The sequence below is a fragment of the Heptranchias perlo genome, unplaced genomic scaffold (genome assembly GCF_035084215.1).
Source record: "Heptranchias perlo isolate sHepPer1 unplaced genomic scaffold, sHepPer1.hap1 HAP1_SCAFFOLD_154, whole genome shotgun sequence".
NCBI classification, from domain to species: domain Eukaryota; kingdom Metazoa; phylum Chordata; class Chondrichthyes; order Hexanchiformes; family Hexanchidae; genus Heptranchias; species Heptranchias perlo.
The window spans coordinates 772451-898351 of NW_027138796.1; the positions used below are offsets into that span (position 1 = coordinate 772451).

Genomic DNA, 125901 nt, shown 5'->3' on the forward strand with positions numbered 1-125901 from the left:
GACCCCCATCAATCAGACCCCGATCAATCAAACGACATCAATCAAACCCTCATCAATCAGACCCCCATCAATCAGAGCCCGATCAATCAGACTCCCATCAATCAGACCCCGATCAATCAGACCCCCATCAATCAGACCCCCATCAATCAGATCCCCGATCAATCAGACCCCCATCAATCAGATCCCCATCAATCAGATCCCCGATCAATCAGACCCCCATCAATCACATCCCCATCAATCAGATCCCCGATCAATCAGACCCCCATCAATCAGATCCCCATCAATCAGATCCCCGATCAATCAGACCCCAAACAATCAGACACCATCGATCAGACCCCCAACAATCAGACACCATCAAACAGACCGCCAACAATCAACCCCCAACAATCGGATCCCCAAAAATTAGAACCCAACAATGAGACCCCAACAATCAGACCCCCATCGATCAGACCCCCAACAATCAGACCCCCCATCGATCAGACCCCAACAATCAGACCCCCATCGATCAGACCCCCAACAATCAGACCCCCCATCGATCAGACCCCCAACAATCAGACCCCCCATCGATCAGACCCCAACAATCAGACCCCGTCAATCAGATCCCCATGAAACAGACCCCATCAATCAGATCTCAATAATCCGAACCCATCAATCAGGCCCAATCAACCAGACCCCATCAATGAGACCCCCTTCAATCAGACCCTATCACTCAGAACACATGAATCGGACCCCCATCAATCAAACCCCCATCATTCAGACCCGATCAATGAGATCCTCAACCATCAGACCCCCAACAATCAATCAATCACATCCCCAACATTCGGACCCCATGAATCAAATCCCCCTCAACCAAATCGCCATCAATCAGTCCCCATCAATGAGACCCTATCAATTAGTCCCCATCAATCAGGTCACCATCAATCAGATCCCATAAATCGGAACCCATCAATTAGTCCCCATCATATAATCCCCTCCAAACAGACTCCCAACAATTAGACCCCATCAATCAGACCCCTGAAATTAGACCCCACCAATCAGATCCCCATCAATCAGACCCCCGACAATCAGACCCCCAACAATCAAACCCACATCAATCAGACCCCATCAATCAGACCCCATCAATCAGACCCCCAACAATCAAACCCACATCAATCAGACCCCATCAATCAGACCCTCAACAATCAGACCCCATCAATCAGACTCCCAACAATCAAACCCACATCAATCAGACCCTCAACAATCAGACCCCCGACAATCAGACCACATCAATCAGACCCCCGACAATCAGACCCCCAACAATCAAACCCACATCAATCAGACCCCATCAATCAGACCCCATCAATCAGACCCCCGACAATCAAACCCACATCAATCAGACCCCATCAATCAGACCCCCAACAATCAGACCCCCAACAATCAAACCCACATCAATCAGACCCCATCAATCAAACCCCATCAATCAGACCCCCGACAATCAAACCCACATCAATCAGACCCCATCAATCAGATCCCCATCAATCAGATCCCCATCAATCAGACCCCATCAATCAGATCCCCAACAATCAGACCCCCATCAATCAGACCACCATCAATCAGACCCCCATCAATAAGACCCCATCAATCAGATCCCCAACAATCAGACCCCCATCAATAAGACCCCATCAATCAGACCCCATGAATCAGACCCCCATCAATAAGACCCCATCAATCAGACCCCATCAATCAGACCCCATCAATCAGACCCTAATCAATCAGACCCCATCAATCAGACCCCCATCAATAAGACCACATCAATCAGATCCCCAACAATCAGACCCCATCAATCAGAACCCATCAATCAGACTCCATCAATCAGACCCCCATCAATCAGATCCACAACAATCAGACCCTAATCAATCAGACCCCCATCAATAAGACCCCATCAATCAGACCCCCATCAATAAGACCCCATCAATCAGATCCCCAACAATCAGACCCTAATCAATCAGACCCCATCAATCAGACCCCCATCAATAAGACCCCATCAATCAGATCCCCAACAATCAGACCCTAATCAATAAGACCCCATCAATCAGACCCCCATCAATAAGACCCCATCAATCAGATCCCCAACAATCAGTCCCTAATCAATCAGACCCCATTAATCAGACCCCAACAATCAGACCCCCATCAATCAGATCCCCAACAATCAGATCCCCAACAATCAGACCCCCATCAATCAGACCCCCATCAATCAGACCCCATCAATCAGACCCCATCAATCAGACCCCCATCAATCAGACCCCCATCAATCAGATCCCCAACAATCAGACCCTAATCAATCAGATCCCCAACAATCAGACCCCCATCAATAAGACCCCATCAATCAGACCCCATCAATCAGACCCCATCAATCAGATCCCCAACAATCAGACCCGAATCAATCAGACCCCATCAATCAGATCCCCAACAATCAGATCCCCAACAATCAGACCCTAATCAATCGGACCCCATCAATCAGACCCCCATCAATAAGACCCCATCAATCAGACCTCATCAATCAGATCCCCAAGAATCAGACCCTAATCAATCAGACCCCATCAATCAGACCCCCATCAATAAGACCCCATCAATCAGACCCCAATCAATCAGACCCCAATCAATCAGACCCCCATCAATCAGACCCCCATCAATAAGACCCCATCAATCAGACCCCATCAATCAGACCCCAATCAATCAGACCCCAATCAATCAGACCCCCATCAATCAGACCCCCATCAATAAGACCCCATCAATAAGACGCCATCAATCAGATCCCCAACAATCAGACCCTAATCAATCAGACCCCAATCAATCAGACCCCCAACAATCAGACCACCATCAATCAGACCCCCAACAATCAGACCCCCATCAATCTGATCGCCAACAATCAGATCCCCAACAATCAGACCCTAATCAATCAGATCCCCAACAATCAGACCCCCATCAATAAGACCCCATCAATCAGACCCCATCAATCAGACCCCCATCAATAAGACCCCATCAATCAGACCCCATCAATCAGATCCCCAACAATCAGACCCTAATCAATCAGTCCACATCAATCAGACCCCCATCAATAAGACCCCATCAATCAGACCCCATCAATCAGACCCCATCAATCAGATCCCCAACAATCAGTTCCCCAACAATCAGACCCGAATCAATCAGACCACATCAATCAGACCCCCATCAATAAGACCCCATCAATTAGACCTCATCAATCAGATCCCCAACAATCAGATCCCCAACAATCAGACCCTAATCAATCGGACCCCATCAATCAGACCCCCATCAATAAGACCCCATCAATCAGACCCCATCAATCAGATCCCCAACAATCAGACCCTAATCAATCAGACCCCATCAATCAGACCCCCATCAATAAGACCCCATCAATCAGACCCCAATCAATCAGACCCCAATCAATCAGACCCCCATCAATCAGACCCCCATCAATAAGACCCCATCAATCAGACCTCATCAATCAGACCCCAATCAATCAGACCCCAATCAATCAGACCCCCATCAATCAGACCCCCAATCAATAAGACCCCATCAATAAGACCCCATTCAATCAGACCCCCATCAATAAGACCCCATCAATAAGACCCCATCAATCAGATCCCCAACAATCAGACCCTAATCAATCAGACCCCAATCAATCAGACCCCCAACAATCAGACCACCATCAATCAGACCCCCATCAATCAGACCCCCATCAATCAGATCCCCAACAATCAGATCCCCAACAATCAGACCCTAATCAATCAGATCCCCAACAATCAGACCCCCATCAATAAGACCCCATCAATCAGACCCCATCAATCAGATCCCCAACAATCAGACCCTAATCAATCAGTCCCCATCAATGAGACCCCCATCAATAAGACCCCATCAATCAGACCCCATCAATCAGACCCCAACAATCAGATCCCCAACAATCAGTTCCCCAACAATCAGACCCGAATCAATCAGACCACATCAATCAGACCCCCATCAATAAGACCCCATCAATCAGACCTCATCAATCAGACCCCAATCAATCAGACCCCCATCAATCAGACCCCCATCAATAAGACCCCATCAATCAGACCCCATCAATCAGACCCCAATTAATCAGACCCCAATCAATCAGACCCCCATCAATATGACCCCATCAATCAGATCCCCATCAATAAGACCCCATCAATCAGATCCCCAACAATCAGACCCTAATCAATCAGACCCCATCATCAGACCCCCATCAATAAGACCCCATCAATCAGATCCCCAGCAATCAGACCCTAATCAATCAGACCCCATCAATCAGACCCCATCAATCAGACCCCCATCAATCAGATCCCCAACAATCAGATCCCCAACAATCAGACCCCCATCAATCAGACCCCCATCAATCAGACCCCATCAATCAGACCCCATCAATCAGACCCCCATCAATCAGACCCCCATCAATCAGATCCCCAACAATCAGATCCCCAACAATCAGATCCTAATCAATCAGATTCCCAACAATAAGACCCCCATCAATAAGACCCCATCAATCAGACCCCATCAATCAGACCCCCATCAATAAGACCCCATCAATCAGACCCCCATCAATAAGACCCCATCAATCAGACCCCATCAATCAGACCCCTATCAATAAGACCCAATCAATAAGACCCCATCAATCAGATCCCCAACAATCAGACCCTAATCAATCAGACCCCAATCAATCAGACCCCCAACAATCAGACCCCCATCAATCAGACCCCCATCAATCAGATCCCCAACAATCAGACCCTAATCAATCAGATCCCCAACAATCAGACCCCCATCAATAAGACCCCATCAATCAGACCCCATCAATCAGACCCCCATCAATAAGACCCCATCAATCAGACCCCCATCAATAAGACCCCATCAATCAGACCCCATCAATCAGATCCCCAACAATCAGACCCTAATCAATCAGACCCCCATCAATCAGACCCCCATCAATCAGACCCCATCAATCAGACCCCATCAATCAGACCCCCATCAATCAGACCCCCATCAATCAGATCCCCAACAATCAGATCCCCAACAATCAGATCCTAATCAATCAGATCCCCAACAATAAGACCCCCATCAATAAGACCCCATCAATCAGACCCCATCAATCAGACCCCCATCAATAAGACCCCATCAATCAGACCCCCATCAATAAGACCCCATCAATCAGACCCCATCAATCAGACCCCTATCAATAAGACCCAATCAATAAGACCCCATCAATCAGATCCCCAACAATCAGACCCGAATCAATCAGACCCCAATCAATCAGACCCCCAACAATCAGACCCCTATCAATCAGACCCCCATCAATCAGATCCCCAACAATCAGACCCTAATCAATCAGATCCCCAACAATCAGACCCCCATCAATAAGACCCCATCAATCAGACCCCATCAATCAGACCCCCATCAATAAGACCCCATCAATCAGACCCCCATCAATAAGACCCCATCAATCAGACCCCATCAATCAGATCCCCAACAATCAGACCCTAATCAATCAGACCCCATCAATCAGACCCCATCAATCAGATCCCCAACAATCAGATGCACAACAATCAGACCCTAATCAATCAGACCCCATCAATCAGACCCCCGTCAATCAGACCCCCATCAATCAGACCCCCAATCAATAAGACCCCATCAATAAGACCCCATTCAATCAGACCCCCATCAATAAGACCCCATCAATCAGATCCCCAACAATCAGACCCTAATCAATCAGACCCCAATCAATCAGACCCCCAAGAATCAGACCCCCATCAATCAGACCCCCATCAATCAGACCCCCATCAATCAGATCGCCAACAATCAGATCCCCAACAATCAGACCCTAATCAATCAGATCCCCAACAATCAGACCCCCATCAATAAGACCCCCATCAATAAGACCCCATCAATCAGACCCCATCAATCAGATCCCCAACAATCAGACCCTAATCAATCAGACCCCATCAATCAGATCCCCAACAATCAGATCCCCAACAATCAGACCCTAATCAATCAGACCCCATCAATCAGACCCCCATCAATAAGACCCCATCAATCAGACCTCATCAATCAGATCCCCAACAATCAGACCCTAATCAATCAGACCCCATCAATCAGACCCCCATCAATAAGACCCCATCAATCAGACCCCATCAATCAGACCCCAATCAATCAGACCCCAATCAATCAGACCCCCATCAATCAGACCCCCATCAATAAGACCCAATCAATCAGACCCCATCAATCAGACCCCAGTCAATCAGACCCCAATCAATCAGACCCCCATCAATAAGACCCCATCAATCAGACCCCCATCAATAAGACCCCATCAATCAGATCCCCAACAATCAGACCCTAATCAATCAGATCCCCAACAATCAGACCCTAATCAATCAGACCCCATCAATCAGACCCCATCAATCAGACCCCCATCAATCAGATCCCCAACAATCAGATCCCCAACAATCAGACCCCCATCAATCAGACCCCCATCAATCAGACCCCATCAATCAGACCCCATCAATCAGACCCCCATCAATCAGACCCCCATCAATCAGATCCCCAGCAATCAGATCCCCAACAATCAGACCCAAATCAATCAGATCCCCAACAATCAGACCCCCATCAATAAGACCCCATCAATCAGACCCCATCAATCAGACCCCCATCAATAAGACCCCATCAATAAGACCACATCAATCAGATCCCCAACAATCAGACCCTAATCAATCAGACCCCAATCAATCAGACCCCCAACAATCAGACCCTCATCAATCAGACCCGCATCAATCAGACCCCCGTCAATCAGATCCCCAACAATCAGATCCCCAACAATCAGATCCCCAACAATCAGACCCCCATCAATCAGATCCCCAACAATCAGATCCCCAACAATCAGACCCTAATCAATCAGATCCCCAACAATCAGACCCCCATCAATAAGACCCCATCAATCAGACCCCATCAATCAGACCCCCATCAATAAGACCCCATCAATCAGACCCCATCAATCAGATCCCCAACAATCAGACCCTAATCAATCAGACCCCATCAATCAGACCCCATCAATCAGATCCCCAACAATCAGATCCCCAACAATCAGACCCTAATCAATCAGACCCCATCAATCAGACCCCCATCAATAAGACCCCATCAATCAGACCTCATCAATCAGATCTCCAACAATCAGCCCCTAATCAATCAGACCCCATCAATCAGACCCCCATCAATACGACCCCATCAATCAGACCCCATCAATCAGACCCTAATCAATCAGACCCCATCAATCAGACCCCCATCAATAAGACCCCATCAATCAGATCCCCAACAATCAGACCCCATCAATCAGACCCCCATCAATAAGACCCCATCAATCAGACCCCCAGCAATCAGACCCTAATCAATAAGACCCCATCAATCAGACCCCCATCAATAAGACCCCATCAATCAGATCCCCAACAATCAGACCCTAATCAATCAGACCCCATCAATCAGACCCCATCAATCAGATCCACAACAATCAGACCCTAATCAATCAGACCCCCATCAATAAGACCCCATCAATCAGACCCCCATCAGTAAGACCCCATCAATCAGATCCCCAACAATCAGACCCTAATCAATCAGACCCCATCAATCAGACCCCCATCAATAAGACCCCATCAATCAGATCCCCAACAATCAGACCCTAATCAATAAGACCCCATCAATCAGACCCCCATCAATAAGACCCCATCAATCAGATCCCCAACAATCAGTCCCTAATCAATCAGACCCCAACAATCAGACCCCCATCAATCAGATCCCCAACAATCAGATCCCCAACAATCAGTCCCCATCAATCAGACCCCCATCAATCAGACCCCATCAATCAGACCCCATCAATCAGAGCCCCATCAATCAGACCCCCATCAATCAGATCCCCAACAATCAGATCCCCAACAATCAGACCCTAATCAATCAGATCCCCAACAATCAGACCCCCATCAATAAGACCCCATCAATCAGACCCCATCAATCAGACCCCATCAATCAGATCCCCAACAATCAGACCCTAATCAATCAGACCCCATCAATCAGATCCCCAACAATCAGATCCCCAACAATCAGACCCTAATCAATCGGACCCCATCAATCAGACCCCCATCAATAAGACCCCATCAATCAGACCCCATCAATCAGATCCCCAACAATCAGACCCTAATCAATCAGACCCCATCAATCAGACCCCCATCAATAAGACCCCATCAATCAGACCCCAATCAATCAGACCCCAATCAATCAGACCCCCATCAATCAGACCCCCATCAATCAGACCCCAATCAATCAGACCCCAATCAATCAGACCCCCATCAATCACACCCACATCAATAAGACCCCATCAATAAGACCCCATCAATCAGATCCCCAACAATCAGACCCTAATCAATCAGACCCCAATCAATCAGACCCCCAACAATCAGACCACCATCAATCAGACCCCCATCAATCAGACCCCCATCAATCTGATCGCCAACAATCAGATCCCCAACAATCAGACCCTAATCAATCAGATCCCCAACAATCAGACCCCCATCAATAAGACCCCATCAATCAGACCCCATCAATCAGACCCCCATCAATAAGACCCCATCAATCAGACCCCATCAATCAGATCCCCAACAATCAGACCCTAATCAATCAGTCCCCATCAATCAGACCCCCATCAATAAGACCCCATCAATCAGACCCCATCAATCAGACCCCATCAATCAGATCCCCAACAATCAGTTCCCCAACAATCAGACCTGAATCAATCAGACCACATCAATCAGACCCCCATCAATAAGACCCCATCAATTAGACCTCATCAATCAGATCCCCAACAATCAGACCCTAATCAATCAGACCCCATCAATCAGACCCCCTCAATCAGACCCCATCAATCAGACCCCATCAATCATACCCCCATCAATCAGACCCCCATCAATCAGATCCCCAACAATCAGATCCCCAACAATCAGACCCTAATCAATCAGATCCCCAACAATCAGACCCCCATCAATACGACCCCATCAATCAGACCCCATCAATCAGACCCCATCAATCAGATCCCCAACAATCAGACCCTAATCAATCAGACCCCATCAATCAGACCCCATCAATCAGATCCCCAACAATCAGATCCCCAACAATCAGACCCTAATCAATCGGACCCCATCAATCAGACCCCCATCAATAAGACCCCATCAATCAGACCCCATCAATCAGATCCCCAACAATCAGACCCTAATCAATCAGACCCCATCAATCAGACCCCCATCAATAAGACCCCATCAATCAGACCCCAATCAATCAGACCCCAATCAATCAGACCCCCATCAATCAGACCCCCATCAATAAGACCCCATCAATCAGACCTCATCAATCAGACCCCAATCAATCAGACCCCAATCAATCAGACCCCCATCAATCAGACCCCCAATCAATAAGACCCCATCAATAAGACCCCATTCAATCAGACCCCCATCAATAAGACCCCATCAATAAGACCCCATCAATCAGATCCCCAACAATCAGACCCTAATCAATCAGACCCCAATCAATCAGACCCCCAACAATCAGACCACCATCAATCAGACCCCCATCAATCAGACCCCCATCAATCAGATCCCCAACAATCAGATCCCCAACAATCAGACCCTAATCAATCAGATCCCCAACAATCAGACCCCCATCAATAAGACCCCATCAATCAGACCCCATCAATCAGACCCCCATCAATAAGACCCCATCAATCAGACCCCATCAATCAGATCCCCAACAATCAGACCCTAATCAATCAGTCCCCATCAATGAGACCCCCATCAATAAGACCCCATCAATCAGACCCCATCAATCAGACCCCATCAATCAGATCCCCAACAATCAGTTCCCCAACAATCAGACCCGAATCAATCAGACCACATCAATCAGACCCCCATCAATAAGACCCCATCAATCAGACCTCATCAATCAGACCCCAATCAATCAGACCTCAATCAATCAGACCCCCATCAAACAGACCCCCATCAATAAGACCCCATCAATCAGACCCCATCAATCAGACCCCAATCAATCAGACCCCAATCAATCAGACCCCCATCAATATGACCCCATCAATCAGATCCCCATCAATAAGACCCCATCAATCAGATCCCCAACAATCAGACCCTAATCAATCAGACCCCATCAATCAGACCCCCATCAATAAGACCCCATCAATCAGATCCCCATCAATCAGACCCCCATCAATAAGACCCCATCAATCAGATCCCCAACAATCAGACCCTAATCAATCAGACCCCATCAATCAGACCCCATCAATCAGACCCCCATCAATCAGATCCCCAACAATCAGATCCCCAACAATCAGACCCCCATCAATCAGACCCCCATCAATCAGACCCCATCAATCAGACCCCATCAATCAGACCCCCATCAATCAGACCCCCATCAATCAGATCCCCAACAATCAGATCCCCAACAATCAGATCCCCATCAATCAGATCCCCAACAATCAGACCCCCATCAATAAGACCCCATCAATCAGACCCCATCAATCAGACCCCATCAATAAGACCCCATCAATCAGACCCCCATCAATAAGACCCCATCAATCAGACCCCATCAATCAGATCCTCAACAATCAGACCCTAATCAATCAGACCCCAATCAGTCAGACCCCCAACAATCAGACCCCCATCAATCAGACCCCCATCAATCAGATCCCCAACAATCAGATCCCCAACAATCAGACCCTAATCAATCAGATCCCCAAAAATCAGACCCCCATCAATAAGACCCCATCAATCAGACCCCATCAATCAGACCCCCATCAATAAGACCCCATCAATCAGACCCCCTTCAATAAGACCCCATCAATCAGACCCCATCAATTAGACCCCCATCAATACGACCCCATCAATCAGACCTCATCAATCAGACCCCAATCAATCAGACCCCAATCAATCAGACCCCCATCAATCAGACCCCCAATCAATAAGACCCCATAAATAAGACCCCATTCAATCAGACCCCCATCAATAAGACCCCATCAATAAGACCCCATCAATCAGATCCCCAACAATCAGACCCTAATCAATCAGACCCCAATCAATCAGACCCCCAACAATCAGACCACCATCAATCAGACCCCCATCAATCAGACCCCCATCAATCAGATCCCCAACAATCAGATCCCCAACAATCAGACCCTAATCAATCAGATCCCCAACAATCAGACCCCCATCAATAAGACCCCATCAATCAGACCCCATCAATCAGACCCCCATCAATAAGACCCCATCAATCAGACCCCATCAATCAGATCCCCAACAATCAGACCCTAATCAATCAGTCCCCATCAATGAGACCCCCATCAATAAGACCCCATCAATCAGACCCCATCAATCAGACCCCATCAATCAGATCCCCAACAATCAGTTCCCCAACAATCAGACCCGAATCAATCAGACCACATCAATCAGACCCCCATCAATAAGACCCCATCAATCAGACCTCATCAATCAGACCCCAATCAATCAGACCCCAATCAATCAGACCCCCATCAATCAGACCCCCATCAATAAGACCCCATCAATCAGACCCCATCAATCAGACCCCAATCAATCAGACCCCAATCAATCAGACCCCCATCAATATGACCCCATCAATCAGATCCCCATCAATAAGACCCCATCAATCAGATCCCCAACAATCAGACCCTAATCAATCAGACCCCATCAATCAGACCCCCATCAATAAGACCCCATCAATCAGATCCCCATCAATCAGACCCCCATCAATAAGACCCCATCAATCAGATCCCCAACAATCAGACCCTAATCAATCAGACCCCATCAATCAGACCCCATCAATCAGACCCCCATCAATCAGATCCCCAACAATCAGATCCCCAACAATCAGACCCCCATCAATCAGACCCCCATCAATCAGACCCCATCAATCAGACCCCATCAATCAGACCCCCATCAATCAGACCCCCATCAATCAGATCCCCAACAATCAGATCCCCAACAATCAGATCCTAATCAATCAGATCCCCAACAATCAGACCCCCATCAATAAGACCCCATCAATCAGACCCCATCAATCAGACCCCCATCAATAAGACCCCATCAATCAGACCCCCATCAATAAGACCCCATCAATCAGACCCCATCAATCAAATCCTCAACAATCAGACCCTAATCAATCAGACCCCAATCAGTCAGACCCCCAACAATCAGACCCCCATCAATCAGACCCCCATCAATCAGATCCCCAACAATCAGATCCCCAACAATCAGACCCTAATCAATCAGATCCCCAAAAATAAGACCCCCATCAATAAGACCCCATCAATCAGACCCCATCAATCAGACCCCCATCAATAAGACCCCATCAATCAGACCCCCTTCAATAAGACCCCATCAATCAGACCCCATCAATCAGATCCCCAACAATCAGACCCTAATCAATCAGAACCCATCAATCAGACCCCATCAATCAGATCCCCAACAATCAGATCCCCAACAATCAGACCCTAATCAATCAGACCCCATCAATCAGACCCCCGTCAATCAGACCCCCATCAATCAGACCCCCATCAATAAGACCCCATCAATCAGACCCCCTTCAATAAGACCCCATCAATCAGACCCCATCAATCAGATCCCCAACAATCAGACCCTAATCAATCAGACCCCATCAATCAGACCCCATCAATCAGATCCCCAACAATCAGATCCCCAACAATCAGACCCTAATCAATCAGACCCCATCAATCAGACCCCCGTCAATCAGACCCCCATCAATCAGACCCCCAATCAATAAGACCCCATCAATAAGACCCCATTCAATCAGACCCCCATCAATCAGTTCCCCAACAATCAGACCCTAATCAATCAGACCCCAATCAATCAGACCCCCAAGAATCAGACCCCCATCAATCAGACCCCCATCAATCAGACCCCCATCAATCAGATCGCCAACAATCAGATCCCCAACAATCAGACCCTAATCAATCAGATCCCCAACAATCAGACCCCCATCAATAAGACCCCATCAATCAGACCCCATCAATCAGACCCCCATCAATAAGACCCCATCAATCAGACCCCATCAATCAGATCCCCAACAATCAGACCCTAATCAATCAGACCCCATCAATCAGATCCCCAACAATCAGATCCCCAACAATCAGACCCTAATCAATCAGACCCCATCAATCAGACCCCCATCAATAAGACCCCATCAATCAGACCTCATCAATCAGATCCCCAACAATCAGACCCTAATCAATCAGACCCCATCAATCAGACCCCCATCAATAAGACCCCATCAATCAGACCCCATCAATCAGACCCCAATCAATCAGACCCCAATCAATCAGACCCCCAATCAATAAGACCCCATCAATAAGACCCCATTCAATCAGACCCCCATCAATAAGACCCCATCAATCAGATCCCCAACAATCAGACCCTAATCAATCAGACCCCAATCAATCAGACCCCCAAGAATCAGACCCCCATCAATCAGACCCCCATCAATCAGACCCCCATCAATCAGATCGCCAACAATCAGATCCCCAACAATCAGACCCTAATCAATCAGATCCCCAACAATCAGACCCCCATCAATAAGACCCCATCAATCAGACCCCATCAATCAGACCCCCATCAATAAGACCCCATCAATCAGACCCCATCAATCAGATCCCCAACAATCAGACCCGAATCAATCAGACCCCATCAATCAGATCCCCAACAATCAGATCCCCAACAATCAGACCCTAATCAATCAGACCCCATCAATCAGACCCCCATCAATAAGACCCCATCAATCAGACCTCATCAATCAGATCCCCAACAATCAGACCCTAATCAATCAGACCCCATCAATCAGACCCCCATCAATAAGATCCCATCAATCAGACCCCATCAATCAGACCCCAATCAATCAGACCCCAATCAATCAGACCCCCATCAATCAGACCCCCATCAATAAGACCCAATCAATCAGACCCCATCAATCAGACCCCAATCAATCAGACCCCAATCAATCAGACCCCCATCAATAAGACCCCATCAATCAGACCCCCATCAATAAGACCCCATCAATCAGATCCCCAACAATCAGACCCTAATCAATCAGACCCCATCAATCAGACCCCCATCAATAAGACCCCATCAATCAGATCCCCAACAATCAGACCCTAATCAATAAGACCCCATCAATCAGACCCCCATCAATAAGACCCCACCAATCAGATCCCCATCAATCAGACACCCATCAATCAGACCCCCATCAATCAGATCCCCAGCAATCAGATCCCCAACAATCAGACCCTAATCAATCAGATCCCCAACAATCAGACCCCCATCAATAAGACCCCATCAATCAGACCCCATCAATCAGACCCCCATCAATAAGACCCCATCAATAAGACCACATCAATCAGATCCCCAACAATCAGACCCTAATCAATCAGACCCCAATCAATCAGACCCCCAACAATCAGACCCTCATCAATCAGACCCCCATCAATCAGACCCCCGTCAATCAGATCCCCAACAATCAGATCCCCAACAATCAGATCCCCAACAATCAGACCCCCATCAATCAGATCCCCAACAATCAGATCCCCAACAATCAGACCCTAATCAATCAGATCCCCAACAATCAGACCCCCATCAATAAGACCCCATCAATCAGACCCCATCAATCAGACCCCCATCAATAAGACCCCATCAATCAGAACCCATCAATCAGATCCCCAACAATCAGACCCTAATCAATCAGACCCCATCAATCAGACCCCATCAATCAGATCCCCAACAATCAGATCCCCAACAATCAGACCCTAATCAATCAGACCCCATCAATCAGACCCCATCAATAAGACCCCATCAATCAGACCTCCAACAATCAGCCCCTAATCAATCAGACCCCATCAATCAGACCCCCATCAATACGACCCCATCAATCAGACCCCATCAATCAGACCCTAATCAATCAGACCCCATCAATCAGACCCCCATCAATAAGACCCCATCAATCAGATCCCCAACAATCAGACCCCATCAATCAGACCCCCATCAATAAGACCCCATCAATCAGACCCCCAGCAATCAGACCCTAATCAATAAGACCCCATCAATCAGACCCCCATCAATAAGACCCCATCAATCAGATCCCCAACAATCAGACCCTAATCAATCAGACCCCATCAATCAGACCCCATCAATCAGATCCACAACAATCAGACCCTAATCAATCAGACCCCCATCAATAAGACCCCATCAATCAGACCCCCATCAATAAGACCCCATCAATCAGATCCCCAACAATCAGACCCTAATCAATCAGACCCCATCAATCAGACCCCCATCAATAAGACCCCATCAATCAGATCCCCAACAATCAGACCCTAATCAATAAGACCCCATCAATCAGACCCCCATCAATAAGACCCCATCAATCAGATCCCCAACAATCAGTCCCTAATCAATCAGACCCCATTAATCAGACCCCAACAATCAGACCCCCATCAATCAGATCCCCAACAATCAGATCCCCAACAATCAGACCCCCATCAATCAGACCCCCATCAATCAGACCCCATCAATCAGACCCCATCAATCAGAGCCCCATCAATCAGACCCCCATCAATCAGATCCCCAACAATCAGATCCCCAACAATCAGACCCTAATCAATCAGATCCCCAACAATGAGACCCCCATCAATAAGACCCCATCAATCAGACCCCATCAATCAGACCCCATCAATCAGATCCCCAACAATCAGACCCTAATCAATCAGACCCCATCAATCAGATCCCCAACAATCAGATCCCCAACAATCAGACCCTAATCAATCGGACCCCATCAATCAGACCCCCATCAATAAGACCCCATCAATCAGACCCCATCAATCAGATCCCCAACAATCAGACCCTAATCAATCAGACCCCATCAATCAGACCCCCATCAATAAGACCCCATCAATCAGACCCCAATCAATCAGACCCCAATCAATCAGACCCCCATCAATCAGACCCCCATCAATCAGACCCCAATCAATCAGACCCCCATCAATCACACCCACATCAATAAGACCCCATCAATAAGACCCCATCAATCAGATCCCCAACAATCAGACCCTAATCAATCAGACCCCAATCAATCAGACCCCCAACAATCAGACCACCATCAATCAGACCCCCATCAATCAGACCCCCATCAATCTGATCGCCAACAATCAGATCCCCAACAATCAGACCCTAATCAATCAGATCCCCAACAATCAGACCCCCATCAATAAGACCCCATCAATCAGACCCCATCAATCAGACCCCCATCAATAAGACCCCATCAATCAGGCCCCATCAATCAGATCCCCAACAATCAGACCCTAATCAATCAGTCCCCATCAATCAGACCCCCATCAATAAGACCCCATCAATCAGACCCCATCAATCAGACCCCATCAATCAGATCCCCAACAATCAGTTCCCCAACAATCAGACCCGAATCAATCAGACCACATCAATCAGACCCCCATCAATAAGACCCTAATCAATCAGATCCCCAACAATCAGACCCCCATCAATAAGACCCTCATCAATCAGACCCCATCAATCAGACCCCATCAATCAGATCCCCAACAATCAGACCCTAATCAATCAGACCCCATCAATCAGATCCCCAACAATCAGATCCCCAACAATCAGACCCGAATCAATCGGACCCCATCAATCAGACCCCCATCAATAAGACCCCATCAATCAGACCCCATCAATCAGATCCCCAACAATCAGACCCTAATCAATCAGACCCCATCAATCAGACCCCCATCAATAAGACCCCATCAATCAGACCCCAATCAATCAGACCCCAATCAATCAGACCCCCATCAATCAGACCCCCATCAATCAGACCCCAATCAATCAGACCCCAATCAATCAGACCCCCATCAATCACACCCACATCAATAAGACCCCATCAATAAGACCCCATCAATCAGATCCCCAACAATCAGACCCTAATCAATCAGACCCCAATCAATCAGACCCCCAACAATCAGACCACCATCAATCAGACCCCCATCAATCAGACCCCCATCAATCTGATCGCCAACAATCAGATCCCCAACAATCAGACCCGAATCAATCAGATCCCCAACAATCAGACCCCCATCAATAAGACCCCATCAATCAGACCCCATCAATCAGACCCCCATCAATAAGACCCCATCAATCAGACCCCATCAATCAGATCCCCAACAATCAGACCCTAATCAATCAGTCCCCATCAATCAGACCCCCATCAATAAGACCCCATCAATCAGACCCCATCAATCAGACCCCATCAATCAGATCCCCAACAATCAGTTCCCCAACAATCAGACCCGAATCAATCAGACCACATCAATCAGACCCCCATCAATAAGACCCCATCAATTAGACCTCATCAATCAGATCCCCAACAATCAGACCCTAATCAATCAGACCCCATCAATCAGACCCCCTCAATCAGACCCCATCAATCAGACCCCATCAATCATACCCCCATCAATCAGACCCCCATCAATCAGATCCCCAACAATCAGATCCCCAACAATCAGACCCTAATCAATCAGATCCCCAACAATCAGACCCCCATCAATAAGACCCCATCAATCAGACCCCATCAATCAGACCCCATCAATCAGATCCCCAACAATCAGACCCTAATCAATCAGACCCCATCAATCAGACCCCATCAATCAGATCCCCAACAATCAGATCCCCAACAATCAGACCCTAATCAATCGGACCCCATCAATCAGACCCCCATCAATAAGACCCCATCAATCAGACCCCATCAATCAGATCCCCAACAATCAGACCCTAATCAATCAGACCCCATCAATCAGACCCCCATCAATAAGACCCCATCAATCAGACCCCAATCAATCAGACCCCAATCAATCAGACCCCCATCAATCAGACCCCCATCAATAAGACCCCATCAATCAGACCTCATCAATCAGACCCCAATCAATCAGACCCCAATCAATCAGACCCCCATCAATCAGACCCCCAATCAATAAGACCCCATCAATAAGACCCCATTCAATCAGACCCCCATCAATAAGACCCCATCAATAAGACCCCATCAATCAGATCCCCAACAATCAGACCCTAATCAATCAGACCCCAATCAATCAGACCCCCAACAATCAGACCACCATCAATCAGACCCCCATCAATCAGACCCCCATCAATCAGATCCCCAACAATCAGATCCCCAACAATCAGACCCTAATCAATCAGATCCCCAACAATCAGACCCCCATCAATAAGACCCCATCAATCAGACCCCATCAATCAGACCCCCATCAATAAGACCCCATCAATCAGACCCCATCAATCAGATCCCCAACAATCAGACCCTAATCAATCAGTCCCCATCAATGAGACCCCCATCAATAAGACCCCATCAATCAGACCCCATCAATCAGACCCCATCAATCAGATCCCCAACAATCAGTTCCCCAACAATCAGACCCGAATCAATCAGACCACATCAATCAGACCCCCATCAATAAGACCCCATCAATCAGACCTCAATCAATCAGACCCCAATCAATCAGACCCCAATCAATCAGACCCCCATCAATCAGACCCCCATCAATAAGACCCCATCAATCAGACCCCATCAATCAGACCCCAATCAATCAGACCCCAATCAATCAGACCCCCATCAATATGACCCCATCAATCAGATCCCCATCAATAAGACCCCATCAATCAGATCCCCAACAATCAGACCCTAATCAATCAGACCCCATCAATCAGACCCCCATCAATAAGACCCCATCAATCAGATCCCCATCAATCAGACCCCCATCAATAAGACCCCATCAATCAGATCCCCAACAATCAGACCCTAATCAATCAGACACCATCAATCAGACCCCATCAATCAGACCCCCATCAATCAGATCCCCAACAATCAGATCCCCAACAATCAGACCCCCATCAATCAGACCCCCATCAATCAGACCCCATCAATCAGACCCCATCAATCAGACCCCCATCAATCAGACCCCCATCAATCAGATCCCCAACAATCAGATCCCCAACAATCAGATCCTAATCAATCAGATCCCCAACAATCAGACCCCCATCAATAAGACCCCATCAATCAGACCCCATCAATCAGACCCCCATCAATAAGACCCCATCAATCAGACCCCCATCAATAAGACCCCATCAATCAGACCCCATCAATCAGACCCCGATCAATAAGACCCCATCAAAAAGACCACATCAATCAGATCCTCAACAATCAGACCCTAATCAATCAGACCCCAATCAGTCAGACCCCCAACAATCAGACCCCCATCAATCAGACCCCCATCAATCAGATCCCCAACAATCAGATCCCCAACAATCAGACCCTAATCAATCAGATCCCCAACAATCAGACCCCCATCAATAAGACCCCATCAATCAGACCCCATCAATCAGACCCCCATCAATAAGACCCCATCAATCAGACCCCCTTCAATAAGACCCCATCAATCAGACCCCATCAATCAGATCCCCAACAATCAGACCCTAATCAATCAGACCCCATCAATCAGACCCCATCAATCAGATCCCCAACAATCAGATCCCCAACAATCAGACCCTAATCAATCAGACCCCATCAATCAGACCCCCGTCAATCAGACCCCCATCAATCAGACCCCCAATCAATAAGACCCCATCAATAAGACCCCATTCAATCAGACCCCCATCAATCAGTTCCCCAACAATCAGACCCTAATCAATCAGACCCCAATCAATCAGACCCCCAAGAATCAGACCCCCATCAATCAGACCCCCATCAATCAGACCCCCATCAATCAGATCGCCAACAATCAGATCCCCAACAATCAGACCCTAATCAATCAGATCCCCAACAATCAGACCCCCATCAATAAGACCCCATCAATCAGACCCCATCAATCAGACCCCCATCAATAAGACCCCATCAATCAGACCCCATCAATCAGATCCCCAACAATCAGACCCTAATCAATCAGACCCCATCAATCAGATCCCCAACAATCAGATCCCCAACAATCAGACCCTAATCAATCAGACCCCATCAATCAGACCCCCATCAATAAGACCCCATCAATCAGACCTCATCAATCAGATCCCCAACAATCAGACCCTAATCAATCAGACCCCATCAATCAGACCCCCATCAATAAGACCCCATCAATCAGACCCCATCAATCAGACCCCAATCAATCAGACCCCAATCAATCAGACCCCCATCAATCAGACCCCCATCAATAAGACCCAATCAATCAGACCCCATCAATCAGACCCCAATCAATCAGACCCCAATCAATCAGACCCCCATCAATAAGACCCCATCAATCAGACCCCCATCAATAAGACCCCATCAATCAGATCCCCAACAATCAGACCCTAATCAATCAGACCCCATCAATCAGACCCCCATCAATAAGACCCCATCAATCAGATCCCCAACAATCAGACCCTAATCAATAAGACCCCATCAATCAGACCCCCATCAATAAGACCCCATCAATCAGATCCCCAACAATCAGACCCTAATCAATCAGACCCCATCAATCAGACCCCATCAATCAGACCCCCATCAATCAGATCCCCAACAATCAGATCCCCAACAATCAGACCCCCATCAATCAGACCCCCATCAAGCAGACCCCATCAATCAGACCCCATCAATCAGACCCCCATCAATCAGACCCCCATCAATCAGACCCCATCAATCAGACCCCCATCAATCAGACCCCCATCAATCAGATCCCCAACAATCAGATCCCCAACAATCAGACCCTAATCAATCAGATCCCCAACAATCAGACCCCCATCAATAAGACCCCATCAATCAGACCCCATCAATCAGACCCCCATCAATAAGACCCCATCAATAAGACCACATCAATCAGATCCCCAACAATCAGACCCTAATCAATCAGACCCCAATCAATCAGACCCCCAACAATCAGACCCTCATCAATCAGACCCCCATCAATCAGACCCCCATCAATCAGATCCCCAACAATCAGATCCCCAACAATCAGATCCCCAACAATCAGACCCCCATCAATCAGATCCCCAACAATCAGATCCCCAACAATCAGACCCTAATCAATCAGATCCCCAACAATCAGACCCCCATCAATCAGACCCCATCAATCAGACCCCCATCAATAAGACCCCATCAATCAGACCCCATCAATCAGATCCCCAACAATCAGACCCTAATCAATCAGACCCCATCAATCAGACCCCATCAATCAGATCCCCAACAATCAGATCCCCAACAATCAGACCCTAATCAATCAGACCCCATCAATCAGACCCCCATCAATAAGACCCCATCAATCAGACCTCATCAATCAGATCTCCAACAATCAGCCCCCAATCAATCAGACCCCATCAATCAGACCCCCATCAATACGACCCCATCAATCAGACCCCATCAATCAGACCCTAATCAATCAGACCCCATCAATCAGACCCCCATCAATAAGACCACATCAATCAGATCCCCAACAATCAGACCCCATCAATCAGAACCCATCAATCAGACTCCATCAATCAGACCCCCATCAATCAGATCCACAACAATCAGACCCTAATCAATCAGACCCCCATCAATAAGACCCCATCAATCAGACCCCCATCAATAAGACCCCATCAATCAGATCCCCAACAATCAGACCCTAATCAATCAGACCCCATCAATCAGACCCCCATCAATAAGACCCCATCAATCAGATCCCCAACAATCAGACCCTAATCAATAAGACCCCATCAATCAGACCCCCATCAATAAGACCCCATCAATCAGATCCCCAACAATCAGTCCCTAATCAATCAGACCCCATTAATCAGACCCCAACAATCAGACCCCCATCAATCAGATCCCCAACAATCAGATCCCCAACAATCAGACCCCCATCAATCAGACCCCCATCAATCAGACCCCATCAATCAGACCCCATCAATCAGATCCCCAACAATCAGATCCCCAACAATCAGACCCTAATCAATCAGATCCCCAACAATCAGACCCCCATCAATAAGACCCCATCAATCAGACCCCATCAATCAGACCCCATCAATCAGATCCCCAACAATCAGACCCTAATCAATCAGACCCCATCAATCAGATCCCCAACAATCAGATCCCCAAAAATCAGACCCTAATCAATCGGACCCCATCAATCAGACCCCCATCAATAAGACCCCATCAATCAGACCCCATCAATCAGATCCCCAACAATCAGACCCTAATCAATCAGACCCCATCAATCAGACCCCCATCAATAAGACCCCATCAATCAGACCCCAATCAATCAGACCCCAATCAATCAGACCCCCATCAATCAGACCCCCATCAATCAGACCCCCATCAATCAGACCGCATCAATCAGACCCCATCAATCAGACCCCCATCAATCAGACCCCCATCAATCAGATCCCCAACGATCAGATCCCCAAAAATCAGACCCTAATCAATCAGATCCCCAACAATCAGACCCCCATCAATAAGACCCCATCAATAAGACCCCATCAATCAGACCCCCATCAATAAGACCCCATCAATCAGACCCCATCAATCAGACCCCTATCAATAAGACCCCTATCAATAAGACCCCATCAATAAGAACCCATCAATCAGATCCCCAACAATCAGACCCTAATCAATCAGACCCCAATCAATCAGACCCCCAACAATCAGACCCCCATCAATCAGACCCCCATCAATCAGATCCCCAACAATCAGATCCCCAACAATCAGACCCTAATCAATCAGATCCCCAACAATCAGACCACCATCAATAAGACCCCATCAATCAGACCCCATCAATCAGACCCCCATCAATAAGACCCCATCAATCAGACCCCCATCAATAAGACCCCATCAATCAGACCCCATCAATCAGATCCCCAACAATCAGACCCTAATCAATCAGACCCCATCAATCAGACCCCATCAATCAGATCCCCAACAATCAGATCCCCAACAATCAGACCCTAATCAATCAGACCCCATCAATCAGACCCCCGTCAATCAGACCCCCATCAATCAGACCCCCAATCAATAAGACCCCATCAATAAGACCCCATTCAATCAGACCCCCGTCAATAAGACCCCATCAATAAGACCCCATCAATCAGATCCCCAACAATCAGACCCTAATCAATCAGACCCCAATCAGTCAGACCTCCATCAATCAGACCCCCATCAATCAGATCGCCAACAATCAGATCCCCAACAATCAGACCCTAATCAATCAGATCCCCAACAATCAGACCCCCATCAATAAGACCCCATCAATCAGACCCCATCAATCAGACCCCCATCAATAAGACCCCATCAATCAGACCCCATCAATCAGATCCCCAACAATCAGACCCTAATCAATCAGACCCCATCAATCAGACCCCATCAATCAGATCCCCAACAATCAGATCCCCAACAATCAGACCCTAATCAATCAGACCCCATCAATCAGACCCCCTTCAATAAGACCCCATCAATCAGACCTCATCAATCAGATCCCCAACAATCAGACCCTAATCAATCAGACCCCATCAATCAGACCCCCATCAATAAGACCCCATCAATCAGACCCCATCAATCAGACCCCAATCAATCAGACCCCAATCAATCAGACCCCCATCAATCAGACCCCCATCAATAAGACCCAATCAATCAGACCCCATCAATCGGACCCCAATCAATCAGACCCAAATCAATCAGACCCCCATCAATAAGACCCCATCAATCAGACCCCCATCAATAAGACCCCATCAATCAGATCCCCAACAATCAGACCCCAATCAATCAGACCCCATCAATCAGACCCCCATCAATAAGACCCCATCAATCAGATCCCCAACAATCAGACCCTAATCAATAAGACCCCATCAATCAGACCCCCATCAATAAGACCCCATCAATCAGATCCCCAACAATCAGACCCTAATCAATCAGACCCCATCAATCAGACCCCATCAATCAGACCCCCATCAATCAGATCCCCAACAATCAGATCCACAACAATCAGACCCCCATCAATCAGACCCCCATCAATCAGACCCCATCAATCAGACCCCATCAATCAGACCCCCATCAATCAGACCCCCATCAATCAGATCCCCAACAATCAGATCCCCAACAATCAGACCCTAATCAATCAGATCCCCAACAATCAGACCCCCATCAATAAGACCCCATCAATCAGACCCCATCAATCAGACCTCCATCAATAAGACCCCATCAATAAGACCCCATCAATCAGATCCCCAACAATCAGACCCTAATCAATCAGACCCCAATCAATCAGACCCCCAACAATCAGACCCTCATCAATCAGACCCCCATCAATCAGACCCCCATCAATCAGATCCCCAACAATCAGACCCTCATCAATCAGATCCCCAACAATCAGATCCCCAACAATCAGACCCTAATCAATCAGATCCCCAACAATCAGACCCCCATCAATAAGACCCCATCAATCAGACCCCATCAATCAGACCCCCATCAATAAGACCCCATCAATCAGACCCCATCAATCAGATCCCCCACAATCAGACCCTAATCAATCAGACCCCATCAATCAGACCCCATCAATCAGATCCCCAACAATCAGATCCCCAACAATCAGACCCTAATCAATCAGACCCCATCAATCAGACCCCCATCAATAAGACCCCATCAATCAGACCTCATCAATCAGATCCCCAACAATCAGTCCCTAATCAATCAGACCCCATCAATCAGACCCCCATCAATAAGACCCCATCAATCAGACCCCATCAATCAGACCCCAATCAATCAGACCCCAATCAATCAGACCCCCATCAATCAGACCCCCATCAATAAGACCCCATCAATCAGACCCCATCAATCAGACCCCAATCAATCAGACCCCAATCAATCAGACCCCCATCAATAAGACCCCATCAATCAGACCCCCATCAATAAGACCCCATCAATCAGATCCCCAACAATCAGACCCTAATCAATCAGACCCCATCAATCAGACCCCCATCAATAAGACCCCATCAATCAGATCCCCAACAATCAGACCCTAATCAATAAGACCCCATCAATCAGACCCCCATCAATAAGACCCCATCAATCAGATCCCCAACAATCAGACCCTAATCAATCAGACCCCATCAATCAGACCCCATCAATCAGATCCCCAACAATCAGATCCCCAACAATCAGACCCTAATCAATCAGATCCCCAACAATCAGACCCCCATCAATAAGACCCCATCAATCAGACCCCATCAATCAGACCCCCATCAATAAGACCCCCATCAATAAGACCCCATCAATCAGACCCCATCAATGAGATCCCCAACAATCAGACCCTAATCAATCAGACCCCATCAATCAGACCCCATCAATCAGATCCCCAACAATCAGATCCCCAACAATCAGACCTTAATCAATCAGACCCCATCAATCAGACCCCCATCAATAAGACCCCATCAATCAGACCCCATCAATCAGATCCCCAACAATCAGACCCCATCAATCAGACCCCCATCAATAAGACCCCATCAATCAGACCCCATCAATCAGACCCCAATCAATCAGATCCCCATCAATCAGATCCCCAACAATCAGACCCTAATCAATCAGACCCCATCAATCAGACCCCCATCAATAAGACCCCATCAATCAGACCTCATCAATCAGATCCCCAACAATCAGTCCCTAATCAATCAGACCCCATCAATCAGACCCCCATCAATAAGACCCCATCAATCAGACCCCATCAATCAGACCCCAATCAATCAGACCCCAATCAATCAGACCCCCATCAATCAGACCCCCATCAATAAGACCCCATCAATCAGACCCCATCAATCAGACCCCAATCAATCAGACCCCAATCAATCAGACCCCCATCAATAAGACCCCATCAATCAGACCCCCATCAATAAGACCCCATCAATCAGATCCCCAACAATCAGACCCTAATCAATCAGACCCCATCAATCAGACCCCCATCAATAAGACCCCATCAATCAGATCCCCAACAATCAGACCCTAATCAATAAGACCCCATCAATCAGACCCCCATCAATAAGACCCCATCAATCAGATCCCCAACAATCAGACCCTAATCAATCAGACCCCATCAATCAGACCCCATCAATCAGATCCCCAACAATCAGATCCCCAACAATCAGACCCTAATCAATCAGATCCCCAACAATCAGACCCCCATCAATAAGACCCCATCAATCAGACCCCATCAATCAGACCCCCATCAATAAGACCCCCATCAATAAGACCCCATCAATCAGACCCCATCAATGAGATCCCCAACAATCAGACCCTAATCAATCAGACCCCATCAATCAGACCCCATCAATCAGATCCCCAACAATCAGATCCCCAACAATCAGACCTTAATCAATCAGACCCCATCAATCAGACCCCCATCAATAAGACCCCATCAATCAGACCCCATCAATCAGATCCCCAACAATCAGACCCCATCAATCAGACCCCCATCAATAAGACCCCATCAATCAGACCCCATCAATCAGACCCCAATCAATCAGACCCCCATCAATCAGACCCCCATCAATCAGACCCCCATCAATCAGACCCCATCAATCAGACCCCATCAATCAGACCCCAATCAATCAGACCCCCATCAACCAGACCCCCATCAATCAGACCCCCATCAATCAGATCCCCGATCAATCAGACCCCCATCAATCAGATCCCCATCAATCAGATCCCCGATCAATCAGACCCCCATCAATCAGATCCCCGATCAATCAGACCCCCATCAATCAGATCCCCATCAATCAGATCCCCGATCAATCAGACCCCAAACAATCAGACACCATCGATCAGACCCCCAACAATCAGACACCATCAAACACACCGCCAACAATCAACCCCCAACAATCGGATCCCCAAAAATTAGAACCCAACAATGAGACCCCAACAATCAGACCCCCCATCGATCAGACCCCCAACAATCAGACCCCCCATCGATCAGACCCCAACAATCAGACCCCGTCAATCAGATCCCCATGAAACAGACCCCATCAATCAGATCTCAATAATCCGAACCCATCAATCAGGCCCAATCAACCAGACCCCATCAATGAGACCCCCTTCAATCAGACCCTATCACTCAGAACACATGAATCGGACCCCCATCAATCAAACCCCCATCATTCAGACCCGATCAATGAGATCCTCAACCATCAGACCCCCAACAATCAATCAATCACATCCCCAACATTCGGACCCCATGAATCAAATCCCCCTCAACCAAATCGCCATCAATCAGTCCCCATCAATGAGACCCTATCAATTAGTCCCCATCAATCAGGTCACCATCAATCAGATCCCATAAATCGGAACCCATCAATTAGTCCCCATCATATAATCCCCTCCAAACAGACTCCCAACAATTGGACCCCATCAATCAGACCCCTGAAATTAGACCCCACCAATCAGATCCCCATCAATCAGACCCCCGACAATCAGACCCCCAACAATCAAACCCCATCAATCAGACCCCCAACAATCAAACCCACATCAATCAGACCCCATCAATCAGACCCCATCAATCAGACCCCCATCAATCAGACTCCCATCAATCAGACCCCATCAATCAGACCCACATCAATCAGACCCCATCAATCAGACCCCGACAATCAAACCCACATCAATCAGACCCCATCAATCAGACTCCCAACAATCAGACCCCCAACAATCAGACCCCATCAATCAGACTCCCAACAATCAAACCCACATCAATCCGACCCTCAACAATCAGACCCCATCAATCAGACTCCCAACAATCAAACCCACATCAATCAGACCCTCAACAATCAGACCCCCGACAATCAGACCACATCAATCAGACCCCCATCAATCAGACCCCCGACAATCAGACCACATCAATCAGACCCCCATCAATCAGACCCCCGACAATCAGACCCGCAACAATCAAACCCACATCAATCAGACCCCATCAATCAGACCACATCAATCAGACCCCCGACAATCAAACCCATAACAATCAGACCCCATCAATCAGACCCCCAACAATCAGACCCCCAACAATCAAACCCACATCAATCGGACCCCATCAATCGGACCCCATCAATCAGACCCCCGACAATCAAACCCACATCAATCAGACCCCATCAATCAGATCCCCATCAATCAGATCCCCATCAATCAGACCCCCATCAATCAGACCCCATCAATCAGACCCCCATCAATCAGACCCCCATCAATCAGACCCCATCAATCAGACCCCCATCAATCAGACCCTCATCAATCAGACCCACATCAATCAGACCCCATCAATCAGACCCCCATCAATCAGACCCCCATCAATCAGACCCCATCAATCAGACCTCCATCAATAAGACCCCATCAATAAGACCCCATCAATCAGATCCCCAACAATCAGACCCTAATCAATCAGACCCCCATCAATCAGACCCCCATCAATCAGATCCCCAACAATCAGATCCCCAACAATCAGACCCTCATCAATCAGATCCCCAACAATCAGATCCCCAACAATCAGACCCTAATCAATCAGATCCCCAACAATCAGACCCCCATCAATAAGACCCCATCAATCAGACCCCATCAATCAGACCCCCATCAATAAGACCCCATCAATCAGACCCCATCAATCAGATCCCCCACAATCAGACCCTAATCAATCAGACCCCATCAATCAGACCCCATCAATCAGATCCCCAACAATCAGATCCCCAACAATCAGACCCTAATCAATCAGACCCCATCAATCAGACCCCCATCAATAAGACCCCATCAATCAGACCTCATCAATCAGATCCCCAACAATCAGTCCCTAATCAATCAGACCCCATCAATCAGACCCCCATCAATAAGACCCCATCAATCAGACCCCATCAATCAGACCCCAATCAATCAGACCCCAATCAATCAGACCCCCATCAATCAGACCCCCATCAATAAGACCCCATCAATCAGACCCCATCAATCAGACCCCAATCAATCAGACCCCAATCAATCAGACCCCCATCAATAAGACCCCATCAATCAGACCCCCATCAATAAGACCCCATCAATCAGATCCCCAACAATCAGACCCTAATCAATCAGACCCCATCAATCAGACCCCCATCAATAAGACTCCATCAATCAGATCCCCAACAATCAGACCCTAATCAATAAGACCCCATCAATCAGACCCCCATCAATAAGACCCCATCAATCAGATCCCCAACAATCAGACCCTAATCAATCAGACCCCATCAATCAGACCCCATCAATCAGATCCCCAACAATCAGATCCCCAACAATCAGACCCTAATCAATCAGATCCCCAACAATCAGACCCCCATCAATAAGACCCCATCAATCAGACCCCATCAATCAGACCCCCATCAATAAGACCCCCATCAATAAGACCCCATCAATCAGACCCCATCAATGAGATCCCCAACAATCAGACCCTAATCAATCAGACCCCATCAATCAGACCCCATCAATCAGATCCCCATAATCAGATCCCCAACAATCAGACCTTAATCAATCAGACCCCATCAATCAGACCCCCATCAATAAGACCCCATCAATCAGACCCCATCAATCAGATCCCCAACAATCAGACCCCATCAATCAGACCCCCATCAATAAGACCCCATCAATCAGACCCCATCAATCAGACCCCAATCAATCAGATCCCCATCAATCAGATCCCCAACAATCAGACCCTAATCAATCAGACCCCATCAATCAGACCCCCATCAATAAGACCCCATCAATCAGACCTCATCAATCAGATCCCCAACAATCAGTCCCTAATCAATCAGACCCCATCAATCAGACCCCCATCAATAAGACCCCATCAATCAGACCCCATCAATCAGACCCCAATCAATCAGACCCCAATCAATCAGACCCCCATCAATCAGACCCCCATCAATAAGACCCCATCAATCAGACCCCATCAATCAGACCCCAATCAATCAGACCCCAATCAATCAGACCCCCATCAATAAGACCCCATCAATCAGATCCCCATCAATAAGACCCCATCAATCAGATCCCCAACAATCAGACCCTAATCAATCAGACCCCATCAATCAGACCCCCATCAATAAGACCCCATCAATCAGATCCCCAACAATCAGACCCTAATCAATAAGACCCCATCAATCAGACCCCCATCAATAAGACCCCATCAATCAGATCCCCAACAATCAGACCCTAATCAATCAGACCCCATCAATCAGACCCCATCAATCAGATCCCCAACAATCAGATCCCCAACAATCAGACCCTAATCAATCAGATCCCCAACAATCAGACCCCCATCAATAAGACCCCATCAATCAGACCCCATCAATCAGACCCCCATCAATAAGACCCCCATCAATAAGACCCCATCAATCAGACCCCATCAATGAGATCCCCAACAATCAGACCCTAATCAATCAGACCCCATCAATCAGACCCCATCAATCAGATCCCCAACAATCAGATCCCCAACAATCAGACCTTAATCAATCAGACCCCATCAATCAGACCCCCATCAATAAGACCCCATCAATCAGACCCCATCAATCAGATCCCCAACAATCAGACCCCATCAATCAGACCCCCATCAATAAGACCCCATCAATCAGACCCCATCAATCAGACCCCAATCAATCAGACCCCCATCAATCAGACCCCCATCAATCAGACCCCCATCAATAAGACCCCATCAATCAGACCCCATCAATCAGACCCCAATCAATCAGACCCCCATCAACCAGACCCCCATCAATCAGACCCCCATCAATCAGATCCCCGATCAATCAGACCCCCATCAATCAGATCCCCATCAATCAGATCCCCGATCAATCAGACCCCCATCAATCACATCCCCATCAATCAGATCCCCGATCAATCAGACCCCCATCAATCAGATCCCCATCAATCAGATCCCCGATCAATCAGACCCCAAACAATCAGACACCATCGATCAGACCCCCAACAATCAGACACCATCAAACAGACCGCCAACAATCAACCCCCAACAATCGGATCCCCAAAAATTAGAACCCAACAATGAGACCCCAACAATCAGACCCCCCATCGATCAGACCCCCAACAATCAGACCCCCCATCGATCAGACCCCAACAATCAGACCCCGTCAATCAGATCCCCATGAAACAGACCCCATCAATCAGATCTCAATAATCCGAACCCATCAATCAGGCCCAATCAACCAGACCCCATCAATGAGACCCCCTTCAATCAGACCCTATCACTCAGAACACATGAATCGGACCCCCATCAATCAAACCCCCATCATTCAGACCCGATCAATGAGATCCTCAACCATCAGACCCCCAACAATCAATCAATCACATCCCCAACTTTCGGACCCCATGAATCAAATCCCCCTCAACCAAATCGCCATCAATCAGTCCCCATCAATGAGACCCTATCAATTAGTCCCCATCAATCAGGTCACCATCAATCACATCACCATCAATCAGATCCCATAAATCGGAACCCATCAATTAGTCCCCATCATATAATCCCCTCCAAACAGACTCCCAACAATTGGACCCCATCAATCAGACCCCTGAAATTAGACCCCACCAATCAGATCCCCATCAATCAGACCCCCGACAATCAGACCCCCAACAATCAAACCCCATCAATCAGACCCCCAACAATCAAACCCACATCAATCAGACCCCATCAATCAGACCCCCAACAATCAAACCCACATCAATCAGACCCCATCAATCAGACCCCGACAATCAAACCCACATCAATCAGACCCCATCAATCAGACTCCCAACAATCAGACCCCCAACAATCAGACCCCATCAATCAGACTCCCAACAATCAAACCCACATCAATCCGACCCTCAACAATCAGACCCCATCAATCAGACTCCCAACAATCAAACCCACATCAATCAGACCCTCAACAATCAGACCCCCGACAATCAGACCACATCAATCAGACCCCCATCAATCAGACCCCCGACAATCAGACCCCCATCAATCAGACCCCCGACAATCAGACCACATCAATCAGACCCCCATCAATCAGACCCCCGACAATCAGACCCGCAACAATCAAACCCACATCAATCAGACCCCATCAATCAGACCACATCAATCAGACCCCCGACAATCAAACCCATATCAATCAGACCCCATCAATCAGACCCCCAACAATCAGACCCCCAACAATCAAACCCACATCAATCGGACCCCATCAATCGGACCCCATCAATCAGACCCCCGACAATCAAACCCACATCAATCAGACCCCATCAATCAGATCCCCATCAATCAGATCCCCATCAATCAGACCCCCATCAATCAGACCCCATCAATCAGACCCCCATCAATCAGACCCCCATCAATCAGACCCCATCAATCAGACCCCCATCAATCAGACCCCGTCAATCAGACCCTCATCAATCAGACCCCATCAATCAGACCCCCATCAATCAGACCCCATCAATCAGACCCCATCAATCAGACCCCCATCAATCAGACCCCATCAATCAGACCCCCATCAATCAGACCCCATCAATCAGACCCCCATCAATCAGACCCCCATCAATCAGACCCCATCAATCAGACCCCCGACAATCAAACCCACATCAATCCGACCCCATCAATCAGACCCCCGACAATCAAACCCACATCAATCAGATCCCCATCAATCAGACCCCCATCAATCAGACCCCATCAATCAGACCCCATCAATCAGACCCCCATCAATCAGACCCCATCAATCAGACCCCCATCAATCAGACCCCCATCAATCAGACCCCCATCAATCAGACTCCATCAATCAGACCCCCATCAATCAGACCCCCATCAATCAGACCCCCATCAATCAGACCCCATCAATCAGACCCCCATCAATCAGACCCCCATCAATCAGAACCAATCAATCAGACCCCCAAAAATCAGACCCCATCAGTCAGACGCCCATCAATCAGACCCCATCGTTCGAACCTCCATCAATCAGACTCCCATGAATCAAACCTCCAGCAATCAGACCCCCATCGATCAGACCCCCAACGATCAGACCCCATCAATCAAACCCGAATCAATCAGACCCCCATCAATCAGACCCCATCAATTAGACGCCCATCAATCAGACCCTAATCAATCAGACCCCCATCAATTAGACCCCATCAATTAGACCCCCATCAATCAGACCCCCATCAATCAGAGCCCATCAATTAGACCCCCATCAATCAGACCCCATCAATCAGACCCCCATCAATTAGACCCCCATCAATCAGACCCCGTCAATCAGACCCCCATCAATCAGACCCCCATCAATAAGACCCCATCAATCAGATCCCCAACAATCAGACCCCCATCAATCAGACCACCATCAATCAGACCCCCATCAATAAGACCCCATCAATCAGATCCCCAACAATCAGACCCCCATCAATCAGACCCAATCAATCAGACCCCATGAATCAGACCCCCATCAATAAGACCCCATCAATCAGACCCCATCAATCAGACCCCCATCAATAAGACCCCATCAATCAGACCGCATCAATCAGACCCCATCAATCAGACCCTAATCAATCAGACCCCATCAATCAGACCGCCATCAATAAGACCCCATCAATCAGACCCCATCAATCAGACCCCCATCAATCAGACCCCCAACAATCAGATCCCCAACAATCAGATCCACAACAATCAGACCCTAATCAATCAGACCCCCATCAATAAGACCCCATCAATCAGACCCCCATCAATAAGACCCCATCAATCAGATCCCCAACAATCAGACCCTAATCAATCAGACCCCATCAATCAGACCCCCATCAATAAGACCCCATCAATCAGATCCCCAACAATCAGACCCTAATCAATAAGACCCCATCAATCAGACCCCCATCAATAAGACCCCATCAATCAGATCCCCAACAATCAGACCCTAATCAATCAGACCCCATCAATCAGACCCCATCAATCAGACCCCCATCAATCAGATCCTCAACAATCTGATCCCCAACAATCAGACCCCCATCAATCAGACCCCATCAATCAGACCCCCATCAATCAGACCCCATCAATCAGACCCCCATCAATCAGACCCCCATCAATCAGATCCCCAACAATCAGATCCCCAACAATCAGACCCTAATCAATCAGATCCCCAACAATCAGACCCCCATCAATAAGACCCCATCAATCAGACCCCATCAATCAGGACCCCCATCAATGAGACCCCATCAATCAGATCCCCAACAATCAGACCCTAATCAATCAGACCCCATCAATAAGACCCCATCAATCAGACCCCATCAATCAGATCCCCAACAATCAGACCCTAATCAATCAGACCCCATCAATAAGACCCCATCAATCAGACCCCAATCAATCAGACCCCAATCAATCAGACCCCCATCAATCAGACCCCCATCAATCAGACCCCATCAATCAGATCCCCAACAATCAGACCCTAATCAATCAGACCCCATCAATCAGACCCCATCAATCAGATCCCCAACAATCAGATCCCCAACAATCAGACCCTAATCAATCGGACCCCATCAATCAGACCCCCATCAATAAGACCCCATCAATCAGACCCCATCAATCAGATCCCCAACAATCAGACCCTAATCAATCAGACCCCATCAATCAGACCCCCATCAATCAGACCCCATCAATCAGACCCCCATCAATCAGACACCCATCAATCAGACCCCCATCAATCAGACCCCCATCAATCAGACCCCCATCAATCAGACTCCATCAATCAGACCCCCATCAATCAGACCCCCATCAATCAGACCCCCATCAATCAGACCCCATCAATCAGACCCCCATCAATCAGACCCCCATCAATCAGACCCCATCAATCAGACCCCCATCAATCAGACCCCCATCAATCAGAACCAATCAATCAGAACCCCAAAAATCAGACCCCATCAGTCAGACGCCCATCAATCAGACCCCATCGTTCGAACCTCCATCAATCAGTCTCCCATGAATCAAACCTCCAGCAATCAGACCCCCATCGATCAGACCCCCAACGATCAGACCCCATCAATCAAACCCGAATCAATCAGACCCCCATCAATCAGACCCCATCAATTAGACCCCCATCAATCAGACCCTAATCAATCAGACCCCCATCAATCAGACCCCATCAATTAGACCCCCATCAATCAGACCCCCATCAATCAGAGCCCATCAATTAGACCCCCATCAATCAGACCCCATCAATCAGACGCCCATCAATTAGACCCCCATCAATCAGACCCTAATCAATCAGACCCCATCAATCAGACCCCCATCAATCAGACCCCCATCAATAAGACCCCATCAATCAGATCCCCAACAATCAGACCCCCATCAATCAGACCACCATCAATCAGACCCCCATCAATAAGACCCCATCAATCAGATCCCCAACAATCAGACCCCCATCAATCAGACCCCATCAATCAGACCCCATGAATCAGACCCCCATCAATAAGACCCCATCAATCAGACCCCATCAATCAGACCCCCATCAATAAGACCCCTCAATCAGACCCCATCAATCAGACCCCATCAATCAGACCCTAATCAATCAGACCCCATCAATCAGACCTCCATCAATAAGACCCCATCAATCAGATCCCCAACAATCAGACCCCATCAATCAGACCCCATCAATCAGACCCCCATCAATCAGATCCCCAACAATCAGACCCTAATCAATAAGACCCCATCAATCAGACCCCATCAATCAGACCCCCATCAATCAGACCCCCATCAATCAGACCCCCAACAATCAGATCCCCAACAATCAGATCCACAACAATCAGACCCTAATCAATCAGACCCCCATCAATAAGACCCTATCAATCAGACCCCCATCAATAAGACCCCATCAATCAGATCCCCAACAATCAGACCCTAATCAATCAGACCCCATCAATCAGACCCCCATCAATAAGACCCCATCAATCAGATCCCCAACAATCAGACCCTAATCAATAAGACCCCATCAATCAGACCCCCATCAATAAGACCCCATCAATCAGATCCCCAACAATCAGACCCTAATCAATCAGACCCCATCAATCAGACCCCATCAATCAGACCCCCATCAATCAGATCCCCAACAATCAGATCCCCAACAATCAGACCCCCATCAATCAGACCCCCATCAATCAGACCCCCATCAATCAGACCCCATCAATCAGACCCCATCAATCAGACCCCCATCAATCAGACCCCCATCAATCAGATCCCCAACAATCAGATCCCCAACAATCAGACCCTAATCAATCAGATCCCCAACAATCAGATCCCCAACAATCAGACCCTAATCAATCAGATCCCCAACAATCAGACCCCCATCAATAAGACCCCATCAATCAGACCCCATCAATCAGGACCCCCATCAATCAGACCCCATCAATCAGATCCCCAACAATCAGACCCTAATCAATCAGACCCCATCAATCAGACCCCATCAATCAGATCCCCAACAATCAGATCCCCAACAATCAGATCCCCAACAATCAGACCCTAATCAATCGGACCCCATCAATCAGACCCCCATCAATAAGACCCCATCAATCAGACCCCATCAATCAGATCCCCAACAATCAGACCCTAATCAATCAGACCCCATCAATCAGACCCCAATCAATCAGACCCCCATCAATCAGACCCCCATCAATAAGACCCCATCAATCAGACCCCATCAATCAGACCCCAACAATCAGACCCTAATCAATCAGACCCCATCAATCAGACCCCAATCAATCAGACCCCCATCAATCAGAACCCCTTCAATAAGACCCCATTCAATCAGACCCCCATCAATAAGACCCCATCAATAAGACCCCATCAATCAGATCCCCAACAATCCGACCCTAATCAATCGGACCCCATCAATCAGACCCCCATCAATAAGACCCCATCAATCAGACCCCATCAATCAGATCCCCGACAATCAGACCCTAATCAATCAGACCCCATCAATCAGACCCCCATCAATAATACCCCATCAATCAGACCCCAATCAATCAGACCCCAATCAATCAGACCCCCATCAATCAGACCCCCATCAATAAGACCCCATCAATCAGACCCCATCAATCAGATCCCCAACAATCAGACCCTAATCAATCAGAACCCATCAATCAGACCCCATCAATCAGATCCCCAACAATCAGATCCCCAACAATCAGACCCGAATCAATCGGACCCCATCAATCAGACCCCCATCAATAAGACCCCATCAATCAGACCCCATCAATCAGATCCCCAACAATCAGACCCTAATCAATCAGACCCCAATCAATCAGACCCCCATCAATCAGACCCCATCAATCAGACCCCCATCAATCAGACCCCCATCAATCAGACCCCCATCAATCAGACCCCCATCAATCAGACTCCATCAATCAGACCCCCATCAATCAGACCCCCATCAATCAGACCCCCATCAATCATACCCCATCAATCAGACCCCCATCAATCAGACCCCATCAATCAGACCCCCATCAATCAGACCCCCATCAATCAGAACCAATCAATCAGAACCCCAAAAATCAGACCCCATCAGTCAGACGCCCATCAATCAGACCCCATCGTTCGAACCTCCATCAATCAGACTCCCATGAATCAAACCTCCAGCAATCAGACCCCCATCGATCAGACCCCCAACGATCAGACCCCCAACGATCAGACCCCATCAATCAAACCCGAATCAATCAGACCCCCATCAATCAGACCCCATCAATTAGACCCCCATCAATCAGACCCTAATCAATCAGACCCCCATCAATCAGACCCCATCAATTCGACCCCCATCAATCAGACCCCCATCAATCAGAGCCCATCAATTAGACCCCCATCAATCAGACCCCATCAATCAGACCCCATCAATCAGACCCCCATCAATCAGACCCCCATCAATAAGACCCCATCAATCAGATCCCCAACAATCAGACCCCCATCAATCAGACCACCATCAATCAGACCCCCATCAATAAGACCCCATCAATCAGATCCCCAACAATCAGACCCCCATCAATCAGACCCCATCAATCAGACCCCATGAATCAGACCCCCATCAATAAGATCCCATCAATCAGACCCCATCAATCAGACCCCCATCAATAAGACCCCATCAATCAGACCCCATCAATCAGACCCCATCAATCAGACCATAATCAATCAGACCCCATCAATCAGACCCCCATCAATAAGACCCCATCAATCAGATCCCCAACAATCAGACCCCATCAATCAGACCCCATCAATCAGACCCCCATCAATCAGATCCCCAACAATCAGACCCTAATCAATCAGACCCTCATCAATCAGACCCCATCAATCAGACCCCATCAATCAGACCCCATCAATCAGACCCCCATCAATCAGACCCCATCAATCAGACCCCATCAATCAGACCCCATTCAATCAGACCCCCAACAATCAGATCCCCAACAATCAGATCCATAACAATCAGACCCTAATCAATCAGACCCCCATCAATAAGACCCCATCAATCAGACCCCCATCAATAAGACCCCATCAATCAGATCCCCAACAATCAGACCCTAATCAATCAGACCCCATCAATCAGACCCCCATCAATAAGACCCCATCAATCAGATCCCCAACAATCAGATCCTAATCAATAAGACCCCATCAATCAGACCCCCATCAATAAGACCCCATCAATCAGATCCCCAACAATCAGACCCTAATCAATCAGACCCCATCAATCAGACCCCATCAATCAGACCCCCATCAATCAGACCCCCATCAATCAGATCCCCAACAATCAGATCCCCAACAATCAGACCCTAATCAATCAGATCCCCAACAATCAGACCCCCATCAATAAGACCCCATCAATCAGACCCCATCAATCAGGACCCCCATTAATCAGACCCCATCAATCAGATCCCCAACAATCAGACCCTAATCAATCAGACCCCATCAATCAGACCCCATCAATCAGATCCCCAACAATCAGATCCCCAACAATCAGACCCTAATCAATCGGACCCCATCAATCAGACCCCCATCAATAAGACCCCATCAATCAGACCCCATCAATCAGATCCCCAACAATCAGACCCTGATCAATCAGACCCCATCAATCAGACCCCCATCAATAAGACCCCATCAATCAGACCCCAATCAATCAGACCCCAATCAATCAGACCCCCATTAATCAGACCCCCAATCAATAAGACCCCTTCAATAAGACCCCATTCAATCAGACCCCCATCAATAAGACCCCATCAATAAGACCCCATCAATCAGATCCCCAACAATCCGACCCTAATCAATCAGACCCCAATCAATCAGACCCCCAACAATCAGACCCCCATCAATCAGACCCCCATCAATCAGACCCCCATCAATCAGATCCCCAACAATCAGATCCCCAACAATCAGACCCTAATCAATCAGATCCCCAACAATCAGACCCCCATCAATAAGACCCCATCAATCGGACCCCATCAATCAGACCCCCATCAATAAGACCCCATCAATCAGACCCCATCAATCAGACCCCATCAATCAGATCCCCAACAATCAGATCCCCAACAATCAGACCCTAATCAATCAGACCCCATCAATCAGACCCCCATCAATAAGACCCCATCAATCAGACCTCATCAATCAGATCCCCAACAATCAGACCCCAACAATCAGACCCTAATCAATCAGACCCCATCAATCAGACCCCAATCAATCAGACCCCCATCAATCAGAACCCCTTCAATAAGACCCCATTCAATCAGACCCCCATCAATAAGACCCCATCAATAAGACCCCATCAATCAGATCCCCAACAATCCGACCCTAATCAATCGGACCCCATCAATCAGACCCCCATCAATAAGACCCCATCAATCAGACCCCATCAATCAGATCCCCGACAATCAGACCCTAATCAATCAGACCCCATCAATCAGACCCCCATCAATAATACCCCATCAATCAGACCCCAATCAATCAGACCCCAATCAATCAGACCCCCATCAATCAGACCCCCATCAATCAGACCCCCATCAATAAGACCCCATCAATCAGACCCCATCAATCAGATCCCCAACAATCAGACCCTAATCAATCAGAACCCATCAATCAGACCCCATCAATCAGATCCCCAACAATCAGATCCCCAACAATCAGACCCGAATCAATCGGACCCCATCAATCAGACCCCCATCAATAAGACCCCATCAATCAGACCCCATCAATCAGATCCCCAACAATCAGACCCTAATCAATCAGACCCCATCAATCAGACCCCCATCAATCAGACCCCATCAATCAGACCCCCATCAATCAGACCCCCATCAATCAGACCCCCATCAATCAGACCCCCATCAATCAGACTCCATCAATCAGACCCCCATCAATCAGACCCCCATCAATCAGACCCCCATCAATCATACCCCATCAATCAGACCCCCATCAATCAGACCCCATCAATCAGACCCCCATCAATCAGACCCCCATCAATCAGAACCAATCAATCAGAACCCCAAAAATCAGACCCCATCAGTCAGACGCCCATCAATCAGACCCCATCGTTCGAACCTCCATCAATCAGACTCCCATGAATCAAACCTCCAGCAATCAGACCCCCATCGATCAGACCCCCAACGATCAGACCCCATCAATCAAACCCGAATCAATCAGACCCCCATCAATCAGACCCCATCAATTAGACCCCCATCAATCAGACCCTAATCAATCAGACCCCATCAATTCGACCCCCATCAATCAGACCCCCATCAATCAGAGCCCATCAATTAGACCCCCATCAATCAGACCCCATCAATCAGACCCCCATCAATTAGACCCCCATCAATCAGACCCTAATCAATCAGACCCCATCAATCAGACCCCCATCAATCAGACCCCCATCAATAAGACCCCATCAATCAGATCCCCAACAATCAGACCCCCATCAATCAGACCACCATCAATCAGACCCCCATCAATAAGACCCCATCAATCAGATCCCCAACAATCAGACCCCCATCAATCAGACCCCATCAATCAGACCCCATGAATCAGACCCCCATCAATAAGATCCCATCAATCAGACCCCATCAATCAGACCCCCATCAATAAGACCCCATCAATCAGACCCCATCAATCAGACCCCATCAATCAGACCATAATCAATCAGACCCCATCAATCAGACCCCCATCAATAAGACCCCATCAATCAGATCCCCAACAATCAGACCCCATCAATCAGACCCCATCAATCAGACCCCCATCAATCAGATCCCCAACAATCAGACCCTAATCAATAAGACCCCATCAATCAGACCCCATCAATCAGATCCCCATCAATCAGACCCCATCAATCAGACCCCATCAATCAGACCCCATTCAATCAGACCCCCAACAATCAGATCCCCAACAATCAGATCCATAACAATCAGACCCTAATCAATCAGACCCCATCAATAAGACCCCATCAATCAGACCCCCATCAATAAGACCCCATCAATCAGATCCCCAACAATCAGACCCTAATCAATCAGACCCCATCAATCAGACCCCCATCAATAAGACCCCATCAATCAGATCCCCAACAATCAGATCCTAATCAATAAGACCCCATCAATCAGACCCCCATCAATAAGACCCCATCAATCAGATCCCCAACAATCAGACCCTAATCAATCAGACCCCATCAATCAGACCCCATCAATCAGACCCCCATCAATCAGACCCCCATCAATCAGATCCCCAACAATCAGATCCCCAACAATCAGACCCTAATCAATCAGATCCCCAACAATCAGACCCCCATCAATAAGACCCCATCAATCAGACCCCATCAATCAGGACCCCCATTAATCAGACCCCATCAATCAGATCCCCAACAATCAGACCCTAATCAATCAGACCCCATCAATCAGACCCCATCAATCAGATCCCCAACAATCAGATCCCCAACAATCAGACCCTAATCAATCGGACCCCATCAATCAGACCCCCATCAATAAGACCCCATCAATCAGACCCCATCAATCAGATCCCCAACAATCAGACCCTGATCAATCAGACCCCATCAATCAGACCCCCATCAATAAGACCCCATCAATCAGACCCCAATCAATCAGACCCCAATCAATCAGACCCCCATTAATCAGACCCCCAATCAATAAGACCCCTTCAATAAGACCCCATTCAATCAGACCCCCATCAATAAGACCCCATCAATAAGACCCCATCAATCAGATCCCCAACAATCCGACCCTAATCAATCAGACCCCAATAAATCAGACCCCCAACAATCAGACCCCCATCAATCAGACCCCCATCAATCAGACCCCCATCAATCAGATCCCCAACAATCAGATCCCCAACAATCAGACCCTAATCAATCAGATCCCCAACAATCAGACCCCCATCAATAAGACCCCATCAATCGGACCCCATCAATCAGACCCCCATCAATAAGACCCCATCAATCAGACCCCATCAATCAGACCCCATCAATCAGATCCCCAACAATCAGATCCCCAACAATCAGACCCTAATCAATCAGACCCCATCAATCAGACCCCCATCAATAAGACCCCATCAATCAGACCTCATCAATCAGATCCCCAACAATCAGATCCCCAACAATCAGACCCTAATCAATCAGACCCCATCAATCAGACCCCCGTCAATAAGACCCCATCAATAAGACCCCATCAATCAGACCCCAATCAATCAGACCCCAATCAATCAGACTCCCATCAATCAGACCCCCATCAATAAGACCCCATCAATCAGACCCCATCAATCAGACCCCAATCAATCAGACCCCAATCAATCAGACCCGCATCAATAAGACCCCATCAATCAGATCCCCATCAATAAGACGCCATCAATCAGATCCCCAACAATCAGACCCTAATCAATCAGACCCCATCAATCAGACCCCCATCAATAAGACCCCATCAATCAGACCCCCATCAATAAGACCCCATCAATCAGATCCCCAACAATCAGACCCTAATCAATCAGACCCCATCAATCAGACCCCATCAATCAGACCCCCATCAATCAGATCCCCAACAATCAGATCCCTATCAATCAGACCCCATCAATCAGACCCCCATCAATAAGACCCCATCAATCAGACCCCCATCAATAAGACCCCATCAATCAGACCCCATCAATCAGACCCCCATCAATAAGACCCCATCAATAAGACCCCATCAATCAGATCCCGAACAATCAGACCCTAATCAATCAGACCCCAATCAATCAGACCCCCAACAATCAGACCCCCATCAATCAGACCCCCATCAATCAGATCCCCAACAATCAGATCCCCAACAATCAGACCCTAATCAATCAGATCCCCAACAATCAGACCCCCATCAATAAGACCCCATCAATCAGACCCCATCAATCAGACCCCCATCAATAAGACCCCATCAATCAGACCCCCATCAATAAGACCCCATCAATCAGACCCCATCAATCAGATCGCCAACAATCAGACCCTAATCAATCAGACCCCATCAATCAGACCCCATCAATCAGATCCCCAACAATCAGATCCCCAACAATCAGACCCTCATCAATCAGACCCCATCAATCAGACCCCCGTCAATCAGACCCCCATCAATCAGACCCCCAATCAATAAGACCCCATCAATAAGACCCCATTCAATCAGACCCCCATCAATAAGACCCCATCAATAAGACCCCATCAATCAGATCCCCAACAATCAGACCCTAATCAATCAGACCCCAATCAATCAGACCCCCAACAATCAGACCCCCATCAATCAGACCCCCATCAATCAGACCCCCATCAATCTGATCGCCAACAATCAGATCCCCAACAATCAGACCCTAATCAGATCCCCAACAATCAGACCCCCATCAATAAGACCCCATCAATCAGACCCCATCAATCAGACCCCCATCAATAAGACCCCATCAATCAGACCCCATCAATGAGATCCCCAACAATCAGACCCTAATCAATCAGACCCCATCAATCAGACCCCCATCAATAAGACCCCATCAATCAGACCCCATCAATCAGACCCCAATCAATCAGACCCCAATCAATCAGACCCCCATCAATAAGACCCAATCAATCAGACCCCATCAATCAGACCCCAATCAATCAGACCCCAATCAATCAGACCCCCATCAATAAGACCCCATCAATCAGACCCCCATCAATAAGACCCCATGAATCAGATCCCCAACAATCAGACCCTAATCAATCAGACCCCATCAATCAGACACCCATCAATAAGACCCCATCAATCAGATCCCCAACAATCAGACCCTAATCAATAAGACCCCATCAATCAGACCCCCATCAATAAGACCCCATCAATCAGATTCCCAACAATCAGACCCTAATCAATCAGACCCCATCAATCAGACCCCATCAATCAGACCCCCATCAATCAGATCCCCAACAATCAGATCCACAACAATCAGACCCCCATCAATCAGACCCCCATCAATCAGACCCCATCAATCAGACCCCATCAATCAGACCCCCATCAATCAGACCCCCATCAATCAGATCCCCAACAATCAGATCCCCAACAATCAGACCCTAATCAATCAGATCCCCAACAATCAGACCCCCATCAATAAGACCCCATCAATCAGACCCCATCAATCAGACCCCCATCAATAAGACCCCATCAATAAGACCCCATCAATCAGTTCCCCAACAATTAGACCCCAATCAATCAGACCCCCAACAATCAGACCCTCATCAATCAGAACCCCATCAATCAGACCCCCATCAATCAGATCCCCAACAATCAGATCCCCAACAATCAGATCCCCAACAATCAGACCCCCATCAATCAGATCCCCAACAATCAGATCCCCAACAATCAGACCCTAATCAATCAGATTCCCAACAATCAGACCCCCATCAATAAGACCCCATCAATCAGACCCCCATCAATCAGACCCCATCAATCAGACCCCATCAATCAGATCCCCAACAATCAGACCCTAATCAATCAGACCCCATCAATCAGACCCCATCAATCAGATCCCCAACAATCAGATCCCCAACAATCAGACCCTAATCAATCAGATTCCCAACAATCAGACCCCCATCAATAAGACCCCATCAATCAGACCCCCATCAATCAGACCCCATCAATCAGACCCCATCAATCAGATCCCCAACAATCAGACCCTAATCAATCAGACCCCATCAATCAGACCCCCATCAATAAGACCCCATCAATCAGATCCCCAACAATCAGATAATTCAGCAAGCCCGGCTAGCTCAGTCGGTAGAGCATGAGACTCTTAATCTCAGGGTCGTGGGTTCGAGCCCCACGTTGGGCGAATTTATTTTTCCATATCCAATTAGAGGGTGAGAAGGTTGATTCTCAAACAAGCGTACTGAGCTTGAATAAAGGAGACTATGATGGTATGAGAGCGGAATTGATTAAAGTGGACTGGGAAAATAGATTAAAGAGTAAGACGGTACATGAGCAGTGGTGTTCATTTAGGGAGTTATTTTACAACTTTCAAAATAAATATATTCCACTGAGGAAAAAAGGGTGTAAAAGAAATGACAGCCACCCGTGGCTAAGTAAAGAAATCAAGGATAGTATCCGACTAAAAACAAGGACATATAAGGTAGCCAAACTTAGTGGGAGGATAGAAGATTGGGAATTCTTCAAAAGACAGCAAAAAGTAACTAAAGGATTGATTAAGAAAGGGAAGTTAGATTATGAAAAGAAATTAGCAAAAAATATAAAAACAGATAGCAAGAGTTTCTATAGTTATATAAAAAGAAAAAGGGTGACTAAGGCAAACATAGGTCCCTTAGAGGATGAGACCGGGAAATTAATGGTGGGAAACATGGAGATGGCAAAAATGCTGAACAAATATTTTGTTTCAGTCTTTACAGTAGAGGACACTAAGAATATCCCAACACTGGACAAACAGGGGACTCTCGGGGGGGAGGAGCTAAATACGATTAAAATCACTCAAGAGATGGTACTCAGTAAAATAATGGGACTCAAGGCGGATAAATCCCCTGGACCTGATGGCTTCCATCCTAGGGTCTTGAGGGAAGTGGCAGTAGGGATTGTGGATGCTTTGGTGATAGTTTTCCAAAATTCCCTGGACTCAGGAGAGGTCCCGGCAGATTGGAAAACTGCTAATGTAACACCGTTATTTAAAAAGGGTAGTAGGCAGAAGGCTGGAAATTATAGGCCAGTTAGCTTAACATCTGTGGTGGGTAAAATTTTGGAGTCTATTATTAAGGAGACAGTAACGGAACATTTAGATAAGCATAATTTAATAGGACAAAGTCAGCATGGCTTTATGAAGGGGAAGTCATGTCTGACAAATTTGCTTGAGTTCTTCGAGGATATAACGTATAGGGTGGATAAAGGGGAACCAGTGGACGTAGTGTATTTAGACTTCCAGAAGGCATTCGACAAGGTGCCACATAAAAGATTATTACTTAAGATAAAAAATCACGGGATTGGGGGTAATATTCTGGCATGGGTGGAGGATTGGTTATCAAACAGGAAGCAGAGAGTTGGGATAAATGGTTCATTTTCGGACTGGCAACCAGTAACCAGTGGTGTTCCACAGGGGTCGGTGCTGGGTCCCCAACTCTTTACAATCTATATTAACGATTTGGAGGAGGGGACCGAGTGCAACATATCAAAATTTGCAGATGATACAAAGATGGGAGGGAAAGTAGAGAGTGAGGAGGACATAAAAAACCTGCAAGGGGATATAGACAGGCTGGGTGAGTGGGCGGAGATTTGGCAGATGCAATATAATATTGGAAAATGTGAGGTTATGCACTTTGGCAGGAAAAATCAGAGAGCAAGTTATTTTCTTAATGGCGAGAGACTGGAAAGTACTGCAGTACAAAGGGATCTGGGGGTCCTAGTGCAAGAAAATCAAAAAGTTGGTATGCAGGTGCAGCAGGTGATCAAGAAAGCCAACGGAATGTTGGCTTTTATTGCTAGGGGGATAGAATATAAAAACAAGGAGGTATTGCTGCAGTTATATAAGGTATTGGTGAGACCGCACCTGGAATACTGCATACAGTTTTGGTCTCCATACTTAAGAAAAGACATACTTGCTCTCGAGGCAGTACAAAGAAGGTTCACTCGGTTAATCCCGGGGATGAGGGGGCGGACATATGAGGAGAGGTTGAGTAGATTGGGACTCTACTCATTGGAGTTCAGAAGAATGAGAGGCGATCTTATTGAAACATATAAGATTGTGAAGGGTCTTGATCGGGTGGATGCAGTAAGGATGTTCCCAAAGATGGGTGAAACTAGAACTAGGGGGCATAATCTTAGAATAAGGGGCTGCTCTTTCAAAACTGAGATGAGGAGAAACTTCTTCACTCAGAGGGTGGTAGGACTGTGGAAATTGCTGCCCCAGGAAGCTGTGGAAGCTACATCATTAGATAAATTTAAAACAGAAATAGACAGTTTCCGAGAAGTAAAGGGAATTAGGGGTTATGGGGAGCAGGCAGGAAATTGGACATGAAGCTGAGTTCGGATCGGTCAATGCCCTGTGGGTGGCGGAGAGGGCCCAGGGGCTATGTGGCCGGGTCCTGCTCCGACTTCTTGTGTTCTTTAGATTTGTGGTTGGGATCAGATCAGCCATGATCTTATTGAATGGCGGAGCAGGCTCGAGGGGCCGATTGGCCTACTCCTGCTCCAATTTCTTATGTTCTTATGTTCTTATGTAATCAATCAGACCCCATCAATCAGACCCCCATCAATAAGACCCCATCAATCAGATCCCCAACAATCAGACCCTAATCAATCAGACCCCATCAATCAGACCCACATCAATAAGACCCCATCAATCAGATCCCCAACAATCAGACCCTAATCAATCAGACCCCATCAATCAGACCCCCATCAATAAGACCCCATCAATCAGATCCCCAACAATCAGACCGTAATCAATCAGACCCCATCAATCAGATCCCCAACAATCAGTCCCGAATCAATCAGATCCCCAACAATCAGACCCCCATCAATAAGACCCCATCAATCAGACCCCATCAATCAGACCCCCATCAATAAGACCCCCATCAATAAGACCCCATCAATCAGACCCCATCAATCAGACCCCAATCAATCAGACCCCAATCAATCAGACCGCCATCAATAAGACCCCATCAATCAGACCCCCATCAATAAGACCCCATCAATCAGATCCCCAACAATCAGACCCTAATCAATCAGACCCCATCAATCAGACCCCAATCAATCAGACCCCAATCAATCAGACCCCCATCAATCAGACCCCCAATCAATAAGACCCCATCAATAAGACCCCAATCAATCAGACCCCCATCAATAAGACCCCATCAATAAGACCCCATCAATCAGATCCCCAACAATCAGACCCTAATCAATCAGACCCCAATCAATCAGACCCCCAACAATCAGACCCCCATCAAACAGACCCCCATCAATCAGACCCCATCAATCAGACCCCCATCAAACAGACCCCCATCAATCAGACCCCATCAATCAGACCTCATCAATCAGATCCCCAACAATCAGACCCTAATCAATCAGACCCCATCAATCAGACCCCCATCAATAAGACCCCATCAATCAGACCCCATCAATCAGACCCCAATCAATCAGACCCCAATCAATCAGACCCCCATCAATCAGACCCCCATCAATAAGACCCCATCAATCAGACCCCATCAATCAGACCCCCATCAATAAGACCCCATCAATAAGACCCCATCAATCAGATCCCCAACAATCAGACCCTAATCAATAAGACCCCATCAATCAGACCCCCATCAATAAGACCCCATCAATTAGATCCCCAACAATCAGACCCTAATCAATCAGACCCCATCAATCAGACCCCATCAATCAGACCCCCATCAATCAGATCCCCAACAATCAGACCCCCATCAATCAGACCCCCATCAATCAGACCCCATCAATCAGACCCCATCAATCAGATCCCCATCAATCAGATCCCCAACAATCAGACCCTAATCAATCAGATCCCCAACAATCAGACCCCCATCAATAAGACCCCATCAATCAGACCCCATCAATCAGACCCCCATCAATAAGACCCCATCAATAAGACCCCATCAATCAGATCCCCAACAATCAGACCCCCATCAATCAGACCCCAATCAATCAGATCCCCAACAATCAGACCCCCATCAATCAGACCCCCATCAATCAGACCCCCATCAATCAGATCCCCAACAATCAGATCCCCAACAATCAGACCCTAATCAATCAGATCCCCAACAATCAGACCCCCATCAATAAGACCCCATCAATCAGACCCCATCAATCATACCCCCATCAATAAGACCCCATCAATCAGACCCCATCAATCAGATGCCCAACAATCAGACCCTAATCAATCAGACCCCATCAATCAGACCCCATCAATCAGATCCCCAACAATCAGATCCCCAACAATCAGACCCTAATCAATCAGACCCCATCAATCAGACCCCCATCAATAAGACCCCATCAATCAGACCTCATCAATCAGATCCCCAACAATCAGACCCTAATCAATCAGACCCCATCAATCAGACCCCCATCAATAAGACCCCATCAATCAGACCCCAATCAATCAGACCCCAATCAATCAGACCCCCATCAATCAGACCCACATCAATAAGACCCCATCAATCAGACCCCATCAATCAGACCCCAATCAATCAGACCCCAATCAATCAGACCCCCATCAATAAGACCCCATCAATCAGACCCCCATCAATAAGACCCCATCAATCAGACCCCATCAATCAGATCCCCAACAATCAGACCCTAATCAATCAGACCCCATCAATCAGATCCCCAACAATCAGATCCCCAACAATCAGACCCTAATCAATCAGACCCCATCAATCAGACCCCATCAATCAGATCCCCAACAATCAGATCCCCAACAATCAGACCCCCATCAATAAGACCCCATCAATCAGACCTCATCAATCAGATCCCCAACAATCAGACCCTAATCAATCAGACCCCATCAATCAGACCCCCATCAATAAGACCCCATCAATCAGACCCCATCAATCAGACCCCAATCAATCAGACCCCAATCAATCAGACCCCCATCAATAAGCTCCCATCAATCAGACCCCATCAATCAGACCCCAATCAATCAGACCCCAATCAATCTGACCCCCATCAATCAGACCCCCATCAATCAGACCCCCAATCAATAAGACCCCATCAATAAGACCCCAATCAATCAGACCCCCATCAATATGACCCCATCAATAAGACCCCATCAATCAGATCCCCAACAATCAGACCCTAATCAATAAGACCCCATCAATCAGACCCCCAATCAATAAGACCCAATCAATAAGACCCCATCAATAAGACCCCAATCAATCAGACCCCCATCAATAAGACCCCATCAATAAGACCCCATCAATCAGATCCCCAACAATCAGACCCTAATCAATCAGACCCCAATCAATCAGACCCCCAACAATCAGACCCCCATCAATCAGACCCCCATCAATCAGACCCCCATCAATCAGATCCCCAACAATCAGACCCCCATCAATAAGACCCCATCAATCAGACCCCATCAATCAGACCCCCATCAATAAGACCCCATCAATCAGACCCCATCAATCAGATCCCCAACAATCAGACCCTAATCAATCAGACCCCATCAATCAGACCCCATCAATCAGATCCCCAACAATCAGATCCCCAACAATCAGACCCCATCAATCAGATCCCCATCAATCAGACCCCCATCAATAAGACCCCATCAATCAGACCCCATCAATCAGACCCCAATCAATCAGACCCCAATCAATCAGACCCCAATCAATCAGACCCCAATCAATCAGACCCCCATCAATAAGACCCCATCAATCAGACCCCATCAATCAGACCCCAATCAATCAGACCCCCATCAATCAGACCCCCAATCAATAAGACCCCATCAATAAGACCCCAATCAATCAGACCCCCATCAATAAGACCCCATCAATAAGACCCCATCAATCAGATCCCCAATAATCAGACCCTAATCAATAAGACCCCATCAATCAGATCCCCAATAATCAGACCCTAATCAATAAGACCCCATCATTCAGACCCCCAACAATCAAACCCTCAACAATCCGACCCCATCAATCAGGCGCCAACAATCAGACCACATCAATCAAACCCTCATCCATCAGACCCCCGACGATCAGACCCCATCAATCAAACCCTCATCCATCAGACCCCCAACGATCAGACCCCCAACAATCAGACCCCATCAATCAGACCCCATCAATCAGACCCCCATCAATCAGATCCCCAACAATCAGACCCCATCAATCAGACCCCCATCGATCAGACCCCCATCAATCAGACCCCATCAATCAGACCCTCATCAATCAGATACGATCAATCAGACCCCCATCAATGAGACCCCCATCAATCAGACCCCCATCAATCAGACCCCCATCAATCAGACCCCATCAATCAGACCCTAATCAATCAGACCCCCATCAATCAGACCCCCATCAATCAGACCCCCATCAATCAGACCCCCATCAATCAGACCCTAATCAATCAGACCCCCATCAATCAGACCCCCATCAATCAGACCCCCATCAATCAGACCCCCATCAATCAGACCCCCATCAATCAGACCCCCATCAATCAGACCCCCATCAATCAGACCCCCATCAATCAGACCCCCATCAATCAGACCCCCATCAATCAGACCCCCATCGGATAGTCTTGCTTACTGGTTTGCAATTCCCAGCCTTAAATAATGACGAATTCAGATGCCAGTAAAAATGGTGTCCCTTCATGTCCCTCCTTGTTTTCGCTTGTCTTCCCCAATGTAATCAATATGTCTTCTGGCCTTGAAGACATGGCTGCACCAGCTCCAACTATTGATGGGAGTCTGATTGATTCGGGTCTGATTGATGGGGGTCTGATTGATGGGAGTCTGATTGATGGGGTATGATTGATGGGGATCTGATTGATGGGGTCTGATTGATGGGAGTCTGATTGATGGGAGTCTGATTGATTAGGGTCTGATTGATGGGGATCTGATTGATGGGAGTCTGATTGATGGGGTATGATTGATGGGGATCTGATTGATGGGGTCTGATTGATGGGAGTCTGATTGATGGGAGTCTGATTGATTAGGGTCTGATTGACGGGGTCTGATTGATGGGGGTCTGATTGATGGGGATCTGATTGATGGGGTCTGATTGATGGGAGTCTGATTGATTAGGGTCTGATTGATGGGGATCTGATTGATGGGAGTCTGATTGATGGGGGTCTGATTGATTAGGGTCTGATTGATGGGGATCTGATTGATGGGAGTCTGATTGATGGGAGTCTGATTGATTAGGGTCTGATTGATGGGGATCTGATTGATGGGGTCTGATTGATGGGAGTCTGATTGATGGGAGTCTGATTGATTAGGGTCTGATTGATGGGGATCTGATTGATGGGGTCTGATTGATGGGAGTCTGATTGATGGGAGTCTGATTGATTCGGGTCTGATTGATGGGGGTCTGATTGATGGGGTCTGATTGATGGGGGTCTGATTGATGGGGTCTGATTGATGGGGTCTGATTGATGGGGTCTGATTGACGGGGTCTGATTGATGGGGTCTGATTGATGAGGGTCTGATTGATCGTATCTGATTGATGGGGGTCTGATTGATGGGGTCTGATTGATGGGGTCTGATTGATCGTATCTGATTGATGGGGGTCTGATTGATGGGGTCTGATTGATGGGGGTCTGATTGATTGGGGTCTGATTGATGGGGTCTGATTGATGGGGGTCTGATTGATGGGGGTCTGATTGATTGGGGTCTGATTGATGGGGGTCTGATTGATGGGGGTCTGATTGATGGGGGTCTGATTGATGGGGTCTCATTGATGGAGAACCCTAAATCTGCTGTTTCAACTTCCTGGATTGCTCAGCCTAACATTTTGGATGGTCCCAGAATTACATACAATGTGCAACACAGAAACAGGCCATTCGGCCCAACTGGTCCATGCTGGTGTTTAGGCTCCACACGAGCCTCTCCCTCCCTACTCCATCTCATCCTATCACCATATCCTTCTACTCCTTTCTCCCTCATGTGTTTATCGAGCTTCCCCTTAAATCCATCTCCGCTATTCCCCTCGACCACTCCATGTGGGAGCGAGTTCCACATTCTCACCGCTCTCTGGGTAAAGAAGTTTTTCCTGAATTCCCGATTGGATTTATTAGTGACTGTCTTCTTTTGACGACCCTGAGTTCTGGTCTCGCCCACAAGTGGAAACATCTTCTCTCTGTCTACCCTATCGAACCCTTTCATAATCTTAAAGCCCTCTTTCAGGTCACCCCTCAGCCTTCTATTTTCTAGAGAAAAAAGCCCCAGCCTGTTTGGTCTTTCCTGATAAGTATATCCTCTCAGTTCTGGTATCACCCTTGTAAATCTTCTTTGCACCTTCTCCAGTGCCTCTGTATCCTTTTTATAATATGGAGACCAGAACTGTTCACAGTATTCCAAGTGTGGTCTAACCAAGGTTCTTTTCAAGTTTATCATAACTTCTCTGCTTTTCAATTCTATCCCTCTAGAAATGAACCCCAGTGCTTGATTTGCCCTTTTTATGGCCTTATTAACCTGTGTCGCTACTTCTAGTGATTTGTGTGTCTGTACCCCCAGATCCCTCTAGTCCTCTACCCCGTTTAGACTCTTATTATCCAAGCAATATGAGGCCTCCTTATTCTTCCTACCAAAATGCACCACCTCACATTCATCGATATTGAAATTCATTTACCAATTACACGCCCATTCTGCAAGTTTATTCATGTCTTCCTGTATTGTGTCGCATTCTTCCTTTGTATTAACTGCACCCCCTCAATTTGGTGTCATCTGCAAATTTTGAAACTGTACTTCTGATTCCAGAGTGCAGAGGACACAGATCTGGAATGCGCTGCCTGAAAGAGTGGAGGAATCAGATTCAGTCATAACTTTCAAAAGGGAAGTGGCTAAATACTCGAAGGGGAGAAAATTGCAGGGCTACGGGGCAAGGACGTGGGACTAATTGGCTCTTTCAAAGAGCCGGCACAGGCACAATGGGCTGAATGGCCTCCTCCTGTGCGGTACGATTATATAGTTCTCTCAACTGCCCCCAGCTCGTGTCTCTGAGTGATCAGAACTGGGCGCAGTACTCAGGGTGCAGCCTGGTTAGTGTCCAATTTAAGCATCACCTCCTCTCACTTGTCCTCCACACTCTTGTCTAGTGTTCAGCAACCTACTGAGTTTATCGATTGCTGCTCTGCATTTGGTTGCACATGTTCAAACTGACTAAGACTCTTGGGCCACTTTCAGCCTTGTCCGTGGCTCGTTCAACACCCTTCATGGACTGATTTGTTGCTTACTTTTTTCTTCCTGGAACTGCCAATTTACACATTTTGCCCACACATTACGGAATCAACTCTTGCCCCAGTTTAGTATCAACCGTGCGTGCACATAACCAATTCACATCGAGTATCTGAATCCAGATTGTTGACTTCGATGAGAAACAAGCCTGGCTCCAATACAAATCCCCAGGGCAGCCCACTCAGTACACGTCCCATCCCCAACCCTGGCACAAACATAGGGACAAGACTTATCCCTTTGATGCAGTACCTTTACTTTCAAAGTATCTGTATCCTCTTCAGGGATTCAATTGACTTTGCATCTATGGCCTTCAGTGGCAGGAAGTTCCAGCTTCTCAAAACTTTGCGCAGAGTTTCCTGGGTTGACTTTTAACTGTAATCCTAGGATGGCGTCCCATTGTTCAGGATTCCCGACTCATGGGAAGAGCGACTCCCAATCTTTTAACTGTAATCCTAGGATGGCGTCCCCTTGTTCGGGATTCCCGACTCATGTGAAGAGCGACTCCCAATCTGCCCTTGTCAGTTTGGGTCATGACTTTAAACAGCTCAGTCAGATTGCCCTTTAACCTCCTCAACTCGAAGCACTGAATCAGCTCAAGGCGACTGCTCTGGGTGTTGTCAGAGGCCAGTGAGACTGCTGGAATGCTGACTCGAGAACAGAGTTTGTGGAATCACGATAAGAGGGAATGAACAAAGCAGAAATAAAGGTAAAGGTACCAGCCTCAGGCCTGACAGCCCCAGGATCACCGCTGAGGGACAAAGTACCTGGGGGCTGAATTTAATTTCCTCCTTGTGCAGAATGATGGCAATCTGCTCGGTAGCTAATTTTCATCAGCATTTCCCAATGTAGCTGTTTGTGGCTTTCAAATAAACACAACCCAAAATAAATAAAAAATATTTATCTTCTTAAATACATTTGGAATATAAATATTAAAGTTACAAACGCTTTTACTTTCTAAATGAATAAATCTTATTCTTCCTCCTCCGCCTTTCTGTCCAGCGAGGAAGAATCGACGGCCACCTCTTCGTAATCCTTCTCGAGTGAGGCCAGGTCCTCCCGTGCGTCCTGGAACTCCCCTTCCTCCAGCCCCTCCCCCACGTACCAGTGGACAAAGGCCCGCTTGGCGTACATCTTATCGAATTTGAGGTCTAGTCGGGCCCAAGCCAAGGAAATGGCGGTGGTGTTGCTCAGCATGCAGACGGCACGCTGCACCTTTGCCAGATCGCCCCCTGGCACCACCGTCGGGGGCTGGTAGTTGATGCCAACCTGTGGGAAGGAGAAAGAAAAATGTTACTTCAGTTGGATTTTCTAAAAAAAATATTCATTTTTGGGATGTGGACATTGCTGGCAAAGATGGAATTTATTGCCCATCCCTAATTGCCCCTTGAGAAGGTGGTGGTGAGCCGCCTTCTTGAACCGCTGCAGTCCGTGTGGTGAAGGTTCTCCCACAGTGCTGTTAGGGAGGGAGTTCCAGGATTTTGACCCAGCGACGATGAAGGAACGGCGATATATTTCCAAGTGGGGATGGTGTGTGACTTGGAGGGGAACGTGCAGGTGGTGTTGTTCCCATGTACCTGCTGCCCTTGTCCTTCTAGGTGGTAGAGGTCGCGGGTTTGGGAGGTGCTGTCGAAGAAGCCTTGGCGAGTTGCTGCAGTGCATCCTGTGGATGGTCCACACTGCAGCCACTGTGCGCCGGTGGTGAAGGGAGTGAATGTTTTGCATGGTGGATGGGGTGCCAATCAAGCGGGCTGCTTTGTCCTGGATGGCGTCGAGCTTCTTGAGTGTTGTTGGAGCTGCACTCATCCAGGCAAGTGGACAGTATTCCATCACACTCCTGACTCGTCTTATCTGATTTAATACGCATAAAAGTGAACTAGATTGAGAATCATGCTTTGTTTTCTGTATGTGGTCACCTCACACAGGTCGGGCACTAATTATATGAACCAACGTTGTGCGAGCAGGACTGACATGGTTTCGATGTGTCTGTGGGTAGACTGAGCATCATTGGAGAATGCGATTTGTTTCTTCAGGGACACCAGTGGAAAGAAGCTGTGACAATGTGATGACGATCACATGCCCATTGGCTCGAGCGAGACTGGATGAAGTAAATTAATGACACCTAAAAACCCATCAAATGGAATGTGTTTGATAAATGTCTTTCTGCTGAATGATTGGATTGACAGATATAACCAGAGTCACACAGCATGTACCTTGTTGGGCTTTATATGTGGGCTTCATATGAGGGCACTTCAGAACAAGGCGGCTGATAGACAGGGAAGGACATTGCATGGAGCCGACCAGACGTGGTCATTATTAATCCTGATAGTTTATGGCCAGAGTTCGTTAGATTGTGGATCTTACTCTATAACTAGAATATTGTTAGATTGTGGATCTAACTCTGCAACTGGAATATTGTTAGATTGTGGATCTTACTCTATAACTGGAATAATGTTAGATTGTGGATCTTACTCTATCACTGGAATATTGTCAGATTGTGGATCTTACTCTGTAACTGGAATATTGTTAGATTGTGGATCTTACTCAATCACTGGAATATTGTCAGATTGTGGATCTTACTCTATAACTGGAATATTGTTAGATTGTGGATCTTACTCTATAACTGGAATATTGTTAGATTGTGGATCTTACTCTGTAACTGGAATATTGTTAGATTGTGGATCTTACTCAATCACTGGAATATTGTCAGATTGTGGATCTTACTCAATCACTGGAATATTGTTAGATTGTGGATCTTACTCAATCACTGGAATATTGTTAGATTGTGGATCTTACTCTTTCACTGGAATATTGTTAGATTGTGGATCTTACTCTATAACTGGAATATTGTTAGATTGTGGATCTTACTCTATAACTGGAATATTGTTAGATTGTGGATCTTACTCTGTAACTGGAATATTGTTAGATTGTGGATCTTACTCAATCACTGGAATATTGTCAGATTGTGGATCTTACTCTACAACTGGAATATTGTTAGATTGTGGATCTTACTCAATCACTGGAATATTGTCAGATTGTGGATCTTACTCTATCACTGGAATATTGTTAGATTGTGGATCTTACTCTATAACTGGAATATTGTTAGATTGTGGATCTGACTCAATCACTGGAATATTGTTAGATTGTGGATCTTACTCTATAACTGGAATATTGTTAGATTGTGGATCTTACTCTGTAACTGGAATATTGTTAGATTGTGGATCTTACTCTATCACTGGAATATTGTTAGATTGTGGATCTTACTCTATAACTGGAATATTGTTAGATTGTGGATCTTACTCAATCACTGGAATATTGTTAGATTGTGGATCTTACTCTATAACTGGAATATTGTTAGATTGTGGATCTTACTCAATCACTGGAATATTGTTAGATTGTGGATCTTACTCAATCACTGGAATATTGTTAGATTGTGGATCTTACTCAATCACTGGAATATTGTTAGATTGTGGATCCTACTCTGTAACTTGAATATTGTTAGATTGTGGATCTTACTCTATCACTGGAATATTGTCAGATTGTGGATGTTACTCTATAACTGGAATATTGTTAGATTGTGGATCTTACTCTGTAACTGGAATATTGTTCGATTGTGGATCTTACTCAATCACTGGAATATTGTTAGATTGTGGATCTTACTCAATCACTGGAATATTGTTAGATTGTGGATCTTACTCTGTAACTGGAATATTGTTAGATTGTGGATCTTACTCTATAACTGGAATATTGTTAGATTGTGGATCTTACTCGATCACTGGAATATTGTTAGATTGTGGATCTTACTCAATCACTGGAATATTGTTAGATTGTGGATCTTACTCAATCACTGGAATATTGTTAGATTGTGGATCTTACTCTATAACTGGAATATTGTTCGATTGTGGATCTTACTCAATCACTGGAATATTGTTAGATTGTGGATCTTACTCTATAACTGGAATATTGTTAGATTGTGGATCTTACTCTATAACTGGAATATTGTTAGATTGTGGATCTTACTCAATCACTGGAATATTGTTAGATTGTGGATCTTACTCAATCACTGGAATATTGTTAGATTGTGGATCTTACTCAATCACTGGAATATTGTTAGATTGTGGATCTTACTCTATAACTGGAATATTGTTAGATTGTGGATCTTACTCTATAACTGGAATATTGTTAGATTGTGGATCTTACTCTATAACTGGAATATTGTTAGATTGTGGATCTTACTCAATCACTGGAATATTGTGAGATTGTGGATCTTACTCTATCACTGGAATATTGTTAGATTGTGGATCTTACTCGATCACTGGAATATTGTTAGATGGTGGATCTTACTCAATCACTGGAATATTGTTAGATTGTGGATCTTACTCAATCACTGGAATATTGTTAGATTGTGGATCTTACTCAATCACTGGAATATTGTTAGATTGTGGATCTTACTCTGTAACTGGAATATTGTCAGATTGTGGATGTTACTCTATCACTCGAATATTGTTAGATTGTGGATCTTACTCTATAACTGGAATATTGTTAGATTGTGGATCTTACTCGAAAACTGGAATATTGTTAGATTGTGGATCTTACTCTATCACTGGAATATTGTTCGATTGTGGATCTTACTCTGTAACTGGAATATTGTTGGATTGTGGATCTTACTCAATCACTGGAATATTGTTAGATTGTGGATCTTACTCAATCACTGGAATATTGTGAGATTGTGGATCTTACTCAATCACTAGAATATTGTTAGATTGTGGATCTTACTCAATCACTGGAATATTGTTAGATTGTGGATCTTACTCTATAACTGGAATATTGTTGGATTGTGGATCTTACTCAATCACTGGAATATTGTTAGATTGTGGATCTTACTCTGTAACTGGAATATTGTGAGATTGTGGATCTTACTCTGTAACTGGAATATTGTTAGATTGTGGATCTTACTCGATCACTGGAATATTGTTAGATTGTGGATCTTACTCTGTAACTGGAATATTGTTAGATTGTGGATCTTACTCGATCACTGGAATATTGTTAGATTGTGGATCTTACTCTGTAACTGGAATATTGTTAGATTGTGGATCTTACTCTGTAACTGGAATATTGTTAGATTGTGGATCTTACTCAATCACTGGAATATTGTGAGATTGTGGATCTTACTCTACCACTGGAATATTGTTAGATTGTGGATCTTACTCGATCACTGGAATATTGTTAGATTGTGGATCTTACTCTATAACTGGAATATTGTTAGATTGTGGATCTTACTCTGTAACTGGAATATTGTTAGATTGTGGATCTTACTCAATCACTGGAATATTGTGAGATTGTGGATCTTACTCAATCACTAGAATATTGTGAGATTGTGGATCTTACTCAATCACTAGAATATTGTTAGATTGTGGATCTTACTCAATCACTGGAATATTGTTAGATTGTGGATCTTACTCTATAACTGGAATATTGTTGGATTGTGGATCTTACTCTGTAACTGGAATATTGTGAGATTGTGGATCTTACTCTGTAACTGGAATATTGTTAGATTGTGGATCTTACTCGATCACTGGAATATTGTTAGATTGTGGATCTTACTCTGTAACTGGAATATTGTTAGATTGTGGATCTTACTCGATCACTGGAATATTGTTAGATTGTGGATCTTACTCTGTAACTGGAATATTGTTAGATTGTGGATCTTACTCTGTAACTGGAATATTGTTAGATTGTGGATCTTACTCAATCACTGGAATATTGTGAGATTGTGGATCTTACTCTACCACTGGAATATTGTTAGATTGTGGATCTTACTCGATCACTGGAATATTGTTAGATTGTGGATCTTACTCTATAACTGGAATATTGTTAGATTGTGGATCTTACTCTGTAACTGGAATATTGTTAGATTGTGGATCTTACTCAATCACTGGAATATTGTTAGATTGTGGATCTTACTCTGTAACTGGAATATTGTTAGATTGTGGATCTTACTCTATCACTGGAATATTGTTAGATTGTGGATCTTACTCAATCACTGGAATATTGTTAGATTGTGGATCTTACTCTATCACTGGAATATTGTTAGATTGTGGATCTTACTCAATCACTGGAATATTGTTAGATTGTGGATCTTACTCAATCACTGGAATATTGTTAGATTGTGGATCTTACTCAATCACTGGAATATTGTTAGATTGTGGATCCTACTCTGTAACTTGAATATTGTTAGATTGTGGATCTTACTCTATAACTGGAATATTGTTAGATTGTGGATCTTACTCTATAACTGGAATATTGTTGGATTGTGGATCTTACTCTGTAACTGGAATATTGTTAGATTGTGGATCTTACTCAATCACTGGAATATTGTTAGATTGTGGATCTTACTCTGCAACTGGAATATTGTTAAATTGTGGATCTTACTCTGTAACTGGAATATTGTTAGATTGTGGATCTTACTCTATAAATGGAATATTGTTAGATTGTGGATCTTGCTCAATCACTGGAATATTGTTAGATTGTGGATCTTACTCTAAAACTAGAATATTGTTAGATTGTGGATCTTACTCAATCACTGGAATATTGTTAGATTGTGGATCTTACTCTGTAACTGGAATATTGTTAGATTGTGGATCTTACTCTGTAACTGGAATATTGTTAGATTGTGGATCTTACTCTGTAACTGGAATATTGTTAGATTGTGGATCTTACTCTATCACTGGAATATTGTTAGATTGTGGATCTTACTCGATAACTGGAATATTGTTAGATTGTGGATCTTACTCTGTAACTGGAATATTGTTCGATTGTGGATCTTACTCTACAACTGGAATATTGTTAGATTGTGGATCTTACTCTATAACTGGAATATTGTCAGATTGTGGATCTTACTCTGTAACTGGAATATTGTTAGATTGTGGATCTTACTCAATCACTGGAATATTGTTAGATTGTGGATCTTACTCTGTAACTGGAATATTGTTAGATTGTGGATCTTACTCTATAACTGGAATATTGTTAGATTGTGGATCTTACTCTATAACTGGAATATTGTTAGATTGTGGATCTTACTCTGTAACTGGAATATTGTGAGATTGTGGATCTTACTCTGTAACTGGAATATTGTTAGATTTTGGATCTTATATGTAACTGGAATATTGTTAGATTGTGGATCTTACTCCATAACTGGAATATTGTGAGATTGTGGATCTTACTCAATCACTGGAATATTGTTAGATTGTGGAACTTACTCTATAACTGGAATATTGTTAGATTGTGGATCTTACTCCATAACTGTCCATCCTACACACCATTTCATTTTACTATATACTGAGAGACTGTCCATCCCACACACCATTTCATTTTACTATATACTGAGAGACTGTCCATCCTACACACCATTTCATTTTACTATATACTGAGAGACTGTCCATCCCACACACCATTTCATTTTACTATATACTGAGGGACTGTCCATCCCACACACCATTTCATTTTACGATATACTGAGAGACTGTCCATCCCACACACCATTTCATTTTACTATATACTGAGAGACTGTCCATCCTCAACACCATTTCATTTTACTATATCCTGAGGGACTGTCCATCCGACACACCATTTCATTTTACTATTTCCTGAGAGACTGTCCATCCTACACACCATTTCATTTTACTATATACTGAGAGACTGTCCATCCTACACACCATTTCATTTTACTATATACTGAGAGACTGTCCATCCTCAACACCATTTCATTTTACTATATCCTGAGGGACTGTCCATCCGACACACCATTTCATTTTACTATTTCCTGAGAGACTGTCCATCCTACACACCATTTCATTTTACGATATACTGAGGGACTGTCCATCCTACACACCATTTCATTTTACTATATACTGAGGGACTGTCCATCCTACACACCATTTCATTTTACAATACACTGAGAGACTATCCATCCTACACACCATTTCATTTTACTATATACTGAGAGACTGTCCATCCCACACACCATTTCATTTTACAATACACTGAGAGACTGTCCATCCTACACACCATTTCATTTTACAATACACTGAGAGACTATCCATCCTACACACCATTTCATTTTACTATATACTGAGAGACTGTCCATCCTACACACCATTTCATTTTACAATATACTGAGAGACTGTCCATCCTACACACCATTTCATTTTACGATATACTGAGAGACTGTCCATCCCACACACCATTTCATTTCACTATATACTGAGAGACTGTCCATCCGACACACCATTTCATTTGACTCGAAACTGAGGGAATGTCCATCCTACACACCATTTCATTTTACTGTATACTGAGAGACTGTCCATCCTGCACACCATTTCATTTTACTATATACTGAGAGACTGTCCATCCCACACACCATTTCATTTTACTATATGCTGAGAGACTGTCCATCCGACACACCATTTCATTTTACTATATGCTGAGAGACTGTCCATCTAACACACCATTTCATTTTACTATATGCTGAGAGACTGTCCATCCTACACACCATTTCATTTTACGATATACTGAGGGACTGTTCATCCGACACACCATTTCATTTTACTATTTCCTGAGAGACTGTCCATCCAACACACCATTTCATTTTACTATATACTGAGGGACTGTCCATCCTACACACCATTTCATTTTACTATATACTGAGGGACTGTCCATCCTACACACCATTTCATTTTACTATATACTGAGGGACTGTTCATCCGACACACCATTTCATTTTACTATTTCCTGAGAGACTGTCCATCCTACACACCATTTCATTTTACGATATACTGAGAGACTGTCCATCCGACACACCATTTCATTTTACAATACACTGAGAGACTATCCATCCTACACACCATTTCATTTTACTATTTCCTGAGAGACTGTCCATCCTGCACACCATTTCATTTTACTATATACTGAGAGACTATCCATCCTACACACCATTTCATTTTACTATATACTGAGAGACTGTCCATCCGACACACAATTTCATTTTACGATAGACTGAGAGACTGTCCATCCCACACACCATTTCATTTTACTGGATACTGAGAGACTGTCCATCCTACACATCATTTCATTTTACAATACACTGAGAGACTGTCCATCACACACACCATTTCATTTTACTATATACTGAGAGACTGTCCATCCTACACACCATTTCATTTTACTATATACTGAGAGACTGTCCATCCTACACACCATTTCATTTTACTATACACTGAGGGACTGTCCATCCCACACACCATTTCATTTTACGATATACTGAGAGACTGTCCATCCTACACACCATTTCATTTTACTATATACTGAGAGACTGTCCATCCAACACACCATTTCATTTTACTATACACTGAGAGACTGTCCATCCTGCACACCATTTCATTTTACGATATACTGAGGGACTGTCCATCCCACACACCATTTCATTTTACTATATACTGAGAGACTGTCCATCCCGCACACCATTTCATTTTACTATATACTGAGAGACTGTCCATCCCGCACACCATTTCATTTTACTATATACTGAGAGACTGTCCATCCCGCACACCATTTCATTTTACTATATACTGAGAGACTGTCCATCCCGCACACCATTTCATTTTACTATATACTGAGAGACTATCCATCCTACACACCATTTCATTTTACAATACACTGAGAGACTATCCATCCGACACACCATTTCATTTTACTATATACTGAGGGACTGTCCATCCTACACACCATTTCATTTCACTATATACTGAGAGACTGTCCATCCTACACACCATTTCATTTTACGATATACTGAGAGACTGTCCATCCCACACACCATTTCATTTTACTGTATACTGAGAGACTGTCCATCCTACACACCATTTCATTTCACAATATACTGAGAGACTGTCCATCCTACACACCATTTCATTTTACGATATACTGAGAGACTGTCCATCCCACACACCATTTCATTTTACTGTATACTGAGAGACTGTCCATCCTACACACCATTTCATTTTACAATATACTGAGAGACTGTCCATCCTACACACCATTTCATTTTACGATATACTGAGGGACTGTCCATCCCACACACCATTTCATTTTACTGTATACTGAGAGACTGTCCATCCTACACACCATTTCATTTTACAATATACTGAGAGACTGTCCATCCTACACACCATTTCATTTTACTATATACTGAGAGACTGTCCATCCTACACACCATTTCATTTTACTATATACTGAGGGAATGTCCATCCGACACACCATTTCATTTTACTATATACTGAGAGACTGTCCATCCTACACACCATTTCATTTTACAATACACTGAGAGACTGTCCATCCTACACACCATTTCATTTTACAATACACTGAAAGACTGTCCATCCTACACACCATTTCATTTGACGATATACTGAGAGACTGTCCATCCTGCACACCATTTCATTTTACTATATACTGAGGGACTGTCCATCCTACACACCATTTCATTTTACAATACACTGAGAGACTGTCCATCCGACACACCATTTCATTTTACTATATACTGAGGGACTGTCCATCCTACACACCATTTCATTTTACTATATACTGAGGGACTGTCCATCCAACACACCATTTCATTTTACAATACACTGAGAGACTGTCCATCCTGCACACCATTTCATTTTACTATATACTGAGGGACTGTCCATCCTACACACCATTTCATTTTACAATACACTGAGAGACTGTCCATCCGACACACCATTTCATTTTACTATATACTGAGGGACTGTCCATCCTACACACCATTTCATTTTACTATATACTGAGGGACTGTCCATCCTACACACCATTTCATTTTACTATATACTGAGGGACTGTCCATCCAACACACCATTTCATTTTACTATATACTGAGGGACTGTCCATCCTACACACCATTTCATTTTACTATATACTGAGGGACTGTCCATCCTACACACCATTTCATTTTACTATATACTGAGGGACTGTCCATCCTACACACCATTTCATTTTACTATATACTGAGGGACTGTCCATCCTACACACCATTTCATTTTACTATATACTGAGAGACTGTCCATCCCACACACCATTTCATTTTACTATATACTGAGGGACTGTCCATCCTACACACCATTTCATTTTACTATATACTGAGGGAATGTCCATCCTACACACCATTTCATTTTACTATATACTGAGAGACTGTCCATCCTACACACCATTTCATTTTACAATACACTGAGAGACTGTCCATCCTACACACCATTTCATTTTACAATACACTGAGAGACTGTCCATCCAACACACCATTTCATTTTACAATACACTGAAAGACTGTCCATCCTACACACCATTTCATTTGACGATATACTGAGAGACTGTCCATCCTGCACACCATTTCATTTTACTATATACTGAGGGACTGTCCATCCTACACACCATTTCATTTTACAATACACTGAGAGACTGTCCATCCGACACACCATTTCATTTTACTATATACTGAGGGACTGTCCATCCTACACACCATTTCATTTTACTATATACTGAGGGACTGTCCATCCAACACACCATTTCATTTTACAATACACTGAGAGACTGTCCATCCTGCACACCATTTCATTTTACTATATACTGAGGGACTGTCCATCCTACACACCATTTCATTTTACAATACACTGAGAGACTGTCCATCCGACACACCATTTCATTTTACTATATACTGAGGGACTGTCCATCCTACACACCATTTCATTTTACTATATACTGAGGGACTGTCCATCCAACACACCATTTCATTTTACAATATACTGAGAGACTGTCCATCCTACACACCATTTCATTTTACGATATACTGAGGGACTGTCCATCCGACACACCATTTCATTTTACTATATACTGAGGGACTGTCCATCCTACACACCATTTCATTTTACTATATACTGAGGGACTGTCCATCCTACACACCATTTCATTTTACTATATACTGAGGGACTGTCCATCCGACACACCATTTCATTTTACTATATACTGAGGGACTGTCCATCCTACACACCATTTCATTTTACTATATACTGAGGGACTGTCCATCCTACACACCATTTCATTTTACGATATACTGAGAGACTGTCCATCCCGCACACCTTTTCATTTTACTATATACTGAGAGACTGTCCATCCAACACACCATTTCATTTTACAATACACTGAGAGACTGTCCATCCAACACACCATTTCATTTTACTATATACTGAGAGACTGTCCATCCGACACACCATTTCATTTTACTATATACTGAGGGACTGTCCATCCAACACACCATTTCATTTTACAATACACTGAGAGACTGTCCATCCAACACACCATTTCATTTTACTATATACTGAGAGACTGTCCATCCGACACACCATTTCATTTTACTATATACTGAGAGACTGTCCATCCTACACACCATTTCATTTTACTATATACTGAGAGACTGTCCATCCTGCACACCATTTCATTTTACGACATACTGAGAGACTGTCCATCCCACACACCATTTCATTTTACGATATACTGAGAGACTGTCCATCCCGCACACCATTTCATTTTACTATATACTGAGAGACTGTCCATCCTACACACCATTTCATTTTACTATATACTGAGAGACTGTCCATCCCGCACACCATTTCATTTTACGATATACTGAGAGACTGTCCATCCCACACACCATTTCATTTTAGTGTATACTGAGAGACTGTCCATCCTGCACACCATTTCATTTTACTATATACTGAGAGACTGTCCATCCTGCACACCATTTCATTTTACTATACACTGAGAGACTGTCCATCCTGCACACCATTTCATTTTACTATATACTGAGAGACTGTCCATCCGACACACCATTTCATTTTACGAGAAACTGAGGGAATGTCCATCCAACACACCATTTCATTTTACTATATACTGAGAGACTGTCCATCCTGCACACCATTTCATTTTACTATATACTGAGAGACTGTCCATCCTGCACACCATTTCATTTTACTATATACTGAGGGACTGTCCATCCTACACACCATTTCATTTTACTATACACTGAGAGACTGTCCATCCTGCACACCATTTCATTTTACGATACACTGAGAGACTGTCCATCCTACACACCATTTCATTTTACGATATACTGAGAGACTGTCCATCCTACACACCATTTCATTTTACTCTCTACTGAGGGACTGTCCATCCTACACACCATTTCATTTTACTATATACTGAGGGACTGTCCATCCCACACACCATTTCATTTTACGAGAAACTGAGGGAATGTCCATCCAACACACCATTTCATTTTACTATACACTGAGAGACTGTCCATCCTACACACCATTTCATTTTACTATATACTGAGGGACTGTCCATCCCACACACCATTTCATTTTACTATATACTGAGAGACTGTCCATCCAACACACCATTTCATTTTACTATATACTGAGAGACTGTCCATCCTGCACACCATTTCATTTTACTATATACTGAGGGACTGTCCATCCTACACACCATTTCATTTTACGATACACTGAGAGACTGTCCATCCTGCACACCATTTCATTTTACGATACACTGAGAGACTGTCCATCCTACACACCATTTCATTTTACTCTCTACTGAGGGACTGTCCATCCTACACACCATTTCATTTTACTATATACTGAGAGACTGTCCATCCTACACACCATTTCATTTTACGAAATACTGAGAGACTGTCCATCCGACACACCATTTCATTTTACTATATACTGAGGGACTGTCCATCCGACACACCATTTCATTTTACTCTCTACTGAGGGACTGTCCATCCTACACACCATTTCATTTTACTATATACTGAGAGACTGTCCATCCTACACACCATTTCATTTTACGAAATACTGAGAGACTGTCCATCCGACACACCATTTCATTTTACTATATACTGAGGGACTGTCCATCCGACACACCATTTCATTTCACTATGTCCTGAGAGACTGTCCATCCTGCACACCATTTCATTTCACTACATACTGAGAGACTGTCCATCCTGCAAACCATTTCATTTTACTATATACTGAGAGACTGTCCATCCTGCACAACATTTCATTTTACTGTATGCTGAGGGACTGTCCATCCCACACACCATTTCATTTCACTATATACTGAGAGACTGTCCATCCGACACACCATTTCATTTGACTCGAAACTGAGGGAATGTCCATCCGACACACCATTTCATTTTACTATATACTGAGAGACTGTCCATCCTACACACCATTTCATTTTACTATATGCTGAGAGACTGTCCATCCGACACACCATTTCATTTTACTATATGCTGAGAGACTGTCCATCCTACACACCATTTCATTTTACTATATACTGAGAGACTGTCCATCCGACACACCATTTCATTTTACTATATGCTGAGAGACTGTCCATCCTACACACCATTTCATTTTACTATATACTGAGAGACTGTCCATCCGACACACCATTTCATTTTACTATATGCTGAGAGACTGTCCATCCTACACACCATTTCATTTTACTATATACTGAGAGACTGTCCATCCGACACACCATTTCATTTTACTATATGCTGAGAGACTGTCCATCCTACACACCATTTCATTTTACTATATACTGAGAGACTGTCCATCCTACACACCATTTCATTTTACTGTATACTGAGAGACTGTCCATCCGACACACCATTTCATTTTACCATATACTGAGGGACTGTTCATCCGACACACCATTTCATTTTACTATTTCCTGAGAGACTGTCCATCCGACACACCATTTCATTTTACTATATACTGAGGGACTGTCCATCTAACGCACCATTTCATTTTACTATATACTGAGGGACTGTTCATCCGACACACCATTTCATTTTACTATTTCCTGAGAGACTGTCCATCCTACACACCATTTCATTTTACGATATACTGAGAGACTGTCCATCCTGCACATCATTTCATTTTACGATAGACTGAGAGACTGTCCATCCCACACACCATTTCATTTTACTGGATACTGAGAGACTGTCCATCCTGCACACCATTTCATTTTACAATATACTGAGAGACTGTCCATCCTACACACCATTTCATTTTACAATACACTGAGAGACTGTCCATCCTACACACCATTTCATTTTACTATATACTGAGAGACTGTCCATCCTACACACCATTTCATTTTACAATACACTGAGGGACTGTCCATCCTACACACCATTTCATTTTACTATATACTGAGAGACTGTCCATCCGACACACCATTTCATTTTACTATATACTGAGAGACTGTCCATCCTACACACCATTTCATTTTACTATATACTGAGAGACTGTCCATCCTGCACACCATTTCATTTTACAATACACTGAGAGACTGTCCATCCTACACACCATTTCATTTTACGGTATACTGAGAGACTGTCCATCCCACACACCATTTCATTTTACTATATACTGAGGGACTGTCCATCCTGCACACCATTTCATTTTACAATACACTGAGAGACTGTCCATCCTACACACCATTTCATTTTACGGTATACTGAGAGACTGTCCATCCCACACACCATTTCATTTTACTATATACTGAGAGACTGTCCATCCTGCACACCATTTCATTTTACGACATACTGAGAGACTGTCCATCCCACACACCATTTCATTTTACGATATACTGAGAGACTGTCCATCCCGCACAACTTTTCATTTTACTATATACTGAGAGACTGTCCATCCCGCACACCATTTCATTTTACTATATACTGAGAGACTGTCCATCCTCAACACCATTTCATTTTACTATATACTGAGGGACTGTCCATCCAACACACCATTTCATTTTACTATTTCCTGAGAGACTGTCCATCCGACACACCATTTCATTTTACTATATACTGAGAGACTGTCCATCCTACACACCATTTCATTTTACTATATACTGAGAGACTGTCCATCCTACACACCATTTCATTTTACAATACACTGAGAGACTGTCCATCCTACACACCATTTCATTTTACAATACACTGAGAGACTGTCCATCCAACACACCATTTCATTTTACTATATACTGAGAGACTGTCCATCCTACACACCATTTCATTTTACTATATACTGAGAGACTGTCCATCCTACACACCATTTCATTTTACTATATACTGAGAGACTGTCCATCCTACACACCATTTCATTTTACAATACACTGAGAGACTGTCCATCCTACACACCATTTCATTTTACAATACACTGAGAGACTGTCCATCCAACACACCATTTCATTTTACAATACACTGAAAGACTGTCCATCCTACACACCATTTCATTTTACGATATACTGAGAGACTGTCCATCCTGCACACCATTTCATTTTACGATATACTGAGGGACTGTCCATCCTACACACCATTTCATTTTACTATATACTGAGAGACTGTCCATCCCACACACCATTTCATTTTACAATACACTGAGAGACTGTCCATCCTACACACCATTTCATTTTACTGTATACTGAGGGACTGTCCATCCAACACACCATTTCATTTTACTGTATACTGAGGGACTGTCCATCCTACACACCATTTCATTTTACTGTATACTGAGAGACTGTCCATCCCACACACCATTTCATTTTACTATATACTGAGAGACTGTCCATCCGACACACCATTTCATTTTACTATATACTGAGAGACAGTCCATCCTACACACCATTTCATTTTACTATATACTGAGGGACTGTCCATCCTACACACCATTTCATTTTACAATATACTGAGAGACTGTCCATCCTGCACACCATTTCATTTTACTATATACTGAGGGACTGTCCATCCTACACACCATTTCATTTTACTATATACTGAGGGACTGTCCATCCTACACACCATTTCATTTTACTATATACTGAGAGACTGTCCATCCTGCACACCATTTCATTTTACTATATACTGAGAGACTGTCCATCCTACACACCATTTCATTTTACTATATACTGAGGGACTGTCCATCCTACACACCATTTCATTTTACTATATACTGAGGGACTGTCCATCCTACACACCATTTCATTTTACTATATACTGAGAGACTGTCCATCCTGCACACCATTTCATTTTACTATATACTGAGAGACTGTCCATCCTACACACCATTTCATTTTACTATATACTGAGGGACTGTCCATCCTACACACCATTTCATTTTACTATATACTGAGAGACTGTCCATCCGACACACCATTTCATTTTACTATCTCCTGAGAGACTGTCCATCCTACACACCATTTCATTTTACTATATACTGAGGGACTGTCCATCCAACACACCATTTCATTTTACTATATACTGAGGGACTGTCCATCCGACACACCATTTCATTTTACTATATACTGAGAGACTGTCCATCCTACACACCATTTCATTTTACTATATACTGAGAGACTGTCCATCCTACACACCATTTCATTTTACTATATACTGAGAGACTGTCCATCCTACACATCATTTCATTTTACTATATACTGAGAGACTGTCCATCCTACACACCATTTCATTTTACTATATACTGAGAGACTGTCCATCCTACACACCATTTCATTTTACTATATACTGAGAGACTGTCCATCCTGCACACCATTTCATTTTACTATATACTGAGAGACTGTCCATCCTACACACCATTTCATTTTACTATATACTGAGAGACTGTCCATCCTACACATCATTTCATTTTACTATATACTGAGAGACTGTCCATCCTACACACCATTTCATTTTACTATATACTGAGAGACTGTCCATCCCACACATCATTTCATTTTACTATATACTGAGAGACTGTCCATCCTACACACCATTTCATTTTACTATATACTGAGAGACTGTCCATCCAACACACCATTTCATTTTACTATATACTGAGAGACTGTCCATCCTGCACACCATTTCATTTTACTATATACTGAGAGACTGTCCATCCTACACACCATTTCATTTTACGATATACTGAGGGACTGTCCATCCTGCACACCATTTCATTTTACTATATACTGAGAGACTGTCCATCTGACACACCATTTCATTTTACAATACACTGAGAGACTGTCCATCCCACACACCATTTCATTTTACTATATACTGAGAGACTGTCCATCCAACACACCATTTCATTTTACAATACACTGAGAGACTGTCCATCCTACACACCATTTCATTTTACGATATACTGAGAGACTGTCCATCCTACACACCATTTCATTTTACGATATATTGAGAGACTGTCCATCCGACACACCATTTCATTTTACGATATACTGAGAGACGGTCCATCCTACACACCATTTCATTTTACTATATACTGAGGGACTGTCCATCCTGCACACCATTTCATTTTACGATATACTGAGAGACGGTCCATCCTACACACCATTTCATTTTACTATATACTGAGGGACTGTCCATCCTGCACACCATTTCATTTTACTATATACTGAGAGACTGTCCATCCGACACACCATTTCATTTTACTATATACTGAGAGACTGTCCATCCTACACACCATTTCATTTTACTATATACTGAGGGACTGTCCATCCTGCACACCATTTCATTTTACTATATACTGAGAGACTGTCCATCCTGCACACCATTTCATTTTACTATGTACTGAGAGACTGTCCATCCTACACACCATTTCATTTTACTATATACTGAGAGACTGTCCATCCTACACACCATTTCATTTTACAACAGACTGAGGGACTGTCCATCCTGCACACCATTTCATTTTACTATATACTGAGAGACTGTCGATCCTACACACCATTTCATTTTACGATGTACTGAGAGACTGTCCATCCTACACACCATTTCATTTTACGATGTACTGAGAGACTGTCCATCCGACACACCATTTCATTTTACTATATACTGAGAGACTGTCCATCCTACACACCATTTAATTTTACTATATACTGAGAGACTGTCCATCCTACACACCATTTCATTTTACTATATACTGAGGGACTGTCCATCCTACACACCATTTCATTTTACGAGAAACTGAGGGAATGTCCATCCTACACACCATTTCATTTTACTATATACTGAGGGACTGTCCATCCTGCACACCATTTCATTTTACTATATACTGAGAGACTGTCCATCCGACACACCATTTCATTTTACGAGAAACTGAGAGACTGTCCATCCTGCACACCATTTCATTTTACTATATACTGAGGGACTGTCCATCCGACACACCATTTCATTTTACTATATACTGAGAGACTGTCCATCCGACACACCATTTCATTTTACTATATACTGAGGGACTGTCCATCCTACACACCATTTCATTTTACTATATACTGAGAGACTGTCCATCCTGCACACCATTTCATTTTACTATATACTGAGAGACTGTCCATCCGACACACCATTTCATTTTACTATATACTGAGGGACTGTCCATCCTACACACCATTTCATTTTACTATATACTGAGGGACTGTCCATCCTACACACCATTTCATTTTACTATATACTGAGAGACTGTCCATCCTGCACACCATTTCATTTTACTATATACTGAGAGACTGTCCATCCTACACACCATTTCATTTTACTATATACTGAGGGACTGTCCATCCGACACACCATTTCATTTTACGATACACTGAGAGACTGTCCATCCTACACACCATTTCATTTTACTATATACTGAGAGACTGTCCATCCGACACACCATTTCATTTTACTATATACTGAGAGACTGTCCATCCGACACACCATTTCATTTTACGATACACTGAGAGACTGTCCATCCTACACACCATTTCATTTTACTATATACTGAGGGACTGTCCATCCTACACACCATTTCATTTTACTATATACTGAGAGACTGTCCATCCTACACACCATTTCATTTTACTATATACTGAGGGACTGTCCATCCTACACACCATTTCATTTTACTATACACTGAGAGACTGTCCATCCTGCACACCATTTCATTTTACTATATACTGAGGGACTGTCCATCCTGCACACCATTTCATTTTACTATATACTGAGAGACTGTCCATCCGACACACCATTTCATTTTACTATATACTGAGGGACTGTCCATCCCACACACCATTTCATTTTACTGTATACTGAGAGACTGTCCATCCTGCACACCATTTCATTTTACAATACACTGAGAGACTGTCCATCCCACACACCATTTCATTTTACTATATACTGAGAGACTGTCCATCAAACACACCATTTCATTTTACAATACACTGAGAGACTGTCCATCCTACACACCATTTCATTTTACAATACACTGAGAGACTGTCCATCCTACACACCATTTCATTTTACGATATACTGAGGGACTGTCCATCCTACACACCATTTCATTTTACGATATATTGAGAGACTGTCCATCCGACACACCATTTCATTTTACGATATATTGAGAGACTGTCCATCCGACACACCATTTCATTTTACGATATACTGAGAGACTGTCCATCCTACACACCATTTCATTTTACGATATATTGAGAGACTGTCCATCCGACACACCATTTCATTTTACGATATACTGAGAGACGGTCCATCCTACACACCATTTCATTTTACTATATACTGAGGGACTGTCCATCCTGCACACCATTTCATTTTACGATATACTGAGAGACGGTCCATCCTACACACCATTTCATTTTACGATATACTGAGGGACTGTCCATCCTGCACACCATTTCATTTTACTATATACTGAGAGACTGTCCATCCGACACACCATTTCATTTTACTATATACTGAGAGACTGTCCATCCTACACACCATTTCATTTTACTATATACTGAGGGACTGTCCATCCTGCACACCATTTCATTTTACTATATACTGAGAGACTGTCCATCCTGCACACCATTTCATTTTACTATGTACTGAGAGACTGTCCATCCTACACACCATTTCATTTTACTATATACTGAGAGACTGTCCATCCTACACACCATTTCATTTTACAACAGACTGAGGGACTGTCCATCCTGCACACCATTTCATTTTACTATATACTGAGAGACTGTCGATCCTACACACCATTTCATTTTACGATGTACTGAGAGACTGTCCATCCTACACACCATTTCATTTTACGATGTACTGAGAGACTGTCCATCCGACACACCATTTCATTTTACTATATACTGAGAGACTGTCCATCCTACACACCATTTCATTTTACTATATACTGAGGGACTGTCCATCCTACACACCATTTCATTTTACGAGAAACTGAGGGAATGTCCATCCAACACACCATTTCATTTTACTATATACTGAGGGACTGTCCATACTACACACCATTTCATTTTACTATACACTGAGAGACTGTCCATCCTGCACACCATTTCATTTTACTATATACTGAGGGACTGTCCATCCGACACACCATTTCATTTTACTATATACTGAGAGACTGTCCATCCGACACACCATTTCATTTTACTATATACTGAGGGACTGTCCATCCTACACACCATTTCATTTTACTATATACTGAGAGACTGTCCATCCTGCACACCATTTCATTTTACTATATACTGAGAGACTGTCCATCCGACACACCATTTCATTTTACTATATACTGAGGGACTGTCCATCCTACACACCATTTCATTTTACTATATACTGAGGGACTGTCCATCCTACACACCATTTCATTTTACTATATACTGAGAGACTGTCCATCCTGCACACCATTTCATTTTACTATATACTGAGAGACTGTCCATCCTACACACCATTTCATTTTACTATATACTGAGGGACTGTCCATCCGACACACCATTTCATTTTACGATACACTGAGAGACTGTCCATCCTACACACCATTTCATTTTACGAAATACTGAGAGACTGTCCATCCGACACACCATTTCATTTTACGAAATACTGAGAGACTGTCCATCCGACACACCATTTCATTTTACGATACACTGAGAGACTGTCCATCCTACACACCATTTCATTTTACTATATACTGAGGGACTGTCCATCCTACACACCATTTCATTTTACTATACACTGAGAGACTGTCCATCCTGCACACCATTTCATTTTACTATATACTGAGAGACTGTCCATCCGACACACCATTTCATTTTACGAAATACTGAGAGACTGTCCATCCGACACACCATTTCATTTTACGAAATACTGAGAGACTGTCCATCCGACACACCATTTCATTTTACGATACACTGAGAGACTGTCCATCCTACACACCATTTCATTTTACTATATACTGAGGGACTGTCCATCCTACACACCATTTCATTTTACTATACACTGAGAGACTGTCCATCCTGCACACCATTTCATTTTACTATATACTGAGGGACTGTCCATCCTGCACACCATTTCATTTTACGATATACTGAGAGACTGTCCATCCCACACACCATTTCATTTTACTATATACTGAGAGACTGTCCATCCAACACACCATTTCATTTTACTATATACTGAGAGACTGTCCATCCGACACACCATTTCATTTTACGAAATACTGAGAGACTGTCCATCCTACACACCATTTCATTTTACTATATACTGAGAGACTGTCCATCCCACACACCATTTCATTTTACTATATACTGAGAGACTGTCCATCCTACACACCATTTCATTTTACTATATACTGAGAGACTGTCCATCCGACACACCATTTCATTTCACTATATACTGAGGGACTGTCCATCCTGCACACCATTTCATTTTACAATATACTGAGAGACTGTCCATCCTGCACACCATTTCATTTTACTATATACTGAGGGACTGTCCATCCTACACACCATTTCATTTTACTATATACTGAGAGACTGTCCATCCGACACACCATTTCATTTTACTATATACTGAGAGACTGTCCATCCTACACACCATTTCATTTTACTATATACTGAGAGACTGTCCATCCTACACACCATTTCATTTTACTATATACTGAGAGACTGTCCATCCGACACACCATTTCATTTTACTATATACTGAGAGACTGTCCATCCGACACACCATTTCATTTTACTATATACTGAGGGACTGTCCATCCCACACACCATTTCATTTTACTATATACTGAGAGACTGTCCATCCTACACACCATTTCATTTTACTATATACTGAGAGACTGTCCATCCCACACACCATTTCATTTTACGAAATACTGAGAGACTGTCCATCCCACACACCATTTCATTTTACTATATACTGAGAGAATGTCCATCCGACACACCATTTCATTTTACTGTATACTGAGAGACTGTCCATCCTACACACCATTTCATTTTACTATATACTGAGAGACTGTCCATCCTACACACCATTTCATTTTACTATACACTGAGAGACTGTCCATCCGACACACCATTTCATTTTACTATATACTGAGGGACTGTCCATCCTACACACCATTTCATTTTACGAAATACTGAGAGACTGTCCATCCCACACACCATTTCATTTTACTATATACTGAGAGACTGTCCATCCTACACACCATTTCATTTTACTATATACTGAGAGACTGTCCATCCCACACACCATTTCATTTTACTATATACTGAGAGACTGTCCATCCCACACACCATTTCATTTTACTATATACTGAGAGACTGTCCATCCTACACACCATTTCATTTTACTATATACTGAGAGACTGTCCATCCTACACACCATTTCATTTTACTATATACTGAGAGACTGTCCATCCTACACACCATTTCATTTTACTATATACTGAGGGACTGTCCATCCTACACACCATTTCATTTTACGAAATACTGAGAGACTGTCCATCCTACACACCATTTCATTTTACTATATACTGAGAGACTGTCCATCCCACACACCATTTCATTTTACTATATACTGAGAGACTGTCCATCCGACACACCATTTCATTTTACTATATACTGAGGGACTGTCCATCCTACACACCATTTCATTTTACTATATACTGAGAGACTGTCCATCCGACACACCATTTCATTTTACGAAATACTGAGAGACTGTCCATCCGACACACCATTTCATTTTACTATATACTGAGAGACTGTCCATCCTGCACACCATTTCATTTTACTATATACTGAGGGACTGTCCATCCCACACACCATTTCATTTTACGAAATACTGAGAGACTGTCCATCCGACACACCATTTCATTTTACTATATACTGAGGGACTGTCCATCCTACACACCATTTCATTTTACTATGTACTGAGGGACTGTCCATCCTGCACACCATTTCATTTTACTATATACTGAGAGACTGTCCATCCTGCACACCATTTCATTTTACGATATACTGAGAGACTGTCCATCCCGCACACCATTTCATTTTACTATATGCTGAGGGACTGTCCATCCGACACAACATTTCATTTTACTATACACTGAGGGACTGTCCATCCTGCACACCATTTCATTTTACTCTATGCTGAGGGACTGTCCATCCTGCACACCATTTCATTTTACTATATACTGAGAGACTGTCCATCCTACACACCATTTCATTTCACTATATACTGAGAGACTGTCCATCCTGCACACCATTTCATTTTACTATATACTGAGAGACTGTCCATCCTGCACACCATTTCATTTTACTATATACTGAGAGACTGTCCATCCTGCACACCATTTCATTTTACTATATACTGAGAGACTGTCCATCCTACACACCATTTCATTTTACTATATACTGAGGGACTGTCCATCCTGCACACCATTTCATTTTACTATATACTGAGAGACTGTCCATCCTACACACCATTTCATTTTACTATATACTGAGAGACTGTCCATCCTACACACCATTTCATTTTACTATATACTGAGAGACTGTCCATCCTACACACCATTTCATTTTACTATATACTGAGGGACTGTCCATCCTACACACCATTTCATTTTACTATATACTGAGAGACTGTCCATCCTACACACCATTTCATTTTACTATATACTGAGAGACTGTCCATCCCACACACCATTTCATTTTACTATATACTGAGGGACTGTCCATCCTGCACACCATTTCATTTTACTCTATGCTGAGGGACTGTCCATCCTGCACACCATTTCATTTTACTATATACTGAGAGACTGTCCATCCCGCACACCATTTCATTTTACTCTATGCTGAGAGACTGTCCATCCTGCACACCATTTCATTTTACTATATACTGAGAGACTGTCCATCCCGCACACCATTTCATTTTACTGTATACTGAGAGACTGTCCATCCTGCACACCATTTCATTTTACTATATACTGAGAGACTGTCCATCCCGCACACCATTTCATTTTACTATATACTGAGAGACTGTCCATCCTACACACCATTTCATTTTACTATATACTGAGAGACTGTCCATCCCGCACACCATTTCATTTTACTCTATGCTGAGGGACTGTCCATCCAACACACCATTTCATTTTACTATACACTGAGAGACTGTCCATCCTGCACACCATTTCATTTTACTATATACTGAGAGACTGTCCATCCCGCACACCATTTCATTTTACTCTATGCTGAGGGACTGTCCATCCTGCACACCATTTCATTTTACTATATACTGAGAGACTGTCCATCCCACACACCATTTCATTTTACTATATACTGAGAGACTGTCCATCCTACACACCATTTCATTTTACTATATACTGAGGGACTGTCCATCCTGCACACCATTTCATTTCACTATATACTGAGAGACTGTCCATCCTGCACACCATTTCATTTTACTATATACTGAGAGACTGTCCATCCTACACACCATTTCATTTTACGATATACTGAGAGACTGTCCATCCGACACACCATTTCATTTTACGATATACTGAGAGACTGTCCATCCTACACACCATTTCATTTTACTATATACTGAGAGACTGTCCATCCAACACACCATTTCATTTTACGATATACTGAGGGAATGTCCATCCTGCACACCATTTCATTTTACTATATACTGAGGGACTGTCCATCCAACACACCATTTCATTTTACGATATACTGAGAGACTGTCCATCCTACACACCATTTCATTTTACAATACACTGAGAGACTGTCCATCCTACACACCATTTCATTTTACTATATACTGAGAGACTGTCCATCCAACACACCATTTCATTTTACAATACACTGAGAGACTGTCCATCCTACACACCATTTCATTTTACGATATACTGAGAGACTGTCCATCCCGCACACCATTTCATTTTACGACATACTGAGAGACTGTCCATCCCACACACCATTTCATTTTACGACATACTGAGAGACTGTCCATCCCACACACCATTTCATTTTACGATATACTGAGAGACTGTCCATCCTACACACCATTTCATTTTACGATATACTGAGAGACTGTCCATCCTACACACCATTTCATTTTACTATACACTGAGAGACTGTCCATCCTACACACCATTTCATTTTACAATACACTGAGAGACTATCCATCCTACACACCATTTCATTTTACGATATACTGAGAGACTGTCCATCCCGCACACCATTTCATTTTACTATATACTGAGAGACTGTCCATCCCGCACACCATTTCATTTTACTATATACTGAGGGACCGTCCATCCTACACACCATTTCATTTTACTATATACTGAGAGACTGTCCATCCCGCACACCATTTCATTTTACTATATACTGAGAGACTGTCCATCCGACACACCATTTCATTTTACGATATACTGAGAGACTGTCCATCCTACACACCATTTCATTTTACGATATACTGAGAGACTGTCCATCCTACACACCATTTCATTTTACTATACACTGAGAGACTGTCCATCCTACACACCATTTCATTTTACAATACACTGAGAGACTATCCATCCTACACACCATTTCATTTTACTGTATACTGAGAGACTGTCCATCCTACACACCATTTCATTTTACTATATACTGAGAGACTGTCCATCCTACACACCATTTCATTTTACTATATACTGAGAGACTGTCCATCCTACACACCATTTCATTTTACTATATACTGAGAGACTGTCCATCCTACACACCATTTCATTTTACGATATACTGAGAGACTGTCCATCCTACACACCATTTCATTTTACTATATACTGAGAGACTGTCCATCCTACACACCATTTCATTTTACAATATACTGAGAGACTGTCCATCCGACACACCATTTCATTTTACTATATACTGAGAGACTGTCCATCCCACACACCATTTCATTTTACGATATACTGAGAGACTGTCCATCCCACACACCATTTCATTTTACTATATACTGAGAGACTGTCCATCCTACACACCATTTCATTTTACTATATACTGAGAGACTGTCCATCCTACACACCATTTCATTTTACTATATACTGAGAGACTGTCCATCCTACACACCATTTCATTTTACTATATACTGAGAGACTGTCCATCCTACACACCATTTCATTTTACTATATACTGAGAGACTGTCCATCCTACACACCATTTCATTTTACTATATACTGAGAGACTGTCCATCCTACACACCATTTCATTTTACGATATACTGAGAGACTGTCCATCCCACACACCATTTCATTTTACTATACACTGAGAGACTGTCCATCCTACACACCATTTCATTTTACGATATACTGAGAGACTGTCCATCCAACACACCATTTCATTTTACTATATACTGAGAGACTGTCCATCCCACACACCATTTCATTTTACTATATACTGAGAGACTGTCCATCCTGCACACCATTTCATTTTACGACATACTGAGAGACTGTCCATCCTACACACCATTTCATTTTACGATATACTGAGAGACTGTCCATCCCACACACCATTTCATTTTACTATATACTGAGAGACTGTCCATCCTGCACACCATTTCATTTTACTATATACTGAGAGACTGTCCATCCTGCACACCATTTCATTTTACTATATACTGAGAGACTGTCCATCCTACACACCATTTCATTTTACGATATACTGAGAGACTGTCCATCCCACACACCATTTCATTTTACTATATACTGAGAGACTGTCCATCCTGCACACCATTTCATTTTACTATATACTGAGAGACTGTCCATCCTGCACACCATTTCATTTTACTATATACTGAGAGACTGTCCATCCCGCACACCATTTCATTTTACTGTATACTGAGAGACTGTCCATCCTACACACCATTTCATTTTACGATATACTGAGAGACTGTCCATCCCACACACCATTTCATTTTACTATATACTGAGAGACTGTCCATCCTGCACACCATTTCATTTTACTATATACTGAGAGACTGTCCATCCTGCACACCATTTCATTTTACTGTATACTGAGAGACTGTCCATCCCACACACCATTTCATTTTACTATATACTGAGAGACTGTCCATCCCACACACCATTTCATTTTACGATATACTGAGAGACTGTCCATCCCGCACACCATTTCATTTTACTGTATACTGAGAGACTGTCCATCCTACACACCATTTCATTTTACTATATACTGAGAGACTGTCCATCCCACACACCATTTCATTTTACTGTATACTGAGAGACTGTCCATCCTGCACACCATTTCATTTTACTATATACTGAGAGACTGTCTGTCCTACACACCATTTCATTTTACTATGTACTGAGGGACTGTCCATCCGACACACCATTTCATTTTACAACAGACTGAGGGACTGTCCATCCTGCACACCATTTCATTTTACTATATACTGAGAGACTGTCCATCCTGCACACCATTTCATTTTACTATATACTGAGAGACTGTCTATCCTACACACCATTTCATTTTACTATATACTGAGAGACTGTCCATCCTGCACACCATTTCATTTTACTATATACTGAGAGACTGTCCATCCTGCACACCATTTCATTTTACTGCATACTGAGAGACTGTCCATCCTGCACACCATTTCATTTTACTATATACTGAGAGACTGTCCATCCGACACACCATTTCATTTTACTGGAAACTGAGAGACTGTCCATCCTGCACACCATTTCATTTTACTGCATACTGAGAGACTGTCCATCCTGCACACCATTTCATTTTACTATATACTGAGAGACTGTCCATCCCACACACCATTTCATTTTACTGCATACTGAGAGACTGTCCATCCTGCACACCATTTCATTTTACTATATACTGAGAGACTGTCCATCCCACACACCATTTCATTTTACTATATACTGAGAGACTGTCCATCCCACACACCATTTCATTTTACTATATACTGAGAGACTGTCCATCCGACACACCATTTCATTTTACTGGAAACTGAGAGACTGTCCATCCGACACACCATTTCATTTTACGATATACTGAGAGACTGTCCATCCTGCACACCATTTCATTTTACTATATACTGAGAGACTGTCCATCCGACACACCATTTCATTTTACGATATACTGAGAGACTGTCCATCCTACACACCATTTCATTTTACGATGTACTGAGAGACTGTCCATCCTACACACCATTTCATTTTACGATGTACTGAGAGACTGTCCATCCGACACACCATTTCATTTTACGATATACTGAGAGACTGTCCATCCTACACACCATTTCATTTTACGATGTACTGAGAGACTGTCCATCCTACACAACATTTCATTTCACTATATACTGAGAGACTGTCCATCCGACACACCATTTCATTTTACGATATACTGAGAGACTGTCCATCCTGCACACCATTTCATTTTACGATATACTGAGAGACTGTCCATCCAACACACCATTTCATTTTACGATATACTGAGGGAATGTCCATCCTGCACACCATTTCATTTTACTATATACTGAGGGACTGTCCATCCAACACACCATTTCATTTTACGATATACTGAGAGACTGTCCATCCTACACACCATTTCATTTTACAATACACTGAGAGACTGTCCATCCTACACACCATTTCATTTTACTATATACTGAGAGACTGTCCATCCAACACACCATTTCATTTTACAATACACTGAGAGACTGTCCATCCTACACACCATTTCATTTTACGATATACTGAGAGACTGTCCATCCCGCACACCATTTCATTTTACGACATACTGAGAGACTGTCCATCCCACACACCATTTCATTTTACGACATACTGAGAGACTGTCCATCCCACACACCATTTCATTTTACGATATACTGAGAGACTGTCCATCCTACACACCATTTCATTTTACGATATACTGAGAGACTGTCCATCCTACACACCATTTCATTTTACTATACACTGAGAGACTGTCCATCCTACACACCATTTCATTTTACAATACACTGAGAGACTATCCATCCTACACACCATTTCATTTTACGATATACTGAGAGACTGTCCATCCCGCACACCATTTCATTTTACTATATACTGAGAGACTGTCCATCCCGCACACCATTTCATTTTACTATATACTGAGGGACCGTCCATCCTACACACCATTTCATTTTACTATATACTGAGAGACTGTCCATCCCGCACACCATTTCATTTTACTATATACTGAGAGACTGTCCATCCGACACACCATTTCATTTTACGATATACTGAGAGACTGTCCATCCTACACACCATTTCATTTTACGATATACTGAGAGACTGTCCATCCTACACACCATTTCATTTTACTATACACTGAGAGACTGTCCATCCTACACACCATTTCATTTTACAATACACTGAGAGACTATCCATCCTACACACCATTTCATTTTACTGTATACTGAGAGACTGTCCATCCTACACACCATTTCATTTTACTATATACTGAGAGACTGTCCATCCTACACACCATTTCATTTTACTATATACTGAGAGACTGTCCATCCTACACACCATTTCATTTTACTATATACTGAGAGACTGTCCATCCTACACACCATTTCATTTTACGATATACTGAGAGACTGTCCATCCTACACACCATTTCATTTTACTATATACTGAGAGACTGTCCATCCTACACACCATTTCATTTTACAATATACTGAGAGACTGTCCATCCGACACACCATTTCATTTTACTATATACTGAGAGACTGTCCATCCCACACACCATTTCATTTTACGATATACTGAGAGACTGTCCATCCCACACACCATTTCATTTTACTATATACTGAGAGACTGTCCATCCTACACACCATTTCATTTTACTATATACTGAGAGACTGTCCATCCTACACACCATTTCATTTTACTATATACTGAGAGACTGTCCATCCTACACACCATTTCATTTTACTATATACTGAGAGACTGTCCATCCTACACACCATTTCATTTTACTATATACTGAGAGACTGTCCATCCTACACACCATTTCATTTTACTATATACTGAGAGACTGTCCATCCTACACACCATTTCATTTTACGATATACTGAGAGACTGTCCATCCCACACACCATTTCATTTTACTATACACTGAGAGACTGTCCATCCTACACACCATTTCATTTTACGATATACTGAGAGACTGTCCATCCCACACACCATTTCATTTTACGATATACTGAGAGACTGTCCATCCCACACACCATTTCATTTTACTATATACTGAGAGACTGTCCATCCTGCACACCATTTCATTTTACGACATACTGAGAGACTGTCCATCCCACACACCATTTCATTTTACTATATACTGAGAGACTGTCCATCCTGCACACCATTTCATTTTACGACATACTGAGAGACTGTCCATCCTACACACCATTTCATTTTACTGTATACTGAGAGACTGTCCATCCTACACACCATTTCATTTTACGATATACTGAGAGACTGTCCATCCCACACACCATTTCATTTTACTATATACTGAGAGACTGTCCATCCTGCACACCATTTCATTTTACTATATACTGAGAGACTGTCCATCCTGCACACCATTTCATTTTACTGTATACTGAGAGACTGTCCATCCCACACACCATTTCATTTTACTATATACTGAGAGACTGTCCATCCCACACACCATTTCATTTTACGATATACTGAGAGACTGTCCATCCCGCACACCATTTCATTTTACTGTATACTGAGAGACTGTCCATCCTACACACCATTTCATTTTACTATATACTGAGAGACTGTCCATCCCACACACCATTTCATTTTACTGTATACTGAGAGACTGTCCATCCTGCACACCATTTCATTTTACTATATACTGAGAGACTGTCTGTCCTACACACCATTTCATTTTACTATGTACTGAGGGACTGTCCATCCGACACACCATTTCATTTTACAACAGACTGAGGGACTGTCCATCCTGCACACCATTTCATTTTACTATATACTGAGAGACTGTCCATCCTGCACACCATTTCATTTTACTATATACTGAGAGACTGTCTATCCTACACACCATTTCATTTTACTATATACTGAGAGACTGTCCATCCTGCACACCATTTCATTTTACTATATACTGAGAGACTGTCCATCCTGCACACCATTTCATTTTACTGCATACTGAGAGACTGTCCATCCTGCACACCATTTCATTTTACTATATACTGAGAGACTGTCCATCCGACACACCATTTCATTTTACTGGAAACTGAGAGACTGTCCATCCTGCACACCATTTCATTTTACTGCATACTGAGAGACTGTCCATCCTGCACACCATTTCATTTTACTATATACTGAGAGACTGTCCATCCCACACACCATTTCATTTTACTGCATACTGAGAGACTGTCCATCCTGCACACCATTTCATTTTACTATATACTGAGAGACTGTCCATCCCACACACCATTTCATTTTACTATATACTGAGAGACTGTCCATCCCACACACCATTTCATTTTACTATATACTGAGAGACTGTCCATCCGACACACCATTTCATTTTACTGGAAACTGAGAGACTGTCCATCCGACACACCATTTCATTTTACGATATACTGAGAGACTGTCCATCCTGCACACCATTTCATTTTACTATATACTGAGAGACTGTCCATCCGACACACCATTTCATTTTACGATATACTGAGAGACTGTCCATCCTACACACCATTTCATTTTACGATGTACTGAGAGACTGTCCATCCTACACACCATTTCATTTTACGATGTACTGAGAGACTGTCCATCCGACACACCATTTCATTTTACGATATACTGAGAGACTGTCCATCCTACACACCATTTCATTTTACGATGTACTGAGAGACTGTCCATCCTACACAACATTTCATTTCACTATATACTGAGAGACTGTCCATCCGACACACCATTTCATTTTACGATATACTGAGAGACTGTCCATCCTGCACACCATTTCATTTTACGATATACTGAGAGACTGTCCATCCCACACACCATTTCATTTTACTATATACTGAGAGACTGTCCATCCGACACACCATTTCATTTTACGATATACTGAGAGACTGTCCATCCCACACACCATTTCATTTTACTATATACTGAGGGACTGTCCATCCTACACACCATTTCATTTTACTATATACTGAGAGACTGTCCATCCTGCACACCATTTCATTTTACTATATACTGAGGGACTGTCCATCCTACACACCATTTCATTTTACTATATACTGAGAGACTGTCCATCCTGCACACCATTTCATTTTACTATATACTGAGGGACTGTCCATCCTACACACCATTTCATTTTACGATACACTGAGAGACTGTCCATCCTGCACACCATTTCATTTTACTATGTACTGAGAGACTGTCCATCCTGCACACCATTTCATTTTACTCTCTACTGAGGGACTGTCCATCCTACACACCATTTCATTTTACTATATACTGAGGGACTGTCCATCCTACACACCATTTCATTTTACTGTACACTGAGAGACTGTCCATCCCGCACACCATTTCATTTTACTATATACTGAGAGACTGTCCATCCTACACACCATTTCATTTTACGATACACTGAGAGACTGTCCATCCTACACACCATTTCATTTTACTATATACTGAGAGACTGTCCATCCAACACACCATTTCATTTTACAATATACTGAGAGACTGTCCATCCTACACACCATTTCATTTTACTATACACTGAGAGACTGTCCATCCTGCACACCATTTCATTTTACGATACACTGAGAGACTGTCCATCCTACACACCATTTCATTTTACTATATACTGAGGGACTGTCCATCCTACACACCATTTCATTTTACTATATACTGAGGGACTGTCCATCCTACACACCATTTCATTTTACTATATACTGAGAGACTGTCCATCCAACACACCATTTCATTTTACTATATACTGAGAGACTGTCCATCCTACACACCATTTCATTTTACTATATACTGAGAGACTGTCCATCCTACACACCATTTCATTTTACTATATACTGAGGGACTGTCCATCCTACACACCATTTCATTTTACTATATACTGAGAGACTGTCCATCCAACACACCATTTCATTTTACTATATACTGAGAGACTGTCCATCCTACACACCATTTCATTTTACTATATACTGAGGGACTGTCCATCCTACACACCATTTCATTTTACTGTATACTGAGAGACTGTCCATCCTACACACCATTTCATTTTACTATATACTGAGAGACTGTCCATCCTACACACCATTTCATTTTACTATATACTGAGAGACTGTCCATCCTGCACACCATTTCATTTTACTATATACTGAGGGACTGTCCATCCGACACACCATTTCATTTTACTATATACTGAGAGACTGTCCATCCTGCACACCATTTCATTTTACTATATGCTGAGGGACTGTCCATCCAACACACCATTTCATTTTACTATATACTGAGAGACTGTCCATCCGACACACCATTTCATTTTACTATATACTGAGGGACTGTCCATCCCACACACCATTTCATTTTACTATATACTGAGAGACTGTCCATCCTACACACCATTTCATTTTACTATATACTGAGAGACTGTCCATCCTACACACCATTTCATTTTACTATATACTGAGAGACTGTCCATCCGACACACCATTTCATTTTACTATATGCTGAGAGACTGTCCATCCTACACACCATTTCATTTTACTATATACTGAGAGACTGTCCATCCTGCACACCATTTCATTTTACTATATACTGAGAGACTGTCCATCCTGCACAACATTTCATTTTACTATATACTGAGAGACTGTCCATCCTGCACACCATTTCATTTTACTATATACTGAGAGACTGTCCATCCTACACACCATTTCATTTTACTATACACTGAGGGACTGTCCATCCTGCACACCATTTCATTTTACTATATACTGAGAGACTGTCCATCCTGCACAACATTTCATTTTACTATATACTGAGAGACTGTCCATCCTGCACAACATTTCATTTTACTATATACTGAGAGACTGTCCATCCTGCACACCATTTCATTTTACTATATACTGAGAGACTGTCCATCCTACACACCATTTCATTTTACGATATACTGAGAGACTGTCCATCCTACACACCATTTCATTTCACTATATACTGAGAGACTGTCCATCCGACACACCATTTCATTTTACTATATGCTGAGAGACTGTCCATCCTACACACCATTTCATTTTACTATATACTGAGAGACTGTCCATCCTGCACACCATTTCATTTTACTATATACTGAGAGACTGTCCATCCTGCACAACATTTCATTTTACTATATACTGAGAGACTGTCCATCCTGCACACCATTTCATTTTACTATATACTGAGAGACTGTCCATCCTGCACACCATTTCATTTTACGATATACTGAGAGACTGTCCATCCGACACACCATTTCATTTTACTATATACTGAGAGACTGTCCATCCTACACACCATTTCATTTTACTATATACTGAGAGACTGTCCATCCTGCACACCATTTCATTTTACTATATACTGAGAGACTGTCCATCCTACACACCATTTCATTTTACTATATACTGAGGGAATGTCCATCCTGCACACCATTTCATTTTACTATATACTGAGGGACTGTCCATCCTACACACCATTTCATTTTACTATATACTGAGAGACTGTCCATCCTACACACCATTTCATTTTACTATATACTGAGAGACTGTCCATCCTGCACACCATTTCATTTCACTATATACTGAGAGACTGTCCATCCTGCACACCATTTCATTTCACTATATACTGAGGGACTGTCCATCCTGCACACCATTTCATTTTACTATATACTGAGAGACTGTCCATCCTGCACACCATTTCATTTCACTATATACTGAGAGACTGTCCATCCAACACACCATTTCATTTTACTATATACTGAGAGACTGTCCATCCTGCACACCATTTCATTTCACTATATACTGAGAGACTGTCCATCCAACACACCATTTCATTTTACTATATACTGAGAGACTGTCCATCCTACACACCATTTCATTTTACTATATACTGAGAGACTGTCCATCCTGCACACCATTTCATTTCACTATATACTGAGAGACTGTCCATCCTGCACACCATTTCATTTCACTATATACTGAGGGACTGTCCATCCTGCACACCATTTCATTTTACAATACACTGAGAGACTGTCCATCCTGCACACCATTTCATTTCACTATATACTGAGAGACTGTCCATCCAACACACCATTTCATTTTACTATATACTGAGAGACTGTCCATCCAACACACCATTTCATTTTACTATATACTGAGAGACTGTCCATCCTGCACACCATTTCATTTCACTATATACTGAGAGACTGTCCATCCTGCACACCATTTCATTTTACAATACACTGAGAGACTGTCCATCCTACACACCATTTCATTTCACTATATACTGAGAGACTGTCCATCCAACACACCATTTCATTTTACTATATACTGAGAGACTGTCCATCCAACACACCATTTCATTTTACTATATACTGAGAGACTGTCCATCCTGCACACCATTTCATTTCACTATATACTGAGAGACTGTCCATCCTGCACACCATTTCATTTTACAATACACTGAGAGACTGTCCATCCTACACACCATTTCATTTTACTATATACTGAAAGACTGTCCATCCTACACACCATTTCATTTTACTATATACTGAGAGACTGTCCATCCTGCTCACCATTTCATTTTACTATATACTGAGGGACTGTCCATCCTACACACCATTTCATTTTACTATATACTGAGAGACTGTCCATCCTGCACACCATTTCATTTCACTATATACTGAGAGACTGTCCATCCTACACACCATTTCATTTTACTATATACTGAGAGACTGTCCATCCAACACACCATTTCATTTTACTATATACTGAGAGACTGTCCATCCTACACACCATTTCATTTCACTATATACTGAGAGACTGTCCATCCTACACACCATTTCATTTTACTATATACTGAGGGACTGTCCATCCAACACACCATTTCATTTTACTGTATACTGAGAGACTGTCCATCCAACACACCATTTCATTTTACTGTATACTGAGAGACTGTCCATCCTACACACCATTTCATTTTACAATATACTGAGAGACTGTCCATCCGACACACCATTTCATTTTACTATATACTGAGAGACTGTCCATCCGACACACCATTTCATTTTACTATATACTGAGGGACTGTCCATCCGACACACCATTTCATTTTACTATATACTGAGAGACTGTCCATCCTACACACCATTTCATTTTACTATATACTGAGAGACTGTCCATCCGACACACCATTTCATTTTACTATATACTGAGAGACTGTCCATCCAACACACCATTTCATTTTACTATATACTGAGAGACTGTCCATCCAACACACCATTTCATTTCACTATATACTGAGAGACTGTCCATCCAACACACCATTTCATTTTACTATATGCTGAGAGACTGTCCATCCTGCACACCATTTCATTTTACTATATACTGAGGGACTGTCCATCCTACACACCATTTCATTTTACTATATGCTGAGAGACTGTCCATCCTGCACACCATTTCATTTTACTATATACTGAGAGACTGTCCATCCTACACACCATTTCATTTTACTATATACTGAGGGACTGTCCATCCTACACACCATTTCATTTTACTATATACTGAGGGACTGTCCATCCTACACACCATTTCATTTTACGATATACTGAGGGACTGTCCATCCTACACACCATTTCATTTTACTATATACTGAGGGACTGTCCATCCTACACACCATTTCATTTTACTATATGCTGAGAGACTGTCCATCCTGCACACCATTTCATTTTACTATATACTGAGAGACTGTCCATCCTACACACCATTTCATTTTACTATATACTGAGGGACTGTCCATCCTACACACCATTTCATTTTACTATATACTGAGAGACTGTCCATCCGACACACCATTTCATTTTACTATATACTGAGAGACTGTCCATCCTACACACCATTTCATTTTACTATATACTGAGGGACTGTCCATCCTACACACCATTTCATTTTACTATATACTGAGAGACTGTCCATCCTACACACCATTTCATTTTACTATATACTGAGAGACTGTCCATCCTACACACCATTTCATTTCACTATATACTGAGAGACAGTCCATCCAACACACCATTTCATTTTACTATATACTGAGAGACTGTCCATCCAACACACCATTTCATTTTACTATATACTGAGAGACTGTCAATCCTACACACCATTTCATTTTACTATATACTGAGAGACTGTCCATCCTACACACCATTTCATTTTACGATATACTGAGGGACTGTCCATCCCACACACCATTTCATTTTACAATACACTGAGAGACTGTCCATCCTACACACCATTTCATTTTACGATACACTGAGAGACTGTCCATCCCACACACCATTTCATTTTACTATATACTGAGAGACTGTCCATCCTACACACCATTTCATTTTACTTTCTACTGAGAGACTGTCCATCCCACACACCATTTCATTTTACTATATACTGAGGGACTGTCCATCCGACACACCATTTCATTTTACTATTTCCTGAGAGACTGTCCATCCGACACACCATTTCATTTTACTATATGCTGAGGGACTGTCCATCCTACACACCATTTCATTTTACTATATACTGAGAGACTGTCCATCCTACACACCATTTCATTTTACGATATACTGAGAGACTATCCATCCGACACACCATTTCATTTTACTATATACTGAGAGACTGTCCATCCTACACACCATTTCATTTTACAATACACTGAGAGACTGTCCATCCTACACACCATTTCATTTTACTATACACTGAGAGACTGTCCATCCTACACACCATTTCATTTTACAATACACTGAGAGACTGTCCATCCTACACACCATTTCATTTTACAATACACTGAGAGACTGTCCATCCTACACACCATTTCATTTTACTATATACTGAGGGACTGTCCATCCTGCACACCATTTCATTTTACAATACACTGAGAGACTGTCCATCCCACACACCATTTCATTTTACTATATACTGAGAGACTGTCCATCCTGCACACCATTTCATTTTACAATATACTGAGAGACTGTCCATCCTACACACCATTTCATTTTACTATACACTGAGAGACTGTCCATCCCACACACCATTTCATTTTACTATACACTGAGGGACTGTCCATCCTACACACCATTTCATTTTACTATATACTGAGGGACTGTCCATCCGACACATCATTTCATTTTACTATTTCCTGAGGGACTGTCCATCCCACACACCATTTCATTTTACGATATACTGAGAGACTGTCCATCCTACACACCATTTCATTTTACTATATACTGAGAGACTGTCCATCCTGCACACCATTTCATTTTACGATATGCTGAGAGACTGTCCATCCCACACACCATTTCATTTTACAATACACTGAGAGACTGTCCATCCTACACACCATTTCATTTTACAATACACTGAGAGACTGTCCATCCTGCACACCATTTCATTTTACAATACACTGAGAGACTGTCCATCCTACACACCATTTCATTTTACTATATACTGAGAGACTGTCCATCCTGCACACCATTTCATTTTACTATATACTGAGAGACTGTCCATCCTACACACCATTTCATTTTACAATATACTGAGAGACTGTCCATCCCACACACCATTTCATTTTACTATATACTGAGAGACTGTCCATCCTACACACCATTTCATTTTACTATATACTGAGGGACTGTCCATCCTACACACCATTTCATTTTACTATATACTGAGAGACTGTCCATCCTGCACACCATTTCATTTTACTATATACTGAGAGACTGTCCATCCTACACACCATTTCATTTTACTATATACTGAGGGACTGTCCATCCTACACACCATTTCATTTTACTATATGCTGAGGGACTGTCCATCCTGCACACCATTTCATTTTACTATATACTGAGAGACTGTCCATCCTGCACACCATTTCATTTTACTATATACTGAGAGACTGTCCATCCTACACACCATTTCATTTTACTATATACTGAGAGACTGTCCATCCTGCACACCATTTCATTTTACTATATACTGAGAGACTGTCCATCCTACACACCATTTCATTTTACTATATACTGAGGGACTGTCCATCCTACACACCATTTCATTTTACTATATGCTGAGGGACTGTCCATCCTGCACACCATTTCATTTTACTATATACTGAGAGACTGTCCATCCTGCACACCATTTCATTTTACTATATACTGAGAGACTGTCCATCCTACACACCATTTCATTTTACTATATACTGAGAGACTGTCCATCCTACACACCATTTCATTTTACTATATACTGAGAGACTGTCCATCCTACACACCATTTCATTTTACTATATACTGAGAGACTGTCCATCCCGCACACCATTTCATTTTACAATACACTGAGAGACTGTCCATCCTACACACCATTTCATTTTACTATATACTGAGGGACTGTCCATCCTGCACACCATTTTGTTTTACTGTATGCTGAGGGACTGTCCATCCTGCACACCATTTCATTTTACTTTCTGCTGAGGGACTGTCCATCCTGCACACCATTTCATTTTACTATATACTGAGAGACTGTCCATCCTGCACACCATTTCATTTTACTATATACTGAGGGACTGTCCATCCTACACACCATTTCATTTTACTATATACTGAGGGACTGTCCATCCTACACACCATTTCATTTTACTATATACTGAGGGACTGTCCATCCTACACACCATTTCATTTTACTGTATACTGAGGGACTGTCCATCCTGCACACCATTTCATTTTACTATATACTGAGAGACTGTCCATCCTGCACACCATTTCATTTTACTATATACTGAGGGACTGTCCATCCTACACACCATTTCATTTTACTATACACTGAGAGACTGTCCATCCTGCACACCATTTCATTTTACTATACACTGAGAGACTGTCCATCCTACACACCATTTCATTTTACGATATACTGAGAGACTGTCCATCCTACACACCATTTCATTTTACAATACACTGAGAGACTGTCCATCCGACACACCATTTCATTTTACGATATACTGAGAGACTGTCCATCCTACACACGATTTCATTTTACTATATACTGAGGGACTGTCCATCCGACACACCATTTCATTTTACTATATACTGAGAGACTGTCCATCCTACACACCATTTCATTTTACGATATACTGAGAGACTGTCCATCCTACACACCATTTCATTTTACTATATACTGAGAGACTGTCCATCCTACACACCATTTCATTTTACTATATACTGAGGGACTGTCCATCCTACACACCATTTCATTTTACTGTATACTGAGGGACTGTCCATCCTGCACACCATTTCATTTTACTATATACTGAGAGACTGTCCATCCTGCACACCATTTCATTTTACTATATACTGAGGGACTGTCCATCCTACACACCATTTCATTTTACTATATACTGAGAGACTGTCCATCCTGCACACCATTTCATTTTACTATATACTGAGAGACTGTCCATCCTACACACCATTTCATTTTACTATACACTGAGAGACTGTCCATCCTACACACCATTTCATTTTACTATATACTGAGAGACTGTCCATCCTACACACCATTTCATTTTACTGTATACTGAGAGACTGTCCATCCCACACACCATTTCATTTTACTGTATACTGAGAGACTGTCCATCCGACACACCATTTCATTTTACTATATACTGAGAGACTGTCCATCCCACACACCATTTCATTTTACTATATACTGAGAGACTGTCCATCCCACACACCATTTCATTTCACTATATACTGAGAGACTGTCCATCCCACACACCATTTCATTTTACTATCTCCTGAGAGACTGTCCATCCTACACACCATTTCATTTTACTATATACTGAGGGACTGTCCATCCTACACACCATTTCATTTTACTATACACTGAGAGACTGTCCATCCTACACACCATTTCATTTTACTATATACTGAGAGACTGTCCATCCCACACACCATTTCATTTTACTATATACTGAGGGACTGTCCATCCGACACACCATTTCATTTTACTATACACTGAGAGACTGTCCATCCTACACACCATTTCATTTTACTATATACTGAGAGACTGTCCATCCCACACACCATTTCATTTTACTATACACTGAGAGACTGTCCATCCTGCACACCATTTCATTTTACTATACACTGAGAGACTGTCCATCCTACACACCATTTCATTTTACTATATACTGAGAGACTGTCCATCCTACACACCATTTCATTTTACTGTATACTGAGAGACTGTCCATCCTACACACCATTTCATTTTACTATATACTGAGAGACTGTCCATCCCACACACCATTTCATTTTACTATATACTGAGGGACTGTCCATCCTACACACCATTTCATTTTACTATATACTGAGAGACTGTCCATCCGACACACCATTTCATTTTACTATATACTGAGAGACTGTCCATCCGACACACCATTTCATTTTACGATATACTGAGAGACTGTCCATCCTGCACACCATTTCATTTTACTGTATACTGAGAGACTGTCCATCCTACACACCATTTCATTTTACTATATACTGAGAGACTGTCCATCCCACACACCATTTCATTTTACTATATACTGAGAGACTGTCCATCCTGCACACCATTTCATTTTACTATATACTGAGAGACTGTCCATCCCGCACACCATTTCATTTTACTATATACTGAGAGACTGTCCATCCTACACACCATTTCATTTTACAATATACTGAGAGACTGTCCATCCAACACACCATTTCATTTTACTATATACTGAGAGACTGTCCATCCAACACACCATTTCATTTTACAATATACTGAGAGACTGTCCATCCAACACACCATTTCATTTTACTATATACTGAGAGACTGTCCATCCTACACACCATTTCATTTTACTGTATACTGAGAGACTGTCCATCCTACACACCATTTCATTTTACTATATACTGAGAGACTGTCCATCCTACACACCATTTCATTTTACTATATACTGAGAGACTGTCCATCCGACACACCATTTCATTTTACTATATACTGAGAGACTGTCCATCCAACACACCATTTCATTTTACGATATACTGAGAGACTGTCCATCCAACACACCATTTCATTTTACTATATACTGAGGGACTGTCCATCCTACACACCATTTCATTTTACGATATACTGAGAGACTGTCCATCCAACACACCATTTCATTTTACTATATACTGAGGGACTGTCCATCCTACACACCATTTCATTTTACTATATACTGAGGGACTGTCCATCCTGCACACCATTTCATTTTACTATACACTGAGAGACTGTCCATCCGACACACCATTTCATTTTACTATATACTGAGGGACTGTCCATCCTACACACCATTTCATTTTACTATATACTGAGAGACTGTCCATCCTACACACCATTTCATTTTACTATATACTGAGAGACTGTCCATCCTGCACACCATTTCATTTTACTATATACTGAGGGACTGTCCATCCTGCACACCATTTCATTTTACGATACACTGAGAGACTGTCCATCCTACACACCATTTCATTTTACTATATACTGAGGGACTGTCCATCCAACACACCATTTCATTTTACGATACACTGAGAGACTGTCCATCCCACACACCATTTCATTTTACTATATACTGAGAGACTGTCCATCCTACACACCATTTCATTTTACTATATACTGAGAGACTGTCCATCCTACACACCATTTCATTTTACTATATACTGAGGGACTGTCCATCCTGCACACCATTTCATTTTACGATATACTGAGAGACTGTCCATCCAACACACCATTTCATTTTACTATATACTGAGGGACTGTCCATCCTACACACCATTTCATTTTACTATACACTGAGAGACTGTCCATCCTACACACCATTTCATTTTACTATATACTGAGGGACTGTCCATCCTGCACACCATTTCATTTTACGATACACTGAGAGACTGTCCATCCCACACACCATTTCATTTTACTATATACTGAGGGACTGTCCATCCTGCACACCATTTCATTTTACTATATACTGAGGGACTGTCCATCCTGCACACCATTTCATTTTACTGTATACTGAGAGACTGTCCATCCGACACACCATTTCATTTTACGATATACTGAGAGACTGTCCATCCTACACACCATTTCATTTTACTATATACTGAGAGACTGTCCATCCGACACACCATTTCATTTTACGATATACTGAGAGACTGTCCATCCTACACACCATTTCATTTTACTATATACTGAGAGACTGTCCATCCGACACACCATTTCATTTTCGTATATACTGAGAGACTGTCCATCCCACACACCATTTCATTTTACTATATACTGAGAGACTGTCCATCCCACACACCATTTCATTTTACTATATACTGAGGGACTGTCCATCCTACACACCATTTCATTTTACGATATACTGAGAGACTGTCCATCCAACACACCATTTCATTTTACTATATACTGAGAGACTGTCCATCCTACACACCATTTCATTTTACTATATACTGAGAGACTGTCCATCCGACACACCATTTCATTTTACTATATACTGAGAGACTGTCCATCCAACACACCATTTCATTTTACTATATGCTGAGGGACTGTCCATCCTGCACACCATTTCATTTTACGATATACTGAGGGACTGTCCATCCTACACACCATTTCATTTTACGATATACTGAGGGACTGTCCATCCCACACACCATTTCATTTTACGATATACTGAGGGACTGTCCATCCTACACACCATTTCATTTTACTATATACTGAGGGACTGTCCATCCTACACACCATTTCATTTTACGATATACTGAGGGACTGTCCATCCTACACACCATTTCATTTTACTATATACTGAGGGACTGTCCATCCTGCACACCATTTCATTTTACTATATACTGAGAGACTGTCCATCCTACACACCATTTCATTTTACTATATACTGAGGGACTGTCCATCCTACACACCATTTCATTTTACTATATACTGAGAGACTGTCCATCCTGCACACCATTTCATTTTACTATATACTGAGAGACTGTCCATCCGACACACCATTTCATTTTACTATATGCTGAGGGACTGTCCATCCTACACACCATTTCATTTTACTATATACTGAGGGACTGTCCATCCTACACACCATTTCATTTTACTATATACTGAGAGACTGTCCATCCTGCACACCATTTCATTTTACTGTATACTGAGAGACTGTCCATCCGACACACCATTTCATTTTACTATATGCTGAGGGACTGACCATCCTACACACCATTTCATTTTACGATATACTGAGGGACTGTCCATCCTGCACACCATTTCAACAACCACCTGTCTTTATCCAGTGCCTTTATCATTGTAAAACATCCCATGACTCTTCAGAGCATCGTTAGCAAACACCATTTGACCCCGAACCACATGAGGAGATATTAGGACAGGTGACCAAAAGCTTGGTCAAAGTGGTCGCTTTTGAGGAGAGTGTTGGAGTAGAGGCGGAGAGGTTTAGGGAAGGAATTCCAGAGCTTAGGGCCTAGACAGCTGAAGGCACGGCTGCCAATGGTGGAGCGATGGAAATCGGGGGATGGACAAGAGACATGTTCTGGAGTGGCCCTTTCCCACCGCAGGGTGGCAGACAGTTATCAGGATCATGTGACAAGGGCAATCAGGCAGTGAGGACACTGGAGGATATCCAAAGGACAGAGTTATACCAAGGTATTTTAGCCATCTCAATCCTCGTTCTTTTTTCTTGTGCCAGCTGTTCTGAATTATTTGTGCCCCAGTATTATTGGCAATGGAAGAGGAGGAGGACTTACAGAGGGATGCAGGTCAGGGTGCATTCGAGATGCTCTGTGCCCACCCGTAGGTGAACATCCCTTGCTTGGACAGGTGGCGTCTCCTCTTCCCAAAGAAAGCTGCGACAACAAACTGGACGATACCACTAATGTTTGTGAATGCCTGACAAAATATAATCCTCAATGCTTCATATTCCAAACACATCTATGCCCTGCATTTTGGGGGCACACTGTGGCATACAGCCAGTGTGCCCTGATTGGTGGCATCTTGGCAGGCCCTTGCACGCCTACCTGGCAGTGAGTGGGGAGCTAATTTCTCAAAGTCTGGGTCAGTTGAGAGGCAAGAGCAGGATTGTGACACCAAGAGTCGGATCGTCCTTCTTGCAGGGGTGGGGCAGTCCTGACTATGGGGGTAGTGCCAACCTATGGGGGGGTAGTGCCATAGACTAAAATCACCAACCTCCATCCAACCATCTCACATAGCACGACCTCCACCTGACCAGCCAGTGGTTCAAACTAAGAGCTAAATTACTATTAATTTATTACATTAATAACTTAACCAGATAAACTAATTAAAAACACCGAGTAAATAGAATCATCATAGACAGGTTACAGCACGGAAGGAGGCCATTCGACCAGTCGAGTCCGTGCCGGCTCTGCGCAAGAACAATCCAGCTAGTCCCACTCCCCCGCCCTTTCCCCGTAGCCCTGCAAATTTTTTCCCTTCAAGTACTTATCCAGTTCCCTTTTGAAGGCCATGATTGAATCTGCCTCCACCACCCCCTCGGGCAGTGCATTCCAGATCCTAACCACTCGCTGTGTAAAAAAGTTTTTCCTCATGTCACCCTTCCGCCAATGGGAACAGTTTCTCTCTATCTACTCTGTCTGGACCCTTCATGATTTTGAACACCTCGATCAAATCTCCTCTCAACCTTCTCTGTTCCAAGGAGAACAATCCCAGATTCTCCAGTCGATCCATGTAACTGAAGTCCCTCATCCCTGGAACCATTCTGGTAAATCTCCTCTGCACCCTCTCTAAGGCCTTCACATCTTTCCTAAAGTGCAGTGCCCAGAATTGGACACAATACTCCAGCTGGGACCGAACCAGTGTTTTATAAAGGTTCATCATGACTTCCTTGCTCTATGCCTCTATTTATAAAGCCCAGGATCCTGTATGCTTTTTCAAACACTTTCTCAACCTGCCCTGCACCATCAAAGGTCAACCCCCAGATCTCTCTGATCCTGTACCCCTTTTAGAATTGTTCCCTCTTGTTTATTTTGCCTCTCCTTGTTCTTCCTACCAAAATGTATCACTTTGCACTTTTCTGCGTTAAATATCATCTGCCACGTGTCCGCCCATTCCACCAGCCTGTCTATGTCCTCTTGAAGTATATCACTATCCCCCTCACTGTTCACTTCCAAGTTTTGTATCTTCTGCAAATTTTGAAATTGTGCCCTGTATACCCACGTCATTAATAATTATCACGAAAAGCAGTGGTCCCAGCACCGACCCCTGGGGAACACCACTGTACACCTCCCTCCAGTCCGAAAAACAACCGTTCACCATTACTCTCTGTTTCCTGTCACTTAGCCAATTCTATATCCATGCTGTCACTGCCCCTTTTATTCCATGGGCTTCAATTTTGCTGACAAGCCTATCATGTGGCATTTTATCAAACGCCTTTTGAAAGTCCATATACACAACATCAACCGCACTACCCTCATCGACCCTCCCTGTTACCTCATCAAAAAACTCAATCAAGTTAGTTAAACACGATTTGCCTTTAACAAATCCGTGCTGACTTTCCTGAATGAATCCACACTTGTCCAAGTGACTGTTAATTCTGACCCGGATTATTATTTCTAAAAGTTTCCCCACCACCGAGGTTAAACTGACTGGCCTGTAGTTGCTGGGTTTATCCTTACACCCTTTTTTGAACAAGGGTGTAACATTTGTAATTCTCCAGTCCTCTGGCACCTCCCCCGTATCTAAGGATGTTTGGAAGATTATGGCCAGTATCTCCGCAATTTCCACCCTTACTTCCCTCAGCAACCGCGGAAGCATCCCATCCGGACCGGGTGATTTATCTACTTTAAGTCTTTCTGGTGCCTCCTCTTTATCAATTTTTAGGCCATCGAGTATCTCAACTACCCCCTTCTTTTACTGTGACTTTGGCAGCATCTTCTTCATATTCATAGAAAATTTATGGCACAGAAGGAGGCCATTCGGCCCATCGTGTCCACACTGGCTGAAAATGAGCCACCCAGCTTAATCCCTCTTTCCCGCACTTGGTCCGTAGCCCTGCAGGTCACGGCTCTTCAGGTTCACATCCAGGTATTTATTAAATGAGTTGAGGGTTTCTGCCTCTCCCACCCTCTCAGGCAGTGAGTTCCAGACCCCCACCACCCTCTGGGTGAAAACATTTCTCCTCAGCTCCCCTCTAATCCTTCTACCAATCACTTTAAATCTATGCCCCCTGGTTATTGACCTCTCTGCTAAGGGAAATAGGTCCTTCCTATCCACTCTATCTCAGCCCCTCATAATTTTGTACACCTCAATTAAATCTCCCCTCAGCCTCCTTTGTTCCATAGAGAACAACCCCAGCCTATCCAATCTTTCCTCATAGCTAAAATTCTCCAGTCCTGGCAACATCCTCGTAAATCTCCTCTGCACCCTCTCCAGTGCAATCACATCCTTCCTGTAATGTGGTGACCAGAACTGTACGCAGTACTCAAGCTGTGGCCTAACTAGTGTTTTATACAGTTCTAGAATAACCTCCCTGCTCTTATAGTCCAGGCCTCGGCTAATAAAGGAAAGTATCCCGTATGCCTTCTTAATCACCTTATCTACCTGTCCTGCTCCCTTCAGGGATCTGTGGACATGCACTCCAAGGTCCCTCACTCCCTCCACACCTCTCAGTATCCTCCCATTTATTGTGGATTCCCTTGCCTTGTTTGCCCTCCCCAAATGCATTACCCCACACTTCTCCGGATTGAATTCCATTTGCCACTTTTCTGCCCACCTGACCAGTCCATTGATATCTTCCTGCAGTCTACAGCTTTCCTCCTCACTATCAACCACACGGCCAATTTTTGTGTCATCTGCAAACTTCTTAATCATGCCCCCTACATTTATGTTTAAATCATTAATATATATCACAAAAAGCAAGGGACCGAGTACTGAGCCCTGCGGGAACCCACTGGAAACAGCCTTCCAGTCACAAAAACACCCATCGACCATTACCCTTTACTTCCTGCCACTGAGCCAATTTTGGATCCAACTTGCCACTCTCCCTTGGATCCAATGGGCTTGTACTTTTTTGACCAGTCTGCCATGTGGGACCTTGTCAAAAGCCTCGCTAAATTCCATGTAGATATCATCAAATGCACTACCTTCATCGACCCTCCTTGTTACCGCCTCAAAAAATTCAATCAAGTCAGTCAGACACGACCTTCCCTGAACAAATCCGTGCTGACTGTCCTTGATTACTCCGTGCTTTTCTAAATGACGGTTTATCCTGTCCCTCAGAATTGATACCAATAATTTGCCCACCACCAAGGTTAGACTGACTGGCCTGTAATTACTCGGTCTGTCCCTCGCTCCCTTTTCAAACAATGGTTAGCAGTCCTCCAATCCTCTGGCACCTCGCCTGTATCCAGTGAGGATTGGAAAATGATGGTCAGAGTCTCCGCTATTTCCTCCTTTGCTTCTTTTAACAGCCTGGGATACATTTCATCTGGGCCTGGTGATTTATCTACTTTCAAAGATGCTAATCCCCTGAACACTTCCTCTCTCACTATGTTTATCCCGTCCAATATTTCACACTCCTCCTCCTTAACTACAATCTCTGCATCGTCCCCGTCTTTTCTGAAGACAGACGCAAAGTATTCATTAAGAACCAAACCCACATCTTCCACCTCCACACACAGGTTACCTTTTTGGTCTCTAATAGGCCCTACTCTTTCCTTAGTTATCCTCTTGCTCTTTATGTATTTATAAAACATCTTTGGGTTTCCCTTGATTTTACTTGCCAATATTTTCTCGTGCCCTCTCTTTGCTTTCCTAATTTCCTTTTTAATTTCACCTCTGCACTTTCTATCCTCCTCTGGGCTTTCTGTAGTATTGAGTTCCCGGTGTCTATCATAAGCTTCCCTTTTCTGCCTTATCTTACCCTGAATGCTCCTGGTCATCCAGGGGGCTCGAGATTTGGCAGCCCCTCCCTTTTTTCTTTGTGGGGACATGTTCACTCTGCACCCCTTGAATCTCCCCTTTGAATGTCTCCCATTGCTCTGACACCGATTTACCTTCAAGTCGCTGTTTCCAGTTTACTTCTGCTAAATCACTTCTCAGTTTAGTAAAATTGACCTTTCCCCAATTGAGAACTTTAACTCCTGCTCTGTCTTTGTCCTTTTCCAACACTATGCTAAAACTAACTGAATTATGATCACTGCCACCAAAATGCTCTCCCACTGATACTCCTTCCACCTGCCCAGCCTCATTCCCTAAAACTAAATCCAGAACTGCCCCCTCTCTTGTTGGGCTTGCTACGTACTGGCTAAAAAAGTTCTCCTGAATGCAATTTAAGAGTTCTGCACCCTATAAACTGTTTGTATCCCAGTTAATATTAGGGTAGTTGAAATCCCCGACTATTACTGCCCTACTATTTTTGCACTTCTCAGAAATTTGCCTATATATTCTTCCTTGGTAAAGACAGATGCAATGTACTCATTGAGTACCTCAGCGATGCCCTCTGCATCCATGCGTAGATCTCCTTTTTGGTCCTGAATTGGTCCCATCCCTCCTCTTACTACCCGTTTACTGTTTATATTCCCTTTTAGACTTTTAGATTCCCTTTTATATTTGCTGCCAGTCTATTCTCATACTCTCTCTTTACCCCTCTTATTTCCTCTTTCACTTCCCCTCTGAACTTTCTACATTTAGCCTGATTCTCACTTGTGTTATCAACCTGACATCTGTCATTCGCCCCCTTTTTTCTGCTTCATCTTACTCTCTATCTCTTTCGTCATCCAGGGAACTCTGGCTTTAGTTGCCCTACCTTTCCCCCTTGTGGGAATGTACCTGAACCATCTCCTCTTTAAAGGCCGCCCTCTGTTTGATTACAGTTTTACCTGCCAATCTCTGATTCTAATTTACCCCCGGGCCAGATCCGTTCTCAACCCACTGAAACTGGCCCTCCTCCAATTGAGTATTTTTACTCTAGATTGCTCCTTGATCTTTTCCATGGACCTTATGATACTCCGATGGCTGTTCCCTAAATATTCCCCACAAACACTCGAATAAAAACGTTTAATTAAATAAATAAATCAAGGTTAGAACGAGATGGAGGGCAGGTGTTGCATCGTAACTACAGCATGTAGGAGTTTGTGGAGGCCTGTGAGATCCCCGGCAACCACATCTGCAGTAAGTGTCTGTAACTCGAGGAACTTCGGCGCAGAGCTGTTGAGCTGGAGTCCGATCTGCAGACGTTGCGATGCATCCGAAAGGGGGGGGGGGGGGGGGGGGCGGGGGGGAGAGTTATCTGGACACTTTGATCCAGGAGGCAGTCACATCCCTTTGGGTTAGGTAGTAGTTTAGATTTGGTCTGTGGTCAGGGACAGGAGGATGTGACTGCCAGGCAGGCAGGTATGGGGACCTGGGACGTAGTGATGGAGGAGCCTCAGCCTTTTGACCTTGTCCAACAGATACGAGGTACTTGCTACCTGTCTGGACGAGAACAAAGACTACTGGGAGGATGGGCAAACTGACTATGGCACCGTGCTGGAGGAGGCCATTCAAGTGGAATGTGGTAGTGGTAGGGAATAGTCAGGGGGATAGAGATTGTAGATACCGAGAATCCTGAAGGCAGTGTTGCTGCCCGGTGCCAGGAATAAGGACAGCTCTTCGTGGCTGGAGAAGAACTTGGAGCATGAGGGGGAGGATCCAGTTGTCGTGGTCCACGTAGGGACCAACGACATAGGCAGAATGAGGATCTGCTGCGGGAGTTTGAGGAGCGAGGGTCCAAATTAATAAGCAGAACCTCAAAAGGTAATAATCTCTGGATTCCTACCTGAGCCACGTGCAAATTGGCATTGGGTCAAACAGATCAGAGAGTTAAATGCGTGGCTCAAAGAGTGGTGAGGGAGACAGGAGTTTCGATTCATGGGGCACTGACACCAGTACTGGGGAAAGAGGGAGCTGTTCCATTGGGATGGGCTTCACTTAAACCGGGCTGGGGCCAGCGTCCTGGTGAATCGAATGACTAGGGTGGTAGATAGGGTTTCAAATAAAAAGTAGGGGTGTGGGACAAGGGATCAGGTGAGGGGAAATTTAGAAATCTAAAGAGAAAAGTCAAGGCCATCGAGCAGTGTAGCGATTTGGGTAAAGATAAAGAGAGTGTGACAGGAAGGGACAGAATTTAACAGTAATCGTGCATATAAGGTCAAATCAGGGCAAAACAGTAAAAAGTTAAAATGAAAAGTGCTTTATCTGAACGCACAAAACATTCAAAACAAGAGAGAGGAATTAATGGCACAAATCGAGATAAATGGGTTTGATCTCGGAGCCAGTACTGAGACACGGTCGCAAGGTGACCAAAGTTGGGAACTAAATATTCCAGGGTACTTGACTTTTCGGAAAGACAGGCAGAATGGAAAAGGAGTGGGGGGGAAGCCCTGATTATAAAGGATGACCAAGACAGTAGTGAGAGAGGGTCTCGGAAGATCAGAAAATAGAATCAGTATGGGTGGAGATAAGAAATAACAAGAAGCAGAAAATACTGGTGGGAGTGGTTTATAGGCCCCCTGACAGTAGGTATACTATTGGACAGAGAATTTATTAATTAAGAAACAAGAGGAGCTTGTGACAAAGGTAATGTAATAATCGTGGGGACTTCAATCTTCACATAGACTGGGCAAATCAAATTGGCAAAAGTAGTCTGGAGGACGAATTCATGGAATGTATTCGAGACGGTTTCCTAGAACAATATGTCGTGGAACCAACCAGGGAACAGGCTATTTTAGATCTTGTCTTGTGTAATGAGACAGGTTTAATTAGTAATCGCATAGTAAGGGATCCTCTGGGGAAGAGTGATCATAATATGATGAATTGCAGAGTTCAAGAGTGACGTACTTAAGTCTTAAACTTAAATAAAGCCAATTACATCGGTATGAGGGACGAGTTGGCTAAGGTTGATTGGGAAATTAGATTAAAAGATATGACGGGAGATTAGCAATGGCAAACATTTGAAGAAATATTTAATAATTCTCAACAAATGTATATTCCATTGAGAAATTAAAAATTCCACAGGAAAAGTGATCCATCCGTGGCTAACTAAAGAAGTTAAGAATAGTATTAGATCAAAAGAAGATTATTATGTTGGCAAGAATAGTAAGCCTGAGGATTGGGAGTTTTAGAAATCACCAAAAGATGACCCAGGAATTGATAGAGGGAGAAAATAGAATGAGAGTAAACTAGCAAGAAATATAAAAACAGATTGTATGAGCTTCTAGTAATATATAAAAAGGAAGAGATTAGCAAAAGTAAACGTGGGTCCCTTAGAGACTGAGACAGGAGAAATTATAATGGGGAATCAGGAAATGGCAGAGACATTGAACAGATATTTTGTATCTGTCTTCACAGTAGAAGACACAAAAAAATACCAGAAATAGTGGGGAACCAAGGGTCTAATGAGAGAGAGGAACTTAAAGTAATTAATATCAGTAAAGAAAAAGTACTGGAGAAATTAATGGGACTAAAAGCCGACAAATCCCCTGGACCTGATGGCCTACGTCCTAGGGTTATAAAAGAGGAGGCTGCAGAGATAGTGGATGCATTGATTGTGATCTTCCAAAATTCCCTAGATTCTAGAACGGTCCCTGTGGATTGGAAGGAAGCAAATGTAACCCCGCTATTCAAGAAAGGAGGGAGAGAGAAAACAGGGAACTACAGGCCAGTTAGCCTGACATCATTATTAAGGACATCCATTATTAAGGAAGTGGTAACAGGGCACTTAGAAAATCATAATATGATTAGGCAGAGTCAACATGGTTTTATGAAAGGGAAATTGTGATTGATTAATTTATTAGAGTTTTTTGAGGATGTAACTAGCAGGGTAGATAAAGGGGAACCAGTGGTATGTAGTGTATTTGGATTTTCAAAAGGCATTCGATAAGGTGCCACACAAAAGGTTGTTACACAAGATAAGGGCTCATGGGATTGGGGGTAATATATTAGCATGGATAGAGGATTGGTTAACGGACAGAAAACAGAGAGTAGGAATAAACAGGTCATTGTCAGGTTGTCAGGCTGTAACTAGTGGGGTACCACAAGGATCAGTGCTCGGGCCTCAGCTATTTACAATCTATATTAATGACTTAGATGAAGGGACCGAGTGTAATGTATCCAAATTTGCTGATGATACAAAGCTAGGTGGGAAAGTAAGCTGTGAGGAGGACACAGATTCTGCAAAGGGATATAGACAGGTTAAGTGAGTGGGTAAGAAGGTGGCAGATGGAGTATAATGTGGGGAAATGTGAGGTTATTCACTTTGGTAGGAAGAATAGAAAAACAGAATAATTTTTAAATAGTGAGAAACTATTAAATGTTGGTGTTCAGAGGGATTTGGGTGTCCTTGTACACGAAACACAGAAAGTTAACATGCAGGTACAGCAAGCAATTAGGAAGGCAAATGGTATGTTGGCCTTTATTGCAAGGAGGTTGGAGTACAAGAGTAAGGAAGTCTTGCTGCAATTGTACAGGGTTTTGGTGAGGCCACACCTGGAGTACTGTGTACAGTTTTGGTCTCCTTGTCTTAGAGGGGGTGCAATGAAGGTTCATTAGATTGATTCCTGGGATGAGAGGGTTGTCCTATGAGGAGAGATTGAGTAGAATGGGCCGATACTCTCTGGAGTTTAGAAGAATGAGAGGTGATCTCATTGAAACATAAGATTCTGAAAGGGTTTGACGGGGCAGATGCTGAGAGGCTGTTTCCCATAGCTGGAGAGTCTCGAACTAGGGGACATAGTCTCAGGATAAGGGGTCGTCCATTTAGGACCGAGATGAGGAGAAATTTCTTCACTCAGAGGGTTGTGAATCTTTGGAATTCTCTACCCCAGAGGGCTGTGGATGCTCAGTCATTGAGTATATTCAAGGCTGAGATCGATAGAATTTTGGACTCTTAAACGAATCAAGGGAAATGGGGATCGAAGATCAGCCATGATCTTATTGAATGGCGGAGCAGGCTCGAGGGGCCGAATGGCCTACTCCTGCTCCTATTTCTTATGTTCTTAACCCACACTTACCTTGAACCCAGTCGGGCACCAATCAACGAACTGGATCGAGCGCTTGGTCTTGATGGTGGCAATGGCGGCGTTGACATCCTTTGGCACTACGTCTCCTCGGTACAGCATGCAGCACGCCATGTACTTGCCCTGGCGGGGGTCGCACTTTACTGTCTGGTTGGCTGGCTCAAAGCAGGAGTTGGTGATCTCTGACACAGATATTTGCTCGTGGTAAGCCTTCTCGGCCGAAATAAGGGGGGCGTAGGTTAATAATGGGAAGTGAATGCGGGGATAGGGGACCAGGTTGGTTTGGAACTCAGTCAGGTCCACGTTGAGGGCACCGTCGAACCGTAGTGACGCCGTGATGGATGACACCATCTGTCCAACAAGACGGTTGAGATTGGTGTACGTTGGACGCTCAATGTCAAGGTTACGCCGACATATGTCGTAAACAGCCTCATTGTCGAACATGAAGGCACAGTCAGAGTGCTCGAGGGTACAGTGGGTGACGAGCACGGAGTTGTACGGCTCGACCACCGCAGTGGAAATCTGCGGCGCAGGGTAAACGGCAAACTCCAGTTTGGACTTCTTGCCGTAGTCCACAGATAGTCTCTCCATCAGGAGGGATGTAAAACCCGAGCCGGTCCCACCCCCGAAACTGTGGAAAATGAGGAAACCCTGGAGTCCCGTGCACTGGTCAGCCTGTGGGCAAAGAAGGTACAAATCATCATATGGTACAAAGAAAAAGACTGCAAAAAATAGACACTACCCGCAACCAAATTCAGGGGTATAGTTAATACCGAGGAGGACTGTGACAAAATAAAGGAAGACATTAATAAACTTGCAGAATGGGCAAATGAACTTCAATATAGATAAGTGTGAGGTGCTGCATTTTGGTAGGAAGAGTAAGGAGGCCTCATACTGCTTGGATAATAAGAGTCTAAACAGGGTAGAGGCGCAGAGGGATCTGGGGGTACAGATACACAAATCAGTAGAAGTAGCGACACAGGTTAATAAGGCCATAAAAAAGGCAAACCAAGCACTGGGGTTCATTTCTGGAGGGATAGAATTGAAAAGCAGAGAAGTTATGTTAAACTTGTATAGAACCTTGGTTAGACCACACTTGGAGCACTGGGCACAGTTCTGGTCTCCATATCACACTTGGAGCACTGGGCACAGTTCTGGTCTCCATATCACACTTGGAGCACTGGGCACAGTTCTGGTCTCCATATCACACTTGGAGCACTGGGCACAGTTCTGGTCTCCATATCACACTTGGAATACTGGACACAGTTCTGGTCTCCATATCACACTTGGAGCACTGAGCACAGTTCTGGTCTCCATATCACACTTGGAATACTGGGCACAGTTCTGGTCTCCATATCACACTTGGAATACTGGGCACAGTTCTGGTCTCCATATCACACTTGGAATACTGGGCACAGTTCTGGTCTCCATATCACACTTGGAATACTGGGCACAGTTCTGGTCTCCATATCACACTTGGAATACTGGGCACAGTTCTGGTCTCCATATCTTTTAATTGAAGTGAAATTGGTGGGATTCATTTAATTTGAATTAAGTAGTTAAAGGGTAAGTCATGTCAGGACAGCCCAGCCCCGTGTTATGCTCTTCCTGCTCTATGTGGGAAATCAGGGACCCTTCCGGTGTCCCTGACGACCATGTGTGCGGGAAATGTATCCAGCTGCAGCTACTGACAAACCGCATTGCGGCACTGGAGCTGCAGATGGATTCATTATGGAGCATTCACGATGCTGAGAACGTCGTGGATAGCACGTTTAGTGAGATGGTCACACCGCAGGTAAAGGTTGTACAGGCAGGAAGTAATTGGGTGACCACCAGGCAGGGTAAGAGGAGAAGGCAGGCAGTGCAGGGGTCCCCTGTGGCCGTCCCCCTCTCAAACAAATATACCGCTTTGGATATTGTTGAGGGGGATGACTTATCAGGAGAAGGCAGCAGCAGCCAACTTCCTGGCACCAGGGGTAGCTCTGCTGCACAGGCTGGGAGGAAAAAGAGTGGAAGAGCTATAGTGGTAGGGGATTCTATCGTAAGGGGAACAGACAGGCATTTCTGTGGCCGTAAACGTGACTCCAGGATGGTTTGTTGCCTCCCTGGTGCCAGGGTCATGGATGTCACTGAGCGGCTTCAGGGCATTCTCAAGGGGGAGGGTGAGCAGGCAGAGGTCGTGGTCCACATTGGGACCAACGACATAGGTAGGAAGGGAGATGAGGTCCTGCATCAAGAATTTAGGGAGCTAGGTAGCAGATTAAAGAGCAGGACCTCAAAGGTTGTAATCTCTGGATTACTCGCAGTGCCACGGGCTAGTGAGTATAGAAATAGGAGGATAGAACAGATGAATGCATGGCTAAAGAGTTGGTGCAGGAGGGAGGGTTTCAGTTTCCTGGATCACTGGGCCTGCTTCTGGGGAAGGTGGGACTTGTACAAGTCGGACGGGTTGCACCTGAACCAGAGCGGGACAAATATCCTTGCGGGGAGGTTTGCTAGCACTGTTGGGGGGGGTTTAAACTAACTTGGCAGGGGGATGGGATACAGAGTGGAGCTACAATAGGGGGTGATGTGCAGCCAAATATAGAGAAAAAAACAAGTCAGCTTGGAAGACAGGGCAAATATGTGAGGGCAAGGCTGGATGGCATCTATTTTAATGCAAGGAGTCTTGCGAATAAGGTGGATGAACTGAAGGTGTTGATAAACACATGGGAGTATGATATTGTTGCTGTCACAGAGACATGGTTGAGGGAGGGGCAAGACCGGCAGCTCAATATTCCGGGGTACAGAATCTTCAGGCGAGACAGAGGGGGAGGTATAAGAGGAGGGGGGGTCGCAATATTAATTAAAGAATCAATTACTGCCATAAGGAGGGATGATATATTAGCAGGTTCCTCTAATGAGGCCATATGGGTGGAGCTTAAAAACAAAAAGGGGGCAAGCACTTTGATGGGAGTGTACAATAGGCCCCCAAACAGTCAGGGGAAGATCGAGGAACAGATATGTCGGCAAATCTCAGAAAATTGTGCAAATAATAGGGTAATAATCGTGGGGGATTTCAACTTCCCCAATATTAACTGGGATACTCAGAGTGTAAAAGGCTTAGAGGGTACAAAATTCTTAACGTGCATCCAGGAGAGCTTTTTGAGCCAGCATGTAGAAAGTCCTACAAGAGAGGGGGCGGTACTGGACCTAATTCTAGGGAATGTGGCCGGCCAAGTGGAAGAAGTGCTAGTAGGTGAGCACTTTGGTGACAGTGACCATAATTCGGTGAGATTTAAGGTGGTCATGGAAAAGGACAGGGAGGGGCCGGAAATAAAGGTTCTAAATTGGGGGAAGGCCGATTTTAATAGGATAAGGCAGGATCTGGCCAAAATGGACTGGGATCAGCTGCTTGTAGGAAAATCCGCATCGGAGCAATGGGAGTCTTTCAGAAGGGAGATTGAGACCATACAATGGCAACATGTTCCCGTAAAGGTCAAGGGTGGTTCCAAGAACTCCAGGGAACCTTGGATGTCAGGGGATATACGAGAATGGATTAGGAAAAAAAGGAGTGCTTTTGGCAGATACAAAAGGCTAAAGACGGAGGAAGCCCTAGAGGAGTACAAAAAGTGCAGGGGGATACTTAAAAAAGAAATTAGGAGATCAAGGAGGGGCCATGAAATAACACTGGCGAGCAAAATAAAGGAAAATCCTAAGATGTTTTATAAGTATATTAAGGGTAAGAGGATGACTAGGGAAAAAATAGGGCCCATTAGGGACAAAAATGGCAATCTGTGTGTGGGGCCGGCAGATGTAGGAGGGGTTCTAAATGAATTTTTTGCATCTGTTTTCACTCTGGAGAAGGACGATGTAGACATAGAAATACGGCAGGGGGACTGTGATATACTCGAACATATTAACATCGAGCGGGAGGAGGTATTGGCGGTTTTAGCAGGCCTAAAAATGGATAAATCCCCAGGCCCGGACGAAATGTATCCCAGGCTACTGTGTGAGGCAAAGGAGGAGATTGCGGGGGCTCTGACACATATATTCAGAACCTCTCTGGCCACAGGGGATGTGCCAGAGGACTGGAGAACCGCTAATGTAATACCATTATTCAAGAAGGGGAGTAGGGAAAAACCGGGGAACTACAGGCCAGTGAGCCTAACATCAGTGGTAGGAATATTATTGGAAAAAATTCTGAAGGACAAAATTAGTCTCCACTTGGAGAAGCAAGGATTAATCAGGGATAGTCAACATGGCTTTGTCAAGGGAAGATCATGTCTGACTAATTTGATTGAATTTTTTGAGGGGGTGACTAGGCGTGTGGATGAGGGTAACGCAGTGGATGTGGTATACATGGATTTCAGTAAGGCCTTCGATAAAGTCCCCCACAGGAGACTGGTCAAGAAGGTACGAGCCCATGGAATCCAGGGTGCCTTGGCACTTTGGATACAAAACTGGCTTAGTGGCAGAAGGCAGAGGGTGATGGTCGAAGGTTGTTTTTGTGACTGGAAGCCTGTGGCCAGTGGGGTACCACAGGGATCGGTGCTGGGTCCCTTGCTGTTTGTGGTCTACATTAATGACTTGGATATGAATGTAAAAGGTATGATCAGTAAGTTCGCTGATGATACAAAAATTGGTAGGGTGGTAAATAGCGAGGAGGATAGCCTCAGTCTGCAGGACGATATAGATGGGTTGGTCAGATGGGCGGAACAGTGGCAAATGGAATTTAACCCGGAAAAGTGCGAGGTGATGCACTTTGGAGGGACTAACAAGGCAAGGGAATACACAATGAATGGGAGGACCCTAGGCAAGACAGAGGGTCAGAGGGATCTTGGTGTGCAAGTTCACAGATCCCTGAAGGCGGCGGAACAGGTAGATAAGGTGGTAAAGAAGGCATATGGGATACTTGCCTTTATTAGCCGAGGCATAGAATATAAGAGCAAGGAGGTTATGATGGAGCTATATAAAACACTGGTTAGGCCACAGCTGGAGTACTGTGTGCAGTTCTGGTCGCCACACTACAGGAAAGATGTGATCGCTTTGGAGAGGGTGCAGAGGAGATTCACCAGGATGTTACCAGGGCTGGAGCGCTTCAGCTATGAAGAGAGACTGGGAAGATTGGGTTTGTTTTCCTTGGAGCAGAGGAGGCTGAGGGGGGACATGATTGAGGTGTACAAAATTATGAGGGGCACTGATAGGATGGATACTAAGGAGCTTTTTCCCTTCGTTGAGGGTTCTATAACAAGGGGACATAGATTCAAGGTAAAAGGCGGGAGGTTTAGAGGGGATTTGAGAAAGAACTTTTTCACCCAGAGGGTGGTTGGAGTCTGGAACTCACTGCCTGAAAGGGTTGTGGAGGCAGGAACCCTCACAACATTCAAGAAGCATTTGGATGAGCACTTGAAATGCCATAGCATACAAGGCTACGGACCAAATGCTGGAATATGGGATTAGAGTAGACAGGGCTTGATGGCCGGCGCGGACACGATGGGCCGAAGGGCCTCTATCCGTGCTGTATAACTCTATGACTCTATCTCACTTGGAATACTGGGCACAGTTCTGGTCTCCATATCACACTTGGAATACTGGGCACAGTTCTGGTCTCCATATCTCACTTGGAATACTGGGCACAGTTCTGGTCTCCATATCACACTTGGAATACTGGGCACAGTTCTGGTCTCCATATCCTTTTTATAATATAGAGGCATTGGAGAAGGTGCAAAAAAGATGTACTAGGATGATACCAGAACTGAGAGATTATACATATCAAGAAAGACTGAGGGGTGACCTGATAGAGGTCTTTACGATTATGAAGGGGTTTCGATAGGGTAGACGTAGAGAAGATGTTTCCACTTGTGGGGGGAGACCAGAACTAGGAGGCTATCAATATAAGAGAGTCACTAATAAATCCAATCGGGAATTCAGGAGAAACTCCTTTACCCAGAGAGCGGTGAGAATGTGGAACTCGCTCCCACATGGAGTGGTCGAGGGGAATAGAATCGATGGATTTAAGGGGAAGCTCGATAAACACATGAGGGAGAGAGGAATAGAAGGAGATGGTGATAGTGTGAGATGGAGTCGGGAGGGAGGAGGCTCGTGTGGAGCATAAACACCGGGATAGACCAGTTGGGCCGAATGGCCTGTTTCTGTGCTGTACATTCTATGTAATTCTACGTAATGTTAACCCCTCATTCCAGGACAGCGTTGGTACCTCTTTATTTCCCTACAATGTCTGATGCGTGATATTTTGCAATTGCAATCCTAAGTCTATCAACGGAATTGGCAAAAGACTCGACTGAGGTTTCACCGTGGCAGATAGTCACGGAAAGTGTTTACTGAAGCTCTGGACCCTCCACTTTTCACTCTCAGCCCCGACTTCAGGGACCAGTTGCAAAGATTCTCTCCTCATTAAAACAAAAACTGACACTTCCTTAAAGAGTGCCCAACAACAGGGCCAGGTTCACTGTTCATTTTCAGCATTGGCCACACACTGATGGGAGACGGGGCAAGCATTGAAATGTGGGTGAGGATCCAGGAGTGCTTTGCAAAGCAGCAGAGTCCCTGGCACTGGAAGGCAGGTCTGGGAAAGGAGATCAGCCATGGTTGGCCAGATACAAGCAATAATATTCTGTGATTCTAAAATTAAAGCTCGTGGAAGGGAAGGCAAATTATTGACATGGTTAGGAGATTGGTCAGGCTGTCGAGATAACGGGTATGTACTTGAACTGGAAGGAAGTGACTAGTGGTGTCCCACAAGGATCTGTGCTGGGACACCACAATTACAAGTAGACATCGATAGATTAAGTGAGTGGGCAAAAATGTGGCAGATCCATTTTGGACCAAAAAAAGGATCGATCAGAGCATTTCTTTACAATGGTGAAAAGCTCGGAACAGTGGAGGTCCAAAGAGATTATGTGGTCCCTGAATACAGATCTCAAATGTAACGGTCAGATACAAAATAATCAAAAAGGCTAATGGAATGCTCGCCTTTATATCTAGAGGGCTAGAATCTAAAGGGGAGGAAGTTTTGCTACAACTAAGGATGATAGAAGTGTGGAACTCTCTCCCATAAAAAGCAGAAGATGCTCGCTCAATTGACCATTTCAAATCGGAGAGCTAGATTTTTGTTGGCCAAGGGGATTAAGGGAAATGCAGCCAAGGTACAGATCAGCCATGAGCCCACTGAATGGCAGAACAGGCTCGAGGGGCTGAATGGCCTCCTCCAGTTCCGATGAAGGCTGCTCCACGTCGCAGCTTTCAAGGGAAACCTGCTGCACCTCAGCCCACCGTGTGACTGTGGAACAAGTCGATGACCGTTGTAGGAGGGCCCAAGTCTGGTTATCACCCCTACTGTAGGGGTGTCCAAACTGTGTTTTCATGGGCCACACAGGTACATTCCCCACCCCTCCGACTTCACTTTGCTGCGAATTTCACTGGAAGGGGGGTCTATATTGAGGGGCCGCCTGACGGAGCTGGTAACGGGCCTCGTGGCTGGGTCCCAATTGGATCAGAAGGCGTCAAGGCAAGGCTGCAGCTTGTGAGGAGGGGAGGCGGAGAGGAAGAAAGTGTGGCCTGTTCCAGGAGCAGTGATCCCGACTGCTTCCCAACATTGACAACTCAGTAAGTGATCAAGGGGTCACTCCCCTGTGGCTAGTCGCACACGCCTGGCTGCTGCGTTCCGAGTGGGACTGACAGAAGCAGACGACCCATCCCATCCCATCAGCAGGGAACGGCATGCTAAAGACCAAGGAAGGGTACGAGAGAAGAAATCACGCAATGTCTAAAGATTGCTTTTGAAGATGGGCGTGCGCTGTTTCACCTTGGAAGCCGACACATTGTTTAAACGGTCAATTCCACAGCTGCCAACCTGCAATGGGCTGGAATTGGTGCACGAGCCAGGAGATGGAGTGTGTCACACCACCATCGCTGCTACTGCTGCTTTATGTTGTGGTGACCAGATTAAAATGGGGCAGTTGAGAGCTATGGGCAAGCAAAGCAAATCGGCAGCTGAGGAAAGGGAGACAACCTACCACCTTCCGTATGCGATCCAAGACCAGATCCACGATCTCCTTGCCGATGGAGCAGTGGCCCCGTGCGTAGTTATTGGCCGCATCCTCCTTGCCGGTGATGAGTTGCTCGGGGTGAAAGAGCTGTCGGTAGGTGCCGGTGCGGACCTCATCTGGGGGCAGGGAACGGAGAGTTAAAAACAGGAAGAAAACAGAACATTCAAGCAACTTCGATGCGAGTCTGGCCACTTGTCTGAGGACATCCCCACAGTAATCTGTAGAGCTCCATTTATTCAAACCCATTCAAGGAGCTTCCTGGTTGCGGGAGCTTTGAGGCACTTAGGATTTTACACATTCCCGAGCCAAACCAACGCAAGATTCTCTTTATCCAAGGAAGGATATACTTTCCTTAAGGGGGGTGCAATGGATTGATTCCTGGGATGAGAGGGTTGTCCTATGAGGAAAGATTGAGTAGAATGGGCCGATACTCTCTGGAGTTTAGAAGAATGAGAGGTGATCTCATTGAAACATAAGATTCTGAGGGGGCTCGACAGGGTAGATGCTGAGAGGCTGTTTCCCCTGGCTGGAGAGTCTAGAACCAGGGGGCATAGTCTCAGGATAAGGGGTCGGCCATTCAAGACTGAGATGAGGAGGAATTTCTTCACTCAGAGGGTTGTGAATCTTTGGAATTCTCTACCCCAGAGGGCTGTGGATGCTCAGTCGTTGAGTGTATTCAAGGCTGAGATCGATAGATTTTTTGACTCGAGGGGAATCAAGGGATATGGGGATCGGGCGGGAAAGTGGAGTTGAGGTCGAAGATCAGCCATGATCTGATTGAATGGCAGAGCAGGCTCGAGGGGCCGAATGGCCTACTCCTGCTCCTATTTCTTACATTGGTTAAATGGGCAGGAACACAAGTGGATATCAGACTCAGGGTTTCTTGTACCTACGAGTGTGTCAGAGAGCTGGCACGTTTGCACACTTGGTGTACACTTGCTCAGAAGACGTCTTTCCAGTTGAGGACTCTTTGGCACAATGCTTTGTTCTGCCAACGAGCGTAGAGACTAAATGGATCTGCGGTCAGGTGTTAAATGGTCTGGGCCTGACACCTATCAGATAGATGCTGCACACACTCGGGTAGATTTCTGTCCTCACTGCCTGGGCGGTAAAATGGTGGAGTGGATCGCCCGCCTGACCTTTGTAAAACCCGCCCGATTCTCATGCCGCTGAAATCAGTAACTGGTGGTGACCCGATCTGCTAGATTATGCCCCAGGTGGTGAAAGTGGAAAATGTAACCCTCTATCTTTCAGTGTGCTTGCTCTGCTGCCTTGTTTGATTTTGAGAGAGAACTTTTTGACTTCCTCGGTTCCTAGTTTATCTACGACCCACCCTGACCATCTTACCTTGACTCAGTGATTGCCATCGTCTCCCTTCCATGGGTACAGTCCGACTACTCCCAACATCACATGTCTCACATTGTGCCCTCTGGTCTTGGCCCATCCCATTCCTCATCCGTGGAATGAGATACCATGGGGTTCCTACAGGACTGTCCCCTAGCATCAATTTCTTCAAGAAAGGAGGGAGAGGACGGGAGGGATAAAGAGAAAAGCTTATCTCCTATCCGTGCCCGAGAAGTGCTGGAGTGCCTGCCACCACCCTCATAGCAACAAAACATCACGGAAAGTACATCACGTAACTGTGCGGGCCATCGCAGGCGGTTAGTTTAGCGAGAACGCTGGATGACACATCAACAATCTCTCCCCTTACCGATCACAGTGGGCTCCAGATCTACAAACACGGCTCGGGGGATGTGCTTGCCCGCCCCCGTCTCACTGAAGAAGGTGTTGAAGGAGTCGTCCCCACCTCCGATGGTCTTGTCACTGGGCATCTGCCCATCTGGTTGGATCCCATGCTCCAGGCAATACAGCTCCCAGCAAGCATTGCCGATCTGCACTCCGGCCTGGCCAGCGTGGATTGAAAGACACTCACGCTAAAGAGTGGAGAACACAGGATTATTTACACAGGTAGGAGGACAATGCTTTATACAGTCAGTGGAGGTGAACCCGGAGGGAGTCACTTATACAACGACGAATTCAGTCAGTTTTACCAGGAGAGTCCTGCAGCTCACTCATCACTCCTGTCTTCATTTACAAATCACTCTTTCCATCACTTGAGGCGTCCTTTCTCTGCGACCCCCTCTCCTCCCAGGGCTACGACACTGCTCTCATCTAACTCCGAAGTAAGGCTCATGCCAATTATAACATTAAACTCAAGGTAAAATCGTTATCCGAAATATAAACCTATCCTCAAAAGCCAAATATACACCGAATCCCCAAAGTAACCCTGACCCCTAATCTGTGACCCGAACATTAACCCCAGTCTAATTGTGACCCTCCAGGTTAATTCCCCACCCTCTCGGGTGCTATGGCTGGAAGCCTGTGGGGTTTTCTGGAGCAGGAGGTCCTTGTAGGACTTTCCCCCCCCACAGGGCCACCTCTCCCCGTACTGGGTACAGCCTGACCCCTCAATCCCTCCGGTCCCTCTCCCTCCCTCCCTCACAGACAGGCCCTCCACACTAAGGGTGGGAGAGCCCCACTCATCTCCCTTCTCTGGGTGAGGGACAGCCCCTCTCTCACCCCCCCGCTCTCACCGGGTGAGGGACAGCCCCTCTCTCACCCTCCCCCTCTGTCTCTGGGTGAGGGACAGCCCCCTCTCTCTCACCCTCCCCTCTGTCTCTGGGTGAGGGACAGCCCCTCTCTCACCCCCCCCGCTCTCACCGGGTGAGGGACAGCCCCTCTCTCACCCTCCCCTCTGTCTCTGGGTGAGGGACAGCCCCTCTCTCACCCCCCCGCTCTCACCGGGTGAGGGACAGCCCCTCTCTCACCCTCCCCTCTGTCTCTGGGTGAGGGACAGCCCCTCTCTCACCCCCCCCCTGTCTTTGGGTGAGGGACAGCCCCTCTCTCACCCCCCCTCTGTCTCTGGGTGAGGGACAGCCCCTCTCTCACCCCCCCCGCTCTCACCGGGTGAGGGACAGCCCCTCTCTCACCCCCCTCTGTCTCTGGGTGAGGGACAGCCCCTCTCTCTCACCCCCCTCTGTCTCTGGGTGAGGGACAGCCCCTCTCTCACCCCCCCCCGCTCTCACCGGGTGAGGGACAGCCCCTCTCTCACCCCCCACTCTGTCTCTGGGTGAGGGACAGCCCCTCTCTCACCCCCCCTCTGTCTCTGGGTGAGGGACAGCCCCTCTCTCACCCTCCCCTCTGTCTCTGGGTGAGGGACAGCCCCTCTCTCACCCCCCTCTGTCTCTGGGTGAGGGACAGCCCCTCTCTCACCCCCCTCTGTCTCTGGGTGAGGGACAGCCCCTCTCTCACCCTCCCCTCTGTCTCTGGGTGAGGGACAGCCCCTCTCTCACCCCCACCTCTGTCTCTGGGTGAGGGACAGCCCCTCTCTCACCCCCGCCCTCTCTGGGTGAGGGACAGACCCTCTCTCACCCCCCCCCCTCTGTCTCTGGGGGAGGGACAGCCCCTCTCTCACCACCCCTCTGTCTCTGGGTGAGGGACAGCCCCTCTCTCACCCCCCCCCGCTCTCACCGGGTGAGGGACAGCCCCTCTCTCACCCCCCCTCTGTCTCTGGGTGAGGGACAGCCCCTCTCTCGCCCCCCTCTGTCCTCTGGGTGAGGGACAGCCCCTCTCTCACCCCTCCCCTCTGTCTCTGGGTGAGGGACAGCCCCTCTCTCACCCCCACCTCTGTCTCTGGGTGAGGGACAGCCCCTCTCTCACCCCCGCCCTCTCTGGGTGAGGGACAGACCCTCTCTCACCCCCCCCCCTCTGTCCCTGGGGGAGGGACAGCCCCTCTCTCACCACCCCTCTGTCTCTGGGTGAGGGACAGCCCCTCTCTCACCCCGCCCTCTCTGGGTGAGGGACAGCCCCTCTCTCACCCCCCCCTCTGTCTCTGGGGGAGGGACAGCCCCTCTCTCACCACCCCCTCTGTCTCTGGGTGAGGGACAGCCCCTCTCTCACCCCCCTCTGTCTCTGGGTGAGGGACAGTCCCTCTCTCACCCCCCCCCTCTCTGGGTGAGGGACAGACCCTCTCTCACCCCCCTCTGTCTCTGGGTGAGGGACAGTCCCTCTCTCACACCCCCCCCTCTCTGGGTGAGGGACAGCCCCTCTCTCACCCCCCCCCTCTCTGGGTGAGGGACAGTCCCTCTCTCACCCCCCCCCTCTCTGGGTGAGGGACAGTCCCTTTCTCACCCCTCCCCCACTTCTCTCCCCCCCCCTCTCTCACCATCTCTCCCCCTCTCTCACCATCTCCCCTCCCCCCTCTCCCTCCCTTCCTCTCCCTCACCATCTCTCCCTCCCTATCCCCCTCTCTCACCATCTCTCCCGACCCTCCCTACCTCTATCACACCATCTCTCACCATCTCTCCCACCATCCCTCCCTCCCTCTCTCACCATCTCTCACTCGCGACCTCCCTCACTCACCATCTCTCCCCCCTCCCTTCACCAACCCTCCCTCCCACCATCTCTTCTCCTCATCGCTCCCTCTCCCTCCATCTCACGCTCTCTCTCACACCCCTCCCCATCTCTCCTCTCCCTCCCTCCCCATCTCTCCCTCCCCATCTCCCTCTATCCCGTCCCCCCTCTCTCTCACCATCTCTCTCTCCTCTCTCCCTCCATCTCTCCATCTCTCCCTCCCCATCTCTCCATTCTCCCCCTCCCTCCATCATCATCTCCCTCCCATCTCTCCATCTCTCCCTCCCCATCTCTCATCTCTCCCTCCCCAACTCTCCCTCCCCATCTCTCCATCTCTCCCTCCCCCCCCATCTCTCCATCTCTCCCCTCCCCCCCATCTCTCCATCTCTCCCTCCCCCCCCATCTCTCCATCTCTCCTCCCCCCCATCTCTCCATCTCTCCCTCCCCCCCATCTCTCATCTCTCCTCCCCCCCCATCTCTCCATCTCTCCCTCCCCCCCCCATCTCTCCATCTCTCCCTCCCCCCCCATCTCTCCATCTCTCCCTCCCCCCCCATCTCTCCATCTCTCCCTCCCCCCCCATCTCTCCATCTCTCCCTCCCCCCCATCTCTCCACTCGCCCTCCCCCCCATCTCTCCATCTCTCCCTCCCCCCCCATCTCTCCATCTCTCCCTCCCCCCCCATCTCTCCATCTCTCCCTCCCCCCCATCTCTCCATCTCTCTCCTCCCTCCCCCCCCATCTCTCCATCTCTCCCTCCCCCCCCATCTCTCCTCTCTCCCTCCCCCCCCATCTCTCCATCTCTCCCTCCCCCCCATCTCTCCATCTCTCCCTCCCCCCCCATCTCTCCATCTCTCCCTCCCCCCCCATCTCTCCATCTCTCCCTCCCCCCCCATCTCTCCATCTCTCCCTCCCCCCCCCATCTCTCCATCTCTCCCTCCCCCCCCATCTCTCCATCTCTCCCTCCCCCCCCATCTCTCCATCTCTCCCTCCCCCCCCATCTCTCCATCTCTCCCTCCCCCCCCATCTCTCCATCTCTCCCTCCCCCCCCATCTCTCCATCTCTCCCTCCCCCCCCATCTCTCCATCTCTCCCTCCCCCCCAATCTCCATCTCTCCCTCCCCCCCCCATCTCTCCATCTCTCCCTCCCCCCCCATCTCTCCTCTCATCTCTCCCTCCCCCCCCATCTCTCCATCTCTCCCTCCCCCCCCATCTCTCCCTCCCCCTCCCATCTCTCCCTCCCCATCTCTCCCTCCCTCCCCATCTCTCCCTCTCATCTCTCCCTCCCTCCCATCTCTCCCTCCCCCCCATCTCTCCCTCCCTCCCCATCTCTCCCTCTCAATCTCTCCTCCCTCCCATCTCCCTCCCTCCCCATCTCTCCCTCCCATCTCCCTCTATCCCGTCCCCCCTCTCTCTCACCATCTCTCCCTCCCCCCCCATCTCCATCTCTCCCTCCCCCCCCATCTCTCCCTCCCCCCCCATCTCTCCATCTCTCCCTCCCCCCCCCATCTCTCCCTCTCAATCTCTCCCTCCCCCCCCCATCTCTCCCTCTCCATCTCCCTCCCTCCCCATCTCTCCCTACCCCTCCATCTCTCCATCTCTCCCTCCCCCCCCATCTCTCCCTCCCCCCCCATCTCTCCCTCTCCCATCTCTCCCCTCCCTCTCAATCTCTCCCTCCCCCCCCATCTCTCCATCTCTCCCTCCCCCCCATCTCCCCTCCCCCCCCATCTCTCCCTCCCCATCTCTCCCTCCCTCCCCATCTCTCCCTCTCAATCTCTCCCTCCCTCCCCATCTCTCCCTCCCCCCCCATCTCTCCCTCCTCCCCATCTCTCCCTCTCATCTCTCCCTCCCTCCCCATCTCTCCCTCCCTCCCATCTCTCCCTCCCCATCTCCCTCTATCCCGTCCCCCCTCTCTCTCACCTCTCTCCCTCCCCCCCCATCTCCATCTCTCCCTCCCCCCCCATCTCTCCCTCTCTCCCCCCCCATCTCTCCATCTCTCCCTCCCCCCCCATCTCTCCCTCTCATCTCTCCCTCCCCCCCATCTCTCCATCTCTCCCTCCCCCCCATCTCTCCCTCTCCATCTCTCCCTCCCTCCCCATCTCTCCCTCCCCCCCATCTCTCCCTCCCATCTCCTCTCTCCCTCCCCCTCTCTCTCCATCTCTCCCTCCCCCCCATCTCTCCATCTCTCCCTCCCCCCCCATCTCTCCATCTCTCCCTCCCCCCATCTCTCCATCTCTCCCTCCCCCCCATCTCTCCATCTCTCCTCCCCCCCATCTCTCCATCTCCCTCCCCCCCATCTCTCCATCTCTCCCTCCCCCCCATCTCTCCCTCTCATCTCTCCCTCCCCCCCATCTCTCCATCTCTCCCTCCCTCCCCCATCTCTCCCTCTCCCATCTCTCCCTCCCCCCCATCTCTCCCTCCCTCCCCCATCTCTCCCTCCCTCCCATCTCTCCCTCCCTCCCATCTCTCCCTCCCTCCCCATCTCTCCCTCCCTCCCCATCTCTCCCTCTCCATCTCTCCCTCCCCCCCCATCTCTCCCTCTCATCTCTCCCTCCCCCCCCATCTCTCCTCCCTCCCCCCCATCTCTCCCTCCTCTCCCCATCTCTCCCTCCCTCCCCCATCTCTCCCTCCCTCCCCATCTCTCCCTCTCAATCTCTCCCTCCCTCCCCCATCTCTCCCTCCCCCCATCTCTCCCTCCCCCCATCTCTCCCTCCCTCTCCCATCTCTCCCTCCCTCCCCATCTCTCCCTCCCTCCCCATCTCTCCCTCCTCCCCATCTCTCCCTCTCAATCTCTCCCTCCCTCCCCATCTCTCCCTCTCAATCTCTCCCTCCCAATCTCTCCCTCCCAATCTCTCCCTCCCAATCTCTCCCTCCCAATCTCTCCA

The 125901-nt window shown here is 45.0% G+C and overlaps 1 protein-coding gene and 1 non-coding gene across 2 annotated transcripts; one reads left to right on the plus strand and one right to left on the minus strand.

The window, feature by feature from the left end:
* The first annotated feature begins 45462 nt into the window (after positions 1–45462).
* trnak-cuu (transfer RNA lysine (anticodon CUU)) lies at positions 45463–45535 on the plus strand. The gene has a single exon. It is a non-coding gene; the product is annotated as a tRNA-Lys (tRNA).
* Positions 45536–55192: 9657 nt separating this feature from the next.
* On the minus strand, positions 55193–120519 carry LOC137309236 (tubulin alpha-1 chain-like). Its single transcript, XM_067977499.1, has 4 exons — positions 120320–120519; positions 118576–118724; positions 110552–111232; positions 55193–55873 (listed from the first exon to the last, which is right to left on the minus strand). The coding sequence occupies exons 1-4, from the start codon at positions 120438–120440 to the stop codon at positions 55577–55579; spliced, it is 1248 nt and encodes a 415-aa protein (XP_067833600.1). The 5' UTR covers positions 120441–120519; the 3' UTR covers positions 55193–55576.
* Between the last annotated feature and the right edge of the window lie 5382 nt (positions 120520–125901).

Excerpts from the sequence above, each read along its gene's own strand:
- LOC137309236 (XM_067977499.1), bottom strand. The coding sequence starts at position 120,440 with ATGCCCAGTGACAAGACCATCGGAGGTGGGGACGACTCCTTCAACACC. Across the intron at positions 111,233-118,575 it reads TGGATCGCATACGGAAGGTG|GCTGACCAGTGCACGGGACT; the intron begins GTAGGTTGTCTC and ends CTTTGCCCACAG. Across the intron at positions 55,874-110,551 it reads GGTGCCCGACTGGGTTCAAG|GTTGGCATCAACTACCAGCC; the intron begins GTAAGTGTGGGT and ends TCCTTCCCACAG.